Source organism: Neopsephotus bourkii, unplaced genomic scaffold (assembly GCF_033783945.1).
Source record: "Neopsephotus bourkii isolate Nb327-2 ecotype Australia unplaced genomic scaffold, CSIRO-AGI_Nbou_v1 NB_1346, whole genome shotgun sequence".
Lineage (NCBI taxonomy): Eukaryota > Metazoa > Chordata > Aves > Psittaciformes > Psittacidae > Neopsephotus > Neopsephotus bourkii.
Window position 1 is genome coordinate 4,657,846 of NW_026901826.1, and position 141,317 is coordinate 4,799,162.

Genomic DNA, 141,317 nt, shown 5'->3' on the forward strand with positions numbered 1-141,317 from the left:
ATTGACTCCATCAGTGGTCACCTTGGCCTCCAATCGGGAGACTTGGAGGCACACCATACATAATGCCGCTGACTCCTTTGAGAGTTCACGAAGAACTAGTCTCGAGGAGAAAAGACAACACAGGAAGAATCGTGTCCCACCTGTTCCACCCAAGGAGACCTTCTGCTGTGCTTTTTGTAGCCGGATTTGCCTATCCCACATTGGCCTTCTTAGTCATCAGCGCGCCTGTAGTAAGCGTGGGTAAATGCCCTTCCCAAATCTTCGTTCGCGAAGTCAAGCCATGATGATGAGTTTGTTTTCTACAGTCCTATGTTATTTGCTTCCGTTCTTTTTCAGCCATGGCATTAGACAAGCTGGCTGCAGCTGTAACACTTTCCTGAGCTTTCAACAAGCACCAAGTCTTTGCTCATGTCACCCTCCACTAGTGTAAAAGAGAACAGGCCAGTGCCTGGTAGCTGAGTCCTCCCTCCTGCTTACACCGGAGGATGACATTTGTGTGACCAAATGCAGCTGCCTGGATCTGAGCTTGTTGTTTTACAGTCACTGAAGAGATGCACATGTTCACAGGGTGTGGTTCACCTTCTGCTTAGCACATCCAGGCTAGATCAGTCACCCTGTTTCTCGTCACTGACTGAAAAGGCAACCAAAACTGACCACATCAGATATAAAACCCACTCATTTTTCAACTTAGAAACATACATTAACTTAAAGTTAGTTGAGATGAATTTCATCTTCTGTGACTGAATAATGTGACAGTATGTGATGATGTGACAGTAAGTTGATGAATTCATGGTGATACTGTACACAGGGTTTCTTCATTCTCACAGCTGGGGAAATGCAGAAGCCAATGGAGCAGGCTATGCCTGCTCGTCTTCCCATTCCGTAGAATGTGCCATAATATAACATTCTCAGCAGTCAGTTTTGGTTAGGGGTTACCTGTCATGGTCTCTCTTTTCATGAAGCACCTTTACATGACTAAAATACGCTAAAAGCCGCTGCAGAAGGGGCGAGCGCCCTCCTCCCCTGGTGAGCGCTGCGGGAGTAGCCAGCCAGCATTGGAGCCGAGCTCTGCAGAGCCGCCAACAGAACGCGCCGCCAGGGGGAAGCGCGGCACCGCCAACCGCCACAGCCGCCGCCGCGAAGCCCGTCAACCCGCAGCGAGCGCTTTGGAAGGGGAGCGTGTAAAAGGTAGCATGGCATCAAACCTCCCAGGTTCTCCGACACAGGTCGCTGCCTCGCCTTTCCCTTCCACGTTCACTGCACGAAAAGACAGCCACAGCTGAAGTGCAGTCCCCAGTTTCCGCAGGCTGAGAGCTGTGCTCTGGGCAGCCCCAGGCGCAGCTGGGCTCACAGCACCAGGAGTCCTCCCCGGGCCCCCCTCTCTGCGTGCAGTGGCTTCATTTCCAAAGCACTGTGACCGCTAGTGCCTGCCTGAGCCACAGCCAGAGCACCAGGCCAGAGGTTTGAGCTAACACTCAGCAGCAGAGCAGGACATGGCCTGTACCCCGAGGAGCATGGTGCTGTTGCCCATGGACTCCACAACAGCAGAATCATGAGTCAGTCTTGAATAACTCTCCCTATGTATCCAGTACTTGACAGAGCAGTGATTTTGAGACGGAAAAGAAGCTGCCACCAGAGATGTGAGTGATCAGTGTCGGCACCAGACAGAGCCGATGAGAGGGGAGGCTGCAGCGCAGAGCTCGGGGTGTTGAGAGTGCCTGCACTGGTCTGGTGAGGGGAGGGTGCACAATGGGCAGGGCTGCACTCGGTGTGCCTTGATGGAGGTCCTGCTGCAGCAGGGGCTGAGGTGCTGGACACTGTCTGTAGCTGAAAGGTGTCGAGGGAGCTGAGAGGGAGCTGGGCTGCTTGCTCCAGGCCCAAACTGTGCTGGGGTCAGAAATGTCCACCATAGCGCATACCGAAAAGGAAGACCAGACAGATTGGCCGGGTTAATAAATGGTTAGTTAAGAGCAGTGCCATAGTCAGTGGGTTGGGTATTTAGAACAGGGGACTTAATATGGGAGTCCAGGCCTACTGGAGGCTGGTGGAGCTCGTTTGAGCAGACTTTGGTGTCTTCAGGAGCCTGCTTAGTAAGGTTCAATGGTATAAAGCTCTAGAGAGCAGGGAGGATCAAGCCTGCTGTGTGATATTCAAGAATCGCCTGCTGCAAGCTCAGGAGTGTTGTGTCCCAACCAGAAGGAAATGTGCCAGTAGGGCCAGGAGATCTCCAGAAGCTCTCAGGAGAGCTGGCTACCCTGGATTTGGAGAAGTCTGAGGTTCTGAATTACTTCTTTTTCTCAGTTTTCACTGGCAAAGGCTCTGACCACACCATTCAAGTCCTGGAAGGCAGACGAAGGGACTGTGAGAATGAAGACCCTAGGCCCACTGTAAGAGGGAATCATGTTTGAGATCATCTTAAGAACCTGAACGTGCACAAGTCCATGGGACCTGATGAAATCCATCCGCGGGTCCTGAAGGAGCTGGTGAATGAAGTTGCTAAGCCACTGTCCATTATATTTGAAAAATCATGGCAGTCAGGTGAAGTTCCCAATGACTGGAAAAAGGGAAATATAACCCCCATTTTCAAGAAGGGGAGAATGGATGACCCGGGGAATTACAGACCAGTCAGTCTCACCTCTGTGCCTATCAAAATCTTGGAGCAGATTCTCCTGGAAGGCATTCTAAGGCACATGAAAAACAACAAGGTGCTTGGTGACAGCCAGCATGGCTTCACTAATGGGAAATCCTGCCTGACCAATTTGGTGGCCTTTTATAATGGGGCTACAGAACTGATGGACAGGGGTAGAGCAGTTGATGTCATCTACCTGGACCTTTCCAACCCTAACTATTCTATGATTTCCTAGTGAAAGGCTAAATGCATACTCCAGTAAGAGATGAAGTTGAAAAACTGATTTTCAGGTTAAAAGACAGCTGTTCATTTCTGGTTTTCTTAGGCTGTATAAGGTATGTATAAGTGACAATTTTAGCTCAGATCAGAAATGTACTTTTGAAGCATATTCCTCGAGTATATCCATTCATTGTGCTTTGGGTTGCATTGCGGAATGGGCTTGGAGATCATAACTTTAGATAAGATATAGTAATATAGTGTAATATAGTCTCAAGTATCATACCTAATATGATCTAATCACTAAAAATGTTGTACAGATGGGATCAGACAAGAGTTAGCCCTCAGCAAAACCCCAGTTAACCCTCAAACAAACAGAGCATGGATAGCATAGAAGCCATCAATAACTATTCTACTCTATAGATCAGTTTCCATTAGGCCACAGTACCAGTAACACAGACAATGCAATGTGCAGGTGCAAGGTATATTTTGTGTTCCTATGAAGCCATGTGCATGGCTAAGATGTCCTGTGTATGCCCTTCTGCAGTTTTTCCCCATTGAACGACAAGTACTCATGACAAGGGTGTTGAAAACAAGACCATGTTCTGCATGTGAAAGACTGGATAATCAAATATTACCATGCATCCCAGCTGTCAACCAAACCAGAAAAGCTGATTCTTTGCTCCCACTGCCATTACTTCTGACTTTTTAGTCTGTTTTAGCTCATTTACAAGTATACCATGTTCATATTGCATATTTATTGTCTATTTACTTCTAACTATTGGACAGGCTAAATATGAAGCCATTATCACTTAATGTCACCCAGGTAGGACCCATCAATTAAGCCCTTTACTGAAGCCAGAAGAATCATCTGTATGTTAAAGTCCTTTCCTGTATGACAGAACAATAAGGCTTATTAGTGACAGTCCATTTCTTTCTGCTCGTTAAACTGATTGATTGTTACCAGATAGGTTTGAGGGATGTTTGGATTGAAGAAGGGGGTTTCCTTTCCCTTAGACATTTATTAACATGTTGCCCTGAAATTCACATGCATCCTTCAAACTGTGTCGGAGCTACTTCAGTGGCAAATTGCATATTCCTCTTTGCCTCTTGGAGATGAGTGAAACCCCTGCTGCTTTCATCAGTGCTAATTTCTGCCATCTTCGTTGGGGTTTTTTCCTCTATCTTTCTGTAACCCAGCTGCCTACTCAGCTCACCAACACAGGTTAATTACAATCAACATCACTACATCCTTCAGAATGAACTAACAAGGACCTGGTGCTCTGCAACTCCAGTAATTATTTGCAGCTGTGATAAGAAAATGTTGAAATCTTTCAGAATCAGAACCATTCTCCTCACTTTACAGTCACTGCTCCAAATTATAGTCGTAAGTTATAAGGAATTCAGCTCAAGTATATATGGAAAAGAATGACTACTTACCTTGTTTTTTCTGAACATCAATTGCAAATTCCTATGTATTAGAGTACTTGAACAGGGCCAATAAATAACCTGGAAAGGGACCTTTTACAAGGGCCTGTAGGGATAGGACAAGGGGGAATGGCTTTAAACTAAAAGAGGGGAGATTTAGATTAGATATAAGGAAGAAAACAACAACGCAGATGGAAGACTTTAATACCGAAAATCAAAGTACAGGTAGCTGAAAAAAGCTGATAGTTTTCACATTCACATGGCTGCAATCATACAGAAATATGAGTCAAATTACACTGGAATAACCAAAAGGACATTATTGATGCTTATTTTCCAACCTTTTCTCTTACCCACAAAAATTCAATAAGCCTGTAGTTCAAAAAATAATAAAACTGTTCTGAACGTATTCCACCTCTGGGTGGCCTGTATAATCTATCCCTCAAGTGCATAATTCTAGATCTTATACCCCAAAAAATGAAACAAAATGTCTTTCATTACTGATTTTCAATCCAAGTAAATTATGAATGATAAGAAAGCAAATTTTAATTGCCACTGTTTTTACAGGTAATATACTTGTTAAGGCAACAGGACTCAGCCCAGGAGGGGATCTCTATTCAGGCGTTACCTTAATGAAAAAACTGTCCCGTATCTAAAAGCACAACTGCACGCTTAATTTGGAAATACACTAAACCACATTGGGCTGCTTACTTATTTACAGCAATTTTTTGACTCATTTCTACATTGATTTATCTATCATAAAAGAATTCCCAGGAAATACTGAACTAGCAAGTATGTGTTAAAACGCATGTAGCTAAAGTTATCATTTCAGGCTAAGCAGCAAAGTATCTAGCTATTTTGAAATGCTAAACCACAGCAATCCCTGCTGACATACCTTTTCCATGTTGTTAGGTCATCTCACTTGAAGAGCATTGAAAATCATCACCCAGCTGCTCTGACAAGAGGGGTCCCAAATTTCATGATCTGTGAGACCAATTCATGAGCCACATGTCCCACTTGAGTGACAATGCTCCTGATTTCATGAGAGTGCTATTATGCCCCATTGTTTCATGAGACAGCACTTTGTTTTCAGTAGGAGGTGTTAAAACAAAAATAAAAAAATCACTGCACGCACTAATCACTTCAGTGTACAGGTCATCTCCAAGCCAAACAAGTGTCAGTACTCTATACAGTCATTAGGGAAAGGGAGGGAATGCATCTCTCTTATCCTGTCTTGCTGCCCTCGGTTGCATAAATTAATCTTTCAGTATATAATCCTAACCATGCTTTTGCAGAGGTTTTGTATCAAATCCAGTTTTTAAGTGGAGGTTCCTACATTTTCTGCTTTAAATAAATAAATAAATAAACCAACAAGTAGGTTGTGAGAGACTCTAAATCAAGCCTGAGACTCTTAAGTCAAGCTTTTATGTCTTCCTGAACACCATGTATTCACTCCTCCCACACAGCTAAAGGTCACCAGGATTTTAAAAGTAACAAGGGATGGTAAGAGCAGCACAGCCAGCACTTACAGGTGACTTGTTTCCTTAAAGATAGGTGCCCTATAGAACCACAACAGTGCAGCTCTGTTGAGTACCAAGACTGCCTACATTTCATTTGTCTCCTTTAGAAACAGGAGATAAGGAGGCCACAGCAGGTCATAATCCCAGAGCAGCACACTGCTCTATCAACTCTTTTGAGTTGCAACAGCAGATCCCAGCCCTTTTCCCCAGCCTCAGGAAAAGTGGATATGTATACCTGGACTATGCACCTTTTGCAGTTTTCAGGAAAGCTCCTGACTTACCACCTTGATTGGTATGTTACCACTGTGGTAAATCCCTGTTATTCTGCTCTAAACAGCACAGGTTGTGACAATGATGCAGCATCAAATGCAAGTCTCCAAAAAACTGTCTAGGTATTTCTTCAAATTGTTTCCTGTTTCACCATTCCTCTGAAAGGTCACCAAGCAAGTTATGTGGAAATTATGAACCGATAGGACAGATCAGTGTCAGACTTGACAGAAGCATCCAAAAATACATTTGTTCTTACTGCTTGACAGCATTTAAAACCACATCAGCATTGATAAGAACTTGACAGATTTGATGTTTCTGTGGCTGACATGGACTGAAAGCAGAGCAGCCACATTTCACTGGATTCATGCAGAAAGAAAAGAGCATAAAAGACCACACATTTTAAAGACAGTTTGACCTGTTCAGAGATGGAGAACAAATCATATTGCTCAGTGGGGAACAAAGCCAAAAGTGGTTCTCCAGAGTCAAGCCAGTCAGTTCAGTAACATCTACACTATCAGTTAAGCATGAGGGTATGCTTTTCCTCAGCTCACCCCAGTTACCCACCTCACCCACCCCATTTATACCCAAGAACATGTCCAGTCCTAGACTAGACCACCATTAGACCATTTACCAGGGAAAGGGAAGGTGTTTAAGGACCTAGGCAGCATGCAAGCACAGTTCCAAGCTCTCATTGACAGACTAGGAAGCCCCATCCATCAGCAAAACCCCTCCACTACATCTCCAAGCACAGTGCAAATGCTTTCAGCCCTACTTTAAATTCAGGGTAAGGTTTAGCAACATGAGCTAAGTGCGATTGGATTGGCTTATACCATGTCCATCTTGCAAGCTTGCCCTCACCTCACAGGAAAAAAAAATTAGCCTATATAAAAATAAATATTAAATATTTGAGCAACACCTCACTCTTCTGAAAGGTAAATTTATTAAACTGTCTTATAGAGCCAGACACTAAGTACTCTGGTGAATATATGTGCTGCCTTCCTGATATCCAGGCACAGAGTATTTAATCTTGTCTGGCATCTGTGGAAAGCCAGAGGGGCTTTCAGGCAGGAGGGGGAGGAAATAGGCTTGACAGCATAGGAGTGACTGGCTTTTGTCGAGTAACCATTAGAGATCTCCACAAGGTGTAGGAAAATGGGCTCTCCCCACAGAGAGGAAGAGCAGGAGGGCAGACAGTGCACATGGAGGGAATCTGCAGTGAGAAGGAGAGCAAAGTAATGGGGAATCAACAAATAGGATGTACAACATCACTTCAAAAAACATGGGGGACAGGAAGGAAGACTATTTTCAGTTCTAAATGCTTTTCAAAGTCTGAAGCTAAATGTATATTAAAAGATGCAAATTTTGAGAAGACAGAAGTAAGCACAGAAAGGAGGGAAATTAATTTACCCATTTCCTGCAGATCCTAGCCCTGAATCATTGCAGATCTCTTTCTGTATACAGTCTAACCAGAACATGCAAGCTCGGCACAAGCTATTATATTCATCTGCCAGAAATGTATATTCCTGATAAAGCAGGTGAACCCAGCATCACACTGAACAGTTGTCCTGGTGCACACTTCCATGTAAAATGCATCAATAGGTAAAAAACTGTTAGCATTTGAATAATACTGATATAAATAAACTCTTAAGTCAGGTACCTAGGGTTGCTTGAAAAATCATCTAAGTTTTTTGCAAAATACATGAATGTAAGAATAAGAACTAAATTATATTCTATCCTTTCTCTCTTTGTGGAAGGGAGCAAGCACGGCATAAAATGGCCTGTTGGGAAAACCTGAGACAACTGTCAAGCAGTGTTAACCATAGCAGAATGTGCCTATACATGGTTAAAACATGGTTCCCTCCACACAGAGGGAAGCATTACTCTGTAACAAATAAAGTCTGTGGCTGAACTGTATATATGTTTGACACCCATGTTGTATGAAGCTGACTTGCACCTAAATAGTGTGATCATTACTAAATAACATTTGGAATTGCTGTATTTCTCTGACTCAAAAAAAACAAGTCTCAGAGTAGCATGACAATATGACTCTTTAACAGACCTCACTTCACCATGTTTAAATATCAGACACGTCACTTTGCTGCCTGCTGGGATCAAAGAGAATGGCAGCACGTGGATCATAAGATCATTTGAGGATACAAAATAATTGTGTAACAGAAACTTAGAAAAACAATTGAAGTTTATCCAGCTTGAAATTCCTAAGGACTCCTGAATATATTTGAGAAGTATGTACATGAAATGACCAAAAAGGAGGAGTAAATACAAAAAAAAACTTTTGCTCAGTACCAGTCTGTAGATTAAAATACACACACACACACACACACACACACATATATATGCAGTGTTAAACTGAATAAAATATGGCAGAATTTTTGTAGAATGCTTGTTTGTAACGTTGCATCTAAACATCTGTAAAAACCAAATTTGTTAAAAACCTGGTTTGTCTTCGAATTACTGCATTACTAAGATTTTTTGAAAACAAGAAAAAAATATTAACCCCCTCCCACCCCACATTTCTGAGATAAAGGGGGTTCTACAGGTTCCAAACAGCCCTGGCTTCTGTTCTGCCATTTCTCCAAAAGATGTAAATAAAAAAAGCGGAAACAAAAAGAATTTATGAAGGTAAAACAAAAAAAAAGTCTTTAAGCAAAACAAACCATAAAAGAGGTACCCCACACACACACACTACAAGCAGTTAGTTTTGTTCCAAGTACTTAATACTATAAGAAGGCTTTGAAAGTTTTATTTCTCTAAAATGAATCGCCTGTTTATGGTATTACACATCTAAAGGCAAAGAACTTGTATTTGTTATGGTCCAGAACCACGCACAGTACCATAAAAGTGAACAAACACTTCTCTAAGGCATTTAATGTCACACCATCCTGAAGTGGGAAGAGTGTCAAAATAATGCAGGAGACTCAGTCTCCAACTTCTGAATTTTAGGGTTTTTTTTCCCCTCCAGTTTGTTGAAGTTGTAAAGGGTTCTGACAACCATCAGAGTAAAATTCAGGAAGAATGCCTGCAAAGCTTTTTCCCCTCCCTTTACCCCTTTATTCATAGTATATCACTGTCAGTCTTCTAACAATTAGTTTTTATAATGTTTCAAGACAAGTATATATCACTGGTTTTGTTTTGTTGTGGTTTTTTGTTTGTTTTTTTGTAGGGAGTGTTTTTGTTTTAACAACCTTTGCTATAATGATGGTATGCTGTTATTACAAGTTGGAAGTTTATACCAGGATGCAATGTATTATTTGAGTGTCACCCCTTTTAACTGTCTGCATCAAAGAAACTACTATTTATGAGCCAGCCATAATGATGAGCAGGATGAGCAGAATTTCAGCTGAAGCATCTTGCAACAAATATACTGAAAATACAGACTACTTCAATGACCAGCATTAATCAAGAGAATCAGAATAGTTTGGGTTGCAATGAGCAGATACATACATATCCAACTAGATCAGGTTGTCCAGAGCCACATCCAACCTGGCCTTGAATGTCTTCAGCCTTACAAAACAGCTGCTAAGAACTGACTGAACAAGAGAGACAAAGAGAATTTCTTTCTTCAGAACAACCTGGTTGGAAAGGTCCCCCCAAGACACCAGGCAATAAGTAAAGTGGTATTTAAAAAACAATCTCCTTTTCCTGTCAGCCAGGAAATTGCATTAACCCACGTGTCTAAAATTTTCAAGAATTTTCCCTGTGGCACACCCAAACTATCTCCTCTTTATACATGAAGAGCTCCCAGTAAAACTGTTATATGGCAAATAAAATTACCCTCTAAGTCTAGCTGCGAATAACTCTAAGCACATGACAGGAGAAGAATCAGCATGTTTTAAGCACAAGCTATCCTGTTTAAATACAGTCTGCCTCACAGCAGTAGGTCAGAATTGGGCCTCTCAAAATCCTTACAGCTGCTTTTCAGGTTGCTAAGGCTTAAACAACACTGACAAAACTCTGTCACACGCATGCAGAGACCAGCTGCAGTGGTGTTCATTTTAACATGCCATTTTTTTTCCCTCCACATTTCATTCAGGTTATTATCATAGTTTCTTCCAAATTGCCAAAGTGAAATACAATTTGTTTAGGGAGGAACAGTGCCACCAAAAGCCTACATTTCTTAACTTTCTTTACCCTAAAAATACCTGGGGCTATACCAGACTTTAACAGGGAAGAAATTCTAAGTGAAGCTTGCCAACCTGTGGTCCATGGCAACAGACAGCCCATAACACCCCCCCAGATCTGCTTGTGGACCCAAGATTTCAGAATGTCCATAAGAGTGAGGAATGCTGCCCAAAGCACAGCACTTGAAAATTCTATATTCATTGGAAGAGCTAGAATTGTTCAACCTGGCAAAGAGAACACTCTGGGGAAATCTTATAGTAGCCTCCCAGTACCTAAGGGGGGCCTACAGAAAATCTGGAGATGGACTTTTTACAAGTGCAGGTAGTAACAGAACAAGGGGAACGGTTTTAAACTGAAAGGGGGTAGACTTGGATTAGATATTAGGAAGAAATTCTTCATTATGAGGCTGGTGAGGCACTGGCACAGGTTGCCCAGAGAAGCTGTGGATGCCCCATCCCTGGCAGGGTTCAAGGCCAGGTTGAACAGGGCTTTGACCAACCTGGTCTAGTGAAAGGTGTCACTGCCCATGGCAGGGGGCTGGAACTGGATGATCTTTAAGGCCCCTATCAACCCTAACCACTCTGTGACTCCATGATGATTCTCCCTTCTCACACCCTGGTGACAACAGTACTATGCTAGAATACACTCCGACATGACATTATTTATAACTAGCTCAACAATTTTTTGTGTGAAGACAGTACACAAAAGCTCAGGCAGAGTTCTTAACCACAGCTGTACTTTTCCATGAAATACAGTAAACCAACTACCGTTGTGCCAATTCAGGAGATCCTAAGGCTTATAATTATATATGTCTGTATAAGTAATTATAACTCACACCTTTTAATTCTGCTTAGCAGGTACTGATAATGTCTCAGAAGCAATTTAATAAAATTAAAAAAAAAATTAACTAGTCACAAATAATACTTCCCAGCATCAATAAACAACCTGTAACACAGCACCATTTGATAAACACAACTTCATATGTCCTTTCCATTTCTATTTATTTCCAAGACATTAGTGTACTACAGTTCTTTGCAGAACATTGTATAACCCACTCACAGTACCATTTTACATATTAACATTTTCAAATGTATTCTGTGACAGTTCCTTTTACTACATTCATAGGCCTATTTTCAAACATTTCAGTTACAGTTATTTTTCTCCTATAATCTAATTAATGTGTCCTGTAAGATCTCATAGTTACTGTAAAAAGTACAGCTGCATGATGCAGGGGTTCATACTGTTGACTACAGTTTTACACAGTCTTCAAACTGTTTGGATTATAATAGCAATAATGCTTATACAACAGAACTTTCTCAGAAGTGCACAAGTTCATTAACGAACAGGGATACTCAGCAGGTGAAATGCTACATGAGCAGGAGTACCTGCAGCTGCTATAATCTCCACATGGTGCTGCACTGGGCCACTGTAACACCTACCTGTGTTATCACACAAAGGTTACCTACCTAGGAGAGGTAGGATGCCGAAAGTCCCTGTATGATCAATGGAGAAATTGAGAAGAATCATCTTTTGGACATCTCTCTCTTTGACTTTAGAGACCCTAAACATCTCACTTGAACTAGAAGCTTGAATTCATCTTGAATTCAGCAGACCCACCAAGAAGTTGCCCCACTTTAGGAGTGCTTAGAATAAATGAGAAAGAACAAACTACACAAAATCAGAAATACCCCACAAAAGTAAATGCAAATCCACTATTTTGGAGTAATTCTAAAATAGTCAAAGATCATTTTTCTTCCTTTAAGGGACATTTTGACTCTCTTCTTCCTTTCCTAATTCGTGCAAGTTCTTTCCCTCACCCCTTTTTTGATGGAGAAAAAAAAAAAAAAAAAATTCTTTCCCTCCTACCCTTCCCATTTCTCCCTTAGCATCTATGGCAATCCCTCTGATGCATAACATCACACCATTGTTTTTTGAACAGATTTCCAAAGTTATTTCATTAGGCTTATACGTACACCAAAACTGGTGATATATTAAGACTGAAATGTGTTTTGAGCCCTGCATCAGCACTGCAGACATTATTCTTATTCTAATATTGAGTGGCATTATGAATAACTGTGTCAAATCTGTTATCACATTGGCAGGTCTGTCAAGCTTCTTTCTTTCAAAGTGGTTTTTTTTTTTTCTTGTTTGTTAAGACAAACTTGCAAATCTTAGTCAAATTCAATACCCAAATTCACCAAGCAATCTCCCGTGAGTGTCCTTAATACAATGGAGTCTCATGAGTAAATTTTTCTGGAACTACACTCAGATTTATTAGCTCCCCCACACGGCTATTGTTTAAAAGATTTGATTAAAGAGCCTGTTTACTAAAACAAGTGTCAACTGTGCTTTCAGTGGCACTTAAATTGCCTGTAATATGGTGCAACCATGCTAAAGGAGAAGAATGCCCTTGTCAGCTGCAGTTTGAAGTACTGTAAACTAATTGACATAAAATGCCAGAAGGTTTACACCATAGTGTCAGCAGTTCTTCCTCTAACTACACAACACTGAACTTGCAAGTAAAGCTAACAATATTTATAAAAATAAAAAAAAAAAAATCAATGGTACCCTATAGCAACAATATAAAAGGTCAACACACATTACCAGTCTATCTTAACAGATCACACTGATGATGAAGCTGAACAGTTTCCTGTAAATATGGAGAACATCTACTAGAGATCTCAGATGAAGCCTGAATTTCCTCTAATCCTAAATATACTTAAATTAAAAAGTTTTGTTGCAGACCCCATGAGGTCAGGATTTCATCTCCTCACTTTTTCATGTTGAAGACTACACTATGGCTGCCCTTGAAAGTGTCAACTTGGTTTCAAGAACAAAGTTTTCATTAGAATAGTCTTATAGTATCTTCTAAAAGTACTTTTGAAATAATCTCAATTTGGGAAATAATCTCAACTTCCAACATTTCACACTCATGACTGTTTTCGCAGAATGCTATGAGAAGAACCAAGGAAGAATGATAAATGTGAGAGCTCAAGTTCAGATGGTACCATTCATCATACTTCAGAAGGCACTGCAGGAGAACAATGACAATGACATACACATAACAATAAAGATGAGGCACACTTAAGAGTTAAAAAAGAGTCTGTATCTGTTAATCTGCTCCCAAAATATATGAGGATCCATATCTACCTCTAAATCTGGTGTCAAATGAACTATGAAGATAGCCATGTATTCAAGGATTGCATTTATGAAAGAAACATGGATTGTAATGGCCATTACAGTACCCTCCATCTTAATGTAAAAATGAATCCAATTTCTTTTTGATATGTTCAAAAGCATCTTTCCCCATATAATCTATTCGTCCTTCCTCCCATTTCTTCCGTTCATCTTCTGGAATTGGTTCTTGTGGTTTGAAGTGAATAGACAGCTCTGAAATGGAATGTGCGACCTTGTTCTGTGGGAAGAAAAACAGTAGCAAAACAGTCAATTGGTTGATGTCCTTTCAGTGCTATGAAGTTAAACCTTAAAATGTCAAACTTCTGTTTTGTACACTCCCAGTTAAAACAATAAAACAAACAGTATTCAAACATTAATTCCTAGTTTGATAATGTGATCTCATTTTCCCATGCTTTTACTACTTGCCATAGCATCTTCAAACATACCAAGCATTTACTTTACTTGTCTTAACTCAGACCTTGGCATACACAGCAGCAATATAATAAGAATATTACAAATATAGCATATTTAGAGTGTCTCCTACAATAAAGTTAACCATCTATGTGTGCAAATTTTGTCTTTCATGTGAACGTAAGTTCCTAGAATTTTTGGTCATGTGTTTTATCTGATCTCCAGCCAGATAAGTATTGTTTAGCAGATGCTGGTTGCACTATGTACCTTACTAGATACAAGTCCCTGACACCTTGTCACCCCTATCAAATCTGGCACTGGTGTCACACTGATCAAAGATACATGTCGTGCAAGATCACAAAGGACAGCCTAGCAGCTTAGGCTCTGTGCTTGACCCGCTGTATGCTTATTTTCCATTTGCTTGGAAAGATCACTTCAGCAGGTAAAAAAACCAAACCAAAACAGAACAAAAAAGATCCCAAACAGCTTTGCTTGTATTGGTATTGGAGAGCTACATGCATAACACCATGCATTTATTACTTGGGGGCTAGCACAGGAAAATATACATTTAAAAACTAAAAGTTTTTTAAAGAAAACTAGAAGTTTTTTAAAGAAAACTAGAAGTTTTTTAAAGAAAACTAGAAGTTTTTTAAAGAAAACTAGAAGTTCTTTAAAGAAAACTAGAAGTTTTTTAAAGAAAACTAGAAGTTTTTTAAAGAAAACTAGAAAGGGATCATGTTCCAGTCTTGGAAGCAATTAAAGAATTGCATATCTAAAAGCTTAAAGAATTTATTTGCAGATTGCATCATAATTAGTTGAGATCTCCCAAAACGATGTTGGCAGCATCGACTGCATGTTATTGTTAATTGCATGCAATTATCTACAGATGTACAGTGCAGAAAGCTACTTATACCAGTTCTGAGGTTTCCTGAAACGCAGGACGAAAGACAAGTTGTTCTGAAGGTCTGTCAGGCTCAGAGGGGTGGACGTTAAAACCGCTTTGTTCAACTTCACATACAGGTTGCTAAAATACAGCCACTGAGGTTTTATTAGTATAATAATTTTTCATAGTTTCCTTATAGTGAGAACTCATACAATACAAATCCGATTTTATTCTTGGGGTAGGGGAAAGCAGTGAATGAGAAGAAAGGGAATGAAACATGTTATCGCCAAAGACAAAATTCATCTTGCTCAGATTTAGCTATCAAAGTGGCATTGAAACTAAGCTCCTACTAGAATCAATCTAGGGTAATACCTCCAGAGGGCATCTCATCTCATTCTAAAAGAGGTTCAAAGTGGCTGTCATTCTCCAGTGACAGCCTGGAAAGCTAGCTTATAATAGATGCCTCCGCTCACAAGGCCAAAAAATTTCATTTTAGGATAATCGCTCTATAACTCATGAGGTTTTTTTTATGCATAGAATAAGAACAGAACAATGCATTCCAAAACAGAGGCAAAAGAGATTGTCCAAGAAATACTGCCTGAAATATTTGCCTTTGCCAGATATCACAACATAAAAGAGTACACAGACCCCAGTCTCTTCCACCAAAACAAGCCGAGAAGACTAAAGCTGAAGTGAAGCAACAAAAAGTGGAATGGTGGTGTTCCTCAGTAAGAGAATCGGGATATTAATTTCTAATTAATACTACCTTCTGATAAACCATTCCCAGTAATTAAAAGATGTTTACACTTGAATTAAACTACTTGAAGTAAATATTTTGGAGGGTTTTACCCCTCCCCCCCCAAAAAACAACTTGAAAAGCTGTCCCTATTTGGTTTGAGCATGTGAGGCCCACAAGGTAACATACCGTTTGCAAATAAATTATTCTTAAGTTATAAAGCTGGAAAGTTTGCAATTTTCCTTCAGCCTTTCTACACTCAGGGTAGAAAAGAAGGGAAAGATTACAGTTTTACTTTCTGGAGTAACTGTAGTCTAAAAGGATGAAGCACCAAACTGTCTTTATCTCACTAGAGGATAGTCCACAAGTTACAACAGCAGATGACATTGGAACATTAATTTTATATTCTCCCAATTGTACTTCACTGCAGCACAGGTAATGACTTACACCTGCAAAAACATTGTGCTATTTTGTCCAGCTTAATTCCTGCATAAAATAAGGAGAGTCAGTGCAACAGAAACACCCAAATACAAGAATTGTGACAAAAGAACTAGGACCTCTGCAGTGTTCATCAGTGCATTATTTTAAGAGACTCCTTGTTGTTCAAATCACAAAAACCATAATTTCTTAATTACCTAATAACTTTCAATACCTAGCCTCTTCATAAAAATTCAATGAAAACTCATTCAACCTCCCGACATATCATGTATGTGTCACTAAAGATTAGGAAATACTCTTTAGACTATTCCTGATGCTAGCAAAAAAAAAATCAGTACCTCCAGCTAACGTAAAGAAAATAAAATCTCCCACATCAGATGCATAATTTAAAAATATCATTTTAGTGTATCTTTTACTTTGTTACTGCGCATAGTAAAATAGAACATACTTACAGCTTTGAAGGCTAGTTCCTCAGGTGAACACACCACAGGGTTTACTTCATGTATCTGCTCTGGAAGCACAGGCATTTGCAGTGAATTTGCCACACAAGGGCTGACCTTTTTCAGAGTAATTTCAACTCCATTGAAAGCGTGCTAACAAAAATAAGAACATCTCAGCACTGAAATATGATTTTGCAAGAAAGCAATACCTTATTTAAAGCAGTTTCACTTCCTTAGAGGAATTGCATTATTAGTGGAATAAGTTAATAAATGCAAAAATATTTGCAGTCCAAGATTCAAAGCATGTTGAATTTACATTTTTGAACTCATGATTATGCCAGCAACACCAGGAGATAATCTAACAGGTATTTCCACCTTCATGTTACCATAGCTCAAATAATTTTTAAGAAATTGTGCAGTAAAGAAATAAAGCATATTAATGTATGAGATCAAAAGCAGGGAGATAAAATTGGGAGTGAAGCACAGTAAAAAGGAAGAGGTGGAGAAGAGGTATTTTAAGATTTGGATTTTATTTTTCATTACCTTACTCCAATTCGAGTTGCAATTAATTAATTTCTCCAAGCCAAGTCTGTTTTGGCCATAATGGTGAGTGATGATTGATTTGTCCCTGTCCTTATCTTGACCCATGAGCTTTTTGTTATATTTTCTCTCCCCTGAGCAGTTCAGGAGGTGAGTGACAGAGCAGCTTTGGTGGGCACCTGGTGTCCAGCCAGGGTCAACCCACCACACCATGTAATTCCTTCCTCCAGCAAACACATAATTTTCAGATTATTTTTTTTTTGTCATTGCAGTATATTCCCACTACCGTCTTATCAGTTACCTTGCATTCCTCAGATTCTGATTCTTCCTTCTTTTGAAGTTTTTCTAACAAAGGCAGTATACTGGCACTGTATATATTCCACCAGAGGGAGAGAAATGACAGTTGATGTAAAGATCCATCAGTGGTGCCATCCTGCATAACTTTCTTTGTTTGAAGGTTGTATTTGTGGTTCCAGGGCTTTCTTGCTCCCAGGAAATGAACAACTTTGGCATCTCTCCCAAAACTGTAGAGATTAAACACACAGATCTATACATTAAGTTGTGGGTTTTTTTTTTTTGGGGGGGTAGCCTATATAAACTGCTAAAGAAACATGCTTACTCTCACTGGTGAGGTAATTTTGACATTTTGCAACAGCAACACATTCAATATGAGTATATGTATTCATAGTTTTTTATTAGTCTCAGGGATCTTGTTTAGCATACAGAAAACAAAAAACTGCATTGCCATTTGCTTCCAGGTGCTGATTCTAGCAGAAAAGATCACAAAGGAAAATGACAGTCCTCCTGCACACACTGTTCACAAATAAATACATATCACTTCAGACACTGAATCAACAAAATTGGTTATTAGTGAACCCATACTAATACATCACTAAATGCATCACCCTAAGTTCACCTTCCAGCAAGAGTGTTTTGTGCAACTGGAATAGTAATTCATGACACCCTAAAGCCAACTTGCCTCCTGCCAGAAAAACTTCTAGCTTCACTGTTAGAAGTCATATAATTACTAGCACAATTTTTGTTTCATAGAAGAACTTAAGAAAAGGGTTTATAAAAAAAAAAAACTACCCCAAACAAACAAAAAAAAAACAAACCACACACACACACACAAAAAAGAAAAGCAACAATGACTCTTTCCCATAGAACTGATTGGGAAAAGAAGAGAACAACTTTCAAAGCAAAGGTGTCGGAACCTAATGCTAAAGTAATTTACATCTGTTCAAACATCACAAAAGCTTCTCTGAAAAAGACGTATGAGACAGTGGGACTCTATGTCCGGATGCCAGACATTCTTACTGCATTTAAGCTTCTACTGCACAGTTTTTACATAACATTATTTGTGATTACTGTAATTTATAATCAACAGAATAGGCCTTTATTATTGTCTCTTATAATAGCATGTTTGTTAGCAGACTTGAGAGGTTTACAGTCAGTCAGAAGTGTTACTACTTACTGATTGAAAGCAGGAACATAGGTGTATACAGCACTGCTGCTTAAGTTGTAGAGGAAAGGTAAGTGTTTGCCAATATCTGCTGTTGCCCAGTTGCTGAAGAAGCTATTCAACAAGCCTTGATCACCCCCTAAAGAATATACAAACCAGTATTACTACAATTATTCATACACTCAAATTTACATCAAAATTTCAATCCAAGGATGGGAGTGAGACTGGTGTGTTCATGGCACTGTAACTTGGATTTGAAATTATGGCCATGTGAGCAGGTACAAGTGAATAATACCTGATCCACTCCGATGCAAGTTCAGGGTAAACGAAGTCTTATTGTAAGATACGAAGAAAGAAGTAGGAAAGGGGTTTGGTCTTCCTCAGAGCAGAAGACTGAAGATCAGCTGTATTTCTCTCTCCTAAACCAGACAGCAAAAACTTACTGAGCAAGACGAAGGCACAATGTTCCTTCATTGCCCTTTTCTGGGAAGCACAGTCCACAAGAAGTCAATGGATCTTAAGTATACTGTAAGGGGCAAAGGTCTGCACCTTAAACTTTTATGGGGGCACAACTCATAAACCCTGAAGAACTCCTGCCTTCCTTTCTTCTGCCTGAGAGCACACAAGCTGTGGAAAAACAGCTTACTGAGGAGTCTGTCTTGCACTTCAACCTTATGCCCTGCCCCTTACCATCAAAGCTGCCGTGTTCAGCTGCAAACTGGAGCAGTAGGTTGTAAGTTTTCAGAGAAGGTCGGAACACAAATACACCACTATTAAAGCAGTCAGGCCAGCCAGAGTCAGGAGCTGCTGAAAACTCTTCTCGATCAAACAATTCATCAACATTGCAAAGCACCTTAGAGGCAGTAAGATGAAAGAAAAAAAATGTTAGAGCAAAGGTTTGTCTGGAACATGAGTTGTTAAACCAGTACCGATTGAGTGAATTGATAGTTTGACCAAGTATATAGCTTGCAGAGCATAGAAACCAATGACAACACAAAATATGCTAGGGGTCAGAACCTATATTTTTAATATAATAAGGCAACATTAACTGTGGTTCTCCCTGATTTTTCTGTGTCCTGGGTTTAGCAGTAGCAGTCACAATAGCTTAAACCATGACACTGATAAAAGCACAAAGCCTGTGAAATTATTTCAGGAACCTCAGAGACCCTCCAGAAGGTCCCTTTAAATATTAAAACATACCACAAAAACACTCAATTTTCTTCTTTCTTAGCTCATCTTCCCATAATCCATTATTCTCAGTAACTACAGCAGAGCGAAATGAAAGCTGGGAATCCAAGTAATTTGAGTTAGCAACAGACTGACTAAAGAGATAGAAGAAAAACTGTCACTTGTAACCAATTTTCTAATGTAAGCTAAGCTCAGAGGTTTGCATTGGTTTGTTTTTTAAGCTCCACAAGGTAGTGGGAAAAATCACAGCAGGTGAAGGCCCAGATCACTTTTAAAGTTGGTGGGAAGACAGCTGTTCAGCTGCTGAAAGTCTGAGCCACTGTGAAAAGCAGGGGAAGAAATGCTTTCTAGGAGAAAGATTACTTCATTGAATTTGAAAACAACTATTTGCTTTCCTCCTTTAACGTAAAGCAGGAAATCATAGACCTCCCTCCCCCAGCCCATGAGAAGAATAATTCAATTTGGTTGCTAATTTAAATACAAGCTTATTAAATTAAAATAAATCACAGTCTTCCGAAGTGAAGGCTGACGTGACTGTACTTGCCCAAACTATGGCCATTTTTAACTCTCTACTTCTAAAAAGAATTTAAAAATATATTTTAGAAGTTATTAACATTTCTGGGCTTTTTTTCTTTTTCTTTTTAAAACTGGCCTGCCTTCCTAACCAAAATCCAAATATGTATGAGAGAGATCTATTATAAACATCTGTAAGAAGCCCACTTGCACAGAATTGTTTTGTGATGCCTTTTGAGGACAGTCTTGAGGCTACTCTCAAACCAAGACTGATTGCTATGCAGCCAGAAAAACTGTGAACATTGCCAAAACATGCCAGCTGGAGCTCCTGCAACCTTGGGACCATCAGCAAATCTGGTCACTTCATGGGACAGCAGGCTGCTTGACAAGGAAGTATCCCACACTCAAGAGCAGTTTTTTGAGGCAGACACAAACATTTCCACAGCTCCCGCTCTACTCACCAGAGTGTCTGCATCCATGAAGACACATTTGCTGTAATGAGTAAGAGTCCAACAGTGAAGCTTAGTGAAGGTTACACCCAATTCTGGCCTCTGCATCAGAGCCAAATGGACTGAGTCAGCACTATTAAGCATATTCACCTCGATTACTTCGTCAAATACATTGCAGAGGACAGACCTACCAGACCAAGCAGTGGAGAGAAAAAAGGGAATTTAGAGAGATTCACAGCTGACTTCTGGCATGAGAACAGTGATACACAGCACCACATTTATTATAACAATAGACTGATTGGTTAGGATGAGAAGTCAGAAGTGGAAAGCTCTCATTAACAGCCTGCTGAACTGATAGCAATTTATCAGGCCGTAAACCATTCTACTACCATTCTACTTTTGAGTTGTAAGCACAACTCTGACAACTCAAAAGTGACAAATGCTATATGGAGAAGAAACCAGTCCTTATTTTAGTTACCATATCTTCCAGAGAAACACCAATGAAAATTAAAGCAGCTTCAATCCTGCACAATTGACTCTAAGTAACAGCACTCTACTGTGTTCCCTGCACATTGCACTGCCAGCACAGACATTTACACTTATTATGCCCACGTATACTCAGCTTCAAAACTGTATCTTTTAAAACAGGCAGTATATACCTGTTTACTACTACACATCCTTTAAAATGAGACTTCTAGGAATACATCTTTTTTTCTATGTGTATCTTTTCATGGGAATTTTATACGGGATAACAAAGTAGGTAAATTTCCTTCAAGACACAAAAGACATTTTTTTAAACTCAGCTTATTTGTTTACATTATGCTTTTAACTATAAAGTTCCTGCATGTCATACAAACACGGAAAAATAAAAGCCTGTGCTGACTGTCTAGGTTGCAGAGTCATTAGCTCGTCTGACTGATCTGCAAGGGACAGTAGTTAACTGGGAAAGAAGAGCAGGTACAGATTTTTAGAAGCATAGTTCAGTGATGTGCTTTAAAAAAAAAAAAATGCTATTCTTGGTTAAAAATATATTATAAAAGTTTTTCTCTCCACTGAATGGGGAGAAAAGAACCTGATGGTCTTAATATCCACCCAGGTGTCAAATGTACACAGCATTCCCTCAGGAATGTTCCAGTGTTCTGACAAAATCCATACTTCAAAAAGCCTGTAGAAACATATTCCTTTACACTTAATCACAGCAAAAATGGGAAAATCCCTTTCTTGAGCCAGATCAATTGCAAATACTTTCACATGGCATACAAAAATCAGGAACTTGCACGCTTCTTAAGCCACAGCAGAATTAAGAGTTTAAGTAGCTATGGCATGTCATGTTCCTTTTAACAAGCAATACAGTCCTCCAAATAACAGGGCTTGAGTTCAACAGATCCATTGAGATTTATGTATAAGCAATTCCTTAGTGTCCATAAAATCACATCCCAAACTGGAAAGTGATTAAAAAGAAGTAAAAATATATTAATTTCTCATTGTGATAGACATGCATCAATATTTTAGGAAGATTAGTCACCTAAAACTGAGATCCTATGGGGTTTCTGGAGTTCTGATGTCATGGGTGGTTATGTATTGCTCTTTCTAAAAGAGAAACACTGGGGTGGGGTGGGGTGGGGGGGGCAGAGGGCATGGGGAATAGTAATGCCTTTATTTTGTGTCAAAGCAAGACACAAAAACTGTAGCTCCTAAACTTTCAGCTTATGTTACCAGTTATGGGTTTAAGATAACTTCCAGCCACAAGCTCTCATTCTGCAAGTGAATTCTTATTAGGATTACAATCTTACCATGGACATTATTTGGATCTCCTCTCAGAAATCACTAGCCAAGGGGGAACTTCAAGGCATAATGCTGTGAAATCCACAGGAAGCCTATTAAAATCTTCTATGCTGTTGTCTATTCTTTCATAACATCAACCTCCAAAAATACATGAGTACTTACCTCAACCCACTGGAAACCTCTGGTGTAACTAGTACTGCCAATTTTCTAGATGTTCTATGATTCCTCAGTGACTGCCCAAGAACCAGAGCACCTTGACAATACACATCGTTGGTAGCAAGGGTCACAAAGGCTTGATCCGTTACTGTAAGCAAATATTTAAAAGAGTCACTTTACAGCTTTAGATCATCTCTTTTGGCAGGTTCCTTCTTCTTCCAGCTAACCCAGAGACTGCAGCTTAGAACAAGCTGCAGTTCCTGTGATAAGCCCTTTTCCCTCCCAAACTCCCTCAGAAGACACAACTGAGTAGAAAGCCCAGTGAATGAGTGCAAAATGTATGTCTCTGAATTTTATGTTTTGTTTGCCTTGTTTATATAACAGTTATGAAGTTTTTTTACTATCCTTAAACAATTACCCGAGTCTTATTGCCTAAATAATAGTGACAGTAAAAAATGCCAAACTGCAGATATTTAGATTTTTCCATTTAACTAACACGGTGTAATACAACTGATAAGGAAAATGTTCCTGTGTATATAGTACCAAAAGCTAAGGAAACAACAGCATGTTAAGTATAGCCAGAAATATCCTTCTTTCCATAACGTCGCTGAATCAACCCAACAGGCTTTCTTTGCTCTGTCCTCTTTGTACTGGAGAAACTGGTGCTGGCTCAAATGTACCTAGAAGCTAAGTATCCCTACCACAAGTAGCTCTAAGAAAATTAGAAGCGCTCCTTGTTGTTAAGAAATACATGGGGAAAAATGTTGCAATATAAAAGAAAGCAAGCTACAAGCTGGCACAACAGAAGACATAATGTATAATGCAGAGATACTAGGCGTGTGGCAGTATCAGCAAGGGCTGCTTCTTCAGCTCTGACCTCTGACAGAACTGCTGCTATTGGGGTTCTCCTGGGGAGAGCCAGAACCTATGATTCAGCAAGGTGAATAGCCTCCTCAGAGCAGAAGGAAGACCTCAGCATTCTAGGCTGCAAAATAACCAGAACAAGATGAGCTGGTCACACAGATGAGGGGAATTCCACTGAGCTCTACAGACCTTCAATAAATACTTGTTTAAATCCACCATCATCTTAAGGGACAAATAAATTAAAGGAACCAAACAATAACAACATAAACAGCCTGTCATACAGTTTCCAGGCTCTGTGAGAGACACTAAGAAAGAATCTCACAGAACTAGTCGCAGAGAACCGAGAAAATGACCTCATGGATGTCTCAGCCAGATGCTGCCAAAATGAACATGCTCAAACCTCTAACTTAACATCAAGGTATGCAGTGAAGGATTGTGGGTGCTGGTGACAAGCTCTAGGGTACTAACATGTACTCCAAATCCAGAGCACACTGGTATGCTCTCTTCTTCACCCTTTTTTGCCTTACTTCTCATTCATCTCCAGCCAGACCTTAATTCAAATCAAGCACATACAATTTACATTTGCTGACACTGTAATAGCTTTCTGCACCTCATGAGAATTCCACTAGTGTTGGCCAAAAAAGAGTGAATCATCCATCCAAATTTAAACCAGTTTGCAGGTCCCTTTTACCCCGTAAAATAGTTTGCATGCTGAGAGAGTTGGGGTTGTTCAGCCTGGAGAAGGCTCAAGAGAGACCTTGTAACAGTCTTCCAGTACCTAAAAAGGGCCCACAAGGAAGCTAGAGTGGAACTTTTTAGGAGGTCATGTAGCAACAGGACAAGAGGAAATGGCTTTAAACTGAGAGAGGGGAGCTTTGGATTACACAGTAGGAAAAAAAAAAAAAAAATCTTTACTGTGAGGGTGGTGAGGCGTTGGCACAGGCTGCCCAGAGAAGCTGTGGATGCCCCATCCCTGGCAGTGTTCAAGGCCAGGCTGGATGGGGCTTTGAGCAACCTGGTCTAGTGGAAGCTGTCCCTGCCCACAGCAGGGGACTGGAACTGGACGATCTTTGAGGTCCCTTTGAACCCAAACCAGTCTGTGATTCTGTGATCCCTCAGCTAAGCAAACTCCTGCAACATTTTTAATTACAATTTCCAGAAGAAGCAAATGAAAAAGGGAGCTCTCAAATCTCCTGTTATCATAATGGTTCAAGCAAGTTATGGGTGTTCCAAAAATAATGAATAAGGACTTGCTTACATGGAGTGTTTTAAAAGGACAGTTGTGCAAGTAAACCACTTCTACTGCAGTTTTCCAAAAGGTTAAGCAAATAAATCTAAGCATACATAAAAACCAATTCAAAACAAAACCACTGAAAGCTACTTTAGCAATAAAATTATTCTCAAAAGACACAAAGAGTCAGCAAAGAAAGCACTTTTGGCAACAAGCATCTTCAGCCAAATAAAGGTAATAAAACAGCCACCGAGAGGAATGTGGGAGGTAGGTTAATACAAAAAGCAAACTGTGAAATGAGTGGGAGTTTAAATCTTAAAATCCTGTCTTAAATAACAGCCACAAAACTGAACACAATCTTCTTATTGCTTCTGCATATTCTTTTAGCTACAGAAGCTAAATCTTTACTTAAGTAATACATATAAAAATACACAAGCTACTCATCAAATAGTTCAGTGAGCTGGTATGGTGAATTACCACATCCTACATACACTTTCATGCCCTGTACTGCTGGGGCAAAGGCTGTGGTCAGAATCACAAGGAAGCAAACTGCCAAAAAATACAGCTCCTAGGAAACTCTGGCTAACACCTCACACAGAAAAGAAGCCAATTGCCTGGTTTCAGAATCAGATGTGGGATACATATTATGGCCTTCCTAATAGAATGAATCATTACAGAGATAATTAAGCTATGGACTGCAACCATGCAACATTAAAATATTCCTGGTGCAAAGACACAGGCATGTCCTAGTCATTTTAAAATCATACAGGGGCATCATTGATCTGCTAAGAATCCTTAGGGAGATTTAAAAAAAAAAAATAAGAGCTATCATTAATTGTTCTTTCATCTAATCCCCATTTTCAAGGAAGAAAATTGGACTTGCCTCATTTATGAAGTTTAACCATGCCAAGTGGAAGGTCCTACACCTGGGTCAGAGCAATCCCAGGCACAGCTACAGGCTGGGCAAAGAAGAGATTCAGAGCAGCCCTGTGGAGAAGGACTTGGGGTGTTGCTCAATGAGAAAATGAACATGAGCTGCCTTCAGTGTGCGCCCACAGCTCAGAAAGCCAACCGTATCCTGGGCTGCATCAAGAGGAGTATGACCAGCCAGTCAAAGGAGGTGATCCTGCCCCTCTACTCTCGTGAGACCTCACTTGGAGCATTGTGTGCAGTTCTGGTGTCCTCAACATAAAACAGACATGGAACTGTTGGAACAAGTCCAGAGGAGGGCCACGATGACAATCAAGGGGCTGGAGCACTTCCCATATGAAGACAGGCTGAGCAAGTTGGGGCTGCTCAGCCTGGAGAAAAGAAGGCTGTGTGGAGATCTCATAGCAACCTTTCAGTATCTGAGGGGGCTTATAAGGATGCTGGCGAGGGACTATCCATTAGGGACTGTAGTGATAGGAGACAGGGTAAAGGGTTCAAACTTAAACAGGGGAAATTTAGGTTAGATTTAAGGAAGAAGTTCTTTACTGTGAGGGTGGCGAGACACTGGAATGGGTTGCTCAGGGAAGTTGTGAATACTCTATCCCTGGCAGTGTTCAATGGCTGGAGAGAGCCTTGGGTGACATGGTTTAGTGTGAAGTGCTCCTGCCCATGGCAGGGGGGTTGGAACTTGATGATCTTAAGGTCCTTTCCAACCCTAACTATTCTATGATTCTATAACATTCTTTGGAACACTGTCCCTGTAAGTATATGTTTTATTTTTATAACTTACAACTAAGGATCAGGTTTTCAGATACAGTGGTAAAAGTACCCTGTTTAATCTGAAAATTCCCATTTAACTGAAATCAAGGGCAATATTGTGTTGAATCTAATTTATACAGGGTTTCACTCACTGACTAAGCTGTAAAAGAATATTTGATCTTTCAAGTTTGAAAGCCAAAGGTGTAGGAAATTAAAATTCATTGCAGCTGTATTTTGGGGGTTGTTTGCGTGGGTGTTTGGGGTTTTTTTTCTGTAAGTGTCAAGCACGCCATTATGCTTAACTTTCAATCCCATGTGCTGAATGACAATTGGATTTTTCACAGAAAGTACCTACTGTGAACAATATTAAGTTTTCAAGCAAATTGTTTTCAAGCTGTGGAACCCTATGGCTAATACCATTAATGCTTAGTGAATTACAAGAAAACTAAGTGTATGATTAGAATCACATTAAACCCATGTTGTATGAATTTATAAATCTGCTCATTTCTCTTGTCTGTAATGCCACACAGCACATCAAGATGCAAATTCAGAAATCATTATTCTCAGCAGTGGCTCCTCAATTTTAGTATCTAGCAATACTTGCTTACAACAAACCAAGGATTTTCAAGCAAGTTACCACCCACTCTGCAGCTACAGATAGCAACAAAGACGAGAAAGTAAAAGTAATACAAATCAATACAGTCAGGGTGATCTTATGTGAAACTTGTTAACACATTGCTTTAGCCAAGGATCACCAACTTCTTATGATACTTATTCATAGAAGGAGTACTTCTGACACTGTCAGAGTCAAAATTCTTTAACAGGCCTGAAAAACAATTCCAGAGCAGCCAAAAGCCTTACTTAGAATCTGCACCAGCAAGCAGACAGGGTGGTGCTCGCTTTGATGTTCAAAGAAATGTGAGAGGGAATGAATAAACACTAGGTACCCACTGAGAATCAGCACTGACTCATAGTAACAAGCACAACATGCACCTGCCAACTTCAAGACATGTTTCAGTGGGGTAGGGTTTATTTCCATAATTCACTAGACATAGCTTTTAAAACATATTTTAGTCTTCCTTCTGATAGACAGAGGAAGAATAAATGTGCTCTAGCTATGGCTCCTGGAGTAATGACTCAAAAATGCCGAGTTGTCCACTCTGAAATTGCAATGGGAGACCAGAGAGTCATATGCTTTGACTTTCCTGCAAGTATATTCTAAATAAAACATTGCCCTCTTATACATAAGAGTAAGAGTAGATAAATCAACAGCTATAATCCTCCAAGAGGCTGGTTAGGTCCCCAGTATGTACTGCCATTCACACAAGCACTGCACAACTGCTTGCTTTAAATTCCTCCTTAGTACTATCTGCTGCTCTTTTGTCACCTCCCTGGTTCTACTTCAGACACAAACTGCAGTACAGGCAGGCTGCAGCCTGGACCTCTGCCCACCAAGCCCAAAGTGCTCTTCTGAAATCCCGAGTGACAATGACATAACACAGCCCCAACTCCCCACATGTTCTCTAGCAAGTTTGTTGCTCCCCTTCCCACACATAGGTCTCTGCATCCTCACCCAGAAGCACATCTCAGTGAAGACGTGTTAGACTACAGCAATGATAAAGAAAGCTACAGGCCTTCTCACCTCTCTGGCCCAGCACAACCATAACTGAAGCACTTGGCACAGAAAGCTTTGCTCCAGCTGGCACCCACAACCTTAACAGCAGTATAAATAGGTAAAATGAATAATGATGCCAGACCATAACCTGTGTCAGACTAACATCAAAAAACACTGTACAAGTTCGCAGCAAGAGGCAGTTCTTGTCCTAGTAAACAAATGACAATTTTAATCCCCATGCTTCCCCTAGAAGTAGAAATATTTCTACCTATTGGCCTGGGCCCAAGAGTAGAAACATCTACATTATCAATGAAGGTGGTACAGCAACGCTTTACACAGACCTTTTTCTAACAGAATAGAAATTTACATTTGATGGCATGCAATATTTCTCTTGGTCTAACAAAGTTCTGCCTGATCCAAAACCAGATTCTTTCTTACCCTTTATTAAAGCAATGCTGAATTTTACTAGACAGGATTACAACTGTTATCTTGGAAGGCTACAGAAAAAGGACTTATTTCTCTATTTGTGTAGCTTTTACTATGTATATTTCAGATAAGAACTGTTACATTCTCCTTCAAGACTCTGCAGTTTCAAGGGAGACTAAATGATCCTCAGGAAAACCCAAATGCAACAGTATTATAACATGCAAATAAGTGTAACAATCAGCACCCCAAGCTAGTCCCGAAACAGTAACATATCAATTTAGAAACTAATAGTTAAAATTGCCTAAGCAATCCAGGGACAGCTCAGAGGACTTGATACGTATCAAGTTAGATGTTTCCAATTTCTTCCCACAGTGTTGAGGCGCCACATACACAGATTCAAACATGGGATCCACAAGGCCAAATGCCCCAGGTAGGTGTCTGCGATGACCTCCAAATGGTTTAGAGCCCTAAACCAGTTCCTCGCGGCTTTAAGGACATCTGAATAAAATCAGTATCTCTGGAACATAGAATGGGCTGTCAGAAGGACTTTTCTGAGCCTGCCTCAGGCCGAGGAGGCCCACCCTGATCTGTCACCCTGCAGACGCCTCAGGAGGGCACAGAGGCATGGGCAGGCCAGCCTGTACCTACAAGCAGGATACATAAACGAGTTCAGCTCTTCTATTCCACCAGGGAGACGGTTTAAATCCTAATCTGCGAGTGCTAATTACAGCAAAGCGGTCTGCGATAACCAAACAGCAGAGACCCCCTCCCGCCCTCACCGCAGGCGGCGGGAGGAACCGGCCTGTGCAGCCCCACGCCGCAAGCACGGCTGACCACAGCGGAGCGGGGACACGCGAGGGCAGCCCGTGGGGCAGAGCCCGGCGGCAGGGCCCGCGGTACTCACCGGACATCCTGCGGCCGGCGCGGGCCGCCAGACAGGGGCACAGCCCGCAGCGGCACCACCTCCGTCGGCGCCTCACCTGCTGGCGGCAGGCCCGCTAAGTGGCGCGATGGGATTAGCCGCTTTCCTGCTGAAGACAGTGGTACGTGAACTACATCCGCAGGGGCTCCTGCGCAGCGGCCCACAAACGACATTAGAGGCAGAGACCGCTTGGGAGAGTTGGCACGACCCACCGACCCATCCCGACCCCCAGGCACTGACTTTACCGCAAGGGGCCGTGCCCCTCCCGCCCGCTGCCCCGTGGTGCGCTCCCGCAGCGCCCCGCTTCTGAGGCCCCTGCAACCACCACAGACCCAGCACCTGCTGCTGCTCCGTAACTGACCCCCACCCGGCACCTTCACGGCCCCACGGAAGGATGAGGCATCGCGGCGCCTCCTAGCGGTGAGGCGCGGATGTCTCGCCCCATTGGCTGGTGCGCGGCAGCTCCCACCCCTCCCGCCCTGCGCGGGCGGTGGCTCCCCGGGGTGCTCCCGTCAAGGCGCGGGGTGAGGGGGGGCTTCCTTTCTCTTTACTTTTCCCCTTCCTGTTCTTGTTTTCCCCTTCCCCTTCCTTTCCCCATAGAGAAGCTGGGGGAGACGCTACCGTGCAGCCCTTTGAGGAAAAAAACACCAATGCCGTCAGTGGTGAGAATGGCAGAGAGCGGAAAAAAGATCTCGGAGCATGACTAGGATGAGTCCAGCGTGACCTATGGTAACCCAGACACATGGGGTTCACCCTCAGTTAAGGGAATCTGCCCCTTAGCTTCTTTGGAGCCATCATAAGCCTGAGGCTACATACACAGTCTGGTAACTTGTCACTCAGATAAGTAAACAGATGTTTCCAGACACACTGTTCAGTTCAGAGGGCAATATATATTTTTTCAGAAATAACACACGTAAATGCACAGATACTTGCACAACGTGGTTTTGGGGTAGCCATTACATGTAACTTAGATACACAACCCCTCTGCAAGGTAAGTTCAGGCTAATGTGGTTCAGACAGGATATTTCTGCATCTGTTATGTGGACATCAGTAACTACATAGCAGAGGGCAGTGATGTAAGGCAGTGTGCCACCAAAGAAAAGGCACATACCACTCAACATTTAAACCATTACTTCCAAAAATTTGCCATCACTGTTGCCACTCCAAGGTGTAATATTTATTCTCTCACACACTGGAGGTATCCTAAAGGTCTACTGAAGAAGAAGATGGATGTCATTGCTTTGGTAGTGGCAAGGTGCCTGAGGAAGGAAGGACCTAAATGCATAGGAAATCAAGCTTTACTTATCCCACACACACCAAAAAAAGAAAAAATAAAAATTTGGGGAAGTGTGTTCATCATCTGTTTATATGGACAGGTCAACTAAACTACACTTATGAGTGTGAAGATATCTGTTGTGGATAATTTTACTGTCAGATCTGTTTCGGTTGGGGGGACTTCATAAACACCAAAAGCATTTCCTTGGTAATAAAAGCAAAGTCTACATTTAGAGGATTTTCTGTTTCACTTGTACGCCAGACAACTTGTTATGATATAGAACGGATTTTAAATGTCAGAACCAATAATACAAGCTACAGTTCTTCTGATGGTCTGACAACCAGTTTATATTCCTTCCTTCCCCTCACGATTTAAATGGATTAGAACTTCCCTACATATCCCCCCAATTAGCTGAAATAATAGTAATAGTAATTATTACAATTAATATAAAATTGTTGTTATTATTATCATCATCATCATAGTTAAAAGGGGAATTAACACAGAAAAGTGTGCCTGCACACTTGTATACTGATTGATTGTGTGTTGATGTAATTAGACTAAAGAGCTTCAGAGGTTTAAACCCTTGGGTGGGCAGGATTTACCAACTCATGGTCATGGGGTTTGCTCAAATTCTCCACAATAAAATCTGCCTTTTTGTTAATAATATTAACACAAGTAAGAAATTCCTCTGAAAGTACTGTAAACAAATTTAAATAAGTTATAATATTTCAAAAGCAGAAATGTTGGTAATGCACCCAGATCCTTCTCTGGACACTGCTCCTGTGGGGGGAAAAGAAAATTAAAAAAAAATAATGATTTCAGCTGTTTTCTCTTCCCCCTCCCTTCCCTCTCCCCCTCCAGTCCCCAGTCCCCAGTCCCCCGTCCCCCGTCCCCCGTCCCCAGTTCCTTAATTTGAAGCATTCCTTTCTTTCCCCTATGTAGGAAATAGGTGGATTTGTACGTGAAAGGTATCAGCTGGCATATGTCCAAAAAGTAATGAAACAAACAAAACTCAGATCATTTTAGATAAAACACAGTATGTGTTTATTGAGAATTCTCAAGAGAAAGAAGCAAAATACTTTCATTGTTAAACAACTGATGTGGCAACACTAACTTTTCATTAATCAAAACTTTATGTCCACCCAGCAAAATAGACGTCAATCTGTTTTAACTTTCAACATTCAAAATTAGTACTTTTAAAGAAATATCAAGTGTCCATGAAAACCCCATTAAAAAGATGTTCATTCACAAGTTGAAAGTGATAGCCACAAAGTTCCTCATTTGGTTTTTGTGTTGTCAAAAGGCTTCTGCATTTAAACTGATGTATGTTCGAATTTCTTACCTTCAGGATCAAATTAAGATTATGGTAATATCCTCAGTAACTATTATATATCCATTTCATATATACTTTAAATAAGATGGTATTTGACTTAATGAGAAGAGTACTTTTTCAGATGATGTCTTTCAATAATTTAATAAACACAAAATCATGCTTACCTCCATCTAAATGGAATTTCTGTCAGAAAAAGCATCCTACACATATAAAATGGAGATTTAAACACACAGACTCCTTCCGTGCTTTGAAGAGTTTTCTAAAATGCCTGTATTGCAGAATTACATTGGTGAACAACTAGTTTGGCCAGCTTTCATCTGTATGTCATTCATTTGCTAGTATTTTGAATCAGTTAGTGAAATCAAGGCTCAGAGACTGGAAAAGTGTTAGTTTTTGTTGATAGATTTGTCTACATAAGGACATTTGTTAACATGGCAAGGCTGATCAAGAACAAGGGAAAAAGATGAAACACCCTTGCTGGCAAAACTATCTCAACCATACTTGCATATATGTATGAAGTTTACAAGTTGGTGTGACATAGATTTCATAGAACAAAGTGTCACAGAGTCATTCTAAATGATTCAGAAAACTTTGTACGTATTTCTCTGAATGATATGAATGATATTATGAATGATATGGTTCTTTCTTAAAAAAAAAAAACAAACAAACCATGGCAAATTAATGCTTTTGAAGGCTCTTAGAGCAAGGCCTAAGTTTTCAAGAAGAGAAACAAAATTTACATCAGATTCCAGTTCCTAAGAGAACCTAAACATAATTTCAGTAATAAATAAACTAATATATAAATAAAATCAACAAGTCTTCTTCTCATTTTTTATTTTTAACAGTGGTTTATCAATATACATGTTCTTTTCGTGCAATGTTTTAAAATTAAGAATTAATTTTCCACCTGTAACCCTTTCACTTTGCTAGAATTCAGACATAAACATAGAGGAAATGCACTCAAATTTTTAATCCTTTATACAACTTCCAGTTTTACTTAAACATTATAGAAAATACAGAAATATCATAGAATCAGATGAATGATAAAATGGTTTGGGTTGGAAGGGACCTTAAAGTTCATTTAGTCACAACCCCCTCTCATGGGCAGGGACACCTTCCACTAGACCAGGTTGCTCAAAACCCCATCCAACCTGTTCCTGAACACTTCCAGATAGGGGGTAGAGTTGGCATCTGCATACTAAATATACTAATGAAACCTAACATGTATTAATGGAAATTCCATTTTCCTGATTCCTATTTTATCTGAAGTATTAAGTATTTTGGGTAATTTTAAAAATCAAGGAAAAAAAAAAAAAACACATGTTCAGTGACTCAAATGCTCCCAAACCAAAATATTTCTATTTTTAGCTTATATTAAACTTGATTTCTTTGTTGCTTGAAATAACTTCTGAATGAAAATGCAGGTTGGAGAGCTCAATAGAATCCCTGGATGTTTTAATCATGTCTTTGATGACATAAAGCTCAGGGTGCAAGAGTGACGTCAGATGAAAGGGAGCAGGACTGCAGGGTCTCAACAAAACATTCATTAGAGGAAGGTATCCTTTTGTCAGTATGAGAAAGTAGAAAAACACTGTCAGATCTGTGGGCCGAATGTCACCCATCAAAGGAGACAGTGATCAGAGAGCAGGTCTTCTTCCGGTGATTTAGACTGTAGCCCCACCTGAAAGATTAATATTGAACATTCAATGTGTCCATGATGGATGCTCTTTGCCAGGTTTTTTGGGCTTTATTTGCCTCAGTTCTTGTAAGGCAACAGGCAGGAACCTCATATCTCCAGATATGTATAGACAGCCCTCCCCACTTTTTCTCACTTCCCATTCCCAGAGATACATGGGATTACTGACCTGATGCTTTACTTAAACCACGGCCATTCAGACAAAGGCAAATAAGAAACTGTTGGGACCCTGATGGCACAAACGTCTGTTTGTGATGATGGCCTTCACAGTACTGACCAATCTATCCCAGGGCATTTCAAGCCATGCTCTGACTGGATCCCCCCTTCCCAAGCTTTACCCCCAGCACCTAGAAAGCAGTGGCTACACAGAGACCACAATGGCATCTCCAGGCTCAGTCTTTCTGAATCACCAGGGGATCCCATATCTCTCAGAAATGCCTGTGAAGCTGCACACACCTCCTGTGCCTCACTCATGTCATAGTTGTTAGCCTCATTATAGAACAAATAAGGTGAATTAAAGGTTTGAATTGACCTCTATGGCAAGGGCAGGATGCCCACCCAGGCCAAAGCTAAAATGGGGGCCCCAGGCAGAAGGTACATGGGGTGCCCCAGGTGAGGCACACACAAATAGTCAGTCACCTCTGTGGTGGCAGATACTTCACATCATGTAATTTTCTTCATAAAGAGACTTACATCCAATTTCTGACCACATTATATGGCTTCCTATACTTGTCATTGATGAAGAACATTAAAATTACCACTCTCTCTTACCACAGAGGGTTTTTAGGATGAGATTTTCAAATGACCTCGGCCCTGAGCTGTTTCTGCCCCCACTGAAATTGTCTGTAAAATTCACATCTACCCCATCGCTAAATCATCATGGAAAGTGGGAAACTGATTTGGTCTTACCCTGTGGTTTGAAACAAAGTTTCTTGTTCTTGTAAGCAGAGTAGGCTGCTATGGATCCAACAACCAGTATTACAAAAGCAGAAATTATAGGAGATGTAACTCCAGCTATTAATCCTGAATCTGTAGAAAAAGAGAAGAGTTCTTTTTCAGAGGCACCAAAATGGTTTCACTTAAGTGTATTCTCTACTAAGGTGTGCTTTTGCCAAACTACGAGAATTGTTTGGTGAAACAGAAATTCATTAAATAGAATTAAGCAGAATATTAGAAATAATGTTACATTACAGATGGTGTGAAAAAAGTGTCTTAAAGCCTAATGTGTATGTATTACTTTTATAAGACTAACATTTTATGATGATATAAAAAAATTAAAGAATACATTATTTACTATACCTGTGTTTCCTCCATGATTGAAATTGTGCTCCTCTTCTCCTGGAATAGAGGGTGAAGTTTCATCAAGAAATGTGTTTTATCTTGTTTTGACAGCAAAGTCTTTACTCAGTGAAGCGTGATTTCATACAGGAGGTGAAAGGGGGCAGCTCGGCAGGACTTTGAGACAGGAGCTCCCTTTGCAGTCCTGACTGCAGCTGCGCTGGCTGCAGGAATAACCATCCATCCCCATGACACTTAATTTTTGGAGAATATTATCCTCTAAAAACAGGATAATACTTAGCAGCCTACAGCAAGCTGATTTCACAGGCTGATTTAGTATAAGATCATAGGCACAGTTCATCTGCTTGCAGTTCTCAGCAGAAGACCCTTGCTTGGGGACTGTCTTAGCTGAATTCAAAGGGATAAATCCTGCAAGGTTCTGGCATATGCCAGAAGGCTACAAAATGTTTAGGAATATAAGCTAGAGTTCAGACTCAAAGTCATGGCTTGTGGAGAAGGACAACCAGTCTAAATAAAAACAGCAGAGTCTTGTCCTACACCTTCAGTGACAAACAGATTACTGCTAAAGCAAAAGCAGCCAGTTCTGAGTTACAAGTATTAGGGAGAAGCTGCAAGAAGAATTAGCAAATACTACCTGTTATGTGTGGCGGTAAAGGCTTCCCATCGAGGAGATCTGAGTCATCAAAACCTCCTGCAAGATAGAGATTAGGTTTTCTATTGCAAAATGTCTGAAATCTGGTAACCCCTTCTGCCCCCTTGTCTGGTCCTTTTGCAGTGTTCTGGGGACAGCTGAGGCACTTTTGAAATTCCAGCTTTGATATGATGGGTGGATCGGGGTCTTCCACTGAATGGTCACCTATTCAAATTCACCTGAACGCTGGAGTACTAAAACTGTTGCTGCTCTGCCTTTCTGGGTCTGTATTGGCACCTGTGGGATGTGTGGGCTTGGGCTGTCAGAGGCATAAATCCTTGTACAATAGGGGCATCTCAGATCTCAGCAGTTCCTGGAGCAGGAAGCCAGTGGGTCCTTTCCAGGGAGACCTGCATAAGGACTCCAGAAGGGCCTGCCCATGATTCACAACTACAGTCATACCAGAAGTAATTATGGGATACATGGTGGTAGCTGGGATAGATCTGCCAATTCCACTTCAATTAAGTGTGTCTGGGACCACACTTGAAAGCAATACAGGCTTACATCCACCTCCCCAGTGCTGGGGCCATCTCAGATGCATATCTCAGTATAGATTTGAACATAGGCTTACCCATGCCACATGGCTAGATGTCAAATTTGAACCTTAGCGTGGTTCAGTGTAGACATATCCAAACCAAAAAGGCAAGCAAGATGAGTGTTAGCCTTGTGCCACTTAGGAGTCAGTGTCCCACATTTTGGGCAGACCACTAAAGCTTTCTGGTACCAACACTAAAATTCAAGAAAACTTTCCAAACACTGTTTCAGGAACAGTGACAACAAAAGGCAGATGGAGGGAAGGAGTGGTAAAAATTATTAATGAAGAAATAAGAAAGTAAACTATTCAAAATATTTACTCAGAATAGCTCATTGTGCTAGGTTTTCTTAGGAGAAAATATTCTTACCAGAAATACCATGGCTTCCTGGTCGTGGTGGAAGAGGTGGGTATAAAGGTTTCCTTGAGATGTCACCTATTGATAATAAATATTGTTAGATGGTTGGAGAGGCAAAACAGAAAGCTGTAAATAAAGATCATGATAACCTGAGATTTTATGCCTATTTTTAATTTGTCCTCCTGTGAATTAGCCAAAGGGTCTTGAAACCAGTTAAGAAGTCTCAAGCAATATATCAACAAATAGCTGGCTACTAAAACTGGTTAGAAGGTGAAAACAGAACATTTGCAAAATTAAAATGACACAAGAATTCACAAAACTATTGAAGGAGAGTATTTCCCGTATTTCTGGTAAGTGCTAGCATTGTTTAATGCTGACATCTGGGAAGCACAGTGTGTTATTGTAGGTGTCAGGGGTGCAGTTAGCAGAGCTGACAGAGAAGCTTGTGCTCCAAGCTGGGCAGGAGATAACAGTTATCTCTGTATCAGCAGGTATCAATAAGATCTGCAGATTAGTTTCATTTAACAGATGCTGAATTTATCTAGTGCATGATGAATTTTCTACTCTTGAACAGTGCAAAATGAACTCAGACTTGAGCTTTGTTGTTTAGGACTTTGTGTCAGTATTTGGCCTTAATTTTTACAAAAGGTATTATAAAGAGATGCATCGGATAGAGAGGGAGATCTGATAACTAAGAGCAGTTTCCAGACTGGACTAACAGTGATGGTGTAGCAAGAGCTGGCTCAGGTCTAAACCTGACAAAGTTAACATCCAGGGCTGTTACTCTGTGTATCTGTATTGGGTCCCTTTTTGCTGTCCTTTCCCCAACCAGTTCAGTCGCACATTAAACTGTTCTCAGATCCAGACAGTGAATTTAGCTGTGAATAAATTAAAATTAGGTCACAGAAATAAATACTAGTTTCCCTTCCTCTCCTTGAATCTTTCTTTCTCCTTCAATACATGCCACATGCCCTTTTATCATGTTTTCTTCTTGCCCAGCTGCCAAATGCAATGCTTCTGTCTGGGAGTAGATTCAGCAAATTATTTAGATTCTGATTCAGTAAATTATTTAGATATATGCTTAACTTCGTGTGAGTTCATCCTGCTGCAGTCATTAGATTTTAGATAGAGTCTTAAAGCTTTGCTGAATCAAGCTATGCCCAATTAACTATATTCAAAAGAAGAAGAGACTTGTTCTCTTCCAGGTCTCTGTGTAACAAACTAAGTCTCACCAGTGCACAAAAGCAGAAAACTACTGATCCCATTAGTCATTTTTTTTTATGGTGCTGAAGCACTTATTCAGTCTTCTCTAATCATAAGAAGATATATTTTATATCTGATATTTTATATCAGAACTATTGATAGTGAGGTAGATGTCATTAATCCCATTGTACTCTGTATGAATATCAATTAAGAAGCTGAACTGAAAATGGAGCAAAGAAATAGAAATAAAGGAAAATATCAATTGCCAGTCTCTGAATTAAAAGGTGGCTTTTAGTGAAGATAGTGAAGATACTGAAGATATTCATTAATAATTGAATCAACACCCACCCTCTTATAACAGCACTCACTAAAAACTTTCAGGAATGGAACAATTAGTACAGGCAGAAAGAAATGATAATATAAACATAGGAATTATAAAGAAAATTAGATTCAGCTTTATGGAGTGCAGGGTAATATGTCATTCACAGATATGAAAAGCCCCAGGAGAACCTGGAAATGTGAAAACCATGGAAATGGGAAAGAATAGTGTAAATAATATGATTCTCTAAGACTGAAACATGAGTAAACCAAGCCACTGCAACTGGAATCATAGTTCAGAGGATCTGTTCTGAGAAGTAATTATTTTTGGTAGCCTTGATTCAAGTGGAATTTTACACTTTGATTCAATGCTACTTGCATTTTAGATAATTTCTCAATGTACCAGAAACTTCAATGTACCAGAGTACTTCAGATCCCTGGTATATCTCTAAACATGCCATGCAAAACGTTGTACAAAAATTCCCCAAGTCAAGGATTTCCCATACCTACACAGCTCAACACAGCACCATGAATTCTTCCTATATCACGTCTGGATGTTATAGAAACACTTGGAAGTTGTAGCATGTTACAACAGCTTGAGTGCTTCAAGCTTTAGCTATATTGTGCCATCAGCGCTCATCTCTAATACATTCCTTCCTGCATTTCTGATTTGTGATCAGCAGAGCTGCAACAAGCTCATGCCTCTCTCTATCCAGTTACCTCTGATTGCTGACCTTAGACTCATTTTTGGCAGCTGAAGAAATGACTGCCATAACCTGTTTTCTTCAACCTGCTGTCAGAGGCCACCACCCTGAATGGTGCCTTACAGATGAGTGGGCAACACATGCCCAGCCATGGCTGTGGCAGCCTGGCATGGTAAAGTAAACCAGAGCTGACTTCAGCGCACACAGGTAGCCAGCCTGCAAGGTCCCATTGCTAGCAACCGAACACAGCCCACCCTGCTGGCCGCACTCTGTGATGGCCTCTGCCAAAAGGGCCTGCACGTACAGGGAGTTGTAATGACTCCCACTACCACAGTTCTGCCTCCAATCACTAAATTTCTTTTCACAAATTAGGCAGACTTCTGAAAAAGACTATAGAAAAAAGCCTTCATTATATTGAAAAAAGAAGACAACACTCACCCCCACCAAGAGCATCTCCTAAGTGCAGATCGTTGTCTAAAAATGGAAAGGAGGAAGATGTAGAGAAGTGCGTTACACACCATTCTCGAGGGAAGTGAAATGTTAGTTTTAATAGAAAATGTACAACTGAATGAAAAGCAACTTTTTCAGGTCAGACCCACAAATGAAAATAAGGCATTACACTTTTCTTGAAAACTCTTATAGAATTTAGTATTTGTCCACACAGTATGAAACAATATTTTCTACTCAAAATACAAAAGCTTTTGCCTGCTTTAAATAAGCTCAGAATAAACATCATAATGGAAATAAGATCAATACCTCTTTAATACATCTGCAAATACATAAATGAAATTAGCCATGTTAAAATATTAAAATATATCTTTTTTAAATATACTTAAGTATTAACAATGTTGTCTGTTGTTGAAATTTGTGTATGCATGTTTGGCTTAAGTCTATTTTGTTGAACTGCAAAAACTGACTACTCATTTCAGAACAAACACTGGGAAGTAATAAACCTATCTGGGGAGCGAGATTGAATCAGCTAATTTTTGTAAGGGTCACGGTGACATAAAAAGTTTTTCTTCAAGCAATCTTATGTGCCAGTTTGAGGCTGGGAGACTGCTTTTCTTTGGCAGAGCTATAAAGGTTTTCACATACACTTCGATGTTTACATGTGCATGTTACTCAGTGAACAAACAGACTATGACTATTCCCCCAGCACTGTACATGTGCTCCACTGTACCTGGGATGGAACTTCCATTCAGTAAACAGTTTGTTTATGAGCTGCAGATGTGTAAACAAGAGGAACTCAATTTCAGCATGCTGGTGTGGGTATGACTATGTGGGTGACACGGTAGGGTGTGTATGGAATGACGGTGAGCTCTGAAAGGTCACTGAGTGATAGGCAGAAATATGTTAGATGAATGTCATAACTCCAAGAATCCCTTTCCTTCTCATTATAAATGTGGAGTGGTAGAATGAATCAGAAGAAAAGAGATGGCAAAATCTACCTAAATTTTTATACCGATGCTTGTTGCCACAGAAAATTGAACAGACACTCAACTGGGGTTTTCTTCCATTATAATTGTGCCAGAGCTCCCAAAACCCAGTAAAATCCATCCAATACAACACCGAGCAGAACTCTGCCTTCTTGTGCTCTTTATATCCAGAGGAGTGGGAAGCTGATTTTGAACAGTATCTAGTCTCAGTTATGCAACAACTTCTAAATGTTTTGATGTCACCAGGAAATCTGGCAGGAAAACAATCGAATTCATACTACATGACTGGGTTTGTTCTTGTCAGGTATTGCTCCTGTCTGTGTGTGGCCAGCAGAAAGTTGCATTTCAATAATACCTTTACCTGTCAGATGCTACAAATAAGAAGTAATAAACTGCAAACTGGGTTCAATTTATTGTCAAGATGAAGAAGTTAGATAAAATGTAGGGTTCTGCTCTGGAAGGTTCATGCAGAGATTCGTTTCAGGTATTGTCAGGCTGCTATGAAATACAAATAGAAATGCACACGTCTGTAAGGACCAGAAAAACAGTTGAGCAAAGGGTTAAAAAAACAGAAAATAAAGGTCACCATTCCCAGTTGTAAAATTGAGGAATGTGTCATGTCTGTCAAAACCACCAGGCCTGTGCTCGATGACAGCACAGATGACTTGTCATCAGAGGAAAAGCAGAAGGGCACTCTAAAGCCAAAGGTAGCAGCATATCACCTATTCCACTACCTCTCCTTTTCACACACCCACAATATAGATATAGTCTGTGTACCCCAAATAAGCAAAAAACAGATAGCAGGCAGCAGCCTGGCCTAGGGTTCAGAGTGCTGAAGTAAACAAGATTATGAAGCAAATGACCTCTAGTTGGTGACTCTTAAGAGGTGTAAAAGATCTGTACATAAATCAGCCTGTGATTTCTTATAAGGAATAACCACAGAGATGGCATAAGTATTTAGTAGCTAGCATGTTACACACGACACTCAACAGACCACCTAAGCACACACATCTTGGCGCTCATGCGTATGTGGGTTTGAGCATATGGCTGAATTAAATCAATGGCAGCAAGAATGTAAGTGGGTAAACCCAGCTTTTTTAGAGATTTTGTAAATAAACATCACCTTCTATTAAATTTTGTGTTGAATGTTGTTACACTAGATGGGAAGTGCCCATACGAGATATATTCATCTCAAGCAGAGGTGTGTGGGAAGTCATGCCTGGAGGACACAGCCTCTACAGTAAATTGCTTCAGCTGAGCCAAAATCATCATCTCAGCCTCATTTCTCAATGATACTGGCTGAATGAGACATAGAGGAAACCCTGAGGTTAAGAAGCAGCATTAGGCAGATACTAAGACATACTTTTGTATTATATTTCTGGACTTTCCAAATCTAGTAATTGATTTTTAACACTTTTTTTTTTAATAGTTTTAATTGTTTTCACACTCCCTGTAATCCTCTTCAGTGCTGAAAGAGATCCTGACATGGTCTGGAAAACATGGAGTTCTTCATTCCCAAGTATCAGTGAAGTTGACTCAGGTAGGTAATCATCTCATAGTCATACCTCTAACAGATTTTAAAGTCCCTAAAAGTCAAATTCCTTTCACCTGACTGTGGCAGCTTCACTGTAGATACTGGCATCTCTAGCTTGTCTTCAAACACAACTGAGGACAGTCTTTTAGGGCACAATTCAAGTAACCTACTTGAAATATCTATAGTAGGATAAGAACAAATCCACATTTAGAGTGATAAGACCATCCCTACACATGCTGATTTCTCTCCACTGACTTTGAAGGAAGTCAGCACAGGGCAGTGGCTTATCAGTATTTTACAACAGACACTTCTAACCTAGGCCAAACACAGATTTCCTTTGAAAAACTAAGTGGGAAGGAAAAATGCAACCTTCACAGGATTTAGCAGCTGCCACATTCACAAAAAGCTGCCCCTGTTTATTCAAAGAGTGAGCCAGAGAATCATGTGGGAATGTAACTGCTTTCATGTACCTGAAGACTTACTGCAACTTTCATCCAGAAAAAGACTGACATTGTGTGTGCTAAAGTTATCCTGCATCTCCCAATTCAGGCATTTTGTTTGATTGCCAGAAATTCTTTCAATATAATTTAGCTGAAAAATCTCTGTGTTATCATTAAATTCCATCATAAGTGGATGTGTGGTTTTCTTCTGGTCTGGAGTTTGTTGTTTGGGGTTTTTTTAACAATAATGAAGTTAATTGAAAATCATCATTCTCAGGACTGCAGCTAAAACCTTTTGGTTCTCTCCACTGTTCAGAACCTTTTTCCCTTTCTGACACAGGTCTTTGTAGTAATAAATACTAGGTAATATTAAGCAAATAAATGGGGAGAAGAAAGAATATCCAGATACCTTCTGATTCTTTTTCAAGTCCATTATCAAGCACATGAATATTTATGCTAAAAGAAAAGACAATGGAGAAAAGAGTGGGAGAGCAGTTACCCATGTTTGGCAACAGTTGCCCAGGGAGTTCAGTACAGTAGGCTGGAAAAGTATGAAGATCTTCAGGAAATAAAATGCCATCACTGGCCAGTTATTCTCTAAAGACTTACTGGAAGCAGCATGTCCTTCCTTACTGGAAGAGATGTAATTGGTAATTGTCAAAATAACCCTCTTACTTTACATATAGAAGACAGTTTGTATTCACAAATGATCTCAGCTATGGCACTTTAGCAGATATGATCAAGAATCTCATGGGAGACAGTTTCTACCTATCTAAAATAAGTTATGATCAGTTATGTCTTCATTACTTACTCAGCACAGGCCTTGTCGGTCTTCTGATCACTGTAGGCCTCCTGGTAATTATGTCATCTGTGGGACACAATGATAGACCAATAAACAATAACAGCTTAATCTTTTTCAACTTCACAAAAGAAGGTATCTGAAAATCTAGACAGCTTCATTCATTAAACTTTTATGTATCACAGCAGAAGCCAAAATTTAAGGGATATGTTTTCAAAGCCTTTCTTGTTTATTTTAAAGAAATTTTCAATTTTATGAAACATTGAACTCTAGCATTTCCCAGTTCTTTGTATCTTTAACTTCAGTAGTAGCTACTTCATACTCCAGTCTTCAAGGAAAATGACTTAAGTTATATTATTCGGTCTAAATGCCATAGTAAAATAAGAATAGGAGTTTTACCTACCTGGGTGATCAAGAGCATCAGCTAAATCAAAATCACGTTGACCTAGGAGGAAAGTGACAGAAGGAAGGATACTAAGTCAGAGGGCAGTTTCCATGACCTTCAGGTCTGAGGGCTCTGGCCAAAGCCAGAACACCAGTAAGAAACAAAAGAAAAACCCATCCAAACAGGCACAGACACAGAGCAAGACATCAGTTGTCCCAGCACCATGTAGTCCTGAATGACCATGAGAAATGGGCTGATCTAATGCAAAGAAGCTACTTGTTTAGATAGTGCAAAGAGATTCTGTTCTCTCCTGTTATCCATATTCAGTGGCTGTGCAAGCATGCCTGTGAAGAACACAGGTTGCCTATTACAGGGCACAGGGTCACAAGTCTATTGCTGGGAGACTGCTGAAAGTAGCATTCAGCACAGTACTTGCAAATGGGAATCATTAGGTGAGAATTTTTAATGTCTTCATTATTGTTTTACTAGCTCAGCTTCACTGGCAAGTCTGCCTTGTGATCACTTGTAACATGAATCAACTCTTTCTTATAACTCTTCCTGTAACATGTGCCAGCAAGTAAAAGCTATAAAGATGTATTTACCTAATTTATTTTCTACTGTACCTTAAAAAACCTGAAAGTGGAGAAAAGAGCCCTTCCTGTCCTGTGTTAGGTGACAATGATGTCACTAAATGTCACAGCAGGGTAATTAGCATCCTGACATTTGAAGTTAGCAGGCAAATGAAACCTGAAAATATTCAAAACGTATAAACTAAAGTATATGATTTTGAAATAAACTAACACAGCTATTCATGTGAGTTTTACTTTCCACTCTCTACAATCTGCCACTTTCCCTTTAATAACCAGCCTTCCTGAAACGCCTCTTTGCAGAGCACATACCCAATAGTTTTCATCCAGGCTGAAATTTCACCATCCTCGTGTTTGTACACCAAATACAAGATTAGCCTGTACAAACCCACAGAAAGTCACAGTGTGCTATGGCTTCCCTAAGCAGAAATGTTTTACTGTGCTCTATCGAGTAAGCCTCTTGATCAGGGTCTGTTTATTATCCCATCTAAGTGGCTTAATACCTAATTCTTCAATAAAGTGTTTTTCTTGGTAAGGCTTGAACACTTCACAGCAAGGGTTACAGAATGGTTTGGGTTGGAAGGGACCTTAAAGGTCATCTGGTTCCAGCCCCCAAGAAAGGCATCATTGTTCAAGAAGGGAAACTGAGGAACAGAGGGAGGCTGTCAGAGGTTCTCCAGCAAAACTCTGGGTTCAGCTCAGCCCTCTCTTCCTGACAGGTGCTGTCTGTCTTCATGGCATTCTTCACACTAATCACTGTTCCTGATTAATAGCTCTCACCTGTGTCAGAGAGCTCCTGGGAAGATTAATTGTCAGTGGCGAAACACTGTGTCAGCCTCAAATAACAATCAGTGCAGGAGCATAAAGTAGGAATGTCTTGATTCCTGTGGGGATTTTCATGTAAGTCTGTGAACTTAATTACAGCTGGTGTCTTACAGAAAGGCTAAAACAAGGCTGGAATGCAGAATAGTGAATGATTTTTAAAGCAAAACTGTCCCTATAAAATATTATGAAAAACCTCTGTTTGGAAAGGAAAAGCAGATAACAACATAAGGCTTTCCCTGTAATGTTATCAGTGTAGCATTTCATCTCTTATACATTTGAACTGATCTTAGAGTGCCAGCTCGTCCAACAACCTCTCCTTCCCCTGCCCTGGCTGCTCAGCCAACCTTGCCAAGTCCAGTAACCTTTGGAGTGGGTCCTTAGCTGGGTTGCTAGTTTGATCTATATTCCCCTGCGCGCAGGATGACATCATGGCATTGCCTGTACTAATCTGATCAAATTATATTTCTCTGAAGCATTTTTTTCAGTGCCAGCAACACGAGAAGTTTGACTGTCCTTTGGGTTTGTCCTCTGGATAAATCTTCATTCTTGACAGGCATCCCAAGCACTGACAGAGGCTATCTGACCTGAGCCCTGCTGCTGTAGGGCACCGCCGGCAGGGCTCAAACCGTTGCTCATCAGAGTGAGTCGTGAGAAATCATTCTGTAACACTAAAGAGCTGTTGGCCAGACCAGCTCCTCTGTGGCAGGTCCTGACATGCAGGAAGTAACAATATGGAAAGCAGCTACAGAGGTCCTAGAGCTGTAAAGAGAATGTGACAAGTTTGTCTTGTGAAGGAAGACTCTGGAAAAATTCCAGGTAAAATATTTCTTTGAAGTTAGGGAAAAGAAAAAATAAATAAATAGGAGGTACCTCATCAAAAGATATTATGGAATTCAAGCAAGATGATGCAGATGCTCCCAATTATATGAGAACCAAAGCAAAACAGCAGACTGAAACAGTTACTAATATCTGCCCTTCTGTATGATACCAACATTTCCCTCTCCTATTGTGTGTCATGTCTGCTCTGTTATCAAACAGGTGTGAAAAGACAAGAGGTGGTGTTTTAAGCCTGCAAAGGAGAAACAGAAGACAACTACAGGATTTTTAAGAACAGAAAAAAAAGCCTGAAAATCTGCAGGAATTATTCAGATTGGTTTGGGTATTTTTTTAACTGTATCTGATGATACACCAAGTAATAAAACCCCCCAGACACCAGCACAGAATGACTGACTGGGAGTAAGACAGGAATCTACATTGAAATCTCTTTAACTGTGTAAATATAAACCTTGACAGATGGGCAAATTGTATGTTGACATCTGTGCACCATGGTAAATGATATTCCAATAAACCAAAAGATTCCTTGGACTTCCCTCCCAGCTTCTTCTGGTAATAATGTCAAACAACCACAAGGAGTAGGATCTTGTGGAGCTGAATTTTAAATGCTCATTACCATTCTGAGACTGCACCTAGACATTTAAAGAATGTAATCTGGGAGGATAACAGATGGTTAAATAGCTGAACAGCCCAGATTTCATCCACAAAATGGTGGGTCTACAAACAAAAACACATTTAGAGGCTCAGACAATATTTAGCTCAATAGGAACTGGATACTTCAGGGAACTGTGAAGATGAATGACAATGGAAATAAATCAGTCAAGCTGTTTCACAGAACAAACAGACTGAAAGAAATTAATTTTCCACAAACAAAAATGCCCTTTTTTTCCTTGGATGAGCTTCCATAATAGAAACAGCTGGAAACTTATGAAAATGAGAATGAGAGGAATTTCAGTGGGGAGAAAACAGCTTTGTTCCTTTGGGGGTTTTATTTGATTGGGTTTTTTTTGTGTGCAGTTTTTATTGGTTTGTGTGTGTGTAGTCTTGGTTGGTTGGGGTTTATTGTTGTTTTGGGTTTGGGGTTTCTTTTATTTGGTTTGGGTTTTTTTAACCTGGATAAAGTTATTAAGAGGTTTAGCTGTGCAGGAGGCATTATCTCAGTTATCTGCACCATTGCTGCTTTGGACTGGTTTGCTATTTCTTGGCATCATTTCCAGCCTTTCTTCTGGGAGTATCCCTGTTTGTACAAAGAAATGGAACTATTGCAGTGGTGGTTTTTCTTGGGTGGTCCACCATAATTCACAGCAGAGAATCTGAGAAATGTTTATATGCTCCTGCCTGACACCACAGAGCAGTCCTTATCTACAAATAAGAAAGTACTAAGCTAAGAAAGCAAGCCTTCCAGATGAATACAGTTTGTATTGCAAAAGGACCCGTTTTAATCATGTTTATACTAGCTGCTCAAACACAAGGAACTAAACTGCCAGCAGGATTTCTGCTGGCACTGCCAGCCTTATTTGGGATGTAATTCCCTCATCCCCACCCAACCCATGCAGCTGCGCAGTAAAAAACTGTGTAGTAGACCTGGCCTACATAGCTAACAGTAGACTCTCTGTAGCAGCCAGGCAGGGGAAAATAGACTCCATAAAGCCAAACATCAAAACATGGTAGTTTAAAAGTCAAAGTTGCTAGATTTCTTTTTACAAGCATGATTTTTCCAGGTAGGACATTTGCTTTCTATAAGCCTTTATAACACCATGTGTGGAAAGCCAGTGACATAAAATCCTTGTCAGTCTAATTGTTCTACTATGGAGACTATTATGGTTGCTCTTTGTTGCAGAGATACTAAGCCAGCTTTTAATAAGTTTCCTTGAATATGAGACACATCCTCCTGAAACATCATGGAAGTGAGGTTGTCCCACCCCGCCAAAGCAGCACCCTACAAAGTCATTTCCTCAGGCACGTGTGCATTTAATGTCCACAAACTTTTCATAACGTTAGGTTTCTGAAAACATGTCCCACATATCCAGTCACTAACATGCATACAGCAGCATCTTTGTCTATGGTTTAATTTGTGACCTAAATGTTAAATAGATCCATCCCCCTTTACCAGTGTAGCTGACTGATCACAAGGGACTGAGGTCCCACAGTTTTTAAGGAGTATTTCTGAGGAAGAAGTCTAGAATCTGCAGGTGGATGTCACTTATTCATCATTACAAATGTAGTCAAAAGTTTTCTGATGAAAGGCTACTGTGGCAACACTCTGCAATTTTATAATCTCCATGAGTAGTCTCAGTCCTGCACCGGATAAATATGAACACAGTTTGTGGCCATTAAAATGACCCACATTTAAATAAGGCATCATGAACATTGCTAAATACGAGTCAGCTTATGAGACAAATTAAATTAACTTCTGATGCATTTAATGTGCATAGTCTGGTATTAAAAATGAAAAGAAGATCCATGAGAAAATGTGTTTCTATGTGTATATACATGTGTGGACATACATCTTAAATGTATATATGCACATGTGTGCTAGATACATCTTTTTTTTCATTAATATGATTAAATTATGGGCTTTGAGGGCATTAAGACTACCTGTGTTACAAATAAATTAGAAACAACTAACGCAGGAAAGGGAAAATAAGTTGATTTTACATTATTTAAAAACCAGACCAAAAATATTCCTTCAGTGTGATTAAATATGAATTGCTTTGTGAATACAATGAGCTTAAAACATTATGAAGCTGGCAGAGACTGAGGAAGAATTGAGTGACTCACAAATGAGAACAAAAATTTTCTGAAAAGGAACAATATGTTGCCAAAGTCGCTCATGGGACCCATTTTATGTTCTTTTTTAGCTGAAATGTAAGTTATTCTTTGCAGAGATCATTTCTGATAATTATACAATCATGAGACATATTTCCTCTGTAATGAGAAAATGGAATGTTTCCTCCCAGGTATGTGATTCAGAACATACCCATTTATTGGTTCAACTTTATTCGGGAACTGTGTTTGTTTAAAGGAAATTACTCACATAAGAAAAGTTGTGGGAGAACATAAAGGCTTATACCCTAGAGTGGACATTTTGGGCAAAATCTCGAGCAGGTACTATTTCTTTGATGTAATACACTCCTGATCCATATTTCCTGATGAGGTTACTGTAGCTTTTCTTTCCCTCATGGCCCTTTCGTTCCATAAACAATGACTGCCATTACAGCCCGTTGATGTTAGGGTGGAAAATTAGTTAGCTTTGAAATCTGTAATTAGCATCCAAGTTCCAGTCTGTAGACCACAGCATATGGACCTGATAATTGGCTTCATGTTTTTTGTTAGGCCACTTCTGTTTACAGTTTGAATTCAAGGGAAATGAAAAGGTCTCCCTCACTTATTCATACAAGGACACATTTAAATAATCACCACCAAATAAGATGCGCTAATAAAGCAGGAGTGGCAGTACTGCTTTAGGTCTGTGCAGCATAGTTTCATCAAACATGAAAGAAAACCTTCTAGTTCTGTGGTGTTTGCTTTGCTGCGGACAAACAACAGCTGTTCAAAGGTAGCTGTCATTCTTTATGATGTGATACGTCCTGCATACATAAAATAGAGCATACATAATTTTCTGTGTTTTTCTTCAAAGTGAGTCCAGAAGAAGCTGTTGTATGCTGTAAAATTACAGGCAGAGCAAAAAAGTAGGGCTCTTCCATGAAGCAGCACCATTCATCTGAGCACCTCAGGTTTTCAGCTTTGTGTCACAAGGAAGCAGAGATGAGGCCATGGCATGGGCTGTTCACCCAGAGCATGGTGAATCATGAACAGACATCACCTCTGTCCCTGCATGGTTCATGAAGCTGTCTAGCCCTTTTCAGACACTTGGTCTGAGAGTACCAGGCTTAACAATGGTCGCGTTACATGAGAACTGTACATAAGATAAGTTCAAACAGGAGACCAAGATGAGTGTTCCTCCTAAAACCCTATAGTGTGGCATAAGCAGCAGCAGCTCTCACAATGACCACCCGCTGCCTAAGTACCAGCTGGCTAATCCAAGCTGTCCCAGCTGGTGGGTAGCGACAACAGAGGGAGCTAAAGATAATGCAGAAGGTCAGGGAGATGCCAGGCTTTGCTATTTCTGTTGCTCACAATTGTTCTACTTCCCTGCATCATCCCAACTGCACTGGTAAAATACGTGCAAAATACCTTTGGCTGTGGGTAGCACAGATGTCAGTAGGGCTATTCTGCAACTTAACATTGGGATGAATTTGTTTCAGAGATTCTGTTGTATAACTAATCTGTGCACCCTGAGGTCAGCGTAGCCCATCAGCATAATTAGCTATATTTCTTCCAAAGGGGTTAGTAATCTGTCAAGTCAAAGTGGACATTCAGGACATTTCATACACATTCTTTGCTTGTGTGTTGAAGATGCAAGACAAAAAAGAAGCAAGGCCTCCATCTTCTACCTTTCATACCATCAAGAATATGTTTTCTAGAAAACAATAATGCTGGAAGGAGTTGCTGGACATCAGCAAGCAGGTCTGCTCAGCCACAAGTCCCTGTGGAGTCTTAGGAGCCACCTCCCATCTCATTTGAACTACATGAGAGAAGCAACCAGGCTCCCTTCACAGAGCTGAAGAAGCCTTTGCACATGCCACCAGCTTGCACAAAGAATCCTCTTTGAATGACCCTAAGCAGAGGGTGATTGAGCATCAGCTGGTATCTGAACTTCAAAAGCAGGAGACTCAGAAGAGGATCTGGTGGCTTAGACTTCAGAGGAAACAGAGATCAAGGGTCTTGCCATGCAGAATGCTCTGCAGATCTGGGTTGGATTTCTGAACAAAGAGCCAGCCTTCTTTTTGTTACCATTATGCTCAGGAAGCAAAAAGTTCTGTACGATCTTTGCAAACAAAAATACCTATCTCGTATCTCAATTTCTGCTCCTTGCTGGTGGTAACCTGATAGAGTTAGAGCTGATAGTTAGAGTTACAGTTTTGATGTGGTATAGATTGTGATATGGGAGGCTGTGTTGCCATTAACTCCGGACTGTTCCTGGTGTGGAGTGTGTACCCCTGGTTCCTCCACCACTAGGACGTAAGGAAGGACTTTGATTTAATTTGTCTGCTAATCTCAGTGCCTACTCTGGGCTTTGTTTTCATGTGATCTGGAGCATTGTTGCTTTTGAAAATATATCGGTGTGATTTAGCTTTGAAAAGAAATTCCTCAGGAATTAAAAAATGCGTTGATTTCAGGCAAAGCTCAGAGAGTGGAAGTGGGAGTGTTATATTTTCATAACCCATGCATGCCCTTTCTTTCAGCTGGGATGGCCTACTTGCCGTTATGAGATACTGTACTACAGATGAGATTTTATATAGCATTTTCCTACAACATTCACACATGTCAACTCCTTGTGGAAACAAAGGAAGACTAATCAAAACAAGCGGTATCTCCTCCTAACCACGAGGCAAAATGCCACAGAAAGGCATATTTTTATTAGTTTTTAATATTGAAAGAATTATGGCATTTATTTGTTTACTTACTACCCAATGGAAAAGAATTGACAACCACTGCTGCAAAAGATGGAGATATACACACTGAAAACAGGCTATCTGAGCACTGCTACCAGGCTTGCAATGAGGCAGCACTGTTTGAAAAGTGAACTCGAGAAGCTGAGTAACCACACCGGTTATAAGCTCTTCCCAAGCCCTGGTGTTGCAACAGTTCTGCTGCTGCTACAGATGATAGCAGCTCTGGTATTGGGAGTGAAATAGTTTTGGCGCCCAGCAACAGAAGAACTCACTGTCTGACATATACCTTCTGATACTATGAGTGCTTCAGCACGTACACAAAGGACCTCAGATGGGGTGACAGCAAGGTCTGGAGCTTGATGGAGCAGTATCAGAAAAACAGGGCTGTGTTTTTAATCTATCTTATTCTGTCTTTTAACTCTAGTGAAAGCTACTTTATTCATAAAACTAAGTCACATAGTGTCTCACATCCAAAGAGGTCTGTAATTTTCTTCCATAAAGTGCCCCACTAATTAACCAAGAATACAATTAGTTTTGAGTTATTACAACATCTTTGTAAGCCTCAGATGGACAGTAGTACATGGTTTACTAGTTAGTAATAAATGCTGTTCCCTTTAACTGTGTAGCATGTAATACCTCATGAAGTAAACTTAATATGTCTTAAACACCATCAACTTTTGCACTGTCTTTGTTACTGACTAAACATGTGATCTACTGTTTGATATTGAAGACCATGGGTGTATAGGTTTTATCTTGATTGGGAACCTGAAGGGCATTTCTGAGCAGTCATGTCTGACGGAGAGTCTCAGTTGCTTTCCAGCTCTGTGTAGGAAGCAGAGAGCCCTTTACACAGCTGTCCCACTGCAGGTATGCACACAGATGTACAGCCCAAACAGGACCTACAGTATGTGTCAAACAGCTGCATTATCTCAGTTACTGGGGGACTAGGACCTAAACTGTGTCCTACCACACTGTATGCGGGCCAAGCTGCAGTAACCAACATGGGATGTTAGCATGAACTTCAGTGGAAGAAGTTTCTATGAGGTTTCTTTCATTTGGATTAGCCTAAAAGACACTCAGAAAATTAGTAGCAGCTCAGCTTACATGGGGGATCTCATGTAACCTGCCTAAACTTGGAAATAAAAGCCAGTGAATGTAGGTAAAAGTATGGAAGACTGCAGTGAGCATGTAAGTTTCTGAACTGCACCAGGTCTCACTTTCCTTGTGTGATGTGGTCTTTGGGTACGTCACGTTTCTGTTGAGATGTGTCTGTCAAGGCAGTCTAGCCAATTAACTGAAGATAGCAGGACATAAAAGAAATGCTAGATGGTAAGAGAAATGATGCGGTGTGCCCTAGCTGTGGTGGCACAGTAGATTCTAGAACAGACTTAGATAAAGCTTAGATAAGAATTAGGGCTGCATATACAAAGATGAATCATGTCACAGACATTCCTATCATAAGGACATAGACCAGCTTTTTACCAGCATGGCCTATCCTTTCTCATATCATGACTTAATTAGGACTGAGAAGTGATTCCTGAAAATGTCCCCTGAAACATGGAGGGATGTACTTTTTGATGATAAAATTCAGTGACTGTTGACATAGACTTATAATAATTCATTTTGCTTTTTAAAGTGGCTTAAATAGTTTCCACAGTTACAAGACTGCCCAAAGCCCACAACGTCTTTCAGCAATGATTTCTTCCCCAAAGCAGTGCCTGAACTGGCTCTAAATTAGCACATGTATAAGGCAAGAATGGTTAGGCTGACTATCCTTGTAATTAAAATGCTAGAGTGTATGGCAATTGGCTTGCACATGCTCAGATTGTTTGAACAGAAATATTCAACACAAGACAATCCTCCAGAACAAGAAAGTCTGCATGCCAGTGGTGAGAGACCATGTGAGTCACCGCTGTTCACAACATACTGCAGTGCAGCCCAGCACAGTCCTACTTCTCTGCTGTTTCTCCACCACGTTACTTGCTGAACACCTCTAAATAATTCCTTATTTGTCAAAATGGAACTTGGGCACTAATTTAAGGCAAGTTTTTTCACTGTCCATCACTGCAAGGTCTCCCAGGGACTGCATTTAAAACGGGGGTGGTGGGAGGAGGAGCAGCAGCAGCTATGTTGGAACTAGTCGTTAGTGAATGACTTCTTGCTGCAGTCAAACACTGCGCTGCAAGTTCCTGAAGTAATGCTAATATACAAAAAAGAAAAGATTACAAGTACACTACGTGGCACATGCACAGAAGGATGATCCTGTTTGGTTTGATAGCCAAAAAAGCTTTACAGAATGTTTTGCTAAAAGAAAATTGTGTTTGAATATAGAAAAATGACTCAGTGTGAAAGGACTACATTTTCCCAACTGCTATTCATTCATCAAAAATATGTACAAAGTATATTCAATTCTTTATTAACCCTGCATGAAAAAAAGGAAGTATGCTTGTGTGTGGAGTTTCTATATTCAGGAATGTGTTGGCTAAGGTAAATAAATTATTAATTTATAATTACTAAAGCATGAGCACAAGTATGCAGGTATGAGCATCCTTTAAACTGAATCAGAATTTGTTTTTACAGTATAACACATTCAATAACTAAGAAAGGCTGTATAAACATGAAGTAAATAGTTGACTAAGGATCTCTTTGGGAACTTCAAGCTCCCTTGGAACCTCTCATTTTACAGCTTTCATTTTAAAAGTTGATACTCAGGTCCAATCTTGTCAGTAATTCTAGGGCAGCAACACTACAGGGGAAATAAGAAATTATAACAAATAAACAGACTCCAACTAGCACAGTTGTTATGAGCAATCATCCAGAAGGTACATATCTCCTTAGAAACTGCAGAAGTACTTATCTAAACACTCTTGAATGCTTCTCATGAAACGAGTAACAAAAATAATGAGCGCAAGCATTTCTAAACAACAAACTTTTTGGGGTTAGGGTTTAAGTTTTTGTTGTGTTTATTTCATTTTAATAATCATGCCCTAGAAATAAGCCAAAGTGAAGGTTGCTTACCTCTTACATGGACTAGAAGAAAGCCAAGGCACAGAAGGATACTTTTGAGTTTCCCCATTGTCTTGAATGCAGTGCCTCGATTGTCTTGTTTTTTCCCAAGCAATGATGGTAGATGTTGCAACTGCAGTGCCAAGGTTTGAGGGAGACACTTGGAATCAGTGGCTCTGTCCAAAGAGTTCTTTCACCATCACACCCAAACACCACAGAAGAGAGAGAAGTCCCTAAAACCTCTTCTAGTACAAGACAAGCAACAAAAGCAAACAACCCTGCTACGGCCAAGCTGTGAGCAGCACCGTAGGTGCCCCCCGCCCTATAAGAAATCTATTTATCACCCAGGCAAGGAGCGTGGAGAGCTGGAGAACCCGCAGCAGCACCCAATGAGGAGGGAGCCATCGTGATCTGAATCCACCTCCTCCCCGGAGGGAAAGCCAACCTGTTTGACATCCTCACCTTCAAAGCAGGGTGTGGTGCTGTGGGAGCTCAAGCAGCGTGTGAGAGGAGACTGGCCTTCTCTGAAGCATACTTGGAAGAAAAATCTCTCAGATAGACTCTGTCCTCAGAGTGCTGCTTCCCTGCTCAGGTGTTGGCTGAGCAATAGCTGATCATAAAGGCAATCTTGTCAGAATCCTAACTGTTCACTTGAGTTTCCATGCTGGGGAAATGGAGGCCAAGAATCTGCTTTGCAGAGACCTGGGAATTTTCTGCAGGGGGAATGACAAAAAAGTTATATTTTATACACTTAAAAAGTGATATTGCACTACCGAAGCATGCTCAGCTCCTCAGCAGATGCTTGTCTCCAGGAGATAACATTGTCTGTTGTGATTTTTCCATTGATCTAGATATATTTTTAAACATAAATATCCTACATGGACAGAGATCTTAGTGCTGAGCATCAGAAGACAAAGCTTTGGGAAATGAACAAGTATCATCCATCCATCCATCCATCCATCCACCCATGAACACAGTTTAAAATCACTGTTGTGATTTAAATTCAGTTTTGTCATAGCCTCTCTCTACCAAATACCTATGTCAAGAGACACTTGTCTCTTGAACTGGATTGCCACCATCACACCAGCTCCCAGCACCAACGAGGAGACTGGTGTGTGTCCTCCCTTTTGCTGGGGGTTAAGATGCAGGGAGGCCAGAAAGCACTGTTTTGACTAGGGCTGGAAATACACTGAGGACTCTGCTACCATAAGTGGCCAATCTGTACGCTTGCAATGTTGCTGGGTAACTCAGTCTGATGTGGGGCACAGGCTGGCCCCAATTGCACTTCATTTCAGTTACCTAGAACACACAATGCGTGTGCTGAATTCATGCTTTGATGCCAACTACAAAAAAACTGACACAACAACATAAACTGGACTGATAGAACCTGGTGACACTGGATCTTCAAGAAGCTTCATGTCCAAGTGGGTCAGATTTGAACATATCCCCACCCCCCCCACTCCCGCAAATCTGAACCAGCAGAATGGTTTATAAAGGCCTGGTTTACTGCATCACATGGCTCAACTATTTACACTAGAGGTAGAAGCTCTAAAGCTAAAATTGAGCATCATCATTCTCCTTGTCAGGGCCAATTCCTCAATCTCAGAAGAGTAAGGACATTTAGGTTTAAGAGGTGACTTTGTCAGCCAGTTAGAACAGGAACTATAACATGACACAAGCAAGCCCATAAGCCCACTGTTTTTTCCCAGAATAACAAAAGCAGGCACACATATGTTAATCTTCTTACCAGTGATGAATTTGCCTGAAGGGAGCAGGAAAGTTATCAAGGCTACATACTAGAACCAGGCAAGTCCAAGCAACTCAGAAATGCTCAGTAGCTTTATTTCAAAACAGTTGTTCTTGTAAATGAACTGACATGTTATCTCACCTGCCTGCTGATACTAGCTCATTGGGATATGGCACGTTCTTAAGTTTGAAGATGATGTACCCCTTGTCTAGCTCTTCTGAATCCAGATACTGCTCTATCTAATGAAAGAAAAACAACGGGAAGGTGGTACAGAAAGAAGTGGACCTAACATTGGAGTCCGGATGTCTTGAATACCTGTCCCACTTCCGTTCCTGGGGACATTACAGGACCTTCTTATCTCAGCTCCCTCTGTCAAAGACATGCAACAGCCTGTCCAAGATAGCAACTAAACAATATTATATATTTAAAACAAATATAAGGCCTTACACGTGATGATAAATTGCAGTTTTATCACTTTAAGGAATTACTGACCCATCTTCTTCAATTTAAAGGGAAAACAGCATTCTGCCTAATATTTATCTTACAAAGTAGATGACTTGCTGAATTCTTTTTACTTGTTCTTTCAAAAAAAAACCCTGTATTTAAAAAACAGCAAATGGGAGGAGTGTCTGTCTGTCTGTCCTTTGCACCCATCAGGTCTCTTTCAGATGAGACAAGCTGAAAGAGAAGAAAAGGACAGTCGCAACTCACCACAGTTGCAGCCCCATCCTTCCTGTGGGTACAGGTTAGACACTGCTCTCTTTGTCATGGGAGACCTGCTGTATGAGTCTATCAGAGATGAAAGAATCAAATTATACACTAGAGCTGCTAGGGAAAGCCACTAATATCCTATAGTATTCATCTTCTGCCATAAAAATTGAAGTATTTTAATTAAAATATTGAAACATCCGGTAATATTAGACATTAATTTAAATATGAACCAAATACATGAGTGACTCAGTGACAGAAGTTCTTGGCAACAGAAGAATACAACTACTATATGCTAGCTAAAACTTCAGTGTTTTTCACAAGCAGATGGAGGAACACGATTTTTAGTATTTTATTCTCATGGTTCTTAAAGCACTCCAAATGTAGGGGTTTGAAAACCCTGTGGTTTTGCTTCATTCAAGTCCTTTTCCTATTCCTAATCATCTCTTCCCCTTCTTTCAAATGTGTCTTTTATATCTGTGTAAAAGAAAAGAGCAAGAAGAAATTAAACTTTTCAGTTTATGAAAAAGTTAGGGTTTGTTTCATAATCTTGTCAGGTGGAGAACACTAGAGAATAGTACAGTTTAGACGTTGGCCTAAAATAACTAGCAAGAAAAACACCAAAATGCACAACTGGGAGCGCAATTCAACGCAAGGTACGCTAAATGCCAAGTGCACTAAATAGTTTTCTTTAGCATTCAGAATTTGGCATAGACATCAGAATGAGCATGAATAGGAGCTACAGTAAAAAGCTGCAAAATCTTATGCTTAAGAATTGCCTGCTTTCATTTCCACAGCCCAATGAATTAATTTGGATAAGTTTGGGTAAGTATTTGACAGGGACATCACATTTGAAAACCATCAAAACATTTTTCAAGCAGTTCTTTTCACTGGTGCTTAGGATGAACTGAACTGCCACCACAGCAGAAACTAAAGTGACATGATATTCTACTAGAAGATCTTGCTTTTTTTTTTTTCCCCCCCCTCCTGTTACTGAAGGCAATTCCTCCTCCTCAGTGGAGGAAGACTGGAGTAAAAAACAGAACTGAAGAGGGTGTGCTACAGGGACAGGACTGGGCTCTTTGTTGCTATCCGCTTGAGCTCAGATTAATGGTGAAAGTATCTCACAAGAGTGAACTTGTACTTTGGGCCTAAAAAGGACAGTATTTTTTCATGCCACTGCATGGCCTGATCTAAACCTGCACTGGAATCTGGAACCTTAATTCCCAAACTGGGACCTGAGTGCTACTGACAGCCTATTAAGGCCATGATGGACAACAGCTGATCTGCAGGGCATTACCATAAAAATACTTCAGTAGAGTGATGAATAACGGTTAACTGATAATTTTTCTTGACCAAAAGAATGTGAGAAATAATGAATTAGGAAGGTTAGTTAAGCTATGCAAGAGCAGTTGAGTTAAGAAGGAACAGCTCAAAGTTTCAATGGGTAGTAAGGCAAATAGCAGTGTACCAAAGACTACCCTGATAACTGAAATATAAGTGAACATTTTATCCCCAAATAAGAAACAGAAACCAAAACTTTTCAGCTGGACAGCCTGAAATTTCAAACCTTCTCTTTAACCTTTTCTTTTGCATTGGGTGTGCATGGCCATGTTTGGATAATGGAGGGGCTATGAGGGTGGTTTCTGTGAGAAGATGCCAGAAGCTTCCCCTGTGTCCAATACAGCGAACACCAGCCGGCTCTAAGAGGGACCCACCGCTGGCCAAGGCTGAGCCCATCAGCGATGCTAGTAGCACCTCTTGGATAATGTATTTCAGAAGGGGGAAAAGTTGCTCCGTAACAGCAACTGCACCCAGAGAAAGAAGTGAGAATGTGTGAGAGAAACAGCTCTGCAGACTGTGTAGAAGTAAGCGAAGAAGGAGGGGGGGGTAGTTTTTATTTCTAGAGTTACTATAAAGGAAAATACATAAACATTTTCTTTTTTATAGATTTATTTTTAGAAAAATCACAATGTTAATAGGAGGTTTTAATAAGTAATTTCAGGCTTGCAAAAGCTGAAGAAGGATTCAAGAGTCTGGTTAGCTGAAAGCTAGCCTGAGCCCACCATTTTATCCCTAATGAACACTGGCTTATTTCTGTTTTCTCTGTACTTGGCATTGATATGAGATACCTGTTTATTCATGTAGGTAAGCAGTACATTTCATTTCTTTGTATTTACATAGATCAAATGTTTATATAAAAAATCATTTTTCCACCCTCAAACACACACTTAAAGGTTTTAGTTCTTTTATCCTAAAAGCAGAAGTAGGGAAAAAGAGGTTTACAAATTAATTCCATAATAAAATACCAAGATCTGTGTAAAGCTTTGTTGCAAGCTAAGAAACATGTACAAGAAATTCTTAAATGAATTATTCTTGGCATACATTCACATTTGAATGCACAGATATATTTACATGTTTAATATCCAAATTCATGATTTCTAAGATGTTCTGTGAAATGTCATCTTTCTGTAGAACCCTTTGGCCAGGAGGCTGAAGCACATTAGTAAGACACATATTGTAAAACTGCAGGAAAATTGGACACAATTAGAATGCAAGCCAACAGAACTGGTCAGACTACACCTTCCAGACAGAATTAGTTACTAGTCCAGACTCAGTCCTTTAACTGTTATGAGTTGCAGTTTTCCATGTTTCCACAGATCTTTGAAACCTTTCTGTGGCTTTCGAGAGCAAAGGCCACTAGTGCTTTCAGTTGAGGTTGCAGTCATAGGTCCTGATGGCAATCCTTCACAAATCCAAAAGCATTCTTCACATATATGCTATTTATATTGTTCAACGGATAATTGTGGAGTGAGGCTGGGTTGTTCTGGTCAGTCCTGCATTTCAGCACTTTCGAACTGTAGCACTGTTTCTGTCTTTTTAGAGTGTATGACAAGCCGCCTGAATTCAACATCATTTTCTGCTAAGTTTTTGGTTATGGAAGCCTGAAGATGTCAATCCCCACCCCCTAATATTTCATCTACAACTGTTTAGACAACTGCCAAACACCAATCTCACCAGATGTAAAAAATCCAATTATGGTTCTGATTTGCAGATCAGGCTTTTCCATATCTGATCGGCTCAGTACTTGCTAAGCAGGAAGAGTCAGAAAGGATGAAGGGTCTCTGTGCACTAGTTTGAGTGTTCTGAATCTGTACCAGACAGATGCAACAACAACAACAACAGAAAAGCAAAAACAAACCTGATTTTTTGTCTCTTGGATGCTCTAGAACAAGTATCTCTTCCTTCCCTAGTGCGTGACCCAGGCAGTTACATGGATTGAATCAGCAGCACCCACACCCAGATTCATTATCCTACACAGTGAGCCATTTGCTTTCAAGGTGCCCACAACATATGCCAGGTTGTTTGGCTGGTACACTCACTGTGTACATGATATTAAAAAATATTTGCACACTGCCTGAAAGCAATGGCATAACAAAACACTACTTGCCTCTTTTTCTTTTGGAGACATATGGAAAAGTTAAGAACACTGAATGCACTTTAGACACACCTATTTGTCACAGGAGTAAAGAATGTAAAGGCACAACATACTTCTACACTCCTGTCATTAAGGCCATATATTGGTGTGCAACAGTTGCTTCTTCACAGGGCTAACCATACAGAAGTGCTCAGGTCTAAGGCAAACTCCCAGAGGTGTTTCAAACAAGAACTATTTTCTCATGCAACTTCAGACTCTGCTGTTAACGTTATGCTTTTTTTGTTTGTTTGTTTCCTTTTTTTTTCCCCAGGCAGAATGCAGGCTCTCTATCCAGTTTCAATCTATCCAGTTTCAATGGTCTGTTTCTTCATCATGTTTTCTTGATTTCAGTTCTCCAAAAGTGTGCGCTGAACTAAAAAGGGAGAAACAACTCAATATTAGCACACTATGTCATTGTAAGTTATGTATTACTATGTAACAGTGTATGCGGACAACAGATTTTTTGAGCAGGCATTTGAAACTGTGGGATAAATTCGGGTAAGCAGAGGCTTGATGCTGTGAAGCCAGCAGAGGCTCGATGCTGTGAAGCCAGTACCCTGCATACCAAGGGATATTACATCCCAGATTTCTTACTCAAATAACCACATCCTGCTAGACCTGTGCAGCTTAACCTAACATGCAGAGTTTTGCAGAGGCAAAAAACTAGATGGAGTACAGTCTGCATAAATGATAGAAAAAGTGGGTTACTGAACAGAAGTGCTAGACTGAGTCACCTCATTTTCAGGAAGTCAAAGACAAGCCTACATAAAATGTTAAAAATGCAAACCTCTTCTGACGTCCATGCCATCTGACGTGGCTCAATGCAAAACTGCTTCTAACTAGAAGCCATGTAGGTACATCAACACTCTTACCACCAAAAGCAGAGCTAATGACTGCTAACTCCCAGAACTCAGATCAGGAGCAGCACCATGTTGCCCAGTTTCTTGGTTCAAAACATGCTCATGCTTGCTTGCAAAATATAACAGAGGTATGAAATTTGGGATGTAACATGACATCAATATATAGGCATGATAACAACCCAACTTTGACTTTATCAGTTAAAGTATGTATCATTTGATGCATTTCACATCTGAGTTCTGGTGAATCTTAGCCAAATTTTTGCATCTCTGAGCTGCAAATCATATGTTAACTGCCTGTGGTAGAGGTCTTTCAACAGCACTGCTTGCTTCACTAATGCTTAGCTGAATTGAGGATACCTGTTCAACTCCAGTCCTGACTTCTATAACCAGTCACAAGAAAACATGTTCTCCATGAGTTTTATATATTTAATAGCTTAAAGGAAAAACTTTTATAAAGAGGATTATGAACCAGATGGAATTTTTTAGCAAACTGATGAATTACCTGAGAGAAATAAGGTGTCATTTATTTATTTTTTTGTTATAAAAAAACATAACTAGTTCAGTGGGATTTAGATTAAGACCACAGAAGAATGTTCCAGTTACAACAACATGCTACTAAGTTCAGTCCTCCTTGCCTCCAGTGTAGTTTCACCTCTGCCCAAACACTACTAACATTTTTAATATGCATTCTTGAAGAGTTCGATATGGACTTGCAATCAAAAATGGTGGTGTCCGATTCCAAGAGACACAACACACGAGTAATGCACCTGCCAGTTATCTGCAGTTACGGATAACACTAAAGGAGCAGGCTGCTTCTGTATTCATAACTGAATTTCATAAACTTTCACAGAGAAAATTCAATTCTTTACTTTCTCTAAGCTCCTGTATTTCAAGGACTCCTCAAGACAATAAACCAATCTGTTCAAAGAATAACAAACTAGAGAAGAGTGGCCATAATACCAGAAGTGAAATCTTGCTTTAGTTCTAAGTTAGTTGCTATGATAGCCACAAACAAAAAACCAGAACAGCTTAAGTAATTTTCTTCACTGTGTTAGATATCAATAAAGTAATAGGATCTCCACCAAAAAGCTGCTCTTCCGTTTAAATTCTTCTCTTACCAGGTGGCTCAGATTGTGCTCCCCGATGGCTTTCCATATTCACATTCTCTTCATCTGCTGGGAAACAAGCAGACGTTTAGCATTCAAATTGTCTTATCTTTCAAGCTGTTGATTAAGAGAAATAATTAACAGAAATAATTTGAGAGAAGAAATAGCACACAAGAAACTGGGCTACTGATGGTAGTTGGGTTGCCTTTCTGTTACCTGTATTTTAGTTAATTTTAACATGCATGGTAGATGTTTCCAAACTTCCCAAATTACAAAACCGCAGTGACTGGCTGGATGACTGCTCTATCATCACCCTTCATCAGCCAGTCAGACAGATTAAAATGGACAAAACCAAAGCTTCTGCTCCACAGTGCTCCCAAAGTTCCCTGATCCAAGTTATATCTTATTTTGGTGGAAAGGAAGCAGAGAGCAAGCAACAGATGACTGCAGAAGGAAGAATAATTTGGAAATGAACATCCAGGTAGTTGTCAGAAAACTGATACGTAAGCAAATACCTTATGAAAACACAAAGGCAAGATTTACAGAATTAGAAATGACAAAGTATTTTTCAGCATTACAATAGTCTCTAATCCCCAGCCTCAACTCATGTTTTCTTACAGAAATGTTTTCTTGCAGTCTCTCCTGCTTACTATTTAGCATTAAGTAGTTTCATTTTAAGAAATGCAGAGCCTAAAGTCTGTCTGCTTCTGGAAGTCTCAATTTTGGGCAAGGCATTCTTCAGACTCCCTGCTTTAGATGACTAGTAAGAGAGGTTACTCCCTGTGAACTCAAACTGACCATGCTATTAAGACTACCTTATGTATAAGACCAATTTCTGGCTCCCATCTAAATACAAAACTGTATCTCTTCAGACAGTAGAAAACAAATCTAATTTAGAATTCTTACCACTTTGTTTGAAACAGAGTTTCTTCTTTTGGTAAGCAATGAAACTAGATACTGCTCCAATTACAGTAGCAACCACAGCACTTACAATTCCAGCTATTGCTCCCTGAGAACCTATAAGAAATCAAACCAAAACATATATATTGTATATATTTTTCAGAATCGAAAGCACTGCCTCAAAGTAAACCCTGTGAACACTTCCAAAAAAACAATAAACTGAAATTATTAAACCACAGTAATCACACTTTGTGAATAATGAAACGTGAATCCTAATTTTATAATCATTGATTACTTAGCAATGCCTGTTGTTAAGCAACTTAAGCATGCCTGTTTTAAGTTCCATTAATTGAGAAAGCTACCTATTCATAGCCTACCACGCACGCAATCACTGTACCAGCATCTCTGAGACCTTAACACTTCTGAATCATTTGCAACATAGAGACTTTACTTTAAAAAATTTTGAAAGAGGTTGAAAGTAAGAATCCTAGATGCCATAGAAGATTTTAAGATAAAACACAATACCAGCACTGATCATTCTAGCAGAATATTAGCAATACAGAAAACCCCAGGAAGAAAGCTTCAGACATGCATACACATAAATTTCTGCATTTACCCTCAGCTTCTTCGCCATTATTTGGACTTGGGCCCTTTCGTTCTGTGAAAATGAAAAAAAGGGTTAGATTTTACATGTATAAAGAACAGTCACAGCATCGTTGACAATCTTTTTGTCAATTAATTATGCAAATTTACATACCATCTATTATATCCATACAGTGCTAAACTGTGGCTTTCAAAGCACAGCTTGAGCCAACTTCAGGCGTGGTTACTCAAGTGCTTCTACTAAATGAGTGGAGCACACCTGTGAAATGTGGTTTAATCAACTTGCCCACCACCACAGAATACTCAGTGGAGAGGAACAGCATATAATTTCGGGGTAGCATTCAACTGTATTTCCATGGAATCAACTATCTTCCCCTAAAATCCCAGCCTCATTTACTAAATACCTTTACAAGTCTCTTAGCAAAGAGGACAGAATTTCTGTAAATACTATCCTTATTTGTCATTGTGCAACTCGTACAACTGAAGCAGCAATCTGGGCAGATGAAAACACCACACAAGCGTCAACAGACGCTTCCTGCCCCTGCCAGTTTTCAAGTTTCTGCCACAAAGGAACCTTGGGAGGTGAAAGCTTACAACAAAATTATCGTCAGTAATCTTTAGGACAACTCTCTTAAGAAGTCAGTAACCAGTGGCACATCCCAACACCACATCAAGATACTTAAGCTAACTCCGATCTGGAGACACTAAAGTTGCAGTAATGCACACAGGGATGACTAACCTCATCCTAACAATGACCATTACTGCATCTTGGTCCCAGTGACCATCTGTATACTGAGCTGTATGGTAAAAATCAGACATGGCAGATTACTCAAGAAAGAGTTTGGTAAGCTATGAAATGATTTTATACTGCTCAAAGTAGATATACCTTACAACACTTGGAAGTCTAAGGATCATATCATCCTGTGGGACAGATAAAATCCTTGAGAACAGAAGACAGACCCTCTTCTGGCCCACACCTGGGCTTCCTAACCACAAGAACTAAAAGAAACTGAGAGTATGTCACAGAAGATCTGCAAGTAACACCTGGATTCCTTTAAGAACTATATTCACAGTGAATTTTGAAATAAGTACCACATTCACATCTCACTTTTAAACCCCTTATTTCTTAGCATAACAGTAAAAATCATTGAAGGTTTTACCTCTAGACCAGTTCTACCATTTAATTATCTGTGGGTTTTTGGCAAAAGCAGAACACATTGCTTTTGAACTGGAAGGTATAATCTTAACTTTCAGAAACCAGAACCAAAGGTATTACAAATTGGACAGTGTTAACCAGCTTGCAAGCAAGCTTTTATCAAAAGCTCAAGTAGTCATTGTATCAATATGAAGCACAACCTACAGTCTTACCATTGTGGCCACTATCACCACCTCCTCCTTTTGGTAAACTGCCATCATATAGATCTGAATCTTTAAAGTCTACAAAAAATAAAAATAGTATCATCTTACATGTTTGAAGTTCAGTTAAAAGACATCTCAAGGCACATGGAAGTTTTCTCTAGTTCATTCAGCTGAATTTATGGTGGTCTGAGACTCAGTGTCATAGTCATCAGTATGTTCACATATCAAAAGCCCTCCCAGTCTCAACTCCCTTCAGCTCAGCACTATAGAGTTTGATAGCAGCACTGCTGCCTCTGGATTTCCTGAACAACTGAGAGAAATCAGTGTCCAAGAGCAGGTAATACTGCACAATTCAGGCTAAGCAAGCAAGAAGCCCTGTAAGCTACTTAACTGGAAAAGCCCAAGTCTTTCTATCCTATTAGAGCAGAAGAAGGACATGGACAGGGAAGAACCATTTCTTTCAAGGCTGCAGCTGTCAGTGTTTCTTCAGAACTGGGTTTCTAAGTCACAACCAGTCTTTTGAATGTGTACAATACAGTAGTTAGAGGGTGAAAAAAAATAAATAAATTTAACATGCCACCATCCAGTGACTGCAGTATTTGCACAGCAACGGGAAGATCAAAATGCAATTCCCTCCTTTGATTTTTTGCAGGACACTGAACCAGTCCCTCTCCACTTCCACTAGACCCTACCTCATAAGGCCTGAGTTCTCCTTCCCTTTACTGCCAAATGAATCTTTAGTGTATGCAGAGCAATTGTGTTTCAAGCAGCAAAGCTAAAAGAATTGCATCAGCAGCTGTTCTAGTTGGGTGGTAGAAGCACTGTACTGAGGAATGCAAGACTTGAATTCAACTTGCTGCTGCAAATCAATCAAGCAGTGGAGGGGACAAGAACCAGCGCCTGTGTTCCAGGAAAGGACTCTTTACCACCATATTCATGGATAATGGCATCATCACAGATGCATCTATCTATGTTTTGCTCCGAGTTAGGTAAGGACAGAAGACCTCTAAAGCACAATAGGAAGGGAAGGACTTGTATTTTAAGCCTCCCTTTCAAACACAAAATAACTGTATTTCTTAAATGAGCCTATAAAAAAAAAACCCAAATAAAACCCTTTAACTCTGAGCTCCACCTTTAATTTGGATGCTTTAAGAAAAAAGACCACAGGCAGTTCCTACTTACTTTTTAGAACGACTAGTAGGGATTCAATTACTAAAGGTGAAAGGACTCAATCCAGTACACAGGTGCTCCACCACAAGCAGCCAAGAACAGCATTGACACAAGCACACACACTGTCCCATCCTTCCACCTTCTCATACCATCTCACTTTTAAGTAAAAGGAAAGTGACTCAACAGGCTTGTTATGGCATTTCAAAACTGCTGCAAAGCTTATTTGCAAGACAAGTTTCCCTCAATCCTCAGTTTTTATTCAATGCAACATTTGACATACACAGCAGCCAGTTAAGAAGGAGTTATTATTAGAAGTTATACTGAGATAGTAGAACCATGTCACAATTCAGGAGTTTGTGCTAGAAGCCTTACCAGAGTCTTTAGGAAGTACAGGTGGACCTTGTTCAGGGTTACCTATGCACAACAGAGAAAAAAAAAACCCCAAACTATTAAGATATCAAAAGCAGACTACAATGCAGTAACTTTGAAAAGGATTAGAAAAGATTAACAAATACTTTTCTACTGTTCAGAAATTCCTGTTAGGTGAGCCTTACCAGTGTCCTTAGGATTTGCAGGTTGAGTTGGCTTGGGGTCATCTGTAGTCAAATGGAGTTAGAATAAAGTGAACAAAGTTACTAGTGTGAAGAGACAAAATGCAGAGCATACAGTAACCTTGAAAGACTATCTGACCTAAAAAATAGCATCAAATCTTCCCCATGTCATTTTCCTTTCTTTTCATTAACTAATGCTGTATTTGTTTGGCTATTTTATGTCAAACACTTCACTTTAATGAAATTAACATTTTTCTGCCACATTATCCTGTATGTTAGACCCTTGGTATAACTGAACATATACAGAAGAACTCACTAAGTGTTATGCAGCATTCAGTTTGCACATCTGATTTCAAATGGTAAGCTTCCTTAAATTTTTATTCCAGGTACAGATTACCTAGCTGTTTCTTCTTTTAAAACTACCAGATTTTAACCAATAATAGAGTTTGGTACCTCATTTAATAAAAAGTAAAAATAAAAGTTCGATAATTTTAAGAAAGATATACATAAACCAGTAGCAATATAGTCTTCACAGTGACATTTCATTTAGCTTGCCACAAAATAGGAGGGTAAGAGACCTTAGTAATTATCTCTGTATGGTTTGGCTACAGACAGTTGCCTACATCAAATAACATACCAAGAGTGGGTTTCTAGAACTGGGTTTTCACCAACAGCTGAACAAATCTAGCAGCCTATTTCTTCTGCATGCTACTTCTCCTTGACAGTGCATGGTGTTGCCTCCTCCCAGCTCTAGGCACAAGTCAGATCGGGTCTTCTTAGGCTCTCTGCACACTTTAAGAGGCACGCACCCCTACAGCACAGTTCTAAGACCCCAACTTAGGCTTGCCTTCCTATAAAAGATTCTCCTCTCTTCACTTATCTGAACCACCTGATTCATTCAGCCAATTGTTTCTCAGCCAATTGTTTTCAAAAATGACAATGGTTGAAAACAGACAGCTTTAAGAGACAAAACTTCAAAAGGCTAAATCAAACAGAGCACTAAACAGTGCTACTGTCCTACAGATATATGCCCTGTGTTAGGAAAGCTGTCTATATTGCAATAGGTCTACTGATGGTACTTGAAAAGCTGCTGTGTATTATCTGCCTAACTGGATGCACCTTTCACTGTCTGAGTGACAACACTGCTGTCTCTACTGCTTCCCACACTGCAGAGTTGAAGCACATTAGAAAGAGTACTTTTCCTCATACTGTAATGTTTCCTTGTGCTACTAAAATTACTTCCTGGAAAGGAAGAGACTACTTCAGATTTAAAAACTACTTCCGTAAGTAACAGTTTATGGAATTAGTGCCATCTAGTGAAGACACAGCAATGAAACAAGCAGGACTTGGCTGAGAAGTACATACATTTCTGTGTGGTGATCTAGACCCTTAAAAATTAAGGTAAATAAACACACCTAGACTGCAATTATTTTTATCTACAGTCTGTTACCTCAATCAACTTAGTGCCATTATTATGTTTAGGTAATAAAGTACAGAGAGACACTGTACCAAGTACTGAGCAGTATTCAGAAAAACATGATACTTACCAGGCTCAAGAGCATGTTCCAAATTGAAATCATCTACAAAGAAAGAAGGAAAGTTTTAAATGCAATTTAAAAACTGGACTACTTTAGACTATTCTAACAGAAAATGCACCTCACAATGTCTTCACCAAGAATATAATGGCATGCTTATTCAACAGTGGCCCACACAGGAACACTACACAGTTACCAGGCATTATCTCTCAAACTAGGTGCTGCTTTCGGTGACCATGGCACATGTCAAGGGCCATGTCAGAGCAAGGTCAAAATATACATATTGCAAGCCAACAGAAGGTATTATCATAGGGCCTTCAAGCTTGTGAAATCACAAAGTAAATTTGTGAAAGCACTAGCAGAAGACTCAAAAATGCAGAAATACCTTTGCTATTAGGGAGCTGCTTTTTTTAACAGAAGTACAGCAGAAATACAACAGAACAGAATTCTGTGCGCCCCTAAATCTGAATGTTCAGATTTTCAAGTTAGTATGCACAACCACACTAGACTTCACAGGATTACCAAATGCATCTTCAAAGTTGAAGTCACCAAATTGCCTGTAGAAGATGAAATCAACAGTAAGAACAGTTTTTTCTCACTCTAAGCCAACACTTACTACAGTCATAAACATGTTTCTGATCTGTTTTGAGGAATGTTTTCTGCTTCCTGCATCAGACTAGAAGAATATTTTGAGTTAGGGCTGCAGATAGACATTCTTCTCTTTTTCTCTAGAAAGAGACCACTATCCACACATCCCTTCAGGGAACAAAAGTATTAAAAATTGTCTCTTTAGAAAGTATCTGGAGGGCCAGAACACATATTCCTACAGTCGATAAAATGCACTTAATCCTTTATTATTGCCACTGCTACTGCATGCTTTTAATGCCATCCACAGTGAAACTGATGTGGCCTATTATGTACAGGGGGTTAGACAAAATGTACAGAGGGGGGTTGTACAAGAGGGTACTGCTTAAGTTATAGCTGGCTTGACAAGCTTAGCAGATGCCTTATCAGACAGTACCAGAATAGAACCTCCTAATGAAGAGAACAGAAGGGGGTTATACAAGGGGGTACTGCTTAAGTTATAGTTTGTTTGACAAGCTCAGCAGATGCCTTATCAGGCAGTACCAGGATAGAACCTCCTAATGAAGAGAACAGCTCATTAAACCAGTTGGACATAGACCAGACGCATCCAGCTCCTCCTACAAAGCATGCATGAGGACCAGAGGTAAAAAGTTCAAGCCTGAGAAAGACTCGTTTACTTCATCTTGAAGACCCCTACCCACAAGAGGAAGACTACTTACTTCATCTGAAGACCCCTGCCCAAGACCACCAGGAGGCACCGCGCATGCGTGGAAAGCCTTTTGGCTCATTATAATACGAAGTGGGGATAGAATATGAATACGTATAGGCGTATTGGGCAGCGTAATACATATGTATGACTTTACAGGATAAATGTAAAAGGAAAACGGCACTGAGGTGCACATGCCTTTTGGCAGACCAATCCCCCGTGCGTCTTCAGCTGAATAAAGCATACCTACTTTACAACTTTAACGAGTTGTGGAGTCTATTCCGCTATCACACAGCATATTCCTTCCATTGAACCACAAAATGAGCAAGGGCACAGCTCCAATTCACAAGAGCTTACAAGGCTCAAGTGTGAAGGGCAGCCTTGGAGCACAAAGCCCAGTGTGAAAATTATAGGTCAGGTAATGAATTTAATACCTTGGCATTAAAAATAATTTTCATGGGTTTGTAAGACTTATCTTTTCCCTTAACAAAGGCTAACAGTATGAAGGTGGTGAAGTTTTTAGCACCGTGATCTTGAGCAGCATCTTCAATTTCCTAAAAGGCCACTAAATGCAGCTATGAGCTCTCCACTCCAGGTAGATTAAGTTTCATTTTCAGCCCTCGGGAAAAGAACATTCTCTCTTGCTGTATTAGGTCAATTGCTAGAGGTACTGCTGCATACTCAACCAACTGTGAATACATTAATTCAATATATTCATGATACAAACTGGTTTTGCAGCATAAATATAGTAGTGTGGTCTCAGCAGCAGAGGCCTGTCAGGTAAATGGACAGCTCAAACAACTGCTTGGGATATTTCTGATAGTTCATCATTCCTGCTTTCACTGAAGTATGGAAAAAGGCATGAAAGTGGATGCCAGCTATTGAAGAAAAAAAGACATACAAAAACACTGCTCCAGCCCTGAAGAAGCTCCAAGACTTTTTTACCTAATGAGTACCAAGACAGCCAGAGGAAAATTTAACTCCAGGCAGAGCTACCTTAATTCAGAAGATAAATGCATAAAGCATTGATGTGTCTGGCTTTTCCTTGAGAATGTAGCTACAGAAGAGGAACCAGAACTCACTACTGGAAAGTCTGAAGAGAGGAGTAACAACCTCAAAAATCAAACCACAAGCAGAATGTTCCTTTTCTGCTTACATGACAAGCCAAGTTAAGACAAAGACAAATCACAAGTCTAGCACCAGGAATGACGGATGTTCATATACTTGATGACATCTTTCATCTCAACTGAGGTCAAAATTGAAATCTCTCTTCTCAGATAACTGCACTAATAATGCCTTTTTTTTTTTCTTTTTTTCTCCAGAGAAGAAATGCAAGAAACGTTTTTGTTTTTTGTTTTTTTTTTTTAATGTTTTTTTGGTTGTTGTTTTTTTTAATATGGAAGCAAAGAATAACAACTGTAATTAAAAAAAAAAATATAATCAAAGGCAAGCTTGCAGTTTCCTGAAAGCATCCTTCAAGCTTGTCTTCAGTCTGGCCAAATGAATTGCCGCAGCAGAAACTGAGCTCTGAAATCTAAGCAGCAATTCCCATACTGTACCATTTGACCTGAGTATCACCTTGCCCCAGAGCCAAGCAGGGAGGCAGCACGACCTGGACTGTGACAGGCCCATTCATGGAAAGAGAGGCAATTCATGGCTTTATTGCAGTGCACAAGCAAAGTGTATTTAGAACCTTCTGAATAAAGTCATTAAGTACAGATCTTGGACAGAATGCAAGAAGATATTTTACTTGGTGTTCTTCGCTCCAGGGGGAAACATAAGCTCTTTTGGGTACTTAGCTCAGTAAAAACTGTTTCACGGAAAGCAAAAATATTTGCAGGTTGGTTATCTGAAGCCTACATCACCTTGCAATACAATCTTAAAACGCTCAGTAAAACTACCTGTTGTGAAGAACCAAATCTCAGTTAACTCTGAAATTATCACTTTGTTTATACTACACTATAAAACCTTCATATTAACAGGCAAAAAAGGTCAAAACACTCAAGAGAAATTTAAACAGGTATTTGCATAGTGGTTCCTCAAACCTGAATTCTGGTTTGTTTGTTTTCCCAAGTATATACATCTCTCAGGCCACAGCCTTCCAGTGAGGAATGCTTAAGACAGGATCTGATCAGGTATTTTGCTAGTCTAACTCTAAGGCAGCAGGAAGACTTGCAGATGCATGCTCCTCAAAACACTCTACCTGAGTAGCAACTGGAGGATGGACCACCACCATCTGTCTCAAAGTTAGAGATGTATTACTAGGTCAATGTAAGTTACACTGGTAGGTATATTTCTAGAGTACTATTTCTTTTCAGCAGTGTCAGACCAAAACACAGGCACATATACACAACATTATGCTTTGGTGCAGCCAAAGTTTTACCCAGACCAGGAAAGAGGCTATGTGAAGAACCTCCCACAGACACCATGAAACTTAGTCTGAGAACTCTGAATGGTTCCAGCTGCAGAAGTTTCCCTAAAAAGGGGGAAACCAGTGCAAAACAGTACGCACTCAGTGATGCTGCAGTAAGGGATTGTTTTCCCTTACTTCTCCATGATCTTCATGAAGAAGTGATTTAGGAAGAGACTGCTGACTGCCCTTCTCATATAGGACATGCTTTGAGAGATCAATAAACAAATTTGAGAGTTAATTTAAAAAAATAATAATTCTGTAGTGACTGGAATTACTCAGTACTCTGCAATCACCATTCTGTTTTCCAAGCATGCAGTATCAGGCTCTTCAAACACGTAAACTGATGAGCTAGAGAATATCCAAGAGAGTCAAGTAACTATGCAAATCAGAAGTCCTTTGCAAAGACCCCTTACCACTCTTAGATACTTTCTGCTAATGTATCAGATAAGTCAATAGTTAACGTTCCACTGCAAAAGAAGAGATGAGCTTTGGAAAGTTCCTCTGTTAGTCATGTGTATGGCAACGCACCAAGAGAGAAGACTTGTGATGCAATCACCACAAAGACAGCTTTCCAACTCAAGCAACAGATTGCTTGGATTTTGTTTTTCTAAAGATACTGGTGCTCTTCTCTCTTCCCAGTGCCCAGGTAACCACAGAGTGCCATAGAGCCTGCATGCAGCAGTTGGTCTTCCAGTGACAGGTATACGGACCGGATGACAGTGGTCAGCCCACTGCTGGATGTTACCTGCTAGTCTGTCAGTGGCCAGCTAACTTAGAATCACGGAATCATAGAATATCTTGAGCTAGAAAGCACCCGTAAAGATCATTGAATTCAACTGCCTGTGGGACTTCTTAAAACTATACCAAATGACTAAAACCATTGTCCAGATGCTCCTTCCAGCAGGAAAGCTGGATTTTATACTCCTGTGTCTTGTACTCCTTCCCCCTGGGAGACTAGAAACATGAACAGAAATAATCATCACCTAGCCCTAATAGAAAATACAGGAAGGCAAACACACTTGCTCATGAAACACTTTAAATAACAGAGAAAAGACAGTATCCCTTACAATTGCTTTTTAAGTTTACCAGCACTTGATTTCAATCCAGGTTTTGCCCCATCAGCATTAGTCATCTCCAATAAAAAGACTTCTACTGATCAACTTACATTCTAACAATTATTTTCCAAAATGTCCTAAGCAGGCAAAACCAATAGGAGACAATAACAAAAAACTGTGAGAAAGGTGACTTGGCTCGCCATACCACTCTGCCTTTCTAAGGTCTTAACTGGAGAAGCTGGAACTTGAAAATGCCTCACTGCAAGTGGAAGAATGCACTTAAAACTGTATTCCTCCTGTCAGCCAAGGCAGAGGTTTGCAAGTTCCCTCTGCATCAGGGAACGCAGATGGGATGTTTACTCCCACTGCCAAGCAGCAGTTTATAATTAGCCATGCCTGGAGTCTCACGAAATTAGAGACAGCCCACACTTGGTTTCAAACCCTATTCCTCCTGTAAGGAACTACCTATCAATGCTGCTTTCCAAGTTTAGTTTCTCTGCTGAGCAAGAGGAAAGTAAAAGCTTTGCACAAAGTGCTTAGAAAACAAAGCTCCTTCCTACCTAAAATAAATATGGCCCCAAACAGAAATACAACTTTAAATCAGTCAAAAACAATAATAATTTTTTTACATCTGGAGAGTGTCTGCTTTCTGCACATCTGGAGCATTCACTAATGTAATCTGATGGGAATAAAGTCAGCTGAGCCTCTGCTGCAACCAATATTTATTTCCTCTTCAAAAAGATGCATTAGACTATCCTAATAACTATCATATTTATTTTTTGTACAGTCAAACAAAAGTTCCTTCTCTGAAAAGTTACTTTATTTGCATCAATCTTGAAAATACAGTACAGAAAAAGCATACAATTACATAGAATCACAGAATCATAGAATAGTTAGGGGTGGAAAGGACCTTAAGATCATCAAGTTCCAACCCCCTGTCATGAGCAGGGACACCTCACACTAAACCACGTCACCCAAGGCTTTGTCCAACCTGGCCCTGACCACCACCGGGGACAGAGCATTCACAGCTTCCCTGGATAACCCATTCCAGTGCCTCACCACCCTTACAGTAAAGAACTTCCTCCTTATATCCAATCTAAACTTCCCCTGTTTAAGTTTTAACCCGTTACCCCTTGTCCTGTCAGTACAGTCCTTAATGAAGAGTCCCTCCCCAGCATCCCTATAGGCCCAAATCCTTATGTAGCCTAACCTTTTTCTGATGTGACTGCTAGAAAATGGTTTTTAGACTAATTGTAATCTATTTTAATATTTGAATTACTAACTGTTCCTTCCTCCAAATAAATAACTGCAGTCACATGAGGGGTTTTTAAGAGAAGACAGTAAAACAAGCCATTTACTGTGGCAGAAAGAAAAAAAGACAACATTTTTAAGCACAGTTTGGGGAATTTCACTTGTCTAAAAGTTTCCCATGCACTGGAAAACTTTGGTTACCCCTTTGAGCTATAGAAAGTAGGAAAATACAATGGGGCTTGAACATTTGCAATAAGTAGAGTTTTCCTGGGAGGATTTAATATAGGAATGAGACAACAGAATGAATAGGTCTAAATCATCAGAAAGCATAAAGCACAGTCAAACATTAATCTAGAGAATTAATATGATGGCAACAATCCTGCCAAATACTGAGCTGTTTTTCCAGAAATGAGAAGGGGTAAAAGAAAACTAAACAATTACAGAAGGACTAAGAACTCCTGTGGGTCCTTTAAATCAAGTAGTGAAGATAAAAGCACGTATTTGGCATCTTAATCTCAACCTGCCCAGTGATGAGCTGTCTACCACAGTCTGTTTTCATAGTTTGTAATTCTGCACATCCATACCCAATGTAACCACTTTTCCTCCAAGCAGTGGTTCAGATGCTTGATGTTTCTCTTCTGGTGACAACCCTCAGTGGTAAACCAACGTCAAATGGCAAGCCACAGGTTGCAGAGCTCCTCTTTAAGCTTAAAAGAGCTTCCAAAGCACTAACAGCAGCTTGGAAAAAAGTGTTTTCTGTGCTTCAGGGAAAGTTGTTCCCTGCAGATTGTACCTCCCACACATATTCAATATACTCAAAACCCCACTGACCAATCTCCGGGGCAATCATCAGTGGCTGACCCTACTGGCGCAGGGGTTGGGACTGGAAGGTCTCCAGAGCTGTCCTCCAGCCTCAGCGCCCTGGGGTTATGTGACCAAATCTAGTCACTGGGCTAAATTCCTTGTGCTACAAAATTCATATAACTACAAGTACAATAAATCACTCTGTCTCTCTGCAATTCTTTTCAAAGATAAGAACTGAAATGCATTGCTTTGTCTCATGGTATCTGTCAGGGGAAACATAAGCTACACTAACAAAAGCTGTAAGAACAACATTTGGGTGACAGGACAGCACCTGTATCAAGAAATTACAAGATTAAGTTTTGGGGGTACTGAGATAGAAAATGGGAAGAGAGAAAAAGGGTTTTGCAAAATATAATAAAGGTGCTGAATCCAGATGGCAACAAATGAAAAGATACTGGACACATTCATTTTATTTTCACTCATTTCTTCTTCCTGTAACTACAGAGGGGCCTGACAACACTGAGACTGCAAATGTCATATACTATACTTACTGCAGTTTCACCTAAGTACTTGGCCTTACCAAGCACAAATACATGTTTCAGTATGTACTTTGTTTCAATATGTTTCAGTGAAGTATTTTCTGGAAAGAAAATACTAAGTTTCCTTTTGTGTAAATTCAGCAACTAAGGCAAAATACAGCAGCAGATAGAAGCAGAGTCTTGCCTGCATTTATATGCAGCATACCCTTGGTGAAGGCTGCAGGTGTCTGACTAAATATTGTCTCGCTTTATGTTATTTAAAGTCTGCATATTGGTCCTTATATCTGCAAGTGCTGAAATTTACACTCTAGATAACTGGTCTTGAGTTGTTGGTACTTTTCCCCATAGCAGCCCTAAACCACAAAGACATCACTGTGCATTAAACATGAAGTTATTTCATGTCAACATCACCCCTGGGGCTGCTGTTGCCACTGCCTTCTCTTGCATCAACAGAGCACCTGCAGAAGGCAGCCCTGTCCTTCTGCCCCTGGGACAGGCAAGGAGGACTCCCTGCCCCTCTTCCCACATCTCAGGTGCCCGTGCAATTGCCAGTCTCCCAGGGAGGCTCCTGAAGCAGGCACAATGGGCCAAGACACTTCTGTTCCCCACCACTGCCTCTTGAGAAACCCATGCCAGGGTTGGACCAGGAGGTCTGAAGCATCCTCAAGAAACCCTGTTCTCAGATCTCACCCAGATCAAGCAGGCACTGTGCACCTGCTTTTTTATTCAGCTACTTCTGAAACTGTCTTAGGGCAAGAAATGTCAGTAGTATTGTTGGGTTTTTTTACAAGCTTAAGAAACCCAAATCCTTTACATACATGTTTCTCGCAACCTACAGCTTCAAAATTTAAGCTGCTCAACATACAAGATTTTAAGCTTCCACAAGGATGACAAGCCTTGCAGCTGCTACTCACATAGCCTAAATTTCCAAAACCAGGTGCACTATTACCTCAAGGCTCACATTTGTTATGAAAGGTCTCTTCCCTAACTATTTTATCAATCAGTCTTTACGGTATGAAAGTGTATTAACTTTGTCAATAGATTAGTTCACATTATACACTGCAATGCAATGAGGCAGTGGAGTTTTACTGGAGACTTTGGTGCTGCTTAAGTAAAAGAAAGAAAAGGACAGGTTGGTTCTGTAAATAAGGACTTTATTTCTTGGAAGCTTAGAGCTGTCAGTAAAGGACAAAAGATTCCTTTTTAAGGATAAAAGATACACCTGTACAACCAAGTAAATATCAGCATCCCAGCCCCAATAACACCTCTTTGAAACCCTCCCAGGATCAACCGGCACCATAGATAAGTAACTGTAGCAAGACTAACTCCAAAAACATTTGGATCAATAGGCAAGCAGCAACAATGCTACAGAACCACAGGCATTTTGCAAAGTTTTACTACAATTGTAAACAGTAGTGTGGATATTAGTGACTAGTCAAATCACATTGTACTTGAAAGGCTGAAGGCTACACGAACCCTCTGTGAAAACACATTCAGGGTTCCCTAATTTAATTACGACACCTCATGCACATTAATATTTACCCTTACAATTCTTCATTTTGCATCCTAGTCTCAGTTGGCACGGGCTAGTTGCAGATTTTCATAACTCTCCAAAGGTCAAAGTCAGTATGTCAGCACTTCTCTCTTCCAAAGTCAAGGAATCTTGTTACTTCTTACGGATTTCTGCACTTAGATCTAACAGCTTCAGCAATTCTTGGCACCAACCTTTCCACAGTTGACTGCCATCCATGAAACCTCTTGCTCTGCAGCATGTACTTAAAACCGGGCAAAACAAGAAGCAGTCAAAATTACAGTTTGAGAACTGTGGAGCAATATACACACTTATGGCACTAAGATGGACATCAGAGGTGGGGCTGGGAAGGGGCATGTATTCAAGCCCCGTTGAACACTCAGTGTTCTCACCTTCATGGACAGTTTCATGACCATTAAACCACAGTGGGATAACAACCCAAACTGCAGCCAGCACCATACACTGGAAAGACTAGAATGGTGGTTAATCAAGAGATTAGTCTCAAATTTAAGAAAATTGTTTCAGCCAAGCAGGCTGCAAACTCTTCAGTATTGTGTAATTTTATAAAACCACTGGTTCTCCTGAAAGTAAAACTGACAACACATAACTTAATGCTATTTTATCACCAGAAGTTTATCTATACTTCTGTTCAAATAACAACATTCACCTCCCTTTGCCCGGAAAACCTGTATGTGCATTTGTATAGTTCAGCACTCTGCCCAGTTTTGTGTGAAAAAAAAGAGGAGTGTTTTTAGGGCAATTGTGTGATCTCAAGCCAGGACTTCAAGAGTTAAGTGTTTTTTTCTACTCATCCCAATTCAATAAAACACTTTACACAGCAATAAAGTGTGTAAGATGATAGACTGGAGGCTTTCATACCCACCAAATGGTCAGGAAACACCAGCATTTTGGATTGTCTGTATCTGCATTTGCTCACACTCTGCACCTCTGGCAGCCTCTTGGATTCGGCAAGGAGAGATGGAAGAAGTCTCAGAGAGGGCTTGAACAAATAGGAAAGTGCAGCAGTGAGGCTCAGCTGCAGAAAGGCTAGGGAGGTCTGCACTAGATGAAAGATTCAGCACAAGATGAAGAAATGTCAGCACAAGGAAGAAGGAAGCTTTAAGTAACCAAGATTTGTGATCTGGTAAAGCGTGAAGTAAAAGCTCCAAAACCTCAACAGTTAGGAGTGGTAAATAATCTTCACTTTGATCAAGGAAAAAGATTTCCAATTATAATTTATTATGAACAAGCAAATGAAACATGGCCTTCCATTTAGAAACTCCTTCTTCAAAATAAAATTTAGTTGAGATACATAATTGCATTATGCACTAGGTCAAGAATGCTCTTATTTTTTACAGCAGTACACCGAAATGATGGTTCTTAGTAAGCAGAATTGTTTTATGTCTGCTGATAGCTGTAAGCTGACAACTTGCTTCATGGCCTGTTATTTTACCTTCCTCAACAGAAATCTTACCAGTTTAATACAGTTTATACACTAATAGCAAAATCCAAACAAAATCCATAACCTAGTTGGAAACCTTAACTGTACAGTAAAATTGACTTTGCTTTTCTAGACTCTTCTTCATCATGGCTTGTTCAGCTATGGCTAAAATGATTTTTTCAGCCTTTTCAATCTGCATACTTTAAAATAGCTACTACAGCTTTTGCTGAAAGAAAGAGGAAGAATTTGGGTTTTACAATGACGGTTTCTTGTGGAGAAAGGGGTGGTAGAGAAAACCAGACCCAGTACAGTGGTTTGCAATGATTCAACTCTTATTTTAATCCATTGCTCTCAGATCGAATCAGTTCTGGCAGTAATCAACTCATTTTGTAACAAAACCTATTTTTCTGCTCAAATTTCAAATGCTGACATGTTTCAGCAGCACCAGTGACACTTTTCTTCGTACACATATTCACTATCAAGTGATTAACTGAGACAGAGTTGCATTAAATGACAATTCAGTGAGCCAGCATTTTGCAGCTCACGGTCCATTGCACTACACCAATACTGGTCTGGAATTGTGCAGGCTAGCTTCAGCCACAGGATGCGTGATATGACAGCAGCCTGCTTCTTCAGGCAATGTGGAACACTGCAAGAAAAGGCTTATTTTTGATACTTCAATTAAGTTTGTGTCATGTACACAAAATTAGTACCTAAAAAAAAAATATTTCTGAAGGACAGTCATGCATCCAGAGATGCTGCATGCACTCAAGTCAATGTAACTAGTTTTAGTTGCCCAAACCAGACAGATAAAAAACCTAAATAGATTAGTTGGAACTCAACTAAGTGACAGCCACATATGGCAAGCCAGAAATGTGGCACAGGTTTTGTCAGATGAGAGTTTATTTTTTGTTTCTCATTTTAAGGGTTTGGGTTTTTGTTGTTATTTTGTTGGTTTGGGTTTTTTTACTGCCCGTCCTTCATTATTGTTACTTGAGGAAGTAGATAAATCTTCCCTTCAGTACTAAAGCAATGTTCTACATAGTTCCAATGTGTTTATGCACTCAGGAAAACATCTGGAATGAGTTCACAGTGAAATCATAAGCACTTTTAGTTCAAGTGCATCTTGTGAAAATATTTCTGCTATATTTAGACAAAAACTTTTATCAAGAATTCTCCATGTCCACCCTAAGAAATAGTTTCACCACCTCCACTCTGATTCTTTGTCACCTTCTAACACAAACTGGATTTTATATTCCAGGGTGATCACCTGCAGGCAGCTATTACACATACCAGACTTTAATCTGCAGTATAAATTTACTTGTTTTGTACACCACCACAGGAAAGCATGGAGTGGATGGAAAAATTGTCCTCAGGTCGGATAAGAACTGCAAGCTGAAGGAAACTGTGCTTGGGTACAGGACTGGCAGCAGAGACCAGGGACAAAGATGCAATGGCAACACACAAGGGAAGGGAGTAGAAAAAGCTGTGGGTGGGAAAGAGAAAGAAGGAGACAGAGTCAAATAGGTCTGAATGTAGAGAAGTTACCAGCTTGCTACAGGCACAATCACAGGTCTTCCCTGAGGTTTTGGGGGAAAAGTCAACATCTTTCCGTAGTTAGCAAAGTAAAGAGCTGGCCTTTACAGAGCTCAAAACAGCAAAAAGGAAAGCTTAGAAGTTTTTGAGAGAAGGGGGAGGATACTGAAAATCAGAATGCAAACCCGGCCAAGAGAAGAAGGGACAGATCTGATCTGAAGAGATGATGTCTGTATAACCATTTGCAACATTTGGGGAGGGAGAGGGCAGGGAATAGTTGAAGAAACTACTATATTAGGGATTCAGTTGCAAGATGCCTGGCATTCAGGATATACTAAGAATCACAGAAGCAGGCAGAGATTCCTGGCATCAAAGAGGGAATACAGACAGGCATGAATAGCTGAAGGTGAGGGAAGAAACGGTTGATTGAGATATAGAAATACAGAAGAAGATAGCCTTATGCAAAAGCTTTCCACACAGGCTTCCCCAAACCATTCCCCCAAGTCTTACCCTGAAACTTCTTGTTTCTAAATTTAATAACAACTTGTGTGACTCCAGAGCGGTTTCTTTTTTTCCAACAATAGCATCAGCTCTAATAAAAACTGTACGCTACCCAGCACATTTGCCCAACTTATTTTTAATTCACCACATCATGCTACTACTATCACTTCACAAAGGTTCCATATTTTCCTCCAAATCACAGAGAACAAACAAGTGGCGGTAAAATGTAAATCTGAACACTGTGACTCCATTTTTTCCAGATAGAAGAATCATAGAATCATAGAATAGTTAGGGTTGGAAAGGACCTTAAGATCATCACCCCTGCCATGGGCAGGGACACCTCACACTAAACCATCTCACCCAAGGCTTTGTACCAACCTGGCCTTGAACACCACCAGGGATGAAGAGCATTCGCAAGTTCCCTGGATAACCCATTCCAGTGCCTCACCACCCTTACAGTAAAGAACTTCCTCCTTATATTCAATCTAAACTTCCCCTGTTTAAGTTTTAACCCATTACCCCTTATCCTATCACTACAGTCACTAATGAAGAGTCCCTTGCTAGCATCCTTATAAGCCTCCTTCAGATACTGGAAGATAGAAAAGGTTTAGAGGGTAGTCTCTTTCTGGCAGTAACAAAACAAGTAATACTACCAATATTGCAAAGTATAACCAGACCTGCAGAATTTGATGTCCTGGAAATATTACAATTTAAAAAATTTTTCACTTACTTTTTCTTTCAGAGTATTGGACTTCTTCACAAACAGAAAAGATGGAAGCAATATTTTATGTGGTTAAGCAAAAAAGCATATAAAGACAGCTTTATAAATAAAATAGGATTTTTACCAATTAAATCAATGGATGTTTAATCACAGAATCATAGAATAGTTAGGGTTGGAATCAAAAAGAACTTCTATTTCATGGAAAGATTAACTTGTATCCTTCATAATAACATTTATCTGACAAAAGTACAACTGCTATCCTAAAAAAATAAACCAAGTTTGATTTTATCAAGATTAAAACTCTTTGGCTCAGAGTGAAATGTGCTTTCTGGATACTTTACACACAAGAAATCAGTAACATTTCTCATGAAAAATTCTGAAGAAATGAGATTCAACTGGAGTTTTGCAGGGCTCTATCAAGAAAGTAGAGCAGAAATAACATCCGCAGTTAGTTACCAGCTGTCTCAGTCAAAAGCCTTTCCTTTCAGAAGTACAGTTAAAGATGCCATTTCTTACATGCTTATAGTATGTTTAGTCATCACAGGTGACTGAAATCTCTATGAAAGAAACAAACTGCGATTATTAAACACCCAACGATGTTGGGTTACCTGACTTAAAATGGAAATGTTTTCTTCCAAAATGATCTTTTCCCCAAAATATGTTGGAATGATTCCTGCATTTGACATTTTAATCATGTATTTTAGAGGAACTGTTCTACATTTAAAAAAAACCCCAACCTGTTATATATATAGAAAAAACTATCGTAAACAGGCCTGATGCCACAAAGAACTAAGTTCTTGGACTGTCACAGGAATGTGCCTTATGACTTTCTGAAATTCTTTGTAGGAAACCTTCTGGGCTCCCCAGTCACATCAAATTCCGAGACTAAACCAGTTTAAAAGGAGTTTGTGATTAGTATCACTGCAGTAATTCTTATTCCCATGAACTGAAAAATGTGTTTTCCTGCAGCAAGCAGTGAAATCTTTCCCAGACCAGAATTTACAAGCATACAAAGAAAGCAAGACTTTTGGTGTTGTTTTTTTTTTATACGAAAACACAAACTAAAACTAGTTTTTATGATAGCAAGCAACCTTCCAAACACTTGCTTTTGAACTGTTGGCCCCAAGTCTGCAGAAACACTGATTCAGTGCTGTTTCTGACACAATGTACTTTTGCAAGGTGCACAGACAACTCCATCAGCTGATAAAATATAGAGAGATAGGCAAAGAGCAAGACACACAAGCTGTAACACTGGTTCTCTGTATTGGGAATAACTCACAACATCTAGGTAGCGGGGGGCTGATAACATGGCAGGATCCCTGTTGACCAAGGAAGGACCTACTATGGTACCATCCTGGAGGGAGCATGCAATGGGATTAACAGCAAGACCAGGAATAATACCAGTAATGTCAGTATGGTAAATCTTGGGAAAAAATGCCTGGAAAGAACAGCAATTCTACATGCCCCTGTCATAGACACTGGGACTTACAGATGCTCCTGAATGGAGAAAGTGTGTATGAGTCAAACAGAAGGTCCTCCAGAGATGCAGCATTGCCAGTGTTCTGAGCACAGGGCAGAGTTGGAGCTCGGTTCAAACTGCCCCAGCCTCTGTACCACTGTTCTGAATTCACTGAATTCATCTGAATTCACTGCACTGGGGGGGTGTCTGTTGCTAGTCTGACAGCAGGTGCAGATAACCAAATTTGTTGGGTGGTCTGGGTAAGGTGGCCAGGCACCAGCTGGCCCCATCTACATCATGCCCTAACAGATACTGGTGCTCAGTGCACCTTACTGTCCTTGTGTAGCAGTGATGAATAAGTAGCTATTCCCAGAGTAACTGGGGAAAACACATCTTCCTCTAGTGGAAGGGAGCCTCAGCTTGAGGCTACAAGACTGGTAGCCCCTACCTGTTGCCACCACTCTTACTGCCCCTGCCCTCCTAGGGCTTTACTTTCTTAAGTAACGTAGACAGACATATGAGACAGAAAAGCACTGGCCTTTTGGTACAGGCAGTGTACTTTGTACAGGAGGGAATCAGCTACAGGACTCTTACTGACCCCAATAATGTTGCATGTACATAGATACACCCAGAAGTTCTTCCATTAGCAATGCAAACCATTTGCTGAAAAGGTATTGAAATGATGGTGAGATTTAAAAAGAAATTAGCGAGTGATTGCCAGAAAAACAAGGGGAGTGGGGCTCTCAAACACATTTACCTTCCAATAGTCCTGTTTGGCCAATCCAGAAGGATGCTCTCCATAATGGAGAATGGCAGTTAAAAATAGATATCAGAGATTTGAATGATGCAGCTGCTGCATTAGCAACTGTCGTTCCAGGCGTGCTGCAGCTCTTGCATGAGCCAGAAGCCAAAAAATATACCTGTTACAGCTGATTAACATTACAAATGCTACAGCTGATGTTGCAAACACTTTCTTTTCAATCCCTCTGGATGGAGAGGCAAGACCCCAATTGTCTTCACCTGGAATAGCATGCCATGTCTGGAACTGGCTATTGCAAGGGATGGAAAAAGCCCTACCATCTGCCATGGCATCATCCACAAAACTTTAAAGCAGTGTCTCTCTAGAGAATTTTCCCACTGCAATGTTTATTTATTAATTAGCAGGAAAACTCTCAAAGCTGTACTAAGAAATGGGAAAAAAGTATCCTTTATTTTTCCCAATTTGAATGACTGCCCGATGGGCAGCAAATCAACAAGATGAAGACTCCTCTGGCTCTAAAATGCCCCATCATATGATGAGTTATATGCTGAAAATAACCAGAGTTTGTTTACTGGTGGACCCTGTAAAATCACAGCAGCAAATGTGGCTCCAAGCAGCTTGGAGCCCCTCCACAGGGAAAAGTGCCACCTGCAAAGGGACAAGAAGCTGCCATCAGTTCACAGAAGTAACTGCCTCCAGAGTCACCTTGGAACACGCTCAGGAGCATTGGTGGCCCCACGTATGCATATACTCAGACTCCTGAGTGATCAGTAAAGCGGTGCAGAAATGGTTCAAAGATTGGAATCATGATAACCAGCAGCAGTGAGGAAAACCACTTTCAGCAGAAGAACAGAAAGTAATACAACAGCTACTTGGAGAAACATCTACTTGAACACAGAGTGCTAATGAGTATCTGAAATTCAAAGGCAATCTGAGAAACATAAGAATCAGGATGACCAGTTAGATCAATCTGCCAGAATAGATTTAGGGTGTGAGCACAAAAGAGAGCTATTTTTAGTGAGGCAGGACCACTGCTGCTTATGTACTGAGGCAGAGAACACAGCTTAGACTTGTCTCAGGAAGCCATCGCGCAAGCAACCAAGCAGTGTGACATACCACAGTGTGATCTGTGGAATAATATAACATACATGGAAAGTACGAACGATGAACCAGTATGTGTGTGAAGAAGCCTGGCAAGTAGACTGTCCCCTTCTCTTCAGCAACACCAGTACGTGCTGTGTCATCACAGTGGCAAAACTAGAAATGCATTGCTAGGAACTTTTCTACTTGGGACAGAAAATGTAGGCAGCACCCTAGATGGAACAAACAAGCGTATTGGTTGGTATGCTGGAATGCAGCTTTGGCTAGATTCAGACAGCAGCAGTCATTTCAAAACCACAGCTGTCCAAGAATGAGGGGAAAATTGTGCAGCAGAATGCGGGTATCATATGCCCTCTAATCCCCAGTCACCTGTAAAGATAAAACAGTACAATGGTTTACTTCAAACTACACTCCAGGGAAAGGGAATCTCACCTCTACAAAGCTGGGGGGGTGGGGAGGGGGGTGGTCTAGTTGACATAGAAGTACAAACCCGTCATAGCACCCCTGCAGAAAACCATTCACCACAAGTTCAGTTGGGTGGCAAAGTATGAGCCAGCCCTGGGAACACCAGAATTGAGAAAAAAGTTACTATCTTCATGCAGCAATCCCTAAAAGTTTAAATTCCTAAAGAAGGAGTCCTTACCACTTGAAGACCAGAAAATACCTAGTAGGCGGCCTTTGGAAAAGTGACAATGAAATTAAATATGTGCTGCTACATACGATAAGTAATCTCATTTCATCTTAGAAACTATGCCATGTGTTTTGCAGACACAAGATGTATATGTCCAAACAGTTCATAGGCACACGCTGCTCAGGAATATACAGGACATGAACTAGGCAGGGTTTCAGCAGCAGAGGGTGCAGGATGCCCTGCCTGGGAAGAGGCCATGAACTTCCTGGTATTACCTACTGTCATGTCACATTGGCACTGATACGAACAGTATGCATCAAACCTTCAGTTGATCAGAGGAGCACAGAATATCCTTGCTTGAACACAAGCAAGAATAAGAAACAGCTTCAGCCAGCAGGTACAGGAAACACAAGTCTGAAAGACTTGCAGAAGGGCCATGGCAGAAACAGCTTCAGCCAGCAGGTACAGGAAACACAAGTCTGAAAGACTTGCAGAAGGGCCATGGCAGGAAATGCGCTCTTGGCAGGAAAGGTTCCATGCCAACACGGTATGTCCCTGAGGAACTGCAGCTATGAACCATCTACATCAGAGAAACGGCACCCTTGATGGACTGCAGCTGTGGGCTACTGATACTGGAGCCACACCCACACCAGAGCATTGGCAGCCCTGAGGGACCACAAGCAACCCTCACTGGGGCAGGAACACTCAGAAGCAAAGAGTAGCAAAGGAAAATCAGGAGGAAGCAAGGAGGAGCAGCATAAAGAAACCATGAGGGGTATGGCCTTCCTGCTCTGCCTGTCATATCACTGAAGGAGCAGGGGATGGGCTGAACATAACCTGCAGCAAAAACCAGGATGGGCTGGGAGGGGTGCTTGGCTTAAGCTAAATGCAGGGAAGGGGGAGGATCTCAGGGGTTTGATGGATCATTTTCTTTCTCTCAGTGCCCAAAGGCATCAGCAGAAGTTTAGGTTAACTGACTGTAAACTAACTTAAGTAAAAGTTTCCTGAGTTGAGACTGTTTTGCTCATAATATTCTCTCAAATATTATTAGACTTCAAAGAGTAGGTCTCCCTGCTAGAGCATGGAAAACAGTTCGGCTAAAAGAAAGAGGCTTGCCCCTGGCAAGATGATCTTAACTGATCAAGATTACTATTATTACTACATTTCACTAACACAGCTGTCTCCTGATGAAATACAAGTCAACTGCAGTGAGGTTGAAGACAGCAAGAGGTAAAGCAGAGTCCCTTCTCAAGCGCAGGCAACCCCACCACATGTGCCAGAGTAACATCAGGAAAATAACTGAAATTGGTCTTGGCTGGACAGCAGTAGGCTGAGTCATGCTTGCCTCCTGCCAAGTTAAATCACTGTAACTAGGGAAAGATTAGGGATTGCTGCAGTGATGTCATTTCGATTTAGCAGTACAGTGGCCATTTTATATAAATACCACCTCATTAAAAAAGAACAACAAACAACCTCTTAGCCATTTCAAATTGGAGTACATAGAAAGATGCAGAAACATGTGTTGCACCTTCCAAGTTCATGCTGACATGTGTGCACACTAGCACTGCTACTAAAACTGTTCAACTGAAAGTAAGTTGTGTTGTGTTTGTTTGGGGTTTTTTTGTTTGGTGTGGGCTTGGGTTTTTTTGTTGTTGCTGTTGTTGTTTTTTAATCAGATCTAAACAGCAAACAACTCCAGAGCCCACAAAGCAGAGATCAGCCTCCAGCTGAAAAGCTCCATCTACTTGATTACACACATGCTCTTTCCACCATCTTTCATCCAACTAGTCATTTTTCTCAACACTGACTTGCCTCAGCAATAAGTCAGGGGCACAAGTGTTTTCTTCCTTTTGCTCATAGCCCTATCATTATAGTAGTTATACAAAGAAGAGATATCTACCTGTAACTTAACCTAGGCTACTGATCATACAACATAGATACCTCAGCTTCTAGCACATATTTTGCTTGCCTCCTGGTGCTCACTACCACAACTGTGTTTCAATCAACAAACTCTACTCAATCCTTGCAAAGAATACTTAAATAATACATTCTTCAGTCCAAACTAGAGATCCTCAGTCAGAAGACAGCTTTTTATGCCTTTATCTTTCTCCAGTAGAAAGGGAGACTTTTGAGCCTTGTGTCTGCATGCAGCAGTTCTCTGCTGCTCATCATGTATGAATTCTTCTGTTTAGCTTTCCTTCTGCTGTGCCCTTCCTACTAATTGTACAGAAGATCTGCTACCTAATACGTTGTTGTTGTTGTATTCTGAAAACCAGATGCCTAAACTTAAGATACTGGGCTACCCAGTGATTTTGGAGATGCAAGATGGCTGAATCAGCGTCATGCCCCACAGAAGCAGGCAGCCTCCTGCCACCCCCCCCCACACACACTTGCCCCATCCCACTCCCACCGCATTTCCACTCTCCTATGCTCGACCCTGCCACTCCTTTGTGCTGGGTTCAACACTCAAATACTGCAGAGCAAACTCAATGCATCAGATTAGTCACTTGCTGATTTATCAAGCTGAATCATCTCAGTACAGGCCCCAGTGGGCACTGGACCAAAGGGGGAGAGAAATGGAAAGATCTCACTCCTCAGCAAGGGCAAGCTGTCAGACTGACTGTAGAAACTGATGATAGAAGAACTCACATTCAACCTTCTTCTGGATGCAGCCCCAACAATGTCTAAATTCCAGCTTTGCCTTACTTGGAGAGCTCGTACTTGGCAAATGAGACAACACTTTAATACCAGTTCTGGGGTTAAAACTGCAAGCTCGTTTTCTAAGCAAGCTCAAATAACAAAGTTCACCCTTGCTTAATAATAAATTCAAATCCTGCTAGCAGCTTTCACGTGCCTAAAATGGATGATCTGATCACAAATTCTCAGTCCAGAGGCACACACTCATCCGCTCAAATTGTGAAAGCGAGCAGTCCCAGTGAAACCAGTCACCTCCAAACTGTCACACAACAGCTGAGCTGGTTGTAAGGCAAGACCCTTAACTTTCCATAGCAGTTCTACAAATTCAGACTACAGACAGCCTGCCAACAGTGACATCAATGTTCTCAAAAGTATGTCATGCAGGTTTTGCCTTCATTTTAATGTAAGCTTGCACCACTAGAAATGTGAAATTCCCCTGGAGGGCCCCACCCTCCCCAGGCTGACATTCTCAACAGTTCTTGAATTCTTATGCATTTTGTGTAAGGAAAAAGCGTCAAAACTAATTATAACCTATCTACTTAGCTTGTGTTATCAGCAGTCAATAGTATGCACATAAACTAAGCAGTTTTTCAGAGCAATCTGTCAAAAATGCAGGATCATTTCCTCAGAATTCAAAACAAAAGCCCTGAAGGCATTTTCTGGGCACTTCCCCTCCAGTGAAGCAGAAACCAGACAGACTTTATTCACCTCCAAACTTCTTGGCAGAAAGCTTAGGAAGAATTCTTTTGAGTCACACCAGATAACTTCCACATCTTAAGAGCATCACACCAAATATCTTGCTGTCCGCAAATGTGAGGGCTGCTTGCAGAGGAAAAGAATCGAGTTTCCCACTTCGGCAGTAAGATGATATCTAAATGTCAGCAGCCTGAATCATCTGTCAGATTTAAAGGTGGTTTCTGTAAAATTGTACTAGTTGTCCAAGAGCTCAGCTTTGCTAACCTACCAGTTAAGACTACAGTAAGGCCACAGCATAAGAACTGAAGTCAAATGGGCTTGACTCCAAGCTGCTTATCCTGCATACATTATATACAGCTTCCAGTCAAAGAGACAGATATTTAAGTGCTGCTTTTACAAAGCACTGGAAAGAAAACGCCTAGGCATAGCACTGAGTATTCATAATAACACGGTAAAAAAAAAAAAAAGGTTTCTTAGAAATAAGTTATATAAACAGGAAATAACAATTTGCATGGCATATTCCAGTTTAGGAATCTTCCTCCTGAAAAAAAAAACCGACCCCCAGGTACTGGGAACTTTGCTTCTTTTCTCCCCCACCGAAACTGTTTTCTTATACCAAATACTAACGTGCTATTTATTATATACACACCGTTTCTATCACCGTTCAGAAGAATCATCCCTGACACACGCTGAAGCCATGAGCAGCTTATCAGAAAATACAGTGGTGTGTTTTACTCTGCTGTTTCGCCATAGTATATTTAGTTTGTTTTTAAGGTCTATAGTGTGACGGCACTTTGTGGTGAGTAACTAACTGCCTGATGCACTCAACTTGCCGTAACTCTGCTTTCTTTCCTAAAATGGAAGCCGAGCTCCAGCAGAGCTCCCCGCCGCCCCGAGACCCCCTTCAAGCCTCCTTCACGGACCCTGCGCACCCAACGACCCCAGTGGGGCGAGTGCCACGTGTTTACCGAAAAGACTCAAAAAACGACAGAGTTTCCAGTCCCGGAATAAAACAGAAAACTTAGGAATACTTTTCCAGTTAAGTTAACAGTGGAAAAAAGGCAAACCAAACACAAAACAACAACAACAAACAAACAAACAAACAAACAAAAAAAAAGGCTGAAAGGAGAGCGCGCCGTTTCCCTGCCCCAGACAGACATGAGCAGCCAGCGCCCGGGTACCCGCCCGGCTCCATCCCGTGCTCCTCTCGTCCTCGGGGCCGCTCCGCCGACGCCCCTCTCCTCTGTGCCGAGCGACAGCGCTCGACCCCTGCCCCGGGAACAAAAGACAGACCAGCAGTCCCCCCCCAGGGGTCTGCGGCAAGACCGCTACCCTGCGCCCGCCCATCCTCACCTTGGGCCGTGACCAAGACGGCGAGCAACACCACCACCACGGGAAGTAGCCTCCAACGCTGCATGACTGCCTGCCTGCCTGCCTGCCTCACACGCCGCCCGCTCCCTGACCGCTACAGCTGCTCCCGCTTGGCCGAAGGGCGGCACCGTACGCGGTCTGGGTGCGCCGCGCAGTACACGCCCAGGCAGCTGCGCTGTCAGGGGAGGAGGAGAAGGGCGGTAGCCGCCTTTCCCTTCGGGGCTTCTCCTGGTTGGGAGGGTGCCAGCCGCTCCTGCCCGCCGCGGTGGCGGAATGGTGCTGCAGTGTGTGAGCCTGTCCTCGGGGTGTTGGGGCGCCCGCAGCTCTCCTTAGGGGAGGGCGGTGACTAGAGTCCTGTTCCTCGGCGGGCTGAGGCCGGGAGCCGGGTTTCACGTGCGGGACGGGTCGAGTCGAGTCGTCTCGGCTCCGGCGGGCTGAAGCAGGAGCACGGCTTTGGGACATGCGGGTGTGTCATCCCTGGCAGTGTTCAAGGCTAGGTTGGACGAGGCCTTGGGTAATATGGTTTAGAGCAAGGTGTCCCTGCCCATGGCAGGGGGGTTGGAACTTGATCTTAAGGTCCTTTCCAACCCTAACTATTCTATGATTCTATGATCTAAGAAGTTGCTGTCTTGACAAACAGAACAAGAATTGGTACTCCTCAGAGTACTGCATGCTTCTGTGTTAAAGTACATCATACCAAAACACTTTTTTGGTCTTTGTTTTCCTCAGGATTGCAGAAGTAACAGAAAAAGCCTAGTTATCTCACTGAAATTACCACGCCAGATCAGGGCCCTGTAGCTTCTTGTTTCCAGAATTAGTCTTTGTCAAAGTTCCCACCTTCAGATGTGTCGTGGTTTAAACCCAGCCAGACAGCTTGTTACCCACTCCCCCCCTTCTTGCCCTCCCCCTACTCCTGGGGGAACGGAGAGGAGAATCAAAAAGAAATGCAACTCCCACGGGATGAGATAAGAACAGTTTAGTAACTAAGGTATAACACAAATCACTGCTGCTACCACCAATAATAGTAATGATAAAGGAAATAACAAGGGAAGAGAATACAACACCCCATCACCAGGTGACCGATAACTTGCTCCCCCCAGCCCGACCAAGCACCGACTGATACCTCCTCCAACCCTGCAGTCCCCCCTAGCCCCTTCCAGGTCACTCCCAGTTACCTCCTGGCCATGACGTGCTGTGGTATGGAATACTTCTTTGGTCAGTTTGGGTCAGGTGTCCTGTCTCTGCTTCCTCCCGGCTTCCCCTCCTCCCTGGCAGAGCATGAGGCTCACAAAGTCCTTGGCCAAACCAAAACATCATTTTTTTCAGCTCCGTTCCCAGCCCGAAAGTCAAAACACAGCACTGCACCAGCTACCAAGAAAGAGAAAAACGACTGCCACTTTTAAACCCAGGACAAGATGAGATAAAAGCAACTTCCTGTTAGAACAGATGTGAGATGACTGCTTTGCACTGGAGCTAGTGGTTTTTCCACTTAGTTCAATCCTTGAGGCAGGGGTACAGTTTGCTGGCACTAGCCACTTTATAGCTAATACATTTTTCAGATTTATGAATATCAGGGTATTTTTTTTTGTTTCAGTCTTACTAATCCGATCTGTTTCACTGACATACTGTGAAAATGAGTTTCATAATTTGTGGTTACCAGCTCTTCTACGTGTAAAACTTTGATCAGAAAAACACCCAGGCTTTGTTCTTCCACGTGTAAAGCCAACTCACCTGTAAAAATAAATATAATTTAGTAACAATGCTGGTCATAGAATCATAGAATCACAGAATAGTTAGGGTTGGAAAGGACCTTAAGATCATCAAGTTCCAACCCCCCTGCCATGGGCAGGGACACCTCGCTCTAAACCATATTATCCAAGGCCTCGTCCAACCTGGCCTTGAACACGGCCAGGGATGGAGCATTCACAACCTCCTGGGGTAACCTATTCCAGTGCCTCACCACCCTAACAGGAAAGAATTTCCTCCTTATATCCAATCTAAACTTCCCCTGTTTAAGTTTGAACCCATTACCCCTTGTCCTACCACTACAGTCCCTAATGAAGAGTCCATCCCCAGCATCCCTATATGCCCCCTTCTGATGCTGGAAGGCTGCTATGAGGTCTCCAAGCAGCCTTCTCTTCTCCAGGCTGAACAGCCCCAACTTTCTCAGCCGATCTTCATCTGGGAGGTGCTCCAGTCCCCTGATCATTCTCGTGGTCCTCCTCTGGACTTGTTCCAACAGTTCGATGTCCTTTTTATGTTGAGGACACCAGAACTGCACACAATACTCCAAGTGAGGTCTCACGAGAGCAGAATAAAGGGGCAGGATCACCTCCTTCAACCTGCTGGTCACGCTCCTTTTGATGCAGCCCAGGATACGGTTGGCTTTCTGGGCTGCAAGCGCACACTGCTGGCTCATGTTCATTTTCTTATCGACCAGCACCCCCAAGTCCTTCTCCACAGGGCTGCTCTGAATCTCTTCTCTGCCCAGCCTGTAGCTGTGCCTGGGATTAGAGACATCAATTTGATGAATGGACCACTCGGTGGATAAAGAACTGGCTGGATGGCTGCACACAAAGAGTTGTGGTCAATGGCTCAATGTCCGGCTAGAGACCAGTTACGAGTGGTGTCCCTCAGAGAATTCCTGGCACTGCCACCAGGACAGGGCTAGCAGCCTGAAAGCACCCAAGAGGAATTCCTTGAGGCACTGTTGGAATTACTTGGAGGGGCTGAGGAGGGAAGACTGCCTGAAGCTGCACAGAGCTGCTGGAGGTTCTCTGCTGCTCCAGCTCCTGGAGGGACCACACTCCCAGCTCATTGGATGGATGGAAATCTTGCCTTAGTCTTTGAGGAGACTGTCATCCTCGTCTTCTGGGGAGATAGCGGGCAGTAGCCATTAGAAACAGGATCCACAGATGGCACAGTGCTTTGGAACTCCCACTGCCAGGCACAGGAAAGGTTCTTGCCGCCAGGGTTGATCAGGCCAGCGGCATTTTGCTATTGTTGGAAGTCCTTAAGATGGCTCCAGGTGGAGGCAGAAAAGGCAGTGCCAGTGTCCCCTTAGAGCCATAACCAGCTCATGGACCAGGAGCAGGTCTTGCTCATGTGCTCAGGGAGTGGCCGATCACCAGCACTGGGGTCAGGAAGGAATTTTCCCCCGGGGCAGGTTGGCACTGGTCCCCGGGGGTTTTTTGACTTCCTCTGAGCACTGAGCATGACCGCTTGTCAGGGCTCCTCAGTTCGTTCTGGCTTGGTTGTCACCTGGTGCTCATGCTCCACGAAGATGGCCCCTTGTGTCCTGCAGCTGGGGGGGGCGGGGGGGGAAGGGCTTTTTTCTTCCCAGGGTAGACCAGCAAATGTACCCAGGGGTTTTTGCCTCCTTCGCAGCCGAGCACAGCCCCTTCATAGGGATCCTTTGAGTCATGGTGTCCCAAAGGCAGTGGCTCGTGCTCCATGCAGGTGGCCCTCATGCGCCGCATCTGGGGTGAGGCAGCCTTCTGGACTCCCAGGGTGGCCCCAGGACCTGCTGCTGTCCTCTGTAGCACTGAGTACCACCCCTTGTCATGTCTTGCCTGGCCCATTCTGGCAGGGTTCTTGCGCTGCTCTGCCACCACGAGGGCACCTCTCTGAAAGACTTAGAAAAAGAAAATGTAATCTAAACTAAATGAGACTAAAATTGACTAAGATAAACTGAACTAAATAAAAGAACTTTATAAATAAACAAAATACACTTTCCACATGTAACCCTGTGTCCTTGAAAGTGGTTTTGGTGCTGAAAACCCCTTGGCATTTCATGTAAATAACGGTCTCATCATTATGCAACTCACTGTGAGTGCAGGGAATGGAACGGAATAGTACAAAACAGCTATGATACGTTATGCATATAGTTCTGCATGACAAGCTCTGATGTAGGTCTGAGGGGCCATCTGCAGCGCAGGTCCCAAGGGAGGCCAGTCCCAGGCACTGAAGCCTCTGAACACACTCTGAACCCTGACAGACCTGCACTCCTCATACACTCTCTTTTAGACAGGTATGCGGTGCCACTGGAGAGAGCATCGGGCCAGATGGACTCCTGATGGAGTGTCGCTGTTCTCAGGCGCTTGTGTTCTGTTACGTTTCTCCAAAAGAAACAACTCAGGCATTTTTAAAAACCAGTATTTGGGGAAGGGCTGGGGTTGGAAGTGGGGGAAATCACAAGGAAATGAGCAGGTATTGCCCATATAAAAAAGATCTGCAACCATTTACTTTAGGAGCACAACCTGCTTCTGGCTGAAGGCTTGATCTTTGAGCCTCACTGACATCAGAGATGCGGTATTTTGCTATGCTGTGGAAACCCAAATAAAAACCAATTCGCACCTGTTTTTTGCAAATCTGTTCAGATGCTCAAGTGATCCAAAGACAATTGACATCTCTCACCCTCATCAGAAGGCACAGGACTTCTTTCCACAAAGTGCCAGAGCCAATGCCTGTGATGGGACATGATACCCATTCAATCCCTTCCACTAGTACTGGGCTAGGAAGAAATGTTGTCCAGTATTTCCTCAGCATGTACTGTTAGGGAAAGAAGGGATTAGGGAGGAAAAAAAAATGGAAGTTGGAAGAGACCTACAATGATTATCAAGTCCAACTGCTTGACCCCTTTAGGGCTCACCAAAAGTTAAAGCTTGTTATTAAGGGCATTGTCCAAATGCCTCTGAAACACTGATGAGCATAGAGCATTGGTCACCTCTCTAGGAAGCCTGTTCCAGCTTTTGGCCACCCTCTAAGTAAAGGAATGCTTCCTCATGAATACTCTACCCCTGGTGCAGCTCTGAACCATTCGCACACGTCCTGTCAGTGGTTCCCAGTTAGAAGAGATCAGTACTTCCCTCTCCATTTCCCCTTCTTGGGACCTTGGGGAGAGCAATGAGGTCACCCCTCAGCCTCCTCTTCTCCAAACTAAAGAAACCCAGTGCTCTCGGGCGCTCCTCACAGGCCATACCTTCCAGCCAGCCCTGTCACCTGATTTGTTGCCCTCCTGGATGTATTCAAGGCCCTTCATATTCTTCTTAAATGGTGGGGCCTAGAACGGCACCCAGTACGCAAGGTGAGCCTGCACCAGCGCTGATTACAGCAGGCCAATCACCTCTTACTCCTTTTTTTGTTGGTTCCTTTTTTCTGCTACTAGCTCCCAGCTTCCTGGATTACTGCCCTCCTCCTTTTCTGGATGTGCTATGGTGGACGCTTGTGACCCCAGCGCAGTTTGGGCCTGGATCAAGCAGCCCAGCTCCCGCTCAGCTCCCCTGACATCTTTCAGGTACTGACAATGTCCCGCAGCTCAGCCCCTGTTGCAGGAGGGCATCCACCAGGGCGCACCGAGCCGAGCCGAGCCCAGCCCTGCCCACCGTGCACCCTCCCCTCAGGAGACCAGGGCATGCACCCTCCCACCCGCCACCCGCTCCCGCTCCCGCCGCCAACTTCCGCGCCACGCTCTGTTCCCGCGCTCCCTGGGGCGGGCTTTCCCCACTCAGGGCAGGGCCGCCCCTCCTGGCACCGCCCCTTGTGAATCACTGCCCGCCTCAGCGGAGCTGGCGGCTCCCGGGCAAGGCCTGACGGGGGCTGGAGGCTCTCTCGGTGGTTGTCGCCGCTCACAACGGAGGCTCCTGGACGCGGGGTTTTCTCTCGCTCCGGTGCTGAAGGCTCCTCTGTGGAGCTGCTCACCTCGGCAAACCTGCATGAATTTTAAGACTACCAGGGTTTAAGAGTTTCTGTGTTTATCGTATTAGCTAACCCCAAGTTATGTCCTGTGTGGAAGGCTCAGGGTAGAAAACCACAGGGAAGAAAGCTAAAGTTTAATGAGAGAGAATTGTTCTTACATGTTTTGTTGTCTTTTGTATCTCCAGCTCCCTTACGTAGCACAGATTATGTGTCTCATCAGGTTCATAAACACAGTGAGGGTGTAGCTGGGTTTTTGGAAGAGGTGAGCAGATCTGACAAACATTGCAAGAATTTATCAGCCATTTGTGAAGGCATTTTGTCTGTAACAGGTTTTGTGTACGCATGCGAGATGTATCACATTAAGGCAAAATCTTCTGAACTGCACTGATAAAAATTTCTCTGTTTCTTGCTTAGATCTTCATGTAAGGATCTTTCATTAAGATGCTATGGCAAATGCTTTTGGTAACTTCAGCTGTCTACAGTGTAAGACGGGCATAAGCTAGTCATGTGTTATAGAATCAAAGAAGCAGCTGTTCCAGAGTGTCATGAAGTGTACTGTTGTTGCACTTCGTTACAGGTAGCCTACAGGAAAGATGGGGAGGGACTCTTATGATGGTAGTGATAGGACAAAGGGTAGTCTAGTGTAATCAGGTCTAGTGGAAGGTGTCCCTGCCCATAGCGGGAGTTGGACTAGAAGGTTTTTAAGGACCCTTCCAACCCAAACCATTCTGGGATTCTAAGACTCTATGATTAAAGCTTTTAAATTTATGCTTCAGGCCCAGGTGTAGTTAGAAAAGCAGTGGTCTCTATCATTGCACAGATTGGCTATGGAGTCAGTGACCCAAAGAAGCTCAAGCCACTAAGTTATGCATGTGTATGGAAGGATACTCACTTTGGTGCCTGTGCACCAGGACAGGTAGATACTGTCCTCAAAAAGACCAAGCTATATAAATGAATGCAGAATCATGGCAGTGAAAAACTTGCAGTGCTTTAAATGGGGGAATTCCCAGAGTCAGTCTCCTCTCACACACAGAACTAAATGCATTGCTAGTCATGCATTGTCTTAGGAAGAAGAGAATCTAAAGGGGCAAATCCCCAATGCCGCCTTAATGGGTGGGTGCTTAAAAAGGCAGGTAGAAAACCATTATTCTTATTTCCTTTCGAAAACTTTTAAATTCTTCTTTAAATAATCATTCCCAGAATAAGGGTGGATTTCCTGCTTTAGGATCTTTCTTGTGGTTTTTCCTGTCATCTTCTTTAGGAGCAGTTGATGTTCTATGTCTTTGTGTTCAGTGATGCTGATTAGCCAGGCTCCCTCCTCAGTCCATAGAACTTTTTTTGAATCATGACACAGAAATGTATGGCAGTTCTTCTGCACTTTGTTGGTGAACAAAGTTGATTTCCTGAATTTGGTTCCCAAAATATGACTGTTAGTATCCTTTCTCTTGCAGCTGTGTGTACAGCAGTGGCAGAGAGAAGGGGGTAACAGTGGGGAAGCCTTACATATTTGCCTGGGTGGAAAAAAAAAAAGTTGAGGAGCTGCTGATACTGATGTCATGGTCCACCTGAGAAGAAACCCAAAGCAGTTTAAATTATTCCATGGTTTAATTTACACTGAGGGATAATATATTAATTAGTTGATTCATACTTGGACTTTCTTTTTTTTTTTTTTTTAACTGATGATTTAAAGTCAGTTGAAGTGCAGGAGTAGTGTTCCTGCCCTTCCATACTACAGAGGAAAATAGTTTTTCCTCCAATTCTCTATTGCTTCCTTTCTGCTTTTGCCTTTCTGCCTTTGCAGAAAAAAAGAAAAAAAAGACAAAACAGAAAGGCAGTTAGTAATCCTAAATAATTCAAGCTCTCTTTTACTATTTCCTTAAAGGACATCTTATGAATACAAATTTACATATTTATATGTGATTTTGTTGCAAATGCTGGGACCTGGAGGGAGAAGATCTACACTGTAATTCTGAGAAATGACACAACATTCCGTTCTTCTAATATTTTTCTGTTATTATCTAAAGGAAGAAATAGAGAAGTGCAGCTTACTAAAGTAAACCTATAATATTCTTGATTGTCTATCTTTTCTTACTACATTGCAAAATTAAGGGGGAAAAAAATAACTACAAGGCAAAATGGTATGTATGTGAAATACAAACCACACAGCTGGAACACACGCTTTTCCTGTCTGAGTAGTTTAGGAAAAGTCATTAAGTCAAACAATACCGCATTTTCCATTTGAGCATATAAAATTTGAGTTTATAAAATAAGCTAGCATAACTGTACTTGCCTTGGGAGCACTAGCTGTGAATAACTTCTCCATAGAATTTAAGAAATGTGGAAAGCAAGCATCACTTGAGAAAAATAGCTCATGCATTGTCATTCCGCATACATTTTTCTGACTCATTTGTTTTTACACTACTCTTTTCCTAAGTTTCCAGAGTGCTATCAGAAAGCTTAAACAAATCCTCCTGCATTTTTATTTGGTAGGGGTGGAGCGAGGAATTGGAATGAGGTCTCACTGGTCCTGATAGGGATGCATTTTCACATGTGGGGTTTGTTATTACCAGGTTCAGAATCTCAAAGCTATTACTGCTCACCTTTCCTATCACTGCTTCACCTTCTTTTCCCCATATACTGTTCCATTTTGTTGCCTTGTCTCCTTCTCTATCTGGGTAATAGCAAAGTCATTTAAGCTTGCCCTTGCTATCTGCTGAGAGCAGCAGAGGGGAGCCAGCAAAGGAATTCATTATGTCCTTAGTTTCAAGCACCCCAGCTATGTCTAGAACTGTGGAGTCAGAGAGACCATGTATGCTTGCTAATATTAAAGAAGCTAAAGCACCATAGTGGTACCACATGTGGAGGAGAGATCAAAAACATGTGTTGATGAAGTGTTGCATTGCTACTGACTACAGTGTATCTCATTTCTTGTGCAAAACCAGGGCAAATCCTAATGATTAAGATGGTTTGTTGATGCTTCAGTCTGCACTGTGTTGTGTGCACTGGCAGAATTTGGTATTTTAAAACCAGCTAAGAAAGTGGAACATACCATGTTGATCACATTGGATCTCAGAAGAGAGGTAAAGTTTATGGATCTACCATATTTCTACCATGATTATATATTCTGTTATATACAGTCCCCAGTTCTAGTTGACATCTGCTGATGCATATGCCAGGAGGAATCTTTTTAAACGTACAGAATCCTGCAGAAATTGGTAATTTCTTTCTTCCTGCTCATTAATAAGAACTAGTTGTGTTACACTTCTTTGCTTTAAGTGACAAATATCTATGTGCCACCTCAGTCCCCTCTGTCCAGATGCATCCTGCTAACATGAGTTCCTATAGGAAACTTCTGTGTAATGGGACACTAGGATCAGCTGTGGCCGATGGTTTAGATAAACTTTAGCAGAAAAGAAGGTAAAGGTGTGCTTAGACTCTCTCTGTGAATATGCTGCGAGAGTGTAACTATGGGGAATGAGTTGTCCTTTTATAGTTAAAGTAGTCGAGTCCTGCATAGCACCACTGCCTTTATATTAGTGTACAGAATGCACAAAATAATTTTTGGTTTGTGTAATGGCTCAAAAGAGACTTTCCACATTCTGTGCAAAGAAAGTGATTGTTTAGTGGTGCAAACAGGAAGCTTAGTAGTTGAGATTTCTGGTTTTATTCCTGGTTTGTGATCTTGAAAACATCAGCCTCTCTTCCTCTTGTTTCTTTCCACAGCTCTACAAGTGGGTTGACACTCTTGAATCTTTCAAAATTTAGCTCTGTCTTTTTAACAAGCTAAAATGTTCCAGATGCAATCCTCGGATGCAGCAAAGGTGGATGCAGTGGATGACCTAGGCAGACCACAGGTCACATAAAAGTAATTTCTGTCTTCCTGGATACAGCACCAGGAAGGCTAAATTTCAGCCTTTGCAGCTGAAGTTAGGACATCAGAAAAACTGGCCAAAACTCTGGCAAAATCTTTGCAGATCGTGCAGTTAGCAGGAGCATGCAGCACACAGAGCCTCATCTGTGTCTTGTCACATTCCAGTGCTGGGGGGATTGGACAGCACAAAACTGACACCACCAGAAAAAGAAGAAGTTTACAACATGCTGTTTCTCTGACAACCCATTGATTTGCAGCGGTTTAACTTCATACAAAAGAAACATCAAGTCTTCTCCACCCTCTACCAGCCACTCTACAGTAGCTTTAAAGCCCACTTCCTCTTCTACTGAAGACAGCACTGAGAAGAAATAGGCAGAAGAAATTTCCTTACTTTCTTAAGCACAGCTGAAAATCATAGAATCGTAGAATGTTTTGAAACACCTTCAGATCCACGGTATTTTTCTCTGCTGCATTAATTATACACACCAGTCTTAGTGTTCACATCCTAAAGCTGGCTAATGAGAAGGAAAATTGAGCTTTGCTTATCTGTTTGTCTTATGGTAAACAATTTTCTGCTTCAAAAGTAATACCGAGCAGGAGAGAATGCATGAGGAGGGTGAAGCACCAGAGAAACATGCATCAGACCTGACAAGTTCTGTTCTGGCCTGGTGCTTTTTCAATGAACTTTTTAAACTCGACACAATAGGGTTTAAAGAAAACATCAGCTCAGCACACCAGTTCCACTGTTTTATTGTCCTCACTTGGCAACAGCTGAATGTCATGTTAGTGCTGTTCTTGCACATGCTTCTTCATCTTTATTTACAACTAATAATTTATACAACTCTTGAAGATATTTACATGACTTACAGCATTAATTTGTGTAGAAATTTAATGGTTCTGTAACTTTATGCCTCTTCATTTAGTATATTTAGTTCCTGTGAGTTTCCAGGTATGTTTAGTTACTGGCATAATTCACAGTTTATCATAAACTGTCTTCTCCCCTGCATTTGACATTTCTTCAGTGAGGCATTTGTATAATGATATGAAGGATTTTACGAGTATAAGAGGTGAAAATGATACATACAGCTAATTTGATATATATATGAAGTCAGTAATTCAGCTAATACCCCAAAATACAAGAAGACTAAAAGTTTAAGTTTACATCCTTTTTCAAGTTTTATAGTTTATCACATGGGAAAGTAAAAATTAACAATTGATCACATGGCCAAATTCCCAGGCATCTGGCTTGTGAACCCTTGATTTACTCAGCAGCATTAATTTTCAGTGGAGCTATTTAAGAGCTCAGAAGCATCTCTTAGTAGAGAATGGAATAGTGGAAGAAAATCATTAACTATACATCCTAATAAGTATGTTTTTTCAGAAGCTGAAGTAGGACCTGTGAGGAGAGGCAGATGCATTGTTGTGTGGCTATGTGTGCATTACTACTGATTATGAGTTTGCTTTTGAGAAAAAAAACTTTTTCATTTGTGTTGCCATCTTCATGCACTATTTGGAGAATGCCTCAGAAATGCCTGCTCTTGCTAGGGAAGTCAAGAGGAATAGCAGGGAACTGCAATCTGGTCTTCTCAAAACTATGTGGGAGAGGTTGCCATTGCTTTTCCATAGAAAGATGCTTTGTGCTAACAAAACCCAGCATCAACTTAATCACGACTGCAATCATTGTACTGGTGATCCAACAAGCAAACATTAGATGCTAGTTTTAGTTACTTTCCTTTTTAAAATACAACTGTCTAGTTTACATGTTAAAAACCAAGCCACCAGGCACCTGCTCAGTTATTTCCATTTCTTTGCGAAGACTGGGAAAAGAGGGACATGATCTGCAGTGGCCACAGTACATGAGCAGTAGGACCTCTGGGAACCTGTAACCTGGACTCTCCGTAGAGACTACTCAGGCACAACTCTGTAGTTCACATTAAGGGATTTCCTGCTTGAGATTTTCAGCCGATTTCAGCTGTAGCAATATGTGGTGGAGGAAAACAGTCTCTTGGGTAGGGCACATGCGCTGTGCCAGAGAGAAGTTAACACACAAGTTGAAACTTTAGACAAAGCACATTCTCCACCCTCAAAGAGAGGAAACTGTCAGCAAAATGCACAGAACAAAGATGCCTATGACTCATGAAACAGATTAATGGGGTTTTACTAGCATGCCTAGTTTGAGTATAAAGGATAAAAGATGTCTCAGACCATCCCATGTGAATTAGGCAAATGTTGAATTCAGCTGTGGTTATGCTTGCTATTCATTTTTGGAAGCTGATTTCTGTTGGAATTTGTCATATCTGTTGTTTTTCTTCATAAAATCTTTTTCAGTGTGGCCAGTAACTGTGGGCCAGAAAGAAGGCATGCACACACACAAAAGCCGTGGGCTGTATTTTAATAGGGATCCCTACTGCTTATCATTGCTGGTTTATGTAATTGTCTGGAAAAGGTCAGCATAGTTTGTGCTGTTGAACAACTGAGGCTGAAAATTTTGCAGTTGGTTCCTTCCCCACCCCACCCCCTCCCACTGGACTTGTAATCTTTTGACTAAAACCAGTACAAAAAAAGAAATCGGGGGAGAAAAAATAGACAATACAGCCTCCCTCAGGCCATTGCGCCTTTGTTTTTGAATAGTGGTGAATCTTACCAGCAAAGCTATTCCCCAATAACGGTTACAAAATATTTGGTTTAAAGACAAAAAATGCTCAGATCTTTAGCTCTAAGGCCAGTTCCATAGTGCTTGGTTGGTGTTTTTCTGTATGTCTCTTATAAATTCTCTGCTAGAATATCTATAATTTTGATTTTGCTTTCTGCAGCACATATGCAGTCATCTTTGGCATATCTTTTTATGTTGATTATATTTGCCTAATTACTTCTATAGGCTTAGCATAGAATTTAAAGTACTTGCTTTTCTTTTAACACTCTGCAGTTGTTCAAAACAGCTAACTGGTTGCTTAAATACATTTCAGAGGAGGACAGGGTTGAGGGAAGGTCCCTGCTGTTGGCTGAGTGAAGTTAGCCTCTGCTATCATAGGAAGATCAGGAAGAAAAGTTCAATGCCAGCTTTTATTCAAATTAAAAAGCACACTGGAAGAAGGCTCTGAAAGAGATCTAAGCATGGCACTCAGTCCTCGAGGGACTGGGGAAGAAAACTAGCTCTGCAAAGCCAAGGCAAGCTTTACTTTTCTTTAGAAATGGGGACTCAGAAGTGATCACTGGCAGTGGAGCTATGTTAAAGAGCTGCAGTCTGAGAAAACTTAGAGCAATGGCAACAGGACAGAAACTAAACCAGTTAGGAAAGGCACTGGAAGAGGGGACCACCTTAAGGCCCTTTTCTCTCTTACACTTTAATATGTAATAGATGGAGTGCAACGGCTTTTAATCCAGTGTCCCTGGGAAAAGGAGGGTGATCAAGCATTGCAAAAGGCTTCCTAGGGAAGTGGCAGAATCAGCATCCCTGGAAATGTTCAAAAAGCTGGAGATGAGGCCCTCAGTGACGTGGTTTAGTGGTGACCTCGGCAGTCCTGGGGTAATGGTTAGACTTGATGATCTTAAAGGTCCTTGCCAGCCTAGTTGATTCTAAGAAATAGTCACAGGTGCTCAAAAATTGAAGTGGTTATTATGTAAGGAGTGCATCTGTACAAGTAAGGAGAAAATAGTATCTAGGAGATTTGCTTTGTAATTGCAGATGCAGCCATAAAGTGCCTTTTGACACACCTGATGTCTTTCTCATAACTTATTCAAAGCAGCATGTGAATGGTAAACTGTAACCGAAGCAAGAAGTTTTATTTCTGAAAGCAGGTCTCTGTCAGTAAAGGGGACATGCATGCCAGATTTCCTCAGCAGCAGAAGCTGTAAGACCGATGTCCCATCATAACTGAATTAGAAGTGAAATCTTTGCTTCAGTAAGATCTATGTATTTGTTTGGTGTTTATTCCCACTTTGTAGCCTTGTTTTGCCTCAGATTGGATGCTATAGGTTAATCATTCATATTTGAATTGTGTTACATAATGAATATAGCTTCCTGGGAACAGGACACCTGTGTATACATTAGCTTCACTTAGAGCATAAGGAACCTACAAATAGGACAGGCAATCATGCTTTCCTTTTACCTCCTCTAAGGTTTGTTTTATGATTATCAGACATTCGCATGTATGTGGCTACAGCGATGCAAAGGCCAGATAAAAGTCTGTAGCATCACCTGCTGCTTTTGCGAAGAGGGATATTGTTCAGCAGACATTAGTTAGGACCGTTGTAGTTAACACATATTTGTGGAGATACTCACACACCTGACTGAGATGCTGCTTCTCCTTCCTAAGCCAGAACATGCAGAAACATATATATATATTTACGCATATATTTATTTATCAAAACATGGAAAATTGAAAATCAAGTTTTGGCAGGAGAGCACCGTTGAAAGTTTGTCCAAGCAGGAAACTTTCATTGGGAAAGGTAGAAAAAAAGAGGGCTTTTGATTCAAGGTACAGTTGTAAGAAAATTGGCTCCTGTGGTCCTTCAGTACCACGTACCATAATGCACTGAAACGCAAAGGAGCCCTGCAGGGTAGATAGCAGGTGCTGCTGGTGATGTCTTTGTGTTGTCTCTTGAGCTTGTCTGCTTGTTCTGCGTTGTGTCTTGGTGGAAAAGGCAGAAGAATCAGACACAGAATTTAATTCTCTATGTGTAAGGGAACAAGGCTTGACTCTTCACAAGAAATAGGGAGGATCTCAAATTAGTCATGACACAAAGTGCCTTTTGTGTGATATAGCCAGATCATCTGTAGTTGCTAAGAGAGTACTTCAACTGTCCTAAAACTGCTGCTGGGGAGCAAATGCTGACTTTTGTCAAAAGATCAAATGCTAAATAAGAAAAATCAACATGTCAGAAAAATTACCCTGTGGAAGTGAGGGAGCCTATGTAAAGATAAAACCTGAGAAAGAGGCAGTCTTTTCTGAATCAAAGTGGAAGTAGTGCAAGGGTGTGATTGGCAAGTGTTAGTCATCAGTACTTCATGTGCTCACTCCTGCTACACACCCTGGCAGATCTTGGCTGCTTGGTGAGGCATGATGCAGCTTTGCAGGGCAGAACACAGCCCCCAGCTGTGCCTGTGGGTCTGAACTTTATGCCCAAGCAGTGACTGAACTTTCTTCCCTTCCTCCAGAGAGCTTCACTCATCAGCAGAGCAACAGTGGAGTGCATGTTCTCCTGACGGCATGGAGGATCTAACTTCTCAGGATTTCCGCATGCTCTGAATTTGTGAGAAGACTTCAGAGCAAAACCTCACACCCTCAGTCATGAGTGAATGTTCCTGGAGTCCTAGCTGGTACTGACTAAATGTCTGCGGAATGGAACAATGCCAAGCACTACAGTTTACGATATTATTCCCCTGGAAGGAGATTTGCTCCTTTACTGAGCTGTGAGACTTTAGTTTTGTTATCAGCGTAAGTCTTTGAGAGGCTTGTAACTACTAGAAACTTGGAGTACTACACTGGTTGGCTGGAAACTGATTTACCAGCAGTCAGTGAGAACAGCTGCTAATCTTTTAATGGGTTGTGATTTACTTATTCATAGAGGCTAAAAAAGACCAGATAACTGGAATTCACAGACCATACACTTAGCAGAAGTCCCAGTAAATAAGCCTATGTCAGAAGGTGTTATCAGGGTACTCTTTCTTTCCTTGCTGTAGTATTCATGTATAGCACATCTTTTGTTCCTACAAACACCTATGGTTTGTAATTGCACTCTTGAGCGTTTAAGTCCCTAGCCCTGCTGCAAGTAGCCCCTCTCTGACTCAAAGTGCTGAAGACCAGCATAGCTGCAGTGCAGAGGCTTTCTATTTGCTTTCTTCCTAGACATCACCAAGATAACAAAATCAATTTATTACAACCTGACAGTGTGGACAAATCATAGTCCTGTCCTGTCCTCTCTTCTCCTTTCCTCTGCTCTCCTCTTCTCCTCTTAGATAACAGATTTAGAAGAGAATCATAAACATCTGTGTCCAGATATGGACTTGAGATGGAAGGAAGGGGATCTCTTGTCCAACAGACTTCTGGTTGTATGACAGCCTTTCTTCACTCAAACTGGAGCTGAGCTAATTTTGTGTTTCTGTAAGAGCAGAGAGCACACTAGGCAGAATACAAAATGTTGTTTTTAGATAATAGGGTATTAAATAACCGTCTAGCTTCTTAGTAGCATTAGCAAACTGAAAACTTGATGCTTGAGGTAGGATTAGGCAATAGGAGCTCATTTCCACTGCAGTGGAATTGGTTAGATCCTCTTACAGCTCATGGAAAATCATTATGTTTAAACCTTACTTCTGGGCCACCAGCTTTTCGAAGCATTCGTAGCTTTCTGGTGGGTTGATATTGGTGAAGCTAGTGAAGCACAGTACTAAAAATAAATTTTGAAGCTACAATGGAAGGCGAGCTTGTGGCAATTTTGCAGTCCTAACAGCACTGACTCCAAGATTTTCTAGTTCCCTCCTCAAGATAATATTCTTAAACTGTGATTCAAGGAAATAAAGTCCTAAACATCCAAAACATCAGTTTATGTAAGTCTCTATCTGATCCTAACCTATGATATCCTGAAATATTTGTCTGTTACAGTTGTACAAATCAGGGCAAATCTAAGCCAAACATCCTGGGACCTGTTGCTTTTTTCACCTCCTGTCAATGTAATTAAGGAAAAAGCTAAGAGAACAGTTGCACCAAATGAGGAGTTAAAAAAGTTGTGCTAAATAAGCATGCCCATCTGTCTTTCGTTAGTGTGCTATGACTCACACAGATATCTGGAGATCATCCCATTTCCTTCCTGCCCTGAAAAAGAGGTTTTCACAATTAGAATGTAGCCACCTTGGTTTAGACTTTTTTTAGACATTTTATTTCTGTGCAGGAAATTCATTCTAGAGAAAGTAACATGGATGCCAGTTGCTAACTAGTTAAAGAAGAAAGCTGAGCACTAAAGTATACTTACTCCCTTAACATTTTTCTGTATGATGCTTCAGTGCCATTTCCAAAATCATTCTGTTGTACTAAGCTACTATGTCTGCCGTTCCTCATAGGCTGTGTCTTCACTACGTGGATACAGGGTGCTGAAGGAGCTGGTGGAAATGCTCACTAAGCCACTTTCAATCATTTACCATCAGTCCTAGTTCACTAGGGACATCCCAGTTGACTGGAAGTTAGCAAATGTGAAACCCCTCTGCAAGAAGGCTGAAATGAGGATTGAGGGAACTAGATACCTGTTAAGTCTGACTTCAGTGCCAGGGAAAGTTATGGAGCAGATCATCTTGAGTGCTGTCACATGGCACACAGGGGACAACAAAGTGATCAGACCCAGTCAGCATGGGTTTTTGAAAGCAGGACCTGCTTGACTAACCTGATCTCTTTCTATGGCAAGGTGACCCACTTAGTTGATGAGGGAAAGGCTGTGCATATTGTCTACCTAGCCTTTAGTAAAACCTTTGACACTATTTCCCATAGCATTCCACAGGAGAAACTGCTCATGGCTTGGATGGGTGTACTCTTCTCTGGGTAAAAAATTGGCTGAATGGCTTGGGCCCAAAGAGTGGCAGTTAATGGAGTTAAATCCAGTCGGCAGCCAGTTACAACTGATGTTCCCCAGGGCTCTGTGTTCAGGCCAGTTCTGTTTAGTATCTTTATCAGTGATATGGATGAGGTGATTGAGTGCACCCTCAGTAAGTCTGCAGATGACACCAAAATGAGTGGGAGTGTCGACCTGATGGAGGGTAGGAAGGCTCTGCAGAGGGATCTGGACATGCTGGATCTGGACATGCTGGATCGGTGGGGTGTGGCCATCAATGAGATTCAATAAGGCTCAGTGCCAGGTCTAGCATTTGGGCCACAACTCCGTGCAACACTACAGGCGTGGGGAAGAGTGGCTGGAAAGCTGCTCAGTGGAAAAGGACCCTGGGGGTGTTGGTTGCCAGGAGGCTGAACATGAGCCAGATTGTGCCCAGGCAGTCAAGAAGGCCAAGAGGCATCATCCTGTCTTGTATCAGAAATAGTGTGGCCAGCAAGAATAGGGAAGTGATCATCCCCCTGTACTGGGCGCTGGTGAGGATGCACTTCGATCCCTGTGTTCATTTCTGGGTCCCTTGCTGCAAGAGAGACACTGAGGTGCTGGAGTGGGTCCAGAAAAGCTGGTGAGGGGCCTGGAGAATAAGCCTTATGAGGGGTGGCTGAGGGAACTGGTATTGTTTAGCCTGGAAAAAGGAGCCTCAGGGGAGACCTTACTGCTCTATACAACACACTAGATGGTCTTTTGAGGTCCCTTCCAATCTCTAGCATACTGTGATACTGTGATACCTGAAAGGTTGTAGCAAGGTGGGGGGCTGTGTCTTCTCCTAAGTTACAAGCAGTAGGACAAGGGGAAATGGCCTCAAGTTGTGCTAGAGGTGGCTTAGATTGGATATTAGGAAAAAACTCTTCACCTAAAGGGTTGTCAAGCACTGGAAAGGGCTGCCCACTGAAGGGGCTGAGTCACCATCCCTGGAGGTATTTGAAAGGCGTGTAGATGTGGCACTTAGGGACATGGTTTAGTGGTGGGTTTGGCAGTGCTGGGGTAACAGTTGGACTCAATGATCTTAAAGGTCTTTCCAATCTAAATAATGCTATGATTCTATCTACGATTCTATTGATGAGAAGGACATTTCAAGGCTTTGTAATGAAACTTTCCACAAAACAGCCACAGAAGTAAGCGGAAGGGATAGAAAAGGGATATGTCATTAGGTTCAGAACTTTTAGCCTGAATGGGAGATCAGGAGAGGTGTTCTTTGTCCTTTTTCTGTTTTGCATGAAGCAATTGCTACATAAAATTCAGAATCTCTCTTGGGAATAGTGTTTATGCCTCTTCATGAAGCTGGCCTGTACTACAATAGACGTGTGTATTCAGATAGTCAATAGACCAGAAATACAAACAAACCTATTGTAAAAGTGGAGGGAACAGCTAACATTACAGTGATTTTACAGCTTCACTTGCATGGTAAAAGAAATGTTTCTAAAAAGAATTGGCAATTATTATTAATAATCAATAATTATTCATTATTCTGTTAAAGAAAATTTCATACATAGATATAAACATTGAAGAACTGTTTAATAGTATGATAGTGTGTCAGAGAAACATTTGGCTTTTAGCCATGTGTTAACAATTACAATGTGTTCCAAGGATGCAAGAGAGTATTCCATAAATATTTACTACAAATCCATTGTTAAGACTTGATTAATATGAATGGACAAGAGACAAATATTAGCTGTTCTGTTTAATGTTATGGTCCTTGTGCTTCTTTGTTTTCCAAAGGGGAAAAGGACACACCAAGAGAGTTTAAGCACTTTAGAGCAATGAAGCTATCCTTGCAGCTTAGAAGAACTGTTCTGTTTTTTCAGTAAGATGATAACATGTGAGCACTTTCACTAGATAAGTGGCAAATTGGGAACGTGTCATTGTATGAGTCTTTCCATATGGATGCAGTGAATGTGTCACGTAAAGCAGCCTACCATTTGACAGACGGTGGTTTTCAAAAGGATTACTGCATTCACATTGTTGGATTGTGATTGGAAGAGCCAGATGAAGCTGATGCAGTTCCAGATGCTAAATATGAAAAGTTTATTGAAAGGCTCAATAAATGTAGCATTTATAGCCACAGAGTTGCTGCTGAGGCACCAGCTAAGTGGGTTTTGTATACTTTTGATGCTGAAGTACTGCAATGCAAAGCCTAATACATCAGGAAAATGCTAGACCTGATGTCTGAGATACACAATTATTTGCAAATACTCAGTCTAAGGATTGTTTCCTTTAGCCATAGACATTTTCTTTATGGCCAACTTTGATCAGCACTTAAATTTACATAGGAAGAAAATAAGTAATATTAATGCAAACAACTGTGTTAAACAGTTTGAGTAGCTTTTCAGATAAAGATAGCTGCTAGTGACAATGCTGAAAGATGTTGACACTTAGTCTCAGGTTTTGATCTTCCATTCTGTGTGTTACTTAGTGGAACTTGAGAATTTCAAATAGTGTCCCTGGTAAAACACATTCACTAAATATGATCAGCTAGTGCAAACATTCCTCACAGCTTCTCAACTACTGCTCACCCTTCCCTGCAAGCCATTCATTCCTGAGGCTTGTGGTTCTGGCAGAACAATTCTTCATTAGTGTGTCTTCAATACTCAGCTATTTTACAAATAGAAAGCACCTACCTAGCAGCCGAGTTTTGTGATAGCTTAGGATTTCTAGAAAAAAGGGTGGAAAAAACCTCAACTAATGTGTTATATTGTCTCAAAATATTGTCTTGCCACTTGGAATTTAGTATAATACCTATGGATTTTGAACTCCATATGTTTGGGTTTTTTTTTTTAAGTGGACCGGGTGTTCTCTCTCCTGCAGGATTTGCCAGGCAGTAGTAATCTGAGTCTTTCTGGTAAAATACATTCAATCTGACCAATAAAAGGCAAGTGGGCTACTCTTCTTTGTCCTTCAGTGTTCAGAGCAGAAAGAAAATGCTGGAAACATTTGTGATAAAACTAGTGGTACATGGAAGAGCACTGTTTAAATTTTCATTAGAGCTTTGAAGCCAGCAGCTTCAGCAACTTGATAGACCCCATGAAGGAGGTATTTTGAAAAACAGCAAGGTACGGTTACATACTTTAAATGGAAGTTTTACTGTATGATTTATCTTTTCCATAGGAAACATCATAGTGCAATTGGAATTGATCTCTTACCGTGTTTCAGGTTCACAACACTCAGGCTTTATAGGTGATCTGCTCAAGACATGTTGACAGATGGCTGCTTGGGAAAGTGTTGAGTTAAAGTGTATGCCAGTGTCCTAATAGTCTTCTGAAATACTGTGCCTCTCACAGATCCACGGAGAGGCATGATCACTGTGGAAGTGGGAGATGGTATGTGTGTGTATGAAATGTGACATACCAGAGGTGCCTAATGAGCTGCTTCTGAAAGAATTCTGAGACTGGCACATTCATACTTTTCATTTGGTCACTGACTTAACACAATTAGTAAAATGACATCTTCGCATTGGCTAGCACTATCACTCTGACATAGGCATTTAAAATAAATTCTAGTTGTGCTTTTTATTATAACCAAGTCAATATTCATATAGAGTAGGTAAGAACACAGACCTATGTGCATGTTTTTGTGTGAGGGAGAGTATGCATGTGTGCATGCATGTGTGCATGCACTCACGCACCAGGGGAAGTGTTTGGGAAATGACTGGCACATAGCAACAGAAAACAATAGGTCTTTTTACTGTTTATATAAGATGAGCCCCTTTGAAATGATAATGAAATGTCTGACATGGCAAAGAAAGAATCACAGAATCATTGAGGTTGGAGGGCATCTCGTGGAATCATCTAGTCCAATCCCCCTGCTGAAATAAGGTCATCCAGAGCTGGCTGCTCAGGACAAACGTCTTTCTGATCATCAAATAATTATTGGATTACCAAAAAGACCCTATAGTAGTGTCTTAGAATAATGTGTTTTATCTTACTGGCTTTTGTACTTAGCATTCATGGTTCCTGTTTTAAACTGTTTCTCTGAAACCATGTCAACGAAGAATTGTAATTAAGAAAAAAACTTAATTTCAAGAGCTGAAGTTAAAGACAAAAAATATACACTGAGTTTTTTTAATTGTATAAACAGTGTGTCACATGTACTGAAGAATCCACATAAAGTTGTGTGGAGTAGGACAGCCAGCTGTTGAGCATAGCAGTGGCTATAAATTAACTGCATGGACTGTGCAAATAATGAACCTCATAACCAAGAATTTTCTAAGGCTTAGCTCAGGGATGAAAACTAATTGTTAGAAGAAGAAGCTGCAGATGATTATCAGCTACTATCACGACTTTTTAAGGAGAGGGCCACTCCACTTGTTCTTGACATGGTTTGATTGCTTCGAAAACAGTACAGGAGATAGAAATGTTAATTAATTACTCTCAAGTCTCAAAATTTTGATAAGTATTATTTTCTTCCTCTTCTGGAACCTTCAAATTCTTGCTTATGCCATCTGCATTTCCATCACATGACTTCCAGTGATTCACAGCCATCTCCTGTTTTTCAGACTTGTAATTTTCCCCCTTGTTTACATGTACCACACCCTGATGTTGCTTGCTTAGTATTTTTTTATAAATAACATCAGTTCTTACTCATTTAAGGACTCCTTGATCCTTGAAACAGGAGACCTTTTCCTCCTCATATGAATAATGTCACAGGCATGATGCATCTAGGTTTTCCAAAGCATCCAAAGGGGTTGGTCTCTTAGAATTAAATTCAGAAGCAAAACCCCAGGATTGACTGGTTTGCTCTGTTTTTTGTGGTTTTTTTTTTTTTTTTTTTTTTTTCAAAGATTCTCTAATGGATTTGTTTCCTGGGTTCAGCTGTAGCAGTTGTTTTTGATTGCAAGGGTCAATTAGGGAGAATTCATTTAGAGGTTTGCTCCTCTAACTTTTCTACAAGCATACCTTTTAATTTCTGAGGCAGGCAACATGATTTTAAAAGTTCCCATAATTACTATGAATTCCTTCCTCTCACATAGTACTGCCAACTGCCAGTAGGCATCAATGAAGGCTCCTAGTAAGTCCTAGTCAACAAGATGCTATTGACTAAAAGAAACATCTGTACAGAGTTGCATGAACAAGGGAAAATCAGAAATTATGATCAATAAACAGTAGCTAACAAAAAGAAAATTTCATTTTTAATGGTCAAATTTTAAAATAAATTTTTTAATCTGCCAAGATGAATTAAAAAATAACCTCACAGTCTTTCTGAACACGCCAAGATACTTAAAATCACAAGATCAGGGTAGCTGAAAAAAAAAGACTCTCGTCTTCCTGGTTTAAAGGAAGGAAACACACCTATGTGTTGATTAATACCTTCACTCAGTTCCTTTTCCGCTATTTATTGCCAGGAACCTAGATTGCATGACCTAATTCCTGGAGTGGGTCCTTCACTTTTTCTGTTAAGGGTTACTAGCCCAATAGAGGTAAATCTTGAAGATGGTTCTTGAAGCCCCAAGGAAAGGAAAAAGCAAGATGAGCAAAGCTCCTTTTCTTATCTCCCCATTCCAGGGCACCTCCCATTGTGTCTCCTCTGGGCAGTGCTCCTGCCCTGCTTCTCTGTTCAGCACCACTCAAGTCTTCCAAAGTTTCACCTTATTTCCATCTGACTGGAAGAAATGAACGAACTGGAAACAGGAGCCTCAAAGCAAGATTAGCGAGCTGATTGTGTTCTTGTCTCTCATCAGATATCTTGCACATGGATGTAGTAGGTTCATTGAACCTGTCTTGCCCTTTACAGACCTAAAACCTGTGACAGATCATGGTTATAAAACATAAAAATCCATGCTGCAAATTGCAGCTGTTTAAGAGCTGACTCATGAGCAGTTCAGATCTCTGCTGCAGCAGAGGGAAGATAATGGGCTATGGTTCAACACCCTGCCCCAATCTAAGTCACCCTCACATGAGAGTCATCTGCAAACAAGCCAGTCACCGATCTTTTAGGTGAATGCAAGACTGTGTTGGGTCTCTGGTGCAGAAGGAAGGGGCCTCCAGTCACACGATGGAGGCTGCCATTTGTGGAACCATTTGATGTGGCTGAGCTAGAGGTGGAGCTGGAGGTGGTGACTTGTGGCATAGTGGTGGGGTGCAGCAAGTCCATAACATGGACATGGAGTGGTCCTTCCGTTTCCTCTCCAGTGCACCTTTTTTTGGAGAGCAGGCAATGCAGAGACAGACTAGGACACTAACTCTCTCCCTCTCTCTCCCACACCTCTTTAAGAGAGATCTTGAAGGGTCCCTATGTTTGTGGTCACACTATATACTTATGGCTGCCTCTGGAATGGTGAACTTAGAGAGATCACCATTAGCATTGCTATAACTAAATGTATATTAAGAAAAGGTGCTGCAAAAACATAGACATGAATTTTGCTAGGAAGCCGTGGCTATGTAAAACATATACACAAGCTGTACCGTGACCCTGGACCACACTGAGGTCATCAGGAAGCAACAGCTGGTGATGTTAGATTTCTAATCAGGAAACATCTTTAAGAATGTTGAAGATAACAGTGGCATTCTGCTGGAGTGGAGGGGGAAACGGCAACCAGTCATTGTACAGAGGTCACATAACTTGAATATATAAAGAGAAGGTTGCAACAATCTGAACAGGCAGGGCCTGAGTATTTAAGACTATAATGAAAACCGCTAGTTTTGCATGTACCCTTGCTTCAGCATTGAGGCTGCAGAAATGTTCACTTGCTACACTGTATTACTATGTATGTGTTATAACATCATTAGGGGGAACAAACAACTCATGCTTGTGTCTAGCCTAGTGTCCTTACTGAGGTTTTATTGTAAGTCAGCTACAACTGCCTGTCCTGTGTATAATATGAATAAAACTCTATTTATAGCCAGGTAATTCTTCCTTGAGCTGAAGAAGCAAACAGGCCTCAGAATTAGGTGACAACTTCATTGTCTTTGCATTTGTCTCTGTTGGCATTTGTAGGACCTACCTGATAAAAAAATAATGATGGCTTGTATGAGGAGTGAGGATGCATTGAAAAATTATCTTTTTTTTTTTTTTGCTTTTGCTTTTATTTTACAGAAAGTTATTGCACTCCACAGTCCTAAAAGAAAAATCATAGCAAGGAAACAGCTGTTAGTAAGTCTTTCTACAAATCACTTTAGTGGCCTGTTAGGTAAGGCTTTGAAAGAGTGATGGAGGGAGGAAATAACAGAATTTTGTTCAGCAAAATATTGTTATGAGGGAACTGCAGGACAAGATAATGATATTGTTCTTTGTTTCATAAATACAAAAGTTATGACTTTCCTGGCATGCATCACAAGGCCAGTGGTTAATAAGACATGCAGTCTTGTCTCATGTGCAGCATAGAATCTGTAATAAGGGACTGGCAGCTGAGCTGAGATGTCATGTCAACACTAATCCTGACTCCTTGGAGAGCACATGAAGAGTGAAAGGCACACAATCAGAGTTCTGTGCAAGCACTGTAATGAATGTGTATTGCGAAGGGAAGCAATGTTGGGGTTTTTTTATAAGAATTTTTTTTTTATATACTATTCAGCAACAGCAGAGATGTAGCTAGACTGAGCTTAACAGAGGCGAATTCTTCAGTTGGGGAAAAAAGAGATCTGCTCCACTAACATTTGTTATGGATAGGTCCAAATTACAGACATACAAATTCACCTGTATTCAGCCTTTGAATATGGCATTATCATTTAATTCACTTTATAAGCAAAACTTGGTTCCAGGTAATAATTGGTATCCTACAACCTCACAAGGCTTTTGATATCTAGACAGTAAGGAAATCACTGAAGCAACTGGTCTTGTTGACAATGATAAAGAGTGATTAACTTATTTCTTTTGGGAAATGTAATTCCAAGGAATAAGTCTAAGAAGAAATGAAACCCAGCAAAAGTCTTTTGCTAATAGCATTTCTTTTCCTCTTCTTTCCCCCGCCCTGGTTAACCACCAGCAGTATTAGCTTCTCATTATCACGTTGACAAATCTTCCTTTTCATTAACATCTGGTTTATCTTCCTCTGAAGTATGCCAAAATTTAACCCAGTGTGAAAGTTTATGATGAAGCTTCAAAGTAGAAACGTAGCACAGGAAGCTGATACCAACATGCAAAAGAGTGTATGCAGCAGTCCTGTTCATCTTTTCAGGGCTCACTCATTTTTGAGTGGTAGCTGCCCTGATACAACTCTACACACTGGAGATCAAATGAAAAAAATAACAGCAGAAAACCCCACTTCCTCCATAATTCAGCCTCTGCTTTCCAAATTGTAACCGGCTTCATGCTGAAATCTCACAGTTCTTCCTTCCAAAATTAGCTTTTCCAGTCTTACAAACCACAACCGCTTCTGGCTGGAGTAAGGGTGAATTTTAAAAAATGTTCTACTTCCAGTGGAAGAAAATCTATCTAGGCCACTGCGAGCAATATAACTTATTACTCTAAGTGTTTTTATAGCTAATTGTTTGTTAAATGTGTGTCAGCAGTGTTTTCTTTCTCCCTTCTTTGTCGTTAGTTGAGAATACACAATGATACCTCCTTCCAGATGGCCTCCCAGTTTATATTTCATATGGAAATACCTGTTTTTCAGGGTATTCCTTTGGGCTACCAGTGAACTGGACAGACTGCAAGTTTTTAAAAATATAAATAAAGCTTTGAAAATAAAACTTCCTGCCCTGCCAACTCTCCCAACTTCCTGCATCCTCATTCTTTTCCTCTCATTTTGCAGCTACTGATAGCTCAGGACAGTGTTTTACATGAAGAAACTGAGGCACAGAAATGCTGCAGATGTTAGACAAAATCAGCGAGGGATCCAGGAAGTGAAGTCCTGGCCTCTAAGCATATGCCAGGAAAGCAAAGGAACTGTGGGCCAACAAAAGGAAAAAATGCTCTCTACCAGAAATGGAACATTTTTCATACTGGCTTTTTAATATGCTGGAAACCAGAAGAGAAAAAGCACTGGTGATTGATCCTTTCTCTGACTTTTCTTATGATATAGTCTGAAGACTAGTCAAAGAAAGTTGAACCAACATTTCCAACTTGCATTGCAAAGCTCTCAGCAGTGTGCAGGAGGCTATTCTTTCCTGGTAATACTCTCATTGCCATCTTTTGAAGTTTAGTGGGTTTTTTACTACATATGATATGACTGAAGTTCCTTGTCTTCAGAAAAGAGAGCCCACATGCCTCCAGCAGATGCAGGGTGAAGGCTTCTCCATCACTCTAGCTCTGACTCTCCATCTTATCCAGTGAAATTTTAAATAATCTTTAGCAAAAGAGCTTGAGAGATCCTCACATAAGAATCTCTCACTGGCCAGGATGCACTCCTGAGATACAAGTTTTGTGAGGAGTAGAATCATAGAGTAGTTAGGGTTGGAAAAGACCTTAAAATCATCTAGTTCCAACCCCCCTGCCATGGGCAGGGACACCTCACACTAAATCATGTCACCCAAGGCTCTGTCCAACCTGGCCTTGAACACTGCCAGGGATGGAGAATTCACAGCTTCCTTGGGCAACCCATTCCAGTGCCTCACCACCCTCACAGTGAAGAATTTCTTCCTGTTACCCCTTGTCCTGTCACTACAGTCCCTAATGAAGAGTCCATCCCTAGCATCCCTATATGCCCTCTTCAGATACTGGAAGGCTGCTATGAGGTCTCCACGCAGCCTTCTCTTCTCCAGGCTGAACAGCCCCAACTTTCTCAGCCTATCTTCATACGGGAGGTGCTCCAGTCCCCTGATCATTCTTGTGGCTCTCCTCTGGACTTGTTCCAACAGTTCCATGTCGTTTTTATGTTGAGGACACCAGAACTGCACACAATCTGAACTTAAGCTTTCTGTAGACCAAGTAACTCCAGGAAGAAGGGGTGTTACCTTACTCACTCTTCTCCTTTGAAAGGCACTAAAAGCCTTTCTAGTTAAAGAAAAAAAAAATAAAATAAAAAGGATCTGCAGATTCCACACAGAGTTAGGAACTTGCCTATATATCCCTATATACAAAGCTTATTTTATGTTTTGACATTGAACCTTGGCCTCTGTGGCACCACAAAATGCTTTATTCTCTCTGAAGCTCATAGGGAAAGCACAGGAAGGACTGAGCATTATGCCAAGTTCTCTGTGTGAATGTTTCCCTCCCTACAGTTCAACAGGCCATTTGTAAGAATATCTAATAAGGATATTTCTTTGCATGCCATTAATCAGTAAAAGCAAGAAATGAAATGGTGTGTTTTGTGAGCTTTTATTACTGAATCCTTTGTCAGTGAATATGACACTGAGGTGGTTGGGTCATGCTTGAGTAGTGTCAAAAATTATGGGACAGAGCTATACTAATTGATGTTTCCTGTTGTAGTGCCACTCACAGTTGCTGTTCTCCTCTTTTTTCCAAAGCATAATTTTCACTGGTCCTTGATGTGAGACAGAAAAGGAATTCTTAGTCACTCACCATGAGGAAGCGTACAGATAAGGGCTGGTAACTGGCTAAATAAATTTTCAATACGTTTTATCACATTTTCCTTTAGAGCTATCCAAAGTCTTCATGCACTTACATTAATAATCACAGAGCAGCAAAAGACAGTGCACAACTTTTTTGGTGCAAGGCTATGGGCGTCTTTCTAACAGGCGAAAATGCTCATTTTTGGACTTATAGGATAAACACAGCTGAGAATTTAAAGTTTATTTTAATCAGGCTAATATTTGCAGTTTAAGAAGACTGCAGTTTTTGTCTGTGTGAATAAGACAACAGTTTTCAGTAATGTTAACCAAATTGTTAATGGTACTTTGGTAAGGTTACAAAATTACTGTCTCAAAAGTAAAGATATACCAGGAGTGCATGTTTCTGCAGCTATTTAACACAGACTTGTGCTTTTTGTGAATCTGTAGTGATGTCTTAGAGAGATGGTTGTTTTTTTCCCCCACTGGTCCTGGTGTATTGTCTGTGCCCAGAAGGGGCAGTTACTTCCCAAGCAGCTACTTCCTTTGTCATCCTGCTGTTCCATAGGAGCCTCTTGCCTTGTTTACTTGTCATTATCCCAGCCCAGCTTGCACAATATACTCTGTGTTCTCTGTGACTCCTTCTATGTTCCTTGATATGGGTGCTTCAGGAAACTAAGTGAATTTACTGACACATTGTTCCTGTGGGATGGAGAGATGGTGTTCTTCCCATTGGACCAAGGAGCAACTAAGATGGAGAAGAACTCAGGGAAAACCTTTCCACTGAAACCTCTGCAGCCTGATTTTTTGAGAGCACCTTATATTAGCAATTGAAAGAATAGCTCTTGGTTTTCAGCTGCAATTTGCAAGAAGTAGGGTATTAATATTCACTTACAGATTTTGATGATAAAATAATAACAGGCATACACAATTTCAGATTCTGTGGAAATACATTTTAAAACCAGCATTGTAACAATGCATTGATACTTCAGTGACTCCAGTTGGCTCTACTGGAGCATAAACCAGGTATTATATGAAGAAAAAATTATACGCTTTTTACCACATATTTATAGAAATTTATTTTTTATGGTAGCACAGACAGAATGAATCTCCAAACTAATAATCAGATGGCAATCTTGAAGCTCCACAGCTCTAATGTGCCACGCTGTCTCAGGCTCTATCATGCTGATGATTTCTCTTAGATCTCACCTCTCCTAGACACAGTCTAAATTATTTGCCTCTCAAGAGACAGCAGTCAGGCTTTCTGCAAGTGAAAAAGAGGGAAAATATGCTGATCAAATGTAATACATAGGCTGGAGCATCCATTATTTAAACATATTTCAGTTATTTTAAACATATCACTGCACTAGTCTTTGTTTTCAGTGGCTTGATCCTGAGAACCTGTTTACTGACTTTTACAGTTGAGAGCCAACCTTTGCGCACAGGAGGGATTATAGATAGAATCACAGTATTGTTCATGTGGGGTTTTCCTCAATTTCTTTGATTTCAAGGTTCTTGCTAGTAGAACTGTGTATACCTTTAACCCTATTGTCTTTTGTTGTCATGCTTCTTCACCATTTTGACCAAAGCCTCTGATGATTCCTAGTGGTTCCCAGTGTCAGGAGCTTCTAGTGGAAGTGTAAAAGATATTTATCAATTCCTTAAGAAATTAGAAAGACTTGTTCTCATTGGAAGGAAACAACTATGAAACATCCATACTAGGATAGCCCAGAATAGCCTGCAGTCCTCTGGGCAATGTGGACTTCCAGTCAGAGGGCTATCACGCAGCCAGTCACAGACACGTGTCAGCTCTCTGGAGCCCTAGAGATCCTGCCCAGGCCTTGAAACAGCATTATTTTTCCTTTTCTTCTGTTTTTGGTGAAATTCCCGTTCCGTGTTGACAGTGAACTGAACTCCAAAGAAATCAATCTTGCATCTGCATTTCACTCTTTCATAATGGGATTCCCTTTCTAATACCATTTTTGCAAGATTATGGCAAACAGTTGTCACAGTTGTTGTTTTCTGTTTTGTGTTCCTTTCTAGCCTCCAAAATGCCACTGGATGAAGTTATCTGCAAATAAAGATTTGTTTGTATTTTTCATAGAAATGGCAGACTTTGTTTCCTTCTTTTCTTCTCAACTGCTGTCATGTATTGCATAAAGGATAGAGCAACCATTGGATATAACCATTCAGTTCTGTTTTTTCAGAGCCTGCTAATGAAAATAAGCCTAAAAAGTATGGATTTCTGGAGATCTCACTGTATGTAGCCACATCTGGCCTTATAACTTTACTCATGAACACACTGCATTTTATGAGGCATGAAGGGATCTTGCAGACTCCACTTTTCTGAGCGAGGGTTTCAGGTGCAGTAGTGAGTGCGTGGTGCCTGCCTGTCCCCCAACAGCCACTTTACTTGGGGCATGTCCTGGGGCATCAAGAAATGCAGCCACTCATGCATGAGGATGCACTTACAGTCTCATACATAGTCCTCGAGGTTATGCTCAAAATTCAGGCTGAACATAAAAATACACATGCTTTTTTAATCCTTTTGGCTGGAAGTATGCAGCTCTGGCATTCTGCTTGAGAGCTAGGCATTCAGAGGGTGATAGAAAAGTGAAGGATTCCTAGAAATATAACACCTTCACCACTGGCAGAAATAAACAACCCTCCCAGGGCTGGTGAAGTGCCAGAAACAAGAAATCAAGTAATCTTCTCACTTATTATTATCTTTCCAAAGAAAAGAAGACACAATAGTGGCAGGAAACTTTTGTTAGTGAGTTGCTTTCCTTCCAGCTGCGGGATTGCAGCAACAAAATTGTAGTTCAGCAATACATGTTGCAGTTATGCCAGTGGCAAGATACTATTCAGAAGGGACCATCTGTAAATAAACAAAGATTAAAAAAAGAAAGGAGTCATCAGTGATCATGTGATGATGAGCAAAGATTATTCCAGACTGACCTTGGAAGCAGAACTTTCCAACCTCATTTGGTGTGCAAAGCACAGGGAATACTAGTTTGGGTTTGTTGGTTGGTTTTTGTTGGTTTGTTTTTTCTCCCTTATCTCTATTGCTGCTGAAGAAGGAAATTGTAATTTTGTCCTCAGTTTACAACGAATTTGGAGTAATTGGCTAGAAAAAGGCGTAAAGCCGATGTGGAGGAGGACTTACTGCAGTGCTTTCAGTTATATCCTTAAAGAGTGACATCTAGGGGTAACTCATTAAAACGTCGCCTCTCCTTAAAAATCAAATCAGAAAATACTTCACCTGCATGATGTTCCAAGATCTTGCTACAGATACTGAGCACACTGCTTGTAGTACGTATGCATTTCTTGATGCATTAAAACGATAGGAAAGGAGATTAGCAAGAGATCAGTACAGGATACAAAATAACTAAGTTCAGAAAATCATCGTTCTCTCACCTCCACATTTACAGCCGAATCCTCCCATGCTGTTCAGTAATTCAATTTATTGTCCAGCTTGTGAGAAAAACTATGAGCTTTAAAATACTAACTGTTTAATGTGGTGATTAAATTAAGACAATTAGTTTTCTTTGATTTTTTCTCTGATAGGACAAAAAGGAAATGTGTAATTCTTACAAACATATGAAGACATTAGCAGTCATATTTACCTACAGTTTTATTTTGTTGCCTGTTTTGATCTCCTAACTTTGCACATTTTTAATTGATATATGTTTGGAGTAACATGATCAAGTTCATAATTACACTTCTGCCTAATCTTTCCTTTACTTAGCATTGCTTGAGTTGGTTTAAAGAAGCCTGTGTTTTCTCCTACCTTTCTGGAAATTATGATAGGCAAGCAGATAAATTCTGAAGGTCTCGAGGCAGCTAATTACACTGAGATACTTTGATGATGCTTGAATTTCTACCATTATTTAGCCTCCTAAAAGAAACTTGCTAAAGAAAATTTACATTATTTTTATTCTTTTGGAAAGAATCCTAAAGTCCTTTCAAGAAACACTCAGAAGGACCCGTGCATTTAGGACCAGCTCTCCAGGCTTCAGGCATGAAGACAGATGCAGACAAGGTCCCCTTCTCCTGCAGGAAGCAGCATTTGTTCCTTCCGCCACACCTGTCTTGCCTGTTCTTTTGTTTTCTCTTTTTGGCCTAGCATAGTCAAAAATGTAACTTACATATGTCTGTCTTGCAAAGCATTCCATAAAGAGGTCTATTTGAGTGAGCCTTGCTGTATCCTCTCTAGCATATACATTTACTAATTTCTTTGGGTTTGGAACAATCTTCAGACTCTGTATAGCTGTTAATCAGGTCACAGTTTGGTCTATGGCTTGTGCTCCAAGGTGCTGTTAAAGATATGTTTCTAGAAAACTTCATTCTTCTCATGTCTCTAGTATCACTTTTACATTGTTATATCTAGTTCTTTTCCTGGGAAGAGCTGCAGTCAGCCAGTGCTATATTAAATCATCCTATGATAGAAGAAGCTGGTCTCATTTTTCCTTGAGCTGCACAGCATTTTTTCTTTACAATATTGATTTAATAATCTAGAAATATTTGATGTTTACAAGTACTGATGGAAATAAAAACTGTTGGCAATTGTATCAATGTCCTTCTGTCATTCAGAAATCACTCCCATGAATTCATAGCACTCCTTTTACAAGCTATCTCCACTCTCTAAACCATATAATTTCAACAAAAAGATAAACAGTCAGTTCCTTATTTTTGTAAGCATGATTTATAAAAGGGGGTGGTGGAAATAAATCATGATTATGGGATAGTGTGCTAAAAAAACTCCAATGTAGACCTATGATACCAGGAAGAAAATGAGCTGGTAGAAATTGTATAAATGGTTAACAATTATTTATTGTGTTCTTGTTCTGTCTAACATTTTTCACATTACTGAACTGAAAAACTCAAGGTGTTAATGATGCCAGCAGGTGAAATTCCTCCCACTTTCACCTCCTTCCAGGTCAGTGTCAATATCTACTGATTTTCATAGGTCTCGTACTCAGGTGGCAGACATAACACATGCTTCAGTTTTGTGCATACCTAAGTACACATAAGACTTAAGTTAAGTGTATATGTTACTGAAGCCCAGAAATGGTAAAGGATTTTATTTTTATTTCAAACTAAATAACAGTTGGTGAAACTGTGCTGTGATTTATTTTTTTCCTCAGTAGCTAGTCCTCTAATGCAAGCTTTTCTTCCTCCCATTTTCTGCTTTTAGTAGAGAGGTGGTGTTATTTACCAAGTGGCTTTGTCTACTCTACTCTGTGCTAGAATAGTAAAAATAGCCAAAAATTGCAATAACTCAGCCATTTCCTACCTTTTTAAAGAACTGTACAAATATGAATGAATCGTTCATAATAGTATATGATTATCTTTTACAGCATCTACATTATAAGAGAAATAAAAGCATAAAGAGCTTTATAAAGGTAACAATTATTTTTGCAGGGGTTTTTATTTTGTTGTTCAAGTATATTATACTATATAGAACAGAACTAATATCTACTAAAAATATATAAGAAACAGGGGAAGCTTAATACTCCATACTGGATACAGCTGAAATAATTATTTAATATTGTTGTTAATATTCTTTAATTGTTGCCTAGCCAACAACCTTTTTGCTTTGTGTTTCTTTTGTCTTGGAAGCATTCCAGCTCTGATGCACCTATGTACAATTGCAGGACACTTCTCACCTGTGAGCACTAAATTGCAATAAAGCAGTGTTTTAACCTGAATAATATGTAATGGAAGAATACTGCATGCTGGTAAGCCCTCCTCTCCCTAAAGTATTTTAAGATAAAATGCCAAGATGGGAAATTGTATTAGCCATACACCTCTCCACCTGCCAGTAGCTGCTTTGAGTGGAAATAAAGTGATGTGAAAAACCTGAACTGGAGCAAACCCCATTCTGAGAGGGAGACTGGTACACAGGCATCCATGTCCCTTTCTAATTAGCAACAGCACTCACTGTGCCTGTGCTCAATTAGCACTTTGTAATTGTAATTTCATCTTAACCCCATTTTTGGTCTTATATAATGTCTCAAGACAGCTAAACTTCTTTTCCTCCTGTCAGAAGGGAGTTACTAGCAGGGAGCTGGAGTGCTCCCCCCCCAGACCTTCTCTAGCAGCTGCTGTGCCTGCTATGTGAAAATGTATGTTTCACCCTTCAGCTAGATCTAATTTAGAAATGTTTGAGCTCTTAATGATTTCCTATAGTTTGGCCTAATTGAATCTAAGTGCTTTTGCATCAAAACTAGAGTGCCCATCTGGGCTGAAGCTAAAAACCTGTCACCCTGAAATAAAATCCCAGAAACACAAGCACTCCTCCGTGTCAACAGTTGCCGTCTACTGCATCAAAACCAGACACAGACATCTTCTGTGTTGCAAAAATAGTTTGATCGAGACCGAAGTCTTCTGCAGAACTGAATTACCACCAATATATGCAGCAGCTGTTCCATGCAGCAAAGCTGCTGCAGCCTGAGGGATCCCCCTCTCCAGGAAAGGGGGCATGACCACAGCAGCTGCATGGTGTCCCCCATGAGGGAAAGTTCTACCACTGCCGAGGAATGTGCTTCTCAAGGCAAGATCCAAAGCGCTCCCTGTACTCTGTGACTCCAGATGCTGAGTATGACTGGCAAGCAGGTCAAAAGATCCATCTCCAGCACATGCATTGAGGCATGGAGCATGAAAGAAATCACTGCTGGGAGCTGTATCTCAGCTCAGCTGTTTGGGGAATGTGACTCAGGAGTCAACTGGGTGAGTGCTCTGCTGAGGGAGAGACACAGAATCATAGAATCACAGAATGGTTTGGGCTGGAAGGGACCTTTACAGTCATCCAGTTCCAACATCCTGCCACGGGCAGGGACACCTTCTACTAGACGAGGTTGCTCCAAGTCCCATCCAGCCTGGCCTTAAATACTGCCAGTGATGGAGCAGCCACAGCTTCTGTGGGAAACCTGTTTCATGACGGCAGACTCAGACAAAGCTGGCTGGGCTCCCGTCTCTTTGTTCCAGTGGTGTTTGCTGTTAGCTTTCCTCTAAATGCATGAAAGCCATTAGTGAAATCCCATGTTTCCGTAAGAAATTCTCACCTTACAGGCTTCTACAGTAATGTACTTAATCCAGGGTCTAACCATTCTCAGTCACCTCCCCACTCCCCCCTCCAAATTCTGCTGTTCTTTTTAATGTTCAGGCAGGAACAAGAAATATTTGCATCATGTCTCTATTTCAAAGCCTCTTCTAAGCACACCATACAACTATTGCACAGGGCAACATCTTTTACTGATCTATTAATAATTAGAATAGTAACAGTAGCAAGTAACTATGAAGCACAAGTACAGAATATGAATCCATGATCTTATCCCAAGGTAAGAATGATAAGAATAACAGTATGAGTAATATCTTACAATCATCTAGCTACCAAAATTATATCCCTGCAACACTAGACAGACTTGTTGCTTTTATTTTAAAGACTGTCTAATTAAGAGCACTCCGGATGTGTCTAGGAAGTTGGAAGAGTTTAGGCAATTGCTGTCATACATTCAAAGTAAATCAGACTGTTAGGCTCTAATATTTACATTCCACAATTTCTGGCTTGCTACATTATATTACCAAAGTAAGTATCATTGCAATGTAGGAAGTTATTTACAAAAGAAAAGCTAAGGAAAGCTATTCCATCATTTCTATTTTTATAAGGTGAAAAACATGCTCTTGCAGTCATCTTACTGGGCTCAATCCTATGCTCCATTAGCAGGAAAAATTTCCATTTAAGTAAGCGCAGATGTTGCTTTTATAAGAGAATTTGGTATTCTGTAGCAACACCTCATCTTGCTATCAGTAAAGTCAGTGGGAGACATGCTTCTGAAGGTAATGACAGTAAAATGAGATCTTTGGTGGTGTTCCCAGTGCTATACCAGTGGGAAAAGAACCACCAGTTTCAGAATTCATGGATGTTCCCATCAAAGAATTAATTTGCTTCTGATAAAAAACCAAATGGGAGTGGGCCTGAAATTTAAGAAATTTCGAAGTAACCTGCACTGCAGCATGGGAAGAACATCAGACCTTAAGCATTTTAGTAACCCTCAAGAAGAGAAATCACATGGTTGATTCAATGACTTCAGCATTCCAGTTAATGTCAATATGCATGCAAACAGCACTTGAATTTGCTGATTTTATTTAAAAGAAAAAAAAAAGTTAAATTCAAAATTCCCTGTCTTCCCTAGAAATGCCACAGAAACTAATGAAACCCTTTGTTCTAAATGAAGGTTGTTTCAGTTTTCCAGTCAGCAATATTCTTTTCAACTTTGTTTGGCAGGAAGCAGAAGAATCCTCAGTTTTATCCAAAATGTTTTAAATTTTGACTGTGATTTGTTTTCATTTTCCTACTTTGAACTCCTTCATACATACTAAGCAATGCTCTCAGATGACCTTCTGAAATATACTGGAATCCAATTTGGCAGCTGGAGACAGCATATAGCTCCAAAACCATCTCTTCAGTTAGTTTGTAGGACTGCCTGGCCCCCCCCCCCCCCCCCCCCCCGATATCACATACAAAAGCCCTTGGAGCTCCCTCTAGAGATGTTCACAGTGGGCAGTTAAGGAGGGGTGGTGCACAGATCTCACCATCTCTTCTGCATCTTTCAAACTTACAATATTGTCTCTGGACTTAAGCCAAGGAAATGATTTAACTTCTCATGGCAGACAATTTTTGTATTCGGCATAGTTGATACTCCCCAAATAATTAAAAAGATCAGCCTACAAAGCTGTTGGCTTAGGAGAAATAAGACATTAGTTAACAGGCGTGTGTTTCAGTAATGTTGCTTAAATCACAGCTGAATCACAAAATTCTTCCAATTCTAAGCCTATGCAAAAAATATATAATATTAATCTGAGCAGACACACAATTCCAAACATGCACCTTTTCCATAAATAATTGGCAGAGTTGTTCATAGTTTATTGCAGACATTCCCAAACGCTTATACATTTTATTGTAAGATTGGATGCTTTTATAAAATTGATCAATATGAAAGAAATGTTCACAATTTGTTCTTCTGTTTAAAGTGTCACTTGTTTATCAAGGTTCAAGCTTCATAAATTCCAAATTCATGAGCTGAATACCCAGGTTAAGAAGTCATAATAACAATTGCTTTCAGGGTTCTTGATTGCTTACTGCCAAGCAACACTTTACTGCCTCATCCTGCAGCAGGGCACTTGGGTGACAGTCACACTGGGCTGGCCATCGAGGCCATATCTGGGCTGGTCCCATTAAACACATTTTGGGAATGTTTCAAGGCATTGCTTTATCCTGACCGGGTGCCCAAAGAATTTGCAGTCATGGTTCAGGGGTCAGCACGGCCACAGATCTGTCCAAATACATCGGGTGCATGGTACCACCATGCTGTCAGTGTCTGAATGCTCAGTAGGTGCAGGCAGGTGTTCATTGCCTCTGCCAGGGAATAACCCTTTGCATATTTAACTTAGTAGCATAGGTAAAGCTTTAGGGGCAGCAGTACAGCTAAACTAACATTCACATCAATCAGCAGTGTATGAACAATTAACAGAAGATGAAAGAAGTAATCTGTATAATCCAGTTGACTTCACACTTATATTCATCTCCTCTTTCTTAAGTAACAATTACAGATTTTACTGACTTTAGATCCTTGTTAGAAAAAACAGGTAAAAAGATCAGAACAACTTAAACCATCTTTTCTTTGGGACCCGTGAAAAACTGTACCTTTGAATTGCTGCTGATTCCCATTTTCAGTTGTTGCTTCTCTCTTGCAGCACAACTCCAAGAGACTGCTACCACATCAATGATGAATAGGCTGGGCTGTGATACACTACTGTGGGAAAAAAACAAACATTGAGGGAAGGAGTAGCTGGGGCAGGGGAGAGGAAGGAAACATTAAAATGCATGTAAAGCAAGATATACAACACAGCACAAATCAGCTACATTGAAGTATGAGCTATGACAGGAATCACATGAAACGAGTTCTGCAGCATCTGCCACTTCTAACGTATGCCCTATGGGACTCCAGCTGAAGCTCCAAATCAGGATCTTACTGCAGCCAACCACACTTGCCTTTCCCACAAAAACCTCTCTTCTCCTTTTTCTCAAGGGAAACGCCACAGGTAATTCAGGATTAGAGCTCCACTGGATCTTGGAGAACCTATGGGCTGGGGCAAAGGGATTAGCCTGACCATGGTCCCTCATGGACCAGATGCCACTGATAGCAGAATTCATGGGTTTGGGAGGTGGAACAACTGAGAGGTAAATCTCAGCATATTTTCCTCAGTATCCTTCTCTACAAACTTCTTGAGGCATTTTCCCTCCCAAGCACAGACCACTTTATCCCCTGGCTTCTCTATTATACCTAATTGGAAGTCAGCCACCCGAAATGGTCATGCTGTTCTTCCAAGTGTATGTGGCAGTCTGGTGTAGGTATTTGGAGTGTGATTCATCAGACCAAGGGTGGACATATACATCTGAACTAGCTCTCTAGACTCCATTTGTCATTTACTGAAACAGCTACTTCTACCGAGTGACTCATCTTACGCCAAAGTTGCTTTCTGAAATGAATGGTATGCCAGAACATTCCCATTTCCCTCCATTAATTTCAAAGGGAGTTCAGATGTGCTTCAGACATCTGAACTCTGCACAGGAGGTGCAGGAGACAATATGCTGCACAGGAGGTGCAGGATTGTTCAGACTTGGTCTGTTGCTAGAAGCAGATGTCAGTTTACTCATTTCTAGGGATCAGGTATGCCTCCTTGCCAAGCAGAAAGCCCATGGTCCTTGTAACCTTCTACTTCTTCACAGCTTTTAGGTTTGGAAAGGCGGAGCCAAGCAGCCACCCCTAGCCCAAGGAAAGAAGCGATCGTGGGCAGTGGCCTTCTGGGAGACTCCCAGCCTCAAGGTTTTACTTCACCGCAGTAAAAGTGCAGGTATAGCCAGATGTGTCATTTTTGAGTTTCCCATACCAGTACAAATTTACACACATGTAAGGAACCCCTTCAGAGCAAAGCTTTATTTTTCCTCCTAGCCATGGGTACAAACCACAAGATTTATCGGGGATGTAAAAAACACCCTGCGGGGTCCTCCCCAGGAGTCCCTCCAACCAGTATTCCAACTCCAGCAGTGGCAGCAAAATGTATTATTTAGGTAGAGTATGTGAGCCTACTATTTTCCGCCATCTGTTCTCTCACTTACATCTCCAGAATGGAGTAATTTCATTCAGAAGTTGGAACTTTCCCTAGGCTTCCTTACCTTTTCTACGCAGACCTGCAGGGATTTCATTGGAGTGCTTGTTTTCAGTTTGAATTGAGGTAGTTTACCAGGGCTTCTAATACAATATTTGTAACAATACCAATACAATAATACTACCGCTGTACGAGCCCTGGAATACCTATATAGTATTTAAAACAACAGAAGTGTCTAGATATAACACTTTTACCTGACTGCCAGCCATTCACTGCAACCTTGAATACAGAGCATCTGACTCAGCTGCTCACTCTCTACATCAGGAGCCTTTTTGTCTATTTCCTTAGATACCTGTTAGTGCCCACAGCCCTGTTTCTTGCCTGTCATCCTCTGTTGGCTTATGTTCAGACTTTCAAGAGCAAATTGTTCTTAGTCTGCCAGGTATCAGAAAGGGTATATTGCCACCAAAACAGCATCCTTGTTGCCTTTTCAAGGATTCACGTTGCTTTGCTTTTCTTTCTGGCCCTGCTACATCTTCCATTTGATTTAATTCTCTGTGCTGAGGCAAAATAATACCTCCTCAGTAATTTGTGCATGATATTAGAAATATTACACATAATTCCTTGTTTATTACAGTTTGCAAGCCTAATGGTGTTCTACATCATGTTCCTCAGGTCTTGGATGTTAAAGTCTTGGTTAGTGTGAGGATCTCAGCCTTCACTGCACAAAGGAAGTATTTCTACCCCTCTTTGTTGCAGTGTAAAGCTTGAAAGCATTATTTTATTAACAGTAAAAATGTGAAAATCTGGAATCAATTTAATATAAAAACCAGACTCATGATTGTTGTGATTATGCATCACTTTGGTGGGGGCAGGGAGGAAGGGACATTCATTCATTATTTCTGAATGTTTGCAGGTGGCAATATTAACTATGGAAATTTCATCTTTGGGAATGCTTGGTCATCAATGTCCTCAGAACAGTAATAATATCCTTCTTCCATTAGTTTGTGTGAATATATGTAGTCCTATGGTCTAATAATATTCTCTCTGCAGGTTTGGACCCTGATCTTGCAAGCTGTATTTTGTACCCATGGAAAGTGCTGCAGTGATATGCAGTAGTGGTATGCAGAAGTAAGAAACACTGGCTGTGTAAGATAACAGATCTTGCAGCTAAGCAAATTGAGTGCAAAAATTGGGAGACATTTAGTTTATATTAAATTTGCCTTTACAAGAAATCACATTACGTTCAAACTCTGCAATATTAAAATAGAAGACAACGTAATACACAATTCCTTTTCACTAACTGTCCTTTACTCCGAAAGTCAAAGGATGCACCTCTTCTCGAACCCTCTCTCTGGAAGACACACAAACACCAGCATAGAAATAAGAAGAGGGGTTTTAACGCCAAACCCGAAAGGTTGATACCTTCCTTTCAGTCCCATTAGGTGGAGCTCTCAGACAAGAAGAAATGACCAAAAAAAATACCAACCCAGCATGCACCCTTAGGAATTATTAGTACTGTACTATGCGGGTATTTTTCCCTGCTGAGAGCCCTCTACTCTTGATATAATTCATTTGTATCCAACTAGAAAGCTTATTACATGCTTTCAAAACTACTATTACTCAGCAACCTGCCTGTACAAGGTTTTCATTAGCTTAAGACATTACTGAGAGATCAAGCTGCAAACTTTCGAGGTAGCTGAATGCTGCATCACTGGGGTCAGCATAAATAACCAGACCAACAGAGAAACGGTTATGGAGATAGAGAAGCAGAGCAGGTAAAGAATTTAAGAGCAATACATAAATCAGAAAGTTCCAGCAAGTGCTTGACCTCATCTCTAGTAATGATAAAAGTCCACCGATGCGAATGGTGCAGGATTCAGCTGAAAAATTCACCATGCAGACACAAAGGCATAACACAAATGGGAATAGGAAAATCTTTGTAACCTGATTTTCTTCTGTTTTCCAGTTCCAGTTTCTATTCTTGTTTTGATTTTGTACTTCATGTATTATATTGTTAACAAAGTTTTGGGGTAGCTCTCCCAATACCTACACAAGGGGAAGGACAAAGATTACCCTGTGTGAAGTACTGAGCAAGCAATGGACAGAATGGTGGGTACATATTTCTAAGGCTACTGGCTCTAGCACTAATTATTCATTATGTGCAGTAACTCAGCAATGTCAATGCTTTTGCTAACTAAGTTGCTGTGACTGACAAAATGGAAAAGAGGAAAACAACGTAATATAGACAATTATCAGAATTACAGAAATTAGCAGAGATTGTCCAGATATACATGGAAGGAAGAAGTCTGAACTAGTTCCTGTTAGACTACACTGCATTTAAGATAAATGATTGACTAATTTAATCAATTTGACTGTGATTAAACCCCCTGCTAGTTTTACCTTTATGAAAGCAAACAGGACACTTCTATAATTGATCATTTCAGTAAAGCTTAGCCTACCTCCTAGATTTATTCTTGATACAAAAATCTGATCATTTCAAGACCATTGAGATCCGATGCTGGAAGGTCATTTTTATTTTATGTTTGAATATCATCTGTCTAGTTCCAGGTTTTGCTGCAAAACCTGTTGCAGACACTTGAACAATCTGAAAATCTGTTCCATTTTCACTTCTTAAAACCTGTACTCCTTTGTGCCCAAAGTAAAAACTATTTAGCCCCTTGTCTTAAAATAGGTAATATGGAGTGTATGTGAAACATGAGAACTAGCAATTTCATGTCTGTGTTGAAATCAGTTTGCCTCATTGTCTGACAAGGTTTAATTTTACACACTACCTAGATTTGTTTCACCAACGTAAAAAGAAAACTTCTACTGGTATAGACTGCTGCAATGTGAGAAGAGTGTCTCACCCCAATATTGAAGTCTTCTTCCATGCTTCCATACTCTTCTGCTCTGCATATTTCCCCAGAGGAATGATTTGTGATCAGTATGAGCTTTTAAGCTTTTATTTTTTCCCATCCCAAACCTGCCAATGACATAAGAAAGGTGCCACGAGTCAGAATCTGACCTTTCCTTCTTGAACCTGTCACCATGGACCAGGACAGTTCTGGAGCACTGGGCAACGTGTGCTGGTTCCAGTGACTGCTGCTGTAGGTTCCACAACCTGTTACAGATACAGAGAGCATAAAAAGTCAGAGCTTCAGGAGCACATCTTCCTTCTAACTTCCCCTCACCTGCCTTCAGTATGGCCTTAATGACTACAGAAGCCTACACACTGTGGTATTGATCAGCTCCATTCTCTCTCATATATGGTCACTCACAGCCTTTATGCACTTATCCTGAGACCCTTAACTCTAATGGAGGAAGGAGTTACCCCTGTTTTCACTTTCAGGCTAAATAACTTTAGTGCTATCCTGGGAGCCTACAGCAGAGTAGAAAACGGAGCCTGATTCTGGTGCACCCTAGCTCTGCCCATACTTCAAGGTGACATTACACAAAGAGATGACCACAAGTCTGATATAAGCTTCAAGAGACAGAATTAAGGTTATGATAGTCTTACCCTGTTTGCTTAGATACCAGAGAGAAGCAAGCAGGAGAAGGGTCAAGACTGTAGAAAGCTGAAGTACTTGGTGCCACCCGGTGAGCCTCTGACAAAGTCCTGTAGGCAAAGAACATGGCTGGTAAGATTCTTCTGTCTAGGCATGACTGAACCATCATGCCAGTTTTCCCAGTGTAAAGCAATAAGCTCTCTCTCCAAATCTGAAAATTTCTCAACTGAGAGCTTGTTTTTAAGAGACGAGTGGCATTCACTGGAAGTTTTTCCAGCAAAAAATTCCCCTCCAGCTTCCCAGTGTCCATGCATCTGAACAGGCGAGAGTGTTCTCTTACCCATGATTCAGTATTTTGCTACAGTGTGGTTAAAAGACAGAAAGTCAGTCTTAACTACCAAGATTTCCATAAAGTGAAATTAAAAGTGTCAAGCTATTGTGACTACCTTTGTCAAAATCTGGGTGACAAGCTCTGCTGTGCAGCAAAATGTGCTTGTTTCGCAAAACTCTGGTGAGGAATAGCAGGATGCTGCTCCTCAGGAGGCTGCAGCTACACGAATCTTCTGGCTGTTTCTCCTCAGCTTGCATCTGACCCTGGCACCCAGAGCTGAGCCACCTCATAGAAGGGGAGAGCCTGAGAATATAGCCAGTGTAGGTGCTCGGGGCACAGAAGGAAAACAGTGTGATCTTGATGAGAAAAATAATAGCATTCACACAGCCAAAATCCCAATCTGCTACTGATTGTGCTGCACCACTCCCTTTCTTTCATTCACCTGATTTGGACATGGTACTTTGAAGAGAACATAAATACGCTTCTCTTGACTTCTTTATCTATCCTTTTGGAAAAATGCTTAGTGCTTGTACTGTGTATCCTAATATGGTTTCTTTTTGAATATCTATTTCAGAAAACACACCCCTACTGCAGCACAGTGGAGCCTATAGCAATGAAGAGGAATAATAACAAAATCCTTAAAGACAGATCAGGCATTCTGAGTGCTATGCTTGGGTCAAACTTGAATCTGAAGGTCTTCTATATATAATCAAAAAGATATTTTCTCTCAGTCTCACAATAGATTATATGATGCTAGATATTTCTGCTGGTCATTATATGAAAATATTAATTATGAATATTAATTAACTGAAATCATTATACTTCTTAAAGTCAAACTTTTATTTGCTCTGAATAAATCCAGCCTCCTATTTAGGAACCGTCTTCTCCTATTAAGCCTTATTAAGACCTCATCCTGACAATGGCTGCATATCTGTTATTAAAACACAGGTGCTTTGTGAGGACCCTGAGATGCCGTGCTAAGCAAAGCTTCCCAGCCTAGTTACATGCTTCACTTAGGACTCATCTGTTCAAAACCTGGTAATCCTGCACATTTGTTTAAACAAGTGGCTCTGCCATGACCAGCCCTGACCTACTTTCCTCAATGCCTTATTTGTTGCACACACGTTTCAGCTTTCCTCCAACTATACTCAAACACAGGCTTCCTTTTGCTGTTAGCAAAATACTCAAAACAAGGGGGCCCTGATGAGGGAACACCAACATCACTCTGCCACACAGAGCAGAAAGTAGAATGCATTGCCAGCATCCAGCATAACCAGAGGTTATGTTATCTGCTCCTCAAGTGAGTTTGGGATTAATTTCTCTTAGATGGCCAGTTTGACTTCTTATTGCACAGAAACAGAGCAGCAAATCAAACATAAACACATAACTCCTGCAAAATAAAGAAATCTATAGAAGAAAATACAAATGCAGTTAAAGGGTAACAGTGTTTAACAGTGACCATGTCTAACCTCTCTTTACCATTTGAAAGAGATGGGAAAAAAAACTAGATCACTCTGTGTAGAATACACCTCTCTTAATCTTTTCAATAGAACCACAGTAGAGCTTTCTGTTGGTCATATTGATCTCTCCCACATTGCACGTGACCTATCATATTTTTTTTTTTCCAGGACATCTTTCTGCTCTTTAAATGACAGCTTGATTGTTGGAGCCAATCTCCATCACAGCAAAACTGTTTATCTAGTGGTACGGGTGAGTGGAGCTATTAGTCCTGAAGTCCTGTTGTGTCGCTGCTGGCTAGAGAAAATGATTTTAAATTGAATGGATTCTGTTTTGATGTCCAATATCTAAATCTTTACTTCAAAAGTGTTTTTCTAAAGGTGCACGCAAGAATAGAAAGCTTCCCCCCCCCCCCCCAGCTCTTTCACTGAACTCCTCCACACAATGTCAGGCAATTCCCTGATGTTTTGCAAATAGCTTGCCTCTGACTTTGGGTCCCAGTAGAGATTTTTCATTCCAAACATGGTATAAAAGGACAATTTACACTTCAGTGTAAATAAAAAATCCATAACCCAAGGTATTGGTAGAATGCTCATGTAGGAGCATGTAGGATGAATTAAGTTGAGAAGGCAAGGGAAAGGTGAGGTCTCAGTAACGGGCTTAGTTCTCTCTCCCTGCACTAAAGGACTAAAGACTGATTAGCATGATTATATAACTGAAAAACAGAAAAATCTCTATATACTTCACCATTGCACCAGGAACGAGAAGGCATGAAAATATTCTCTTTTGAAATCTGATGGAAACATAGCTGAGCCATATTAAACACCTCTTCAGATGGACATGTGCCTAAGCTTTTCTCTGTCCTCTGATGTGAAAGACACATGTCAAAAGTGGTGATGGACAATTAGGTCAGACATACCTCCTTTGCTCCTCCTTTTCCTTAACTTTCTTGCTGAGTTTATTCTGTGTTCTTGAATTCCTGTAGGTAAAATTGAAGAAGAAAAGTGCAGCTGGGGTTTGTGAAAGTGGCAATTTGAAGAGTACCTTCATTCTCTAAACAGCTTGACTTTTCTCGTCAAGGAAGCATTATCTGTCAAACCACATGTTCCTCCTCCCTCAGCTCCAATAACATGTAGCTGATATCTGAAAAGGGCTGATATTCAACAACATTCAGTATTTAGCCAAGTTACATCCACAACAATAAAGTAATGCACTCATAACCACTTTCTACTCCTCCTGGGCAGAAGAATTAAGCAAATCACCCAAACTTGAATACTGAGTCAGTGCTACAGCCAGTATTGGAGCTGAACTTTTCCTGAGTCTTAACCCTACTGTGTAACTACAAGCTCTTTTGGTCTGTCAGTAATGACACTAACCATTCTAGCGGAGAATGACATGAAGAATAAATCCAGCTAGCACCAACCACAGCCTTAGCTAGGTACAGGATGAAATTCACCCTGGGGAGAAGAGCGAACACAATTCCTACGGCCAGGACATGCTAATCCATGTGAACCATCTCCCTTCTTTTTCTGGGGTGGGGTGTCTGTGCCATAAGCCAGATACCCTGCATGATGCCTGGGGCACCTCTGAGTAAACCCAAAGGAAAACAGAATTCGCATTCCTCTTTTGTTATCTTCCATGGAAAGGTAGGAGGCCTTGTGTCTGCAGCTTCAAGACAGTCAGGGAAAACAGAGCTACCTGATTTTCTGTCCCAGTTTGAGGCCTTGATTTGATAAAGATCCATTCTTACAGCTTTGAGTTGTTTTAGTTGCTTTTCCTTGCCTTTCATTTCCCAAACACTCTAACCTGAAAAGTGGAACTCCAGTACCCCAGGAGGGTATTACTGATGTGATGCAGCATGACAATACGTAACTCCTGTCTCCTTCCTGCATTTCTACTCTTAAGTGTTCTATAAAGAACATCTTTTTTCAAAGCTGTGTTGTGCCAAGGATGCCTGTAATATGTTCTTTACTGTGGCCAATAAGCTTTCCCATCCCCACTCCCCTCCCCATAAAGGACCGTTACTCAATATCTCTCCTTGCTGTGAATCTTCCCAAACTGTAAAGTTTTACACCTCCTTACATTAAGCTGCATCTTCTGAATAATGCTGGTGGACTATGAACTCTTATAGTTTGAGTTTTCTCATGACTCTGGGTCATCCAAATAGCTGACCAGAGGGAGGTCCATTAATCAGCATCACTGATAACTCAGAGTTTGTTTTCTGGCTCCCTCTTTTGAGAGGGAGACCTGCTTTGTTTGTTTGATTGCCCTTGGTGCCGCTTGTTCATGTCTGCTCAGGCTTTTATGCTGTGCCCATCATTGTGAAACGTGAGATGACTGATAACTCTCTTCTAATTCACTGAATAGATATTGTCTCAGCAGCAGCATGTTGTGGCCTAAAAATCAGTATTTGAGGCCTGAAATGTAATCTATAGATTTATCTAATCTAATTAGTGCCACTCACATCAGTGTTTTATGATACAGGCATACATTCACTCAGAAAATCACTCAAGCTACAGAGTCAGCTGCTAGGCAGGCATCCCATCAATTTGTGGTCATTTATGGCTTGGAAAGGATTTGAAAGATGCTGTAGAGGTGGAAGGCTCTGAAACACACTATCAGTCCCTTAAACAACTTATTTTTCTATGACTGTTCATCGTCAAGTAGTCTTTTATTAGACTGAATTCCAGTTTTCACTCATTCCTTTGTCCTTTCATTACATTCTTGTAATTAGGTAAAATTCTGGTTTTGTGGAAGTCAGTGATAAAACTTCTACAGCAAAAAATACTGAATATATCTATTTTTTAAGACAATAGATTTGAGAGTTGGGCTAAATTAATATGCATTGAGCACCGTGCAGCAATGACAGATAAATTGCCATACTCAAGCTCGCTTATTGACAATTGCCTTTGGTATTTGTAACATGTGTGGCCCTCTTTATTGCAAACACATTCCAGGAACAGTTGGCTATGTGCGTTCACTGGGCATCTTAGATATGGTTCTGACACTTGCTCTCCGAGGAATTGTTCTGTGCCTCTCAGAATCATTCTAATAAACCAGAATATATCTCCTGACATTTTTATTTTTTTTACCTAGAATTTCCATGAAGCCATTGAAAGCTGGACATGCAACGAAAGACCGTACTCAGAAATGACCAGTCTGTGTTTGACTCTGCACTGAAGTCACCTCCAGCTAACACCAGTGTAAATCACAAGCCTTTCACTGACATCCCTGGAATTACATGCAAAAGCAATTGCCCTCCAAAAGAAAGGGATTAGTCTGGCTGGATGTTTTCATGGATAAAGGAATGAAAAAATGTTATTTATTTCAACCTGAACTCGTCAGTCTTCTGCCCAGTCTGCTTGTCTTTAATTCCAATAGGGAAAACATACTGGGTTTGCATTGCTGCTAGTGTCAGGTTTACTGTGAGAAAGGACTAATAGCTACAAGCATCCAGCTCTGCCAGCACAAGCCTTATCCACCACCACGGACCAGTGGTTGTTCCCTTTTTAAACACCACAGCCAGCTCCCAGGCATTTGATGGCTTCGGATCCCCTCCCACACCAGGGGTGTGCTATGAGTTGGCAGGATTTGTCTCCAGTAGTGGAATCTGGGGTGACAAGAACTGGCCAAGCCTGGGAATCTAAATCACCCCTGCTTTTCCAATAGGTTCTAGCTGGTCTGAATAAATACCCTGGCAGGAAGACTGGAGAGGCAACAGGGAGGGGTGATAACTTCGTATTGGCTAAGGCTGTCTGTGAGCTCAACAAGAAACAGCCCAGTTTCCTTGTGCCCTCTGTGTTGCATAGGCATTTGGTACATTAGCATGGAAGTTAATTTGGGCATTTAAAGGTGCCTGCATTAGCTAATTGTGACTGTGGGTCTTTTCACCCACCTTTGTGCGTGTTCTTCCTTGCAAATGTGTATTTGCTGCAGCACACATTCTCAAAGGGAATTGAGAAGGAGAAAATTCGAAGCTACTTGTATTAATATTCCTGTTTAATTTAATACCAGCTTACAAGGTGGAAATTAAAATGATTTTTTCTGCCACTGTTATCTCTCTTCACTTGGCAAAGATTGATTTCCTTCTTCCCCACTGCTTACTAATAAGATGTCTGAAAACTAAGATGGTTTTTATGTTTACTTCCTTGTTGAAATCAGCTTTCTCAACTAAGGACAGCTTTGGCAATATATTTGCTTTTTAACTTGTGATTTCTCTGTTGGCTCAGACTCCACCAGTGACAGAACATCAAACACAGAGAGGCTATATATTTTTAATTACTCAGGGATGCCCTTGTGCATAAGTACATGCAAATTAAACAAGCAGAATTCGAAACCTGTTTGGAACAGATTGCACATGTTACACAATCAGACAGACACATTTTGGGCTCAGAAATGATGGTACACTATTTTGCTTCTCGTGCTGACAAGTACGGAGGCATCAGCCATCACTCCATACAGCGTCATGCCATTCCTACTTCTGTGTCTGGCACTGCCAGGTTTGGTACCACTTTCTTGAGATCTGACAAGCCAGGGAAGCGGCTGATGGCAGCACATGAATGCTCGAGTGTGAGAATAAGCTCAACAACAAGTCTACGTGGAATGACACCTTCTTACACAGGAAATAATAATGTCCAGCAAGGGGACTGGAAAAAATACTACCTTTTTGGTGCCTCAAAGAATCTGACAAAATCAGGTAACCACCTGCCTTCAGGATCTAGCACTTCTTTGACACGTGGAGGATAAACTAATGAGCAAAGTTGCTGTTTGGAGTCCAAGCTGCATTTAAAGAACTTGGTACGTGTACCCCGGTAGCGTTACAGCTCCAGCCAAGACAAAAAATGGCTGGTGAAAATCTTGTAGCATAAGCTGGTCACACCAAAAATAAAAGGTCAGGAATATGGCCACCTGCATTTTGGAGACGAGGAACTAAAACACTAGAGACAGAGGCAGCAAGGTGAGCTGATCATTCCTCCAGCACAAAAAAACCTCAGCTTTTTCAAAAAGTCAAGTAATGTGTCCTGCAACACATTCTCTTGGGATATTATCTCATATCCTTTAGATATTTCACTGTATCATAAGTCTCCTTATTTAAGAGCCTAATATTTCCCCTTCATACTTTCTTTCCATTGCCTTTCCTAAATCCCCATGCTCACCATTAAGAAGAATTTTTCCTCTAAGTCCTTTATGCCTAGAATACCTATAACATTATCTTACCTTCTTCCTCTCAAACTTCATTATCCTTCCTTCATCCAGTTTATACATATTGAAGTTTTGCTCTTTCCTTTTTCCTCTCGATAGAGTTGTTCTTGTCCTTCTTGGGGGACTGATGTCTCAAGGTTTCTTTCAGCCCGATCTTACATGGTTCCACGACTTTCTTTAGTGCTCCTGTATTTATGATATGGTTGCACCCAGAACTGAAATCCAGTGAGCACCTTTTGTGAAGACACACATTGCTTTGTCCCCATGAGCGATGCAAGGTGACAATCCCTCACATTGTACCAGAAGCAGCTTACACTGTATGAGCAGCCTGTGTTCTTCTGTGTGTGCTCCTGCTGGCCACCTGCATGGGTGACCAGAAGCAAGAGCATCTTTATCGCTGGTTGCCTACGAGTGCAGGGCTGGTTGTGAGTCACCTTGCTCCTGGTCCTGGCCTGCTGTGCTGGTCCAGAGGCCGGTGGCTGGACACACTTCAGGTGATGAGTGCTGTACGGTTTGATGCAGTTTGGGTGCTACAGAACTTTGTGGCGAGCTGAAGGCTGCACTGTAGCTGCTGCTAGGGGGTCGGTATGCAAGTGATGGTCTTTCATACGCTTTCCATCTTTCTGTCCTATTTCTGTGCCTTTGGTGCATATATTAGAGGCCACAGAGCCACGGTGTTGCTCTTCCCAGGTGTGACCCTTACCGACCTACCAGAATAAGAAAAAAGCTTTTTAATTTCATCGGTGCTGTAGAGGGGTGACCTTTCCATTTCGGAAGCAGGGACAAGCCTCAGCCGCCCTCCCCACCACCCGTGGGTCCCCAGTGGGCACTGAGGATGATGTAAACTCTGAGTACAGGCGCTCGGGGTGTACTTGGCGCACACACCCCGGCCCCTCGCACTATCCACCCTGCAGCCACCGCCACGGCACGCACTCGAGCGGCGGGGGGCGGGCGGCAGCGCAGGAGGAGGAGGGAGGTGGGGGCGAGTGGCGGCGAGGGGAGGGAAAACCTCGGTTGGGCGGAACGCGGCTGCCAGCGCGGTACCAGTGTGCCGCGGCCGGGCTGCCCGCGCTGCCGGCGGCTTCCCGTCCCCCCCCCGTCCCCGTCCCCCCCAGCTGTGTCCGGGGCCGGGGGCGGCTGCGGCCGCCGCGTCCCACCCGCAACTTTCCCTCCGCCGTGGATGGCTGTCTCCGGAGACCTGCAGCGCAGCCGGGCGCTCGACACCCGTTCCCCATGGGACACCCCTGCGCCTAAGTTTGCCGGCGCCCGGCCCCCCTCCGCCGCCGCCGCAGGGCGGGCTTGAAGCCGCGGCGGGGGCCGCGGTGCCCATGGCCGGGCGCCCCGCGGCGCCGAGGTGTCCCTGCGCGCCGCCCCGTCCCGCCCGCCGGGCAGCCGCCGCGCCCGCCGGAGCGCCGCAGCGGGGGCGCTGAGGGAGGCAGCCCCCGGCACACCGGCACCGGCCCCGCCACAGCCGCCGTTGCCTGCCGGGTCGCTGGCGGCGGCGGCGGCGGGGCCGCGGGATCCGTCCACGCTCGCTGCCCCCGTGCAGTTCCCGAATCGTGTGTCCTCGGCGGCGGCCCGCGGGTGACATGCAGTCCCTCATCTCTCCGGTGACCAAGGCTATCCTGGTGGCTTTGTTCATCTTCGCCATCCTGCTGATCCTCTACGTGATTCTGTGGTACATCTGCCGCGATGTGGATTGCGACCATGGGATCTGAGTGGCGCCGCGGGGCCAGGGCTTAGGAGCCGGGATTCACCCCGCGGGGCCGGCAGCGGCAGCGGGAGCCCCGCCGGGCGGCAGCCGCCGCCACCGCGGCTGGAGCAGGGGAAGGCAAAAAAGAGGAAAAAAAAAAGAAAAAAAAAAAAAAAGAAAAAGAGGGAAGACCCGAGAGGCGAGAGCCCGGAGAGCAGCTGCAGTCGAGAAACCAACCTGAGCTTGACCTTCAGAGACCAGGGTGACCCGGTGAGTCTCCGCGCTCCGCGGAGCGGGGGATGCGCGGGTGCGGCGGGGCTGCCTCCCTCCCGCCTTCCTTCCTTCCCCTCTCCTTCCCTCCCTCCCGCCCCGCTCCTCTCCGCTCCCCTCCCTTCTCGCACACACACACACGCACGGATGTGGCACTGGTACCCCACGCCGCGCACACACACATGCACCCCGGTAGATTTGCGTGCCTGAGCGCCTGCTGCCCTCAAGCATATGCGTGTCCTCAGGGGACGAGCAGGACAGGTCCTGCTGGCCGGGGTGAACTGTGCTTGTCCCCGTCCCCGCGACCCCCCGCTTTAAATTCATGGGGTGACAGTGCGGGAGCCGCTGGGGCCGTTTGGGGCCGTTCGGTGCCGGGCTGTTTGCGGCGTCACATTGGTATGCAGGCGGTGGCTGCACC

General features: G+C 41.2%; 3 protein-coding genes across 7 annotated transcripts; all 3 read right to left on the reverse strand.

The window, feature by feature from the left end:
• Nucleotides 1–11,184: 11,184 nt before the first annotated feature.
• GYG2 (glycogenin 2) lies at nt 11,185–29,379 on the reverse strand. Of its 3 annotated transcripts, none has more exons than XM_061366521.1 (9): nt 29,108–29,375; nt 22,385–22,526; nt 20,450–20,624; nt 18,978–19,140; nt 18,300–18,426; nt 17,127–17,349; nt 16,298–16,438; nt 14,702–14,812; nt 11,185–13,615 (listed from the first exon to the last, which is right to left on the reverse strand). In XM_061366521.1, the coding sequence occupies exons 1-9, from the start codon at nt 29,112–29,114 to the stop codon at nt 13,454–13,456; spliced, it is 1,251 nt and encodes a 416-aa protein (XP_061222505.1). In that variant the 5' UTR covers nt 29,115–29,375; the 3' UTR covers nt 11,185–13,453. The 3 variants fall into 3 exon arrangements, with proteins under 3 accessions (XP_061222505.1, XP_061222506.1, XP_061222507.1); XM_061366523.1 differs by having other exon boundaries at nt 13,393–13,615; nt 14,702–14,826; nt 29,108–29,379; XM_061366522.1 differs by lacking the exon at nt 14,702–14,812 and having other exon boundaries at nt 29,108–29,371.
• A 3,189-nt stretch (nt 29,380–32,568) lies between these two features.
• XG (Xg glycoprotein (Xg blood group)) lies at nt 32,569–54,846 on the reverse strand. The gene is made up of 9 exons (XM_061366525.1): nt 53,913–54,846; nt 43,148–43,189; nt 42,757–42,813; nt 38,974–39,009; nt 36,323–36,388; nt 35,364–35,420; nt 34,730–34,768; nt 34,340–34,459; nt 32,569–33,415 (listed from the first exon to the last, which is right to left on the reverse strand). The coding sequence occupies exons 1-9, from the start codon at nt 53,968–53,970 to the stop codon at nt 33,399–33,401; spliced, it is 492 nt and encodes a 163-aa protein (XP_061222509.1). The 5' UTR covers nt 53,971–54,846; the 3' UTR covers nt 32,569–33,398.
• A 3,444-nt stretch (nt 54,847–58,290) lies between these two features.
• On the reverse strand, nt 58,291–89,984 carry CD99 (CD99 molecule (Xg blood group)). Of its 3 annotated transcripts, none has more exons than XM_061366527.1 (9): nt 89,698–89,981; nt 67,930–67,962; nt 66,386–66,427; nt 66,204–66,245; nt 64,671–64,739; nt 63,316–63,357; nt 62,706–62,816; nt 61,812–61,865; nt 58,291–60,206 (listed from the first exon to the last, which is right to left on the reverse strand). In XM_061366527.1, the coding sequence occupies exons 1-9, from the start codon at nt 89,759–89,761 to the stop codon at nt 60,181–60,183; spliced, it is 483 nt and encodes a 160-aa protein (XP_061222511.1). In that variant the 5' UTR covers nt 89,762–89,981; the 3' UTR covers nt 58,291–60,180. The 3 variants fall into 3 exon arrangements, with proteins under 3 accessions (XP_061222511.1, XP_061222510.1, XP_061222512.1); XM_061366526.1 differs by having other exon boundaries at nt 61,812–61,868; nt 89,698–89,977; XM_061366528.1 differs by lacking the exon at nt 62,706–62,816 and having other exon boundaries at nt 89,698–89,984.
• Between the last annotated feature and the right edge of the window lie 51,333 nt (nt 89,985–141,317).

What these genes read in the sequence shown, in the direction of transcription:
- CD99 (XM_061366526.1), bottom strand. Translation starts at nt 89,761, where the DNA reads ATGCAGCGTTGGAGGCTACTTCCCGTGGTGGTGGTGTTGCTCGCCGTC. An exon ending in CGTCTTGGTCACGGCCCAAG is followed by an intron (nt 67,963 to 89,697) that starts GTGAGGATGGGC and finishes CTTTCTTTGTAG; the next exon opens with ATGATTTCAATTTGGAACAT. An exon ending in TGGTGATAGTGGCCACAATG is followed by an intron (nt 63,358 to 64,670) that starts GTAAGACTGTAG and finishes TCATTTTCACAG; the next exon opens with AACGAAAGGGCCCAAGTCCA.
- XG (XM_061366525.1), bottom strand. Translation starts at nt 53,970, where the DNA reads ATGGGGAAACTCAAAAGTATCCTTCTGTGCCTTGGCTTTCTTCTAGTC. An exon ending in TCTTCTAGTCCATGTAAGAG is followed by an intron (nt 43,190 to 53,912) that starts GTAAGCAACCTT and finishes CTTTCCTCCTAG; the next exon opens with GTCAACGTGATTTTGATTTA. An exon ending in AGGAAGCCATGGTATTTCTG is followed by an intron (nt 35,421 to 36,322) that starts GTAAGAATATTT and finishes TCTATCTTGCAG; the next exon opens with GAGGTTTTGATGACTCAGAT.
- GYG2 (XM_061366521.1), bottom strand. An exon ending in TGAACACGGCAGCTTTGATG is followed by an intron (nt 18,427 to 18,977) that starts GTAAGGGGCAGG and finishes TATATTCTTTAG; the next exon opens with GGGGTGATCAAGGCTTGTTG. An exon ending in TTCAGGAAACCTCAGAACTG is followed by an intron (nt 13,616 to 14,701) that starts GTATAAGTAGCT and finishes TTCTTCCCACAG; the next exon opens with AACAAGGTCGCACATTCCAT.